The 144,179-nt window shown below is 38.8% G+C and overlaps 6 protein-coding genes across 12 annotated transcripts in view; 4 read left to right on the forward strand and 2 right to left on the reverse strand.

Moving 5' to 3' along the window:
* Positions 1-759: 759 nt before the first annotated feature.
* On the reverse strand, positions 760-5,632 carry LOC117271958 (protein lifeguard 1-like). Of its 2 annotated transcripts, none has more exons than XM_033650548.2 (6): positions 5,482-5,632; positions 4,069-4,363; positions 3,686-3,886; positions 3,099-3,227; positions 1,909-2,052; positions 760-1,202 (listed from the first exon to the last, which is right to left on the reverse strand). In XM_033650548.2, exons 2-6 carry the CDS (start codon positions 4,360-4,362, stop codon positions 1,068-1,070), a joined length of 903 nt encoding a protein of 300 aa, XP_033506439.2. In that variant the 5' UTR covers position 4,363; positions 5,482-5,632; the 3' UTR covers positions 760-1,067. The 2 variants fall into 2 exon arrangements, with proteins under 2 accessions (XP_033506439.2, XP_078029151.1); XM_078173025.1 differs by lacking the exon at positions 760-1,202 and adding an exon at positions 1,230-1,465.
* A 1,668-nt stretch (positions 5,633-7,300) lies between these two features.
* Positions 7,301-14,804, reverse strand: LOC117271960 (uncharacterized). Its single transcript, XM_033650551.2, has 5 exons — positions 13,968-14,804; positions 12,488-12,583; positions 12,287-12,392; positions 10,078-10,179; positions 7,301-9,948 (listed from the first exon to the last, which is right to left on the reverse strand). The coding sequence occupies exons 1-4, from the start codon at positions 14,491-14,493 to the stop codon at positions 10,122-10,124; spliced, it is 786 nt and encodes a 261-aa protein (XP_033506442.1). The 5' UTR covers positions 14,494-14,804; the 3' UTR covers positions 7,301-9,948; positions 10,078-10,121.
* A 212-nt stretch (positions 14,805-15,016) lies between these two features.
* On the forward strand, positions 15,017-53,765 carry tep1 (telomerase-associated protein 1). Of its 3 annotated transcripts, none has more exons than XM_033650541.2 (56): positions 15,017-15,219; positions 15,970-16,487; positions 16,630-16,824; positions 16,899-17,048; positions 17,730-17,894; positions 17,980-18,117; positions 18,399-18,470; positions 19,948-20,072; positions 20,776-20,933; positions 21,511-21,620; positions 21,815-21,893; positions 26,775-26,967; positions 27,366-27,639; positions 27,760-27,912; positions 28,148-28,219; positions 29,058-29,179; positions 29,485-29,550; positions 30,847-30,990; positions 31,124-31,415; positions 32,165-32,286; positions 32,480-32,593; positions 32,783-32,900; positions 33,014-33,202; positions 33,582-33,772; positions 33,867-34,008; positions 34,278-34,457; positions 34,621-34,713; positions 35,614-35,749; positions 35,868-36,027; positions 36,448-36,581; positions 36,676-36,764; positions 37,001-37,115; positions 37,302-37,328; positions 37,414-37,624; positions 37,853-37,973; positions 38,617-38,741; positions 38,842-38,941; positions 39,224-39,379; positions 40,211-40,423; positions 40,719-40,775; positions 40,940-41,075; positions 43,514-43,753; positions 44,115-44,272; positions 44,583-44,690; positions 45,183-45,287; positions 45,499-45,628; positions 45,738-45,823; positions 46,093-46,219; positions 48,789-48,919; positions 49,015-49,136; positions 49,545-49,688; positions 50,328-50,427; positions 50,695-50,809; positions 50,956-51,038; positions 52,538-52,642; positions 52,897-53,765. In XM_033650541.2, the coding sequence occupies exons 2-56, from the start codon at positions 15,975-15,977 to the stop codon at positions 53,014-53,016; spliced, it is 7,824 nt and encodes a 2,607-aa protein (XP_033506432.2). In that variant the 5' UTR covers positions 15,017-15,219; positions 15,970-15,974; the 3' UTR covers positions 53,017-53,765. The 3 variants fall into 3 exon arrangements, with proteins under 3 accessions (XP_033506432.2, XP_033506433.2, XP_078029148.1); XM_033650542.2 differs by having other exon boundaries at positions 15,973-16,487; XM_078173022.1 differs by having other exon boundaries at positions 15,973-16,487; positions 16,633-16,824.
* A 2,745-nt stretch (positions 53,766-56,510) lies between these two features.
* apol1 (apolipoprotein L, 1) lies at positions 56,511-87,147 on the forward strand. 4 transcript variants are annotated; one of them, XM_033650717.2, is made up of 39 exons: positions 56,511-56,813; positions 56,940-56,993; positions 59,690-59,761; positions 60,004-60,069; positions 60,236-60,304; positions 60,960-61,022; positions 61,142-61,201; positions 61,345-61,398; positions 62,028-62,099; positions 62,194-62,262; positions 62,928-62,999; positions 63,472-63,540; positions 63,722-63,790; positions 63,887-63,955; positions 64,048-64,119; positions 64,234-64,296; positions 64,411-64,470; positions 65,200-65,265; positions 65,361-65,411; positions 65,533-65,607; positions 65,828-65,875; positions 66,070-66,138; positions 66,218-66,271; positions 66,393-66,464; positions 67,337-67,390; positions 68,069-68,134; positions 68,396-68,467; positions 68,572-68,631; positions 68,853-68,897; positions 69,027-69,071; positions 77,768-77,851; positions 78,738-78,794; positions 79,001-79,090; positions 79,180-79,230; positions 80,715-80,756; positions 81,696-81,773; positions 81,864-81,900; positions 82,381-82,432; positions 84,511-87,147. In XM_033650717.2, exons 1-39 carry the CDS (start codon positions 56,811-56,813, stop codon positions 85,472-85,474), a joined length of 3,288 nt encoding a protein of 1,095 aa, XP_033506608.2. In that variant the 5' UTR covers positions 56,511-56,810; the 3' UTR covers positions 85,475-87,147. The 4 variants fall into 4 exon arrangements, with proteins under 4 accessions (XP_033506608.2, XP_078029152.1, XP_078029153.1 ...); XM_078173026.1 differs by lacking the exon at positions 68,396-68,467; XM_033650718.2 differs by lacking the exon at positions 67,337-67,390 and having other exon boundaries at positions 56,512-56,813.
* Positions 87,148-88,749: 1,602 nt separating this feature from the next.
* Positions 88,750-124,676, forward strand: LOC117272225 (uncharacterized). Its single transcript, XM_078173028.1, has 50 exons — positions 88,750-88,830; positions 94,060-94,112; positions 94,256-94,282; positions 94,423-94,491; positions 96,274-96,327; positions 97,972-98,025; positions 98,308-98,367; positions 98,466-98,507; positions 98,603-98,668; positions 100,359-100,430; positions 100,520-100,570; positions 102,858-102,962; positions 103,370-103,441; positions 103,536-103,586; positions 104,108-104,176; positions 104,490-104,552; positions 104,725-104,796; positions 104,953-105,015; positions 105,105-105,176; positions 106,381-106,449; positions 107,147-107,221; positions 107,549-107,608; positions 107,780-107,836; positions 109,079-109,147; positions 109,684-109,755; positions 109,889-109,948; positions 110,083-110,154; positions 110,421-110,477; positions 110,584-110,658; positions 110,737-110,802; positions 110,885-110,953; positions 111,054-111,125; positions 111,497-111,523; positions 111,786-111,851; positions 112,722-112,793; positions 112,889-112,948; positions 113,186-113,254; positions 113,361-113,426; positions 113,523-113,594; positions 113,772-113,834; positions 114,414-114,485; positions 114,588-114,647; positions 114,928-114,999; positions 115,186-115,248; positions 115,588-115,650; positions 116,496-116,570; positions 116,730-116,769; positions 116,960-117,011; positions 117,671-118,085; positions 119,533-124,676. Exons 2-50 carry the CDS (start codon positions 94,062-94,064, stop codon positions 121,294-121,296), a joined length of 5,157 nt encoding a protein of 1,718 aa, XP_078029154.1. The 5' UTR covers positions 88,750-88,830; positions 94,060-94,061; the 3' UTR covers positions 121,297-124,676.
* A 13,148-nt stretch (positions 124,677-137,824) lies between these two features.
* Positions 137,825-144,179, forward strand: part of LOC117271678 (putative ferric-chelate reductase 1) — a 10,339-nt gene continuing 3,984 nt past the window's right edge. The window contains exons 1-3 of the mRNA XM_033650007.2: positions 137,825-137,958; positions 138,731-138,827; positions 140,056-140,262. Of these exons, the coding sequence (XP_033505898.1) occupies positions 138,732-138,827; positions 140,056-140,262 (303 nt within the window). The 5' untranslated portion in view covers positions 137,825-137,958; position 138,731. The remainder of the gene's footprint in view (positions 137,959-138,730; positions 138,828-140,055; positions 140,263-144,179) is intronic.

Below are 144,179 nucleotides of genomic sequence, written 5' to 3' on the forward strand. Positions count from 1 at the left end.
AAATGTTTGGTGGTGTCATCTGTTGACAGGCAGAAATTGTATAGTAATTCCTGTATTGCCTAACTCAGCCTGATTGCAGTATCAGTTGGAGAGGTCTGTATTGATTGTGCCAACACTACGTAACTCATTTTAATCAGATCAGTCATTTAATCTACATCTGTTTTCGATCGCTTCAGTCACTTTGAAGCAAAAATGTAAATCTCTAGATATCTGGGTTTGGACTCTTGGTCAAAACAAATCAACATTTGAAGATACCAACTTTGAGTTTTGAATTTTTCAATTTTCTGACATTTACAAACGAAACAGTTCAGATTAATTAGTTAACATCCCTGCAGTGATGCCCACAGTGGGGGTTGACAGATCCAAAGTTTAGACAGCTCACTCAATATGTAAATGGCTTTGGGGATTTTAATGCAAGCACACCAACAAAACTTTTGCCTACAAAAGGTTTTCCCTTTTGTAAGAAAGGTTGTCAGAAAATGATGTTGAATGCTGTCGAATAATTTCTGAATATTGCTTAGTACAGTGAACTTTGGTGAGGATAAATGATGAGTATGAATCCGTGCGATATGAAAAATATGCTCAATATTATACTTTTTGTCCCTGTTGCTTTAAATCCCATACGTCCTTAGATCAGTGTCTATTAGATTATCAGCATCTGACTTACATCACACAACATAAAGATTTGGAGGTGCTTTAGCCAGGTTTGATGTTAGTGTTTATAATCTCAATTCCATGGACTGCGTCTAATCCCGAAAAAAAGAAACTAAATGCTTTTATTTGTTTTTGGATAATTGTTGGGTTAAATGTCTGTATGGGTTAACATGCACAGCAAAACAACAAATACAGTACAATACCTTTTTTTAATATATTTTTTTGTTTATGTAAAAACTGAGAGAAAGGCAGATTCTGTTAAAACACTGATTATCATTCATTCATTGTCACTTAAAACAGGAGTTACAGTATATATACATTAAACCATAATAATAAAGGACATTTTCATGGTGGGTACAGTTTGGAGTTCGTCCATGAGTGTGTGTGTGTAAATGTATTTTGTGAATACAGTTTCACCTCCTCCCCAGCAGGTAGAGGAAGATGAGGACTATGTCCAGGTAGATCGTGAGAGCAGCGTTGATGTATTCCTCTGGATCCAGACGGAAGCTCATCATCCCCATCATCAGCTGAACGTCAACCATCAGAAACTGAAGGGAGAGGAGGAGGAGGAGGAGGAGGAGGAGGAGGAAGAAGAGTTAGGACAGGGAAAGAGAGAACCACCAGATAAGTGATAATAAATTATGACACAGTTTATATGAGGCTTTTGTCATGGAAGGCTTTGCAACATGTCACAGTAAGAGAAGCACAGGCGTAAATGATAAAAGTAATGATGGCTTAAATTCCATTTTGCTGCCGTGGCCTCAGGGCCCTGGTATTGTGCATGCTGGCTTGCTGTCAGGACAAGTAAATTCTGTACAAAAGGCCTGTTATAGTCTTGTGTGTAGTGTATTTTGACAGTTAACAGCCAACAAATTAGGTATCTCCTCTGAAAGCTTCTTGTGATAGAAGAAATGCTCCTTTTGCCCAGTGATCCTTTTACTATTGTTGCTGACACATCGATGATTTCACTTAAAATGCTGCTGTAGAAGTGGTTTTGTGTGGGATTGTATGAAGAATTGTAGCAGACAGGTTCACTTAGGAACCTGCAGAACAGTTTATATGTCTGTCTGAAGGCAATAAGATCATAAGCTGACTCTGGTGAATGCTTTTATCCGTGATAATACTTTGTTTAACCTACTGAGGTGACCTGGACAACAGTTGCTTTAAAGCGTGGGGTGTGCTGTGTAAGTCTTGTTTGTACACCCCTTTTGATAATAGCATTGTTATCATATATATTGTTCCTTTCTCCCATACCAGTGAATACAGCAAAGCACCCAGACATCCATAGGCGACGTCAGTGATGTAGGAGTAGTAGAAGGTGCAGAAGAACCCAAACATGATCATGTCCACAGCCAGAATCAGCAGAACACCGTAGCAAATAGTGAAATCATAACGAGTCTGTAAATCACACAGGAACACATTAATACATTAATTAATTTCAATAATACATTCTTTGTCTATAAAACTTTTATTTATTTATTTTATTTATACGTTATATTTTAAAAATGTAAAAATAATGATCAATGTAAAAATATTGTAGAATGCGATCAGTGTATTGTAAACTGCATACAATACATGAAATCTTATATAGATTATATTATTGTTAGAAAATTGAATTGCATTTCTGTGTATCATATTAATTGCACAGTCCACCTACATGCTGGGCCAATATACACTTACACATTGGAATATTTTTACTACATACATTTATAATTTTTTATCCCTGGATTGTTATCATTTATTTCCTTTTCTAATTCCTATTTGTACTCTTATTTTAATAACTGGGTGTCTGCAGGTTCTTAAAAAGTCTTAAATGTCTCATTCAATTTTATAAATATTTGACCCTGAAGTCGCTAAATAGTCTTAAATTTTGAATTTTTTTTTTAATTGCCACAAACATTTTTATGTAATTTCACTTATCCATATTTTATTTATTTTTTTGTCAGAATTAGTCAAGCTCCTCTGCCTGAAATTCCACATTTCCTAATACTGTCTTTTTACTTTAAACTAATGTTTACTTGTTGGCAAAATGTTGATTAACCTATCTCACTTTACTAACCATATTCCTACCTCAGTAAGGGACCACAAATATACGTATCTTTATACTCTTCCGCAATGCTTGAATAAGAAAAAAATGATTTGTCCAAAAATCAGTCTTTACCTGTACCTATATATCTTTGTCTTTGTTTTCTCCTTCAATTAATCGATTAATCGTTCCAGGTTTACATTGACATTTTGCCTTGTATGATACTATTTTCCAGTGCTTGCAACACATGTCACCCTAAAGTCAGATATGGATTCTCTTTACAAGAAACAGTTAAGAGCTGTAACGTCAAAACCAATATGCAGGGCAACTGAAAAGTCTGCATATCGCTTAGCTGAAAATAAACACAGAGGATGATGTCTGTATACAGGAAGCATTGTAAAATGCCCAGTTGTCTGACCTGTGCAGAGAATGCAATGATGGCTACAGAAATGGCCAACGTTGCTCCCATAGTGATGACAACAGCATTGGTGTCGTGGAAAGAGGCGATGGTTCCCACCATGTATGACAAGCTCAGGGTGACCACAACCTGTAGGCACAAAATTCAATGTAATAAACATCTATAATATCGACCCATTTGCCAGAATAATTGTTGGAATTGTACATTTTAGCAAACCACAGATATATTACATTTGTGTGTTTCATATGTAGGGGATATGTTGAAACGTGAAAAATGTCCTGACCTCTCATTAAAAAATAACCAATTTCGTTATTTGTTGGTCTCATATAGTGGTCTGCTGCTGAGCGCAGCTCGGCAGCTATTGAGCCAAGGTGTCACACCATCCACCATCACCTCCTCCTACTGTAAAACTCAGCTAAAATACAGGTAATATGAATTATGTCACTTTAGAAATATGGTATGATACATATGAATGTTTTGTTTATATATTTTTAACAGAAATATCTGTGACAGTATCTATATTGTGTGGTATTAATTTCCCCTTTAGACATTTGGGGTTTCATACTCCTGTATTTTTTTTGACCCACCAGTCCCACAATGTTCCAGGGGTGACGCCGACTGAAGGACTTGCAGCAGCTGAGGGCGGTGGCAACCACGGCGAAGATGATGAAGGAGCTGAGGTAGGCCCACAGGTTGCTCTTCACCGCATCTTTGACTACGCTGGAGAAGGTGAACACACACACCACACTGAAGGTGAACAGCAGCTGGAGAGTCAGGATGCTGAACACCTGCACAGGGAGAGGTCAAGAACAGCACATATAAAAATATAAATCTTCACTACCAAATGTTCTGAACAGATACTGATGTCTGTTTAAGAGCTTATTTGTTATCAGTCACAATATGATTTTTAGATAAATGCAGATATTCTTAAAGTCAGTAGCCAAAAGTTGAAACTCAGAGTCAAACAAACCTTTCTAACAAACGCTCGTCTCACTGTCTCGTCATCAAAAGAAGATGAGGCAATCAGTTGAGTTGATTCTGACGAGGTCTGTGGGACGATGTCCCGGAAAGACTCGTATCCAGTTGTAGGCTGATAGGTGCAAGTTGTATCGAATTTGGTTGGAGGGTACATTGGCGGGGCTGCGGAGTAGGGTGGAGGTTGTTGTCCTACATCGGAGTATAACGGTGGTGGTGATGAGGGGACATCGTAACCAGGAGCGTCCTGCGTGTCTCTGGATGTGAGGGAGTCTGCTGTGCCTGACATTCTGAAGGGAACAGTCAGTTCAGTCAAATAAAAGGATTGACAAAGCGAACACAGGCCTGATGGGATACACTGTTTAGCAGCTGAAGTGGAAAGTTCCTGTTTTACTTAGGATTTACTCTTTAACGTTGGTGTCTGAATTTAAACGTTCAGACGCCAAATTTGTTTCTCCACATTTCCTTTCTAGCTCTGTTGTTGGTTTAATTTACACAAACACAGGGTTTTTTTTAAATATCTGCCCACCAGCACGTTTAGTGTTGCTTACATCAAATCTGGACTTTTCAGTATTACCAGACATGCTGCTGACTTGTTGCCCAAGAATGATGTAAACATTAGGAAGTAAAACTTGAGCTGTGGGGTGCCGTCTGTTACACTCAGCAAACATTGTGGGAAAAAAAGCTTTGGGTCATGTTATTTGATTTTAAAACTTTATGTGGTCAGGGATTCTCCAACTGTCATGATACTCTGTAAAAACCTCTATATTTTGTCTCAAAATTAAATTTCCAATGCACTAATTCATAGTAACACAATCATTGGCCTTTTTTTCCACAGCAGACATTTTGACTTGTCAAAACAGGAAAAGCAAAAGTGTTTTAAAGAAAATTAACAACGGCTCTTTTATAATTATTTGTCCTGTCAGTGGTGAAATAAATACTTAGATCGTTTATTTAAGTAAAAGTAGAATAACATGGCCTGAATGAAGTCCTGAATTTAGAATTTTAAAAAGTACTCATTAAACTGACCTAAATCTGAATAATACAATTCAAGTAATACAAATAAAATGAATTTAAAAGATTCAATGCATCCTTCTCAAAAAAGGTAAGTTAACAGATCAGCAGATAAGTGATTTGTTTGGGGGGGTTTTAAGGCAGAGGGGGTTTTGAGTTGTTTATCACTGATACTACTGCTGCCAGAGATCTCAAAACCTCAGCAGATAAAATCAAAACTACACTACCTGCATAAATGGGTAATAGTAAGAGTAAGAGCTTGCTGTCTTGTTGAAAGTATCAGTAATACTACAAGCAGATAAAAATGCAGTAAACAACAGGATATTCACTTTTACTTTACACACAGAACAAGTTAAGAATAAGTAAAAGAGAGTAAAGTGAATGTTCTGCTTACCTTTACTGCTGGATTATAGTTGTGTCTGACACCACACAGTACTATTTGAGGAAGAGGCTACACTGAAAGCATACCTTGCATGGTAGATGGCGTCATTTATTCTACCAGCCTGTGGTGTCGAGTTTCACTTCCTGACAGCATGAAGTGAAGAAAAATCCCTGTCTGCAAGGACTCTGCGGAAACTACACTGTTGCTTAAATACTTGGTCAGAGGTCGTCATAGTGGGATCTTGGGACTTCCAGGATTCCCCATGTCAGTAAAACAGGGTCCATGAAATTATGCCTGTCCAGACTACAATAAAAGTATTGCCTGCATATGAACTGTGTTTATCATACTGCAACTTTCATTGTTCACACTGATGATGATTGTCCCTGTGGGAGGGAGCTCAGTACAAAATCCAGGTTTGGACCATTTAGGACACGTTATTATCTCATTTGCGTTTGGGAATACTTGACCTGAAAATGTTTGGTGGTGTCATCTGTTGGCAGGTGGAAATTGTAATTACAGTAATACCTGTATTGCCTTTTTCCATACCTCTGAATCACTTCCACACATCTTAGTTTTCTTCATAAATTCAAACTGAAAGGGAAACTAAATGGCAATTCAGTCTGATTACAGTATCAGTTGGAGAGGTATGTATTGTTTGTGCCAGCACTACATAACGCATTTTAATCAGATCAGTCACTTAAGAGTAGGGTTTGTACTCTAGCAGGAAGGAGGCATTCACTATCACTTACATATTAAAGATTCGAAGTTACAAAATAACAGTTGACAAGAACAACAAACAAAATCTCACCACAAGGTCCACCAAGCAGCCCTGCTGGAGCGTATAAGGGTATTACAGTCTTCACCAGCAGATGGAGTTTAAGCAGTTGTCATGAAAGTCTTGTCCATGTTTGCTTAAAAGTTTAAATCACATTAATTTTTAACCTTGGAAACAGCATTGCTAACTTTTGAAGGGAAAAAAACTCAATAGCAATACCTTAACTTTACCTTTCAGCAGCTTAACTATACAGAGAACCAAACTTAAGGTCTGTTAAGGTTGTCAGTTACTGTATTAAATACACCATTGCTTATTTAAAAGTAATTGATTTAAAAGATATGTACCATCATTTTGGAATGTTAAGTGTAATTTAAATTCTTATTATTAAAATAAAACTGTTCGGGACCATCTGTCCGGCTTCAGGTCTCACTGAACGGGACAAACAACCACAAACGCATCATTAACACCAGTGGTGGAAGAAATATTCAGATCCTTTACTTAAGTAACAATACCACATTGTAAAAATCATAATACATATACTCTGCTACAGTTTAAGGTCCTTCATTTGAAACCTTATTCAGGTAAAAGTACAAAAATATTAGCATCAAAATGTATTTAGAGCGCTCAAATTAAAAGTACTCAAATAGCAAAATGACCCATTTCAGAATATGTATTATTGGATTATAATTAATGATGCAACAATGTGTTCAACACTTTAATGTTGCAGCCAGTAAAGATGGATTTTTTTAATTACTTTGTATACTGCTGGGTAGCTTAATCTATAATATGACATCGTCATTTATTAGTATGATTATATTGTGTATTAATAATCTGATTATTCAAAGTTACTAAAGCTATAAAATCAATGTAGTGAAGTCAGAAGTACAGTATTTTCCACTGAGATCTAGTGGAGTAGAAGTATAAAGTAGCATAAAAAGAAAATACCCAAGTGAAGTACAAGTACCTAAAAATTATATTTAGGTTTGGGTTAATTTACTTAGTTACATTCCACCACTGACTGACACTTAAAAACACAAAACAGACATTCACAAAACATCTCTCACACATATTTATTGTAAAAAATACATATAAAAACAATTTCTGAGACATACAAAAGATTGGAGCTTAGAAACAGTATATTGAACAGACAAAGACCAAGCCATTTTCTTGAACTGCATTACATATTTACAATTTTAATAAATAAAATTCAATTTGTTTTTTTATACCAGAGTAAAGGCAGATTGTCCATATCTTGGGGGTGCAGATACCGCTGTGGTGACTCTTTGAAAAACATTCTCATCTAATACATCAACCTCAAAGCACAGGGCAGATGGGGGATCGGTGCCCTGCGATTCAAAACCAAGGAGTCAGGGACATTTATACAAAATACTGTCCTTGGTTGGAGGAGCTAGTTTACACACAGAGTGCTTAGTTAGCATTGGTAAAGATTGAGGTATTGCACCACACAGCTTAGAAGGGGTAAGAAAGTAAATGAGAGTAATGTGGGGTTTTAGATTGTCTATTATCTTTATCGACAACCCAACCACCCCCACTAACACCCCCCCCCCCCCCCCCCCCCCCCCCCAAAAAAAAAAAAAAAAACACACACAAACAAACACCCCCACCCCTCCCAGCCAAAGTATACAACATCATAACTTATCACCACAACAAATGTAACATCTAATGATCAATGCACCATGTCTTCCGCACTCTCTCACGCAATGCCCCCAAATACACAGACAGACTTTTGGCATTATTTTTCTATTCTCCAATACAAAACATGAAAACATGCACAGGGCTGCCCTCAAGTGGCCAGACAAGTCGTAGCACCTCAGACTGAAGAACATCAGGGACCAGAGGGAAAAAGAAAAGAGGCTGGGGTGAACAAACAAGCCAGTTCTAAACCTGTGCACAGGGCTGACCCCTAAACTGATCCATATCCCCTATGAGCGCAAAGATTTAAACACATGGAACAGGCAGCAAAAGCAATCGCTTAAAGATTTTGTTCCTTCCCTGTGGCCTGTGTACAACCTGCATCAAACAGCATCTGTTGAGCAGCCTTTCCATTGGGCTTCCATCTTAGCTCAGCCTTAAAAACACTACAAATACCTGTTTGCACAAGAACCCCTTCACCAGGCAAAGGCAATCAACACACACACACACACACACACACACACACACAGTGACACATTTAGCCATAATTATTATCATAATGTGATATTATCTAAAATTCTTTAAAAAAAAAAGTGGGGGAGAGGGGTGGGGGCTAGTTATGTAATAATTAACCATCAGCTGTCCATAGCCTCCAGTGTTGGGGAGAGAGGCAGATGCCACATGGTGTAAACATGCCCCAAAAATACATCCGTCCCTTTATCCCTCCTCGATCTGGCACTGATGCAACCAGATGGCGAAACTGTCGCATGGGGTCTGGTCCAAAAATCCGGACTACACCCCCAGAGAGTGTTTGAGAATGAGGGAGGAGAAGGGGGGGGGGGACAATAAAAGAAAAACCAAACCGCATTCAAAGTACAACGGGACCACATGAGCCGCCATGTTGTGTATCAGTGCCACGTGTTGCAGGATGTTTGCCAGCGTGACTGTAGTTAAAAACTAGCATTACAAATTAATGAAGAGGGTAACCCGCTTGACAAAGCAGACTTCTGGGCAATTTACAGTAAATACACGCACACACACTTTCTTGAATACACAGTCATGCTCATGTCCCTGGTCATCATTTGAACACACACATACACACACACACACACACACACACACACACACACACACACACACACACACAAACTTATCCCAGACCTTATGAGGAAAAATAAAATAAAATCAGCCTTGACGGACAAAAGTGCTCAAATTGGTGCCAACACCAGCGCTACTATGGCCCTATGAAATACCTACAACTCTCCTAAACACTCAGCAAGTAGCAGCACGTTAAACTCAGCGCTAACTAACCAACTACAAAAAAACTGACCTACTCAGAAAAACAATTAGCCCCCAAACTTCCCCTGAAATGTTTACAGGTAATAGAGAAAAGAAAACACCTAGTAACGGCAGCCCCCATTCACCAAAAACAAGCCCTCAACCTCCAGCTGGTTCAAAATAAAGCAATGTGGTAACAGTTCACGCTTTCGGTGTGAGGTTGGTTCATTTGGGGTAAGCCGAGGAAAAAAAACATTCATCCAATGTATGACATGGAACAATACTCTTTCTGCAAAATACTTGATAAAATGACCAATCCCATTTGGAGGGAGAAAAAATACACAGGAGAGGATCCAGAGTCACAGTTTAAACATCATTTTTTGTGTTCCTCCCCAAGTTCAAGATTTTTCTGGGGTAAGTTCCATCGTTCTGGGATGATAATGTTTATTTGACCTTTTTTTTTTTTAATATGTTCCGCAGATTCAAGCCCAGTCCGTAACACAGACAGGGAACCTCATCCACTTGTGTTCCAACAAGGGACTCCACCAGAGATTAGACAGAGACGGCGCGGCTGTTTTTACTGTTGGAGTTTGGCTTGAAATGGCCTAGACCAAGTTCAAATGGACCGATCCAAACGGAGAGCGTCGGGTGTCGCTAACTGGAGCTTCCTCCTAGGATCGTCTGTTCTCCACTCAAATATAGGTACAGGGACATTGGGCTTTTGTTCAGTTACACATTTTAATTGGGATTTTATTGTGATTCAGTGTAGTCTCCTGTAAAGATGGAAAAAGACAGACTGGACTTTAGACAATGTAACGCATACTGGAATGACTGTCTGTTCTACTACATATAACAAAATATTTCACACTTGTTAACCAAAAACTTGTATTACATGTACATACCTGAGTCAGATTGGTCACTGCGCAGAATACATGTGAACCGCGAGTCAATCAAAGGGATGTTCAGGACAGCAGGGTTTCACCTTGGACCAGGAATCAATGCAGCTACAGGGAGAATAACAGAGACAAAAGGTGGTGACACCAAGACATTTTCATAAGCTCATGATCATGCACCAGAATCTCTACAGTGGGTTTTTAAATGTGGCGTCTCCCACAAGGCTCAATCAACTTACTGACAGTGTGAAATCAAACTAACTGTAATCACTCCTGCGGGTTCTAAAAACATTTGGAGGCTCCTTGGCTCATTAAATGCAACAGTACTTATTATTTTTTTGATAAACAGACAAAATAATCTGCAACTATTTCTATTTTGCTATCTCATTTATTGTGAAAGCTACAGTTATGAGAATAATGCTATATTTGCTGAAACTGTCACTACATCCGTACAGTACTATATAAGACAGACAGTCTGAAAAAATCATTGCCTGTTACGGCCTTTGCCAGAATCTACTGCAAAGCACTGAAAACAACCAATCAGAGCTGAGGAGTCTCTAACGCAGCTGTCAAACTAGGCAGTGCTGATCAAATATGATTTAAGATTCTGTTACTACATTGCCTATTTCTCGCCTCAAATGTTTTCATATTTTAGTGTACTGTTTAGCTGTAAAATTAGAAAGTCTGTGACCCAACCTCCATGTTGTTAAATCGGTGTACAAAGCACTACCCAGTGGCCAGACCAACTTTTATATTTTACAGATAAACAGTACACTAAAATATGTTTCTAAAAACATGAGGGGAGAAATTGGCAATGCAGTTACAGAATCTTGATTCATCTCTGATCAGCGTTGCCTGGTTTGACCACAGTTCACGCACCTTGATTAACATGATTTACAGCCACATTAGAAACTGCTTGGCTGTGATTGGTTGTTTTTGTTCACGTGCGGGATTGCCAAATAAACAGGAAGTCGGCAGAAGAACACGATTGTTTTACAGATCATCTGTCTCAAGCATTGCTGTGTTTCTTTCTCTAGTGTGATAGCTCACTGAGTGAGTTTGGGTTTAGGACTGTTGGTGTAACAAAACAAGCATTTGAAGACATGATGTCATTGATTAATCATGCAATCCAGAAAACAGTTAAAAAAAATCCAGGTTTTTTCCAAATCTCAGTTGCTCGACTGGGTGGACCAGAAAATAATTACACAGCCAAACGGCCACACCCACAAACTGTGGCACAAAACTGAAAGCTGATATGCTTTATAACCGCAACAAAATACAGACATGTTGAGTGCTTTATCTGAGTTGATTTTTTTTAAGTTTCAACTTTCTATCTGCTGATCACAGTGAAACACCATGTCTGCTTTTATTGTTGTCAAGACAATTACTGGAGTGTCGATTAAAACTGCTTGAACACGCAATGATTAAAGAAAAAATCCAGGCAGGAAATTCACTGTGATGGATTACCTAATCATAGTAAATTTCAAGTCTAAGCAAGTCCACTTTCATGCTGTACTGAAATTATCGGAAACCATTGGCTTCTTACAAGTTGGGGGAATAAAAGCATTGAACATTATTACAGTGCTTTGAAATTAGTAGTAAATGGGCTGAAACATAAACACTGGTTGTTCTTTAACAACTTCACAGTTATTTATTTTCACCAGAAGTTTCAAAGCCCGTCAGAAACTCTTTGCGGCATATCTGGAACGTCTAATTAAAATGTCATGATGAAGCAGTTATTTTCACAGTTGTGAAATCTCTATGGCAAATACTCACATCATATGCATGTAAAATAAACAGGACAGAGCACAAACCGTTTCTTTTCCTTTGGCACATAAAATGAAGAGATTTTTGCTCTTATGCTGCACATTTTATCAGATGTTTAGAATAATGATTCTTAATGACAATAACTGAGCAGTGGTTGTTGAGAACATCATATCATGGAAAAGGACAATAGGTCTCACATTATCAGAAATGTTAAGTGATATGTACACTAGTACAAAACAACCTTTGCCTCCTTATTTTTGAAAATCCTTGCTCCACTTCATTTTTTCAGCTCTGTAAATAGCAAAACACATTTTCCTGCCATATGCAGAACACTTCTTTTATTTTGAATCTCACCAGCACTCAGTTGCATGTTTTTTTTTTTACCTCCTCTTCAAATCTGAATATGTCTGTATATTATGATAATACAAATTCATGAGCTGAACTTTGTTACCTCTTATGGTAGACACAGAGGCAAGCCAGTCTGGCGATGGTCTCTCCCTGTACCAGATCCTCCAAACAGATGGAGCACTCTCCGCTGTCTTTACTGAGCACATCCGCTGTACACACAAACACACACACGCATAGCAACCATAAGTGTTTCCAGCCTTTTCAAAACACAGGCGTCACGCCATTTCTGTGATATGATACTTACTATTGTATGGTAGGGGAGGAGACGTGAGGCAGCTCAACAGGTGATCCTCGATTCGACCCCCCGGGAAGGGCTTTGAGCAGAAAGGACAGCGGATATCTGCACAGAGTAGAGACACAACAGTGCTGAGATTAACACACTGTGTCACAGCGAGACATAAATGATAGATGATGTGCACATCACATTGAGCACAAGTGCTGTGTTTGGACATCTAGATTACACAGGCCAACTCGGCAAACCAAACAGCAGACTGTAACACAATCAGTCATTCTCATCCCGGAGATAGTGTGAATGATGTGACCTCAAGTGTAACTGACCCAAAATAGTCTGAAACTTTATTTGAACGGTGACTAGTGCTGGAGGGATAGCTAATGCTAGAGCAATGAGTGGATGGGACAGACATTGTGCCTTGCTGCCCTACATTCCCCTCCTCCATCTATGAGCTGCTGCCAGCAGTGTGCGGGCATGTGAAGTTGTGACCCATTTCCCTACACTTGCTAGAGGGCTGGCCTGGGAAACCCACCCCACTGTTGTATTTTGGCTCGCAATGCCATGTTTGCCATCACACCACCACCATCTCTGTGTATTTGATTATCTAATGCAGACCAAGTGTGCATTTTCCTTCCTCTGCAAAGTCAAGTTCCCATGTTAATGCATTTTAATGAAAAGGTCGTTGTTTACTTAATGTTTTTAACTTGCAGGCTGCAGGATATGCTTCTGACAACCACTGTCAACAGGCCTTGTGATGTGAAAAAGCTTGTATGTCACCACTTCCAGTTTTACGCCACAGCTCTGCTTCATACAATAGGGTCTCTGATGATTTTCGTCAGTATGCAAGCACGGGAAAAGAGATTATCTGTTCAGGAATGTAAATTCCCCAAATAATCCATTTTAATTTGAGACTGAGTAGAGTGAGGGTTGCACTGAGAGATGTTTTTATGCAAAATGTATAATGTGGTTTGAGACTGAGTTTGTGTACAATTTTGAAACAGTCTTACAGATCTTATCTTGGCCTTAAAGGCTGTTCTGAAGTGAAGCGTTGATTTTTCTCTGACTTTATTTTACTATTATGACCAAGTAAAGCTGACAGTTAACACTACTGCCAACTACTTGACTGTCATATCCATTTTACTATAGTTTTCTCTGAACAGGTCACCCACTCCTATACTCAGTGGAATATCAGCTGTTTTGAGAGGCATCAACAGTCATACTCCCGATTTCGTCACATTTTTAAGTTGAGGTATTGAGTAATTTCATTCAGCCGACATTGCCAAACCCCAACCCATCCAGGATTTCCAGGGAACTCCTGTTAAAAACGTCATGTTCCTGTATGTGAGCCGACTTGACATCCAAAAAAAAGGGCAATCCATCAAATACTGACGGAAACCAGCCCATTATTGTGGCAAGTGTTATAAATACACCATAAATAATAAAATTACACGTATAGAAAATACTAGTGGATAGGGTAAATATGTTAACTTACTGCCATGACGGTTGTTAACACGATAAAGGCCGATCCACGCCTCTGACACCGGCCGCTGGTGTGTGCCTCGGACCCGGGCGGATCTTGCGCCCACGCTGCGGGCGGAAGAGTGCCGATTCCCGGGCAGCCGCTCAGAAAAAGTGCGGTGGGGCGTGCGGCCTGTCTCCTCTCCGGACTGATGTTCCGCTACGACGGGAGGCTCTGGGCTTATACTCCCGTCTTCATCGGGCTTCCCCTCGCTGTTGTTGTCGTCCGCAGGTGACGCCTGGCTAATGCTAGAGGGGATGCTGTGGTGGTCAGCGGGGCTACCATCGGCGCTCGCCCCATGCTGCCCCAGGTCCGAATCGCTGCCTTCCTCCGAGCGGCTCCGGTTGGCCTCCGTGTCCTCGAAGCTTCCCGAGAAGTCGACCATGAGACTGGTGGGCCTGGCGCAGCGAGGTCGCCGATATGAATCCCGCTTTGTGCCATCTTTTCCGAAAGCAGAGGGAACCGGGTCTTCCTGTAGGCGACTTGCTCTCGTCCCCATCTCTAGCGAGCTAGCTAACTCAGCAGCTGGCTAGCCGTGCTGCTTCCTCAAACCTAACCACCACAGAACAAGGGGGGCGAGTTAACCTCGAAACGACCCTTAAACTGTCAAAAATTTGTCAGGGAACTTTATTTAACAACGCCTATCTGGTAACCAGTTTAAACGAAAACGATGTATGTAGCTCAACGTCCCGTCTCTTGGCTCAGTTTGTCTCAACGGTCCACATTTTTCTTTCTTTTTTGATGTGCCCGTTCTCGTTGCTGCAGCGGAAATAAAGCGTTTTCGCTTCCTCCTTTGGACCCGTTCTCAAACAGTTACGGTAGCGTCACCGTGTCACCCAAATGGTTTGTAGACTAGGCAATACATAATATTTACCTTTTTATGTTGTAATTGCTTTCTTTGTTTATGATTATTGTTGTTTTCTTCCAAAGTAAACCCGCCTTCACTCGACTTAATATTCGACGAATTTAGGATAGGCACCCGTATATGTGATATTACGGTAAAAAAGTACACAATAATACTGACCAATCAGCGCTCTGTAGCCAGTAGCCCAGCAGCTGGTCGGATGAGGAAATATACGGGAAATCAGGAGCCACACTTCGCTTTATAGGCTTCAGAAATAGATACTGACACTGCAGTGCATCAAACGGTGATAAAATACACAAGAGGAGACGTTTGTTCAGAGTCATCGCTCTGCCCGTGGAGTTTAAACTGTGTTTTTCTCCGGTGAGTGTTCTGCGCATAATCAAGGCGTTCATGGCTAACCACCACACCTATGTAAAACGCTTGAGTCATTACAAACAAGCAGGCCACTAGAAAACATCTTTACTAATGCTGATTAATGTCTCACTTCTATTCATTTAGGGCAGCTAAATCCAGTGGCTGTCATAATGTTAGTAGTGATATGATTAGCTTTCTGATAGTTAAATGCATGCCTTTTCTACACACAGTTTTGTCGCTTAGACGTCACATTTTTTTTTATGAATACATGTAATGTGCTACTTGCAAGGACTTGCAGTAAACTAAAAACTTCGCTCTGGACCAACTTGAAACTTCTTGGTACTTATTTAACATTTACTGTCAATGAAATAGTTTTAATTTGGTCCTAAACTGAGTGTTTGGTGTGCAGCAAGCTTTTGCATTGCTTGCATTTCGTCCATAATCTAAGGGAAGTATACTTCTGTGTGGTGGATTTTACCATTTTTTGCATATCCTTAATGCATTATGGTGTTCCTGATGTCTAGTGAAAAACTGTGAAAAGTTTGCCAGGGTGTATGCTGATTGTTTCCAGACTTTGTTCCCTTTTTATGACTGCTTTCAACTGAGCAACACACCCACTACTACAGTAGTACAATGCTTGTTCAAACAGTCGAAGGAATGCTGTTGAGTTGCTTGTCTCAGTACTCACTGCCATTTAAGATTGTTAATGTTTGTGTTTGTGACAGCCTTTGACCCTCTGATTGATTTGTTTGTCAGCAGGGATGAGGGCGCTGACATTGCAGCAGGCTAATGTGGCCCAAGGAGGTCAGCAGCAGGCCACATGTGGGAGAAGTTTGTCATCCAACTATGCTCCTCCAAGTCTGGAGAATAAGTTCTTGGCTCAGACCTCCACACTGATGCCCCAGCCCTGCTCTCTTTTTGCAGCACAACCTTGCCCCTCTCTCCAGCCCTCCAGCCTGTCATCCACCTCATCCTCCCTTCTGTCCTCATCTTCCCTCTCGCCTTCCCTCACCTCTCCTCTCCTCAGCACTGAGAACAAGCTCCTAAGTAGCCATTCACCTGCTCTCTCTTTTTCCCTCATCACTTCTACATCTGTCCCCAATGAGTCTCTGCTCTCCACATCCCTGGCCAGCAGTGCTCTGCTTAATCGCTTTGCTCAGCCTCCTTCATCCTTCCATCGTGCTCTGGGTGGGGAACAGAAGAGGGATGATAGAGGAGAAGAAGGCAAAGTGGAATCATCTGAAATGATGCTGTCCTCTTCTGAAGAAAGTGTGGTACGTGAAAGCCTTTTTAGACATTTTTTAAAAAATTACTTCTGCTGCTATTACATCCTTATCCAAAATATTTACCAAATGCCATATTTGATGCATCCCATTTGACGGTATTACTGTTTTAATGTAACTTCTTCTACATCAGCAGTATTCTGAGGAAGATGATGATTTGCCTGAAGATGAGGAGGATGATGCTGATGCGACAACCATGGAATTACCTGTCCTGGAAACAGAGTTGGGTAACCAGGAACTGGAACAAGCTGTGGTCATCAGACAGGAGGAGTTTGCTGAGATTGAAAGAGGAAATGAGAGTATTGAAGAGGAGCTGAAAGATAAAAAGGTAGGAGAGGTAGGAGTGACTCTAACTCCTCTGTGTTGTGAAGATACTTAATTGTCTCTTTGTCTGTTCCTTAGTATCTCCTGCTGAACATGCTGTGTTGCTCCCTGGTGAATAAGAGCACAAATCCCGGCCAGAAGGATTGGGACTCAGAGAACAGTGTGTGGACCAAGATCATGAACCTGGCGAAGGACATTTCTGTCCATGACCCAGAGTTTCTTCTCAAGGTGTGTATGCATGTCTGTGCATATGTGTTTGAAGGCATTTTTATTTGTATCAAACTGGATTGTAGCTCATGAACCTACATTTAACTAAACTGATAACATTTCAATCCTACTGGGACTTCATGATGTTGTTATCATAGTCAACCAATCAAATGAATCAACCCAGAAAAAGACTTAAGACATTATGCTATTATAGCAATTACATATTGGAGCTTTTTTTGCTGGCTGCAAGTTAAATCGTTGTCAGTTATCTCCTTGTAAAGCTTCTTCACTATTTCTGAGGTACATCACAGCACAGTTGCTCACAATGTCATATTCCGTAATGTCCTTAATAGTTGAATTAAATTGTCCTAGAAAGGTTTCAGTTAAGTGGAACTCCAGAAAACATTAATGTGATCTGCCTCTGGATTGCCACATCACATTCAACATGGTTGTTGGGTGTTCAACGGTCTGGGTTTGATCTGGGATGTTCTGAATAACTGCATTAGATGACTAGGAAATATTTCATTATACAATATTTTTGCAACCTGGTATATCCAGCATGTGGTCTTTTTTGTGTTGACTATTGTATTAGCTACCCTTTTTTGCCAGAGAAACAGGCCAGTGGGATTAATTTCCAGACAGTACAGGATTATAATCATTTGTATCAGTTATGTACAGTATGCTTTTTCTTTTACCATTCAGGTTGCAGTTTACACTCGACAGGAGCTGAACATCCGCATCACAGCAAACTTCTTATTGGCTCTGGCTGCCAATCAGCCCTCCACCAAGCCACATGTCCGCAGATACTTCTGTGCTGCTGTACAGCTGCCCTCAGATTGGCTGGAAGTAGTCAGAATCTACAGCACAGTAAGTCCTAGTGAGTTCCTACTGCGTGATGGAATCTGGATGTGTCACTTCTGTCCAGTCTTAACACCTTTTTGTCTTTTTCCAGTGCTTCAGCCGCTCCCTGCCAATGTGCCTGAAGAAAGCAATGGCTGACAAGTTCAAGCAGTTCAACGAGTATCAGTTGGCAAAATACAACACGCGTAAACACCGCTGTAAACACAGCCGTAACAGGGGCAAAGCCAAGGTACAGAAGCATTCATTTTGATCCCTTTCCATTTAGTCCAAATAACATTGATATTACACCCCTTCTAATAAATGACAGAAAACAGTTTGTCAGTATTAGTGTCTCTCTGCTTTCACTGTGGTAAGAATCAAAGACGGACACCCACACACTTTTAACCACCTTGACTAAAAATAGATCGAAACATTATGTGGTTTCTATTTTAGCACAATTGACTCATTTTAATAAATTAACACCTCAGATATTCCATGGTTCGTTTTATGAACACTGTCTTTGGTTTCCAGAAACCGACTGGTCAGCAGCTGAAACAGTGGGCAAACTTGCTCAGATCGGATGCATCTATTCTGGAGAAGTTTGTAAGTCGATATACAGTCCTTTTCTATTGTCATTAAACAGGTGTTTTTACATCTTTTGCTTCCCTTATGTAATTGTTTTCTTAAAGGGTGGCTCCATTATTATTATTTTTTATCTTCAGATTTTTATATCTTTCTATACTTTCCAGCAGTGCTCATTGTGTATTCATATCTAAAAATTCAAATTATGGTCAAGGTGTGTAGCTTTGGCATCAAAACACTATTTTCCTAAGCCCCTCTAAAGACTTTATCCCACTTGACCTAATGTAGGTTTCTTCATGATGAAGTTGCTACATATAAACCCATCTACTGCCGTAGATGCCATGTTAGTTTAGTTCTGAAAGTCGCACAATAACAAACAAAATAAACGGTTAAGGCATCGGTAGACCAGCAACCTCTGTGTACTGAGAGGTAAAATTGGAGTCTTGTGGCTTTCAGAGGGGTGATTTAACGGCTTTATTTCCCTGTCTGAACGGGCTGTCTGAGGACAAGGTAAAGAGGTAAAATAATCTAAACATGATATATACTTAGATTGATGTTGATTTTTTTTTTTTTTTTGAGGTGGTCCATTTTTTAGGTGACTAAAATACATTTTGCTGCTGCTCCTGTCCACATCCACCAGACTCCTTTGACAGAAACAGTAATTTTACATCGCAGAAGACAAGGTCTGGTGTTGCCTCTGAATCTGATCAGTTAGTTTGTTTGTCTAATAGTGTGACTTTTGAAACCAAACTAATGTGGTGTCCTGCGCAGTACAGTGCTTCTCCAAACGGGAAGCGTGCCGACCACCATCTACTTTGGGTAATACACTAACTATAGATCTATAAAAACACTCAATACATTATGCCAAAAATGCATTATAACAATTACATACTGGAGCTTTTTTTGCTGGCTGCAATTTAAATCATTGTCAGTTACCTCCTTGTAAAGCTTCTTCAGTGTTTCTGAGGTACATCACAGCACAGTTGCTTGCAATAACATAGTCGTTAATGTCTTTTATGGTTGAAATAAATAGCCCTTGAAAGGTTTCAGTGAAGTGGAATTCTAGAAAATACAGTATTAATGTGATCTGCCTCTGGATTGTCAAATAATGTCCAACATGGTTGTTTGGTGTTGAATGGTCTGCTTTTGACCTGCAGTATAATATTAAATCACAACGTGGTTTCAGCTGATTAAATAAAGGTTCATCCCCTTACTTATGTCACTGCTTTTTGATAATAGCTAAGTGGGAGTTTCCATTTGAAAAACAGAGGAGAATGCAGATGGACCCACCCTTTTAAGAAATTTTAGAAGTGGGGTTTAGCTAGGGATAAGTACTGTTCACATTCATCTCTATATGCAGATATGGGTCTTGTGCATATAGTTTAATTAAAATATACATATATATATATATTCTGAACATCAAGACCCAACTTTTTGGTGTTATCAAAGAAACCTTATCACACAGGTAACACTGGTTTATTTGTGTCTGTGTGCACAGCTGCAGGTAGAGGGCAGCAAAGTGGTAGTGGATAAGAAGCAGAGTGAGTTCAGCATAAAGAAGATGATCAAGAAGCTTCACATTAAAGAACCAGCTGAACACGTTATGGCCATTCTGGGAAGAAAGTAAGCCACACATTCACACACTAATGACTCCCAGAGAGGCTCGTTCAGTCTCCTATGTAGACGTATTTCAGATAATTACAGCTGTGTCATATTGTCTTTAATGATCTGTTTATATACCAGCAACCACTAATGAATACATCGCCGGAGTTAAAGCAGTTACCTCAAAAGACACTTAAAAAGACCTGATGTCTACTTACAACTACATTGTAGTGTATTCTAAACATATACGGATTGTCTTTATACTGTTTATAAGTATGAAATGGGGGGTGGGGGATTGAAATAAGCTGTTACTGGAAATTCAAATGTACATAAAGTGCTGTCTTCATAGGAAGTGTAAAAATACTTTTCTTTTGTATCTATTGTATAAATGTCTTCTGGAGGGTTTACAAAATCACACAATTGCAACTTTAAGATAAATAAAGAAATGTGCACAATAGTCCAGTTAACTGGACAAAAACGATGATCTCTTTATTACAGGCCCACTTTAAGCTCCGTATTTAAAAGAAACTGAGCATTTACTGTCATTTAGCTATTTATTCATTTATTGTTTGGACAATATGAAGATAGATGAGTAGACAGGAGAGTAAAGAGAAAAGGGTTAGATTCAGTTTCAGCCCTTTTGTGATATCGCTGTTGTCCTAGGGGCAAGTAACTTTACCATTTGCTTCCATTTTAAAATTTGATGTGATTGTGTCGTTTCCAGGTATCCAGCTGATGTGAAAGCTTTCACCCAAAGTGGAATGAAGGGCACGTGGGACAGGGAGAAAGCCGGGAAGCGAATGAAGCTCAAAGAGCCAGAGACGTGGGAACGGCTGCTCAGTCTGGAGGGCAACAAGGCAGCCACGTGGGAGAAGCTTATAGGTCTGCTGAGGACACACGTACAGCTGTTTTGAAAATGACAGGCTGTTCATTTAAAAGGATACTTTGCCAATTTTCTACCAGGTCTGTGTCGCTGACGTGTGGGGAGTGTGTGCAGATGAACGATTTTTGACTTTCCCCTGTTTCGGCATTACCCAATCGTGTAATGAACTGTCTATCTGCACACACTGCTCATACTGCGGTGTCACAGACCTGGTGGAAAATCGGCAAAGTCATCGGCAAAGTCTCCTTTTAATTGACCATTCCTGTAATTAATTACTGTATCAACAATCCCAAGTGCATGACGATGGGAAAAAAATACTGTTGGTAGTTTCATTCCAGAATTTTTATTTCAGAGCCCTTAATCACTGGTATATGTGGAATCAAAGACAGAGTTAATACTTACTTTAAAACCATACAAGAACATTAAATTTAAACTTGTTATGCAAATCCAGTACAGCACACTCAACATGAGACATAAGTTGCATCTTTACATTCAATGTGCATACATAACGCCTATAAATATTCAAACATGTCCATGATCACACATGTAATGATGATTGATGTCTTCACTGTGCAGACAATAAGTCTCTTCCATTCATGGCCATGCTGAGGAACCTGAGGAACATGATCACTAAGGGCATCAGTGAGGCTCATCACAAGAAGATCCTCAGCAGACTCACCGATAAGGTGAGATCAAACAGAGTGAAGCATGTACAATATTTAACCCTTACAATAAAGATTACAGTCCACTTAGTTTACAGTTTGTTTTTTAACAGAGGAAGAGTTACATTTGTGTTCATCAGTTGGTTGTTATGTTTCCTTTGTAATTGAATTTGCAGTTTATTAAGTTCTGTAACTTTGTGTTTTTGATGTGCTTACAGAAAGCAGTTATTCGGAGCCGTCAGTTTCCCTTCCGATTCCTCGCTGCTTACAAGGTCATCATGGAGCTTAACGATTTGGGTGAGAGATACACACCAAGTGGCACTAAAACTCTTGACTGAAAGTTGTATTAAAGAAACCCCTCTTCAAGGTGGCTCATTTTTAAGACATGGTATCACATTACACTTATTCAGTGTTTGGGAAATGGCTGAGACCCCTGTCATGAACCCTATTTTTTAATGTAGAACAAAAATGTCAAAATCTGTTGAAAAATAGAAGTATGCAAGATGAACAAAACTGTATCCAGAACCCCAAAATATTCAATTTACTATTATGTAAGATCAAGAGAAAAAAAAACACTGAGCTTTTGATAATTTGATTTGGAACCAGTGGGCTTGGACCCAAGTGCCACAGTCAGGGTAGGCGGGTCAGAAATTATATTATTAACAATATTATTGTTTGTTATGGTTCTTTCATGGTGATTGTTGACAATATGAAAAGTTTAAAATAACACCAGCCTCATCCTTTAATATCAGCAGTGTTTTATATGACTGACTAGCTTTAAATTTTAAACAAAAACCCAGTATTAACAGGGCTGGTGCTATGCAAAAATTGGTCTATGTGATGAAAGAGATTACCACAAAAGCACCTGTACGACACGGCTTTGTGCTGCAGTTGTGTGAGACTGAGCCGCTTGAGGTGAGGGTTTGTGTGCTTGTTTGTGTGTGAAGTGAATCAATAATGCATCGCTGCTTGGTAGTTGTGGTCTGTCATGTGATGGTGAGACGACGTCTGGATGCTGGTGATGTGTTTACAAAAATGCAGCAAAGTGACGATATACACAAAGCACACAAAGCAGGTTTAGTGAAAACTCAGAGTCTGTTAACCCTGAAATGAGGGAAACTCTGAGTTTTCCGTTTCAAAAAGGGAGGTAACTCAAACCAGAGAAAGAGGGGTAACTCTAGCCTGTTTCAGAGAGAGAGGTAACTTAAGCTCTCGGTCAGTTACCGTAGTAACAGACTCTATGAACCTAACCTGGTCGGGACAAGGTTTTTGTCAATGAACCTCGAGTTTCTCTCTGTCTCCGCCCTCTTTCAGAGCCACACAGTCCATTTGATTTCCTCATTCATTCAGTCAGCAGGCGAGTTTTGGCGTAGCCTAGTTCTGCCGTCTGTCATTTTAAAAAATCAGAGTCAGTATATTAGAAGTCCATTAGGCACAGTAGGTGGTGACTTTTTTCACTAACATGGCATGTCCTTTTGATAACGATCCTGTGGATGAAGGTGCAGCATTACTGCGCAGAGAATTAAATATTCGTCGGGAGATGGTTATCAGACCACGCATAGATGTTTTAGCATTTCCACACAATTATCTTTTTGAGCTGTACCGTTTCACGTCACAGTCCATCATCTACATACACAACCTAATCCGTCCTTACATTTGCAACATTACCAATCGTAGTCATGCTCTCACATCCCAGCAGATATTATGTGTTGCGCTGCGTTTCTTCGCAAATGGAAGTTTTTTGTACAATGTCGGAGATGCTGAGCACTTGAGTAAGGCAACTGTACGCAGGGCGGTCAGAAAAGTGTGCTCGTTTTACGGGCATCTGCCTTCTTTCTGTTGGCTGAGTAGAAGTCTGTGTTAGTTTAAATAGGCTTAATTATTTAACAGAACATGATATAGATGAAAAGATATTTATGTGTGTGAAAACAGCATTATGTTGGGGATAAAACAACTGCACAGTCAAACAGCCACTTAATATTTACTTTACAATGTAAAACATGATCAGAATGAGGTTCCCCCATGAGATTATGCCGAGGTCTTACCTGTTTGAACAATGTTTTTATATTTCATCCTAAACTGCTGCCAAGTGCGCTTCTCCCCTGCGGGATTGCACCTAAATGAAATAAATTAATAGGCTACCATTCAAGCAGTTTTCCCCTGTAATATTATTGTGATTGCAAAGGACTACATTTAAACTTAGGCATTGACCCGAGCAGCAGTGTTTTCCCACACCGTCTCCCTCTCTTTTGCAGCTGCAGCGGTGTTGTACTTCTTTTTGAAAACGTGTGCAAACTCGCCGTATGAGCGCGTTAAGATTTCTAATTCTAATGGGGTGAAAAACGCAGCCCTCCTCTTCCCCGTTGCCATGGTGACTCGTCGAATCGGGGCTCCATTGATGCTGGCTTTTTATAGTTGTGGTGCACGCGCTTAACTCCAGGTGAAACTACTCTGAGTTGATTAAACTGATTCAAATCAGCTGTTCTGGAACTGGAAACTCAGAGTTTCCTATCTCAGAGTAGATCAACTCAGAGTTCAGGATTAGACTCAGAGTTTGTTGAACCTGCTTTGTGAAACGGACCCCAGACGTACAGTATAACCTGCGTTGAACCCATTCATGAATCCACTGTCACTCTGTCACTGAGAATCCAGTATGCAGTATTGTTCATACACTTCACCGATTAAACAAGAGAATTACACAGTAACACTGGGCTTTATGATCAAACAAAGTCTCTCTCTTCATCACCAAGTAGTTGTGTGGGCCTATTACACACACACAGCCTGTATCCCAGTAAGAAAATGGAACAGTATAGTTTTAAAATCAAGTTTAAACTTTTCTATTAATTGATGTTTTTTAGGGGAGACCAGGGATGGTTTTAACACTTTTTGTCCCAGCACCTTTAATTCTGAACTCTGAAATTTTTTAACGCTCTCAAATTCTGACACAAACTACCCATGTTTGTGTATTACAAATGGCAGTGTTTCCAACTTCCTGAAAGACAGTATATGTCAGTATTTATTAATTGATATTCTACTGTGTATCCCAGTAAGAAAGTTGAAACACTGAAACATTTAAGTTAAAACATTTTCATAATTTGATGTTTTTTTATATTTGGTTTTAGGAGGTGCTACAGCCCTCTCAGCAACCCTACTTCCTGCGTCCATGCAGTGTGCATAAATGATAATAATGAATGAATAAAAGATATTTAAAAAACAATATCTGCATTTTTTTCAGTAATACGTTCATTTAAGAGGTCATAGAAAATGATTTTTAAACTCCCCTTAGCACAGAATTTGAAAAGTCTCAAACTACAATTTACTTATTCAATACTTTTATACTGCTACTTTATTTATATATATATATATATATATATATATATATATATATATATATATATATATATATATATATATATAGTACAGGCCAAAAGTTTGGACACACCTTCTCATTCAATGCATCAAAACTATGAATGAACACATGTGGAGTTATGTACTTAACAAAAAAAGGTGAAATAACTGAAAACATGTTTTATATTCTAGTTTCTTCAAAATAGCCACCCTTTGCTCTGATTACTGCTTTGCACACTCTTGGCATTCTCTCCATGAGCTTCAAGAGGTAGTCACCTGAAATGGTTTTCCACTTCACAGGTGTGCCTTATCAGGGTTAATTAGTGGAATTTCTTGCTTTATCAATGGGGTTGGGACCATCAGTTGTGTTGTGCAGAAGTCAGGTTAATACACAGCCGACAGCCCTATTGGACAACTGTTAAAATTCATATTATGGCAAGAACCAATCAGCTAACTAAAGAAAAACGAGTGGCCATCATTACTTTAAGAAATGAAGGTCAGTCAGTCCGGAAAATTGCAAAAACTTTAAATGTGTCCCCAAGTGGAGTCGCAAAAACCATCAAGCACTACAACGAAACTGGCACACATGAGGACCGACCCAGGAAAGGAAGACCAAGAGTCACCTCTGCTTCTGAGGATAAGTTCATCCGAGTCACCAGCCTCAGAAATCGCAAGTTAACAGCAGCTCAGATCAGAGACCAGATGAATGCCACACAGAGTTCTAGCAGCAGACCCATCTCTAGAACAACTGTTAAGAGGAGACTGCGCGAATCAGGCCTTCATGGTCAAATAGCTGCTAGGAAACCACTGCTAAGGAGAGGCAACAAGCAGAAGAGATTTGTTTGGGCCAAGAAACACAAGGAATGGACATTAGACCAGTGGAAATCTGTGCTTTGGTCTGATGAGTCCAAATTTGAGATCTTTGGTTCCAACCACCGTGTCTTTGTGAGACGCAGAAAAGGTGAACGGATGGATTCCACATGCCTGGTTCCCACTGTGAAGCATGGAGGAGGAGGTGTGATGGTGTGGGGGTGTTTTGCTGGTGACACTGTTGGGGATTTATTCAAAATTGAAGGCACACTGAACCAGCATGGCTACCACAGCATCCTGCAGCGACAATGCCATCCCATCCGGTTTGCGTTTAGTTGGACGATCATTTATTTTTCAACAGGACAATGACCCCAAACACACCTCCAGGCTGTGTAAGGGCTATTTGACCAAGAAGGAGAGTGATGGAGTGCTGCGGCAGATGACCTGGCCTCCACAGTCACCGGACCTGAACCCAATCGAGATGGTTTGGGGTGAGCTGGACCGCAGAGTGAAGGCAAAGGGGCCAACAAGTGCTAAACACCTCTGGGAACTCCTTCAAGACTGTTGGAAAACCATTTCAGGTGACTACCTCTTGAAGCTCATGGAGAGAATGCCAAGAGTGTGCAAAGCAGTAATCAGAGCAAAGGGTGGCTATTTTGAAGAAACTAGAATATAAAACATGTTTTCAGTTATTTCACCTTTTTTTGTTAAGTACATAACTCCACATGTGTTCATTCATAGTTTTGATGCCTTCAGTGAGAATCTACAATGTAAATAGTCATGAAAATAAAGAAAACGCATTGAATGAGAAGGTGTGTCCAAACTTTGGCCTGTACTGTATATATACTACTTTCAACCTCTGTAGCACCAGTGCTATGTGCAAAAAAAAAGTTAACATACATCCCTGATTAACCAAAATTTGTTGATAATTTTATATCTGCCTGAACTTGCTTAATAAAATGTACGTCTGACAACAAAGAAAACCCACACTAACTCCTCCTTTGCCTCTCTGTCATCTAGCTTCCGCATCAGAGCAAGCACTCCCCCCTGTTAAGGAGATCCTGAAGGACATTCTGAATAAGATTCCCAAGAGCAGGCGCTTCAAACGTCTGGAATGGGATACGGCTCCAAGGAGCCGGATGAGGGTGACGCTTGGAGTGCCGTTAATCTATCGTCTATATAAAACGAAGAAGGCCCAGCTCATAAAAGCCAAGTATGACAATGTCCTTTGAGTTTTAGCAGATTTTTTCAGATATTTTCTTTAATATATTACATTCTAGATTTAAACTTACAATTATTTTTGTTGTCTGTGGCCAATACAACACTGAGCTAAGTATTTCTGGTGTACAGGAGGTGAGAGAAACAACAGCAGGTTGAAATAAACAAAACAGTTTGTTAGGTAGCTTGAGCAGTGAGCTTGAACAGAAAATATTAGATAGAAGACAATACTGAGAAGCAGATACAGCCTGACAAGTGATATTAGGAGAATGCAAAATATCACAACAAAACTTCTTTACACCAACGATGCAGCCAAGTTTTTTTGGCATCTGCATGTATTGAAAAAAAGCATACTGAGTTATATAATGTAATTTTCTGTATCTGTGCATCCAGTCAGAAGCAGTTCACTGTCGCTCTGTTGGACCGTTACCGCAAAGCTCTGGAGACGGCAGTTCAGCTCTCCTGTCGTTACAATGTGCCCCCGCTCCCTGGACGGACTATTATCGTTCTCTCCTGTAACTTGAGGGCTGATGAAGATTGGTGTAAGAAACAGGACTTCTGCCTTCCACCAGACCCTGAGCAAAAAAACGATGAGGAAGATGAGGAAGAAGAGGAGAGCGGGAGGAGAAGGAAGAAGAAAAAGCAGGAGGACAAGCTCACTCCTTCTGTAAGGGCCTGTTTCCTTCTAATTGGCAATAACACAAAGGAAGACTGACATGACGTGGCTCAGTCTGAATCACACAACGCTAACGCAGTTGTCTCCCCGTTTTTATTCCCATTCTCTCAGATTACGGAGATCGCAGTTTTGCTCTCTCTGATGGTTGTCAGCAGCGCCGAGGACAGTCAGCTCTGCTTAAGTGATTGGAGACACAGTCAAGAAATTGAGCTGAAGTCTGATGTTCTCTTGGATAATGTCAGGAGTGTGATAAAGCAAATAAAGGTCAGGGCCTTTTCCCATGGCACCCTTCTTGTGTTTAATGTAATTTCATACCAGCATTCATTTTAACTTCTATGTAGAACGATCAGAGAAAAATGGGCACAACTGAATTGTTTGACTGTATTCGTAAAATAACATATCAGCTGTGCTTGTGGAGGGGGGTTCTGCTCATTAAATTTGCCTTTATATATTTTACTACATTTACTTACTACTTCACTTAAATACTTTTCATTCACAGGCATGTTCAGGCATATCACACGAAGACAGAGACAACCACTGCTTCTCCAGAATGCTCACCAAGAAAGACAAGGTTAGTACATGTGTAATTTGTTTTGATAGGAGAGAGTCAAAGTTATTTTTTTCGTGCATAATAAGTGCTTACACAACAAATGTTAAAACACCTCAAAGTCTCTGGTGAATCAACAAAAATCTTTAGATGGGTTTATAGCTAGCAGAGAGTTGTAAGAGGTGTAAGGAAGCATTGCTGTGGTTTCTAAAAAATGTAGATTTAATAGATCTGAAGCACCTAATGAAACTGGCTCGCAGGATGTTATTAGGAAAGAAAAGGGTAGTTGAAGTTTAGAGGTTTACATGTTCCATTACTTACACCACCTGTAGTTTTTTTCTTTTTCATTTTTATCTGTGGTCTCTTCCTATGTTTTTGAGGTTTTACAATTAACATCTGTGCCAATAAACAAGATATTTAAGTGATTTCAATATTACTGTAAAATAAACTTCAAATATGAGCACACAGACAGAACTTAATAAAGTTAATCTTAACCTTCCCTCTGCTGTTACATATAATAAAATGTTGTTGGGATCCCCCTCTCCTCCCTCCAGCTTAACCACACGCAAACAGCAGCTCTAAAAAACAAGACACACTTAGTCATAATTATCTTTGCCTGCACCGGACACAAGTTTCAGAATTGCATCAGCCATTACAGTCATTCCTTCTGGCTTAATTTGGACTGGAAATCTGGTGTGAAATTGACTGTGGCTCTGCAATTTATTGGTATTTGCTGAGCCATTACCTGAGTTTCAGGTGTTTAACATCAGTGACACGCTTTGTTGATTAAAAGTCAAGTACTTCAGTTGACAGCACAAGATGCATCCTTTTGATCCTTGACCTCACATGCTTTGTATCTCAGGTGGACAACATCATCGTGCTGACTGACTACTGGGTCAATCATGAAGTCGAGTGGGCCATCAACAGCTACAGGAAGGAAATAAACAACAAAGCCCTCGTGGTGCAAATCCTCTTGTCACAACGGTAATGCTCCAATTTGCTGCTGTAGCTGCTGGTACTCCTCTATCTCACAGACAGCATTGAAAAGCTATAGTCGCAATCAAACCAGTCACAGGTGGACCTTTAATAAAATTACCATCTATGTTTTCTAACATTTTCTCAGCATAAACAGGTCCTTTTTAATATTAGGTTGTTTGCAAATATGTACAGTAATGTAGACATATTTATAGCCACAAACAAAATTCACTAACATTTAGCTTTCTGCTGGTTTCTCCTTCCCTTCCTGTTTCTCACCTGAATACATTTATTGTATGTTTCTCTACTTGCAGAGAGTCAGAGTTCACCCCTGACAGGAACTACGTGAAGCTGTCAGGCTTCAGTGAACAATTGCTGAGGTAAAACGTCTGGTTGCTTCTTTTAATCCAAAAACAGATTTACATGATTTATATGTGTGTAAGAAATGTGAAGCTCGATGGCACTTTAATCTGTGCAAAGTCTGCATGATCACTTGAAAATACAATTCCTGACAAAATGCGTGTGAATGCTGATAGCGGAAATATGTCACAAAGCATTACTATATATGCAGAAATGTAAAATGAATTGCCTGAAAATTGTTGCATTACATTCAGGCAAATGCATTACACCTCACTACTGAAAAACCTAGAAATTGACTTGTAAAACTGGCACTGTTGAAAGCTGAACGGCATTACCTAAATTACCTAAAATAGATTTAGGATTTGAAGTTTTTCTCAATTAACTGCAACCACTGAAAATTTAAAAAAAGATTTTAGATTTGATCATATTACCATCAAGGGACTTTTATTTTAAAAATCCAGCACAAACAGACAGATGCACCAATCAGAAACAGCCAAAAAGTGATAGACATCTCATCAGCCAATCAGATTGCCTCTGTGTCTGTATGCGGGGCATGAAAAATGCCAAGTCATTGTTGGATTGAGTTGCTGATAAAACAGATATGCACTCTTTGAAAAAGATATCTAAGGTCAAAAACTATTAGATTTATTGCTGAAAACTTTTCACTTTGGGCACCCCAAGACTATGCTGAGAATGTAGAGGTGTCATTTTGGTTGGAAAAAGTTAAAAATAACACATTTTTTAGGAGTCTTCACATTCACAGTTCTTCTCAAGATGTGAATTGAAATAACAAAACAGCGGATGAGTATAGGTGGAAGGGCTGTCTTGTTGCTTTCAGGCAGAAAATTCAAAAACCGCAAGCTCTATTGCTTAAGTGGGGATTCTGAGTCAGCATTCACACTACTAATGATTTGAAGAACAACAGTGTGAATGCTGAATCAATATTCACACTAATGACCATTATGTCACTGGTCCTTACCAAGAAATAGTCTGGTACTTGATCCCCCAATAAAACAGCAAATTGTCATTTTTACACTTCAGTTTTGTATGAACTAAACAAACAAGATTTAACATGTAAATTGGTGAGTTTTAGAGTGGCTGGTAGGTGGATGTTATTATACATGGACAGAGCAAGGCGAGCTCTTTCCCTTTGCTACAAGTCTTTATGCTAAGCCAAAGTAACCAGCTGCTGGCTGTAGTCTTATATTTATCCTACAGAAATGAGAGTGGTATTGATCTTCACATCTAACTTCCATCAAGGAAGCAAAAAGTGTATTTTCCATGATGTATAACTGTTTCTTCAATTATGTTACCAGGTTTGTGGCAGAACGAGGATCGTCCAGGCTGCTGGACCATGTGGAGCATTTAGACAAACTGTACAACGTCCTGCCACCAGCGGGAGCTAAAGGGCCTCAGAGCACAAACGATGTCATCCCAATACCAGCCAGCCCCAAGTTAGGGTAAATTTTATTTAGTGTCAAACGGGCATTTCTGAGCAGTTTTCTAATTTGATGCTTATGGTTGAAGGGAGACATTTCTTTTTTCCCACATTTTCCTTGCTAGTTTAACACTAACACTCTCCTCTGTCACCAGGTGGCGAGGTGTGCGTGTGTTTGTCTCCTCCACCTTCAGGGACATGCACGCTGAGCGTGACATCTTGGTGCAGAGCGTGTTCCCGGAGCTCCGGCGTCGTGCTGCATCACACTGCCTCTATCTGCAGGAGGTAGAGCTGCGTTGGGGTGTGACAGAGGAGGAATCAGAGCGGGCTACAGCGCTGTGCCTTTCAGAGGTGTGTCGCAGCCAGATGATGGTAGCGATCCTGGGGGAGAGGTACGGGCTGGTGCCACCCAAACCTGTCCTCCCTGATCTGCCACAGTACAGCTGGGTAAGACTTTTTATCATGATATCCTAAACTTAAAGAATTATTAAGTAAAGCTGTGTACACAATGTGCTTCTGTGTAAGAACCTGTTTTATTGGGATTGGGATTAAAAATGGCTCACCTAAATTCTCCAGGGAAGTGCCGCACAAACAGAAAATTCAACTCTAATCTAATAACTGAAAAAGCTTCTCACACTGCACTGTTGGGTTAAAGCAGATTTGTCCCATCTTTTAAATGAAATGATATCAGTCAAGCTTGCTACAAGTCAGTAAAATCTAATGTAGGACATAAAATGAACAATTAGGATTAATATAAGAATAATTTGCTACTCTGCAATCTTGATGGGGCATTAAATGATCTGTTATTTACTGCATTTGTAGGATTCAAATTTAGTCAGTGAAAGTTTCCTAATGCAAGTCTGTGTTGCTGTGTTGTAAAACTAATCACCTGTATTATATTTCAGTTGATAATTAGAAAATATGGTACAGTTAGTATCCAGAAATGTAAACAGGAAAAGAGGTTGCAGTCAGAAATTGAGAAATGATTATATAAAGGTAGAATTGTCAGCGACTGGTAAAGAAACTATTACGTTATTGTATTTTTTGGTGATTTTGTGAAATAGAGTGTCAAAAATCAAACTACCTTTAACACTTTAAATTAAAAGACAATGGTGTTTGTTTTTAGATATGAATTTAAATTTAGGATATTCTTTAAAATATTGAAAGAAAGCATTTTTTTTTGTCTCTGTGTGCAGCTGGCATCAGCCCCGGTAGCCCTGTCCATCACAGAGATGGAGATCCGTCAGTTCCAGGCTCTTTACCCCGACGCGGCACAACAGAGAATGTTCTGCTACTTCAGAGATCCAAACATCATCAAGTAATCCATACTCACATTCACACATCACAATTTGTCTGTACTTTTCTCTTCATCCACTTCATTTCCAAAAGAGGCATGGGATGTTTTTGTAAAGTATTTGATCCATTAAGTTGTTTCCAATGCTGTAATCTGTGTGCACAGTTTGCTGAAAGTATTTTATGTTTTAATTCCATTTTCCTCTGTTGTTTCTCAGATCAGTTCCAGTGGCTTGGAAGTCTGACTTTGTTCCTGAATCAAAGGAGGCTGAGTCTAAAATGGCCTCTCTGAAGAGATGGATAAGGGCCAGCGAAGTCAAGGTCACTGAAAAGTGAGTCGTCTCTGTCTTATGATTTAAGACTTCTACTTTAAAAGTAGTATTTGTTACATCTTTGTTTTTTCAGTATTTACTGGTAAAGTGGGATATTTATTTTAAAAACTGGCATATAGCATTCTGAAATTAAACCAATAAAACACAGTTTTAAGTCCGGAGCCTACTTCTCTGTTTTTCCTGTCATAGTTACTCGTGTGAGTGGGGAGGCGTTGTGGAGGGGAAACCATATCTGAAAAATCTGGAGGACTTTGGAAGGGCTGTGCTGGAAGACCTGTGGATGGCTGTAGTAAAGCAGTTTGTGGAAGTTAGTCAATCTGATGATTAAAATAATTTTATTTCCAAACTCCTCATAAACCAAAGTTAACTTTGTAAAAATGAAAAAAAAAAAAGAACACTTCATTATTCTCTGTATGGCAGGAGGATGAGGAGGCTGGGGCTGTGTCTGATGTGATGGAGCAGGAGGTGCACCAGGGGGCGCTGCAGAGGCAGTTCTTTGGCAGGGCAAAGCTGCTGTCAGCAGCTGTTGAGATGGTGGAGCAGGCCCAGACCAAAGGGGGGATGATGGTGGTGGAGGGAGGACCTGGAGAAGGCAAAACTGTCTTCATGGTAAATTTATTACGAAATTGGGAATTCTGACCTGTTTATGACATGTTTACATTCAGATTGATCATTTGTTTGATGAAATGTCAGGAGACTGATAAAAAATTTTTCTCTAAACCAAAGATGACATCTTAAAATGTCTGATTTTGTCTGACCAAGAGTCCAAATCACCAAGATTAAATTTACTAACTCCTTACAACAGAGAAGCTGAAACCAGATTTTTATTTTTTTTCTGGCAAACATTGTAATTTAACCTGCCTTAAAGGACAGGTCTGTTGTATTAGACTGAATTAGTTTTAGCCAGGTGTACCTTATAAACTGGCTACTGTGTGTAAATTCTCAACATGGGAAACATTGCTACCCATATTTGTCTCTCTCCACACAGGCTGCTCTAGCAGATGCACTCAGGACGGGAGTAAAGTCCAGAAAAAAACTTGTCTGTGATGTCATCTCCTACTCTACAGCTGCCAGCCATTCAGCACGCTCTGTGGAGAACCTGCTTCAGTGCCTTGTTCAGGGGCTGAGGAAGATAAAAGATACTGAGGAGGAGGAGTCTCCTCTTCCCCATTCTTACAAGTAGATAGATTTTCAATCATCCTCTAAATAGTTTAAAGGTGCATCATATTGTCAGTGCTCTAGAAGCTATTGACTTTTCCTTTTTTTCTCACAGGGATTTGCTGTTGGAGTTTCACTCCACATTGAGTGACAAGAAGAAGAATAAACCTCTGGTGCTGCTGGTTGATGGGGTTGATCTTGTCCAAGATGGCAAAGGGCAGCTGAGCTCTGAGTGGATCCCACAGCAGCTTCCACAGGTCAGTTACAATGTCGTTACTTCAAACTGCCAAAATGTCGATCCGTATGAGCTCGTAATGATAGGTCTGAATTTTAAGTTTTATACTCGTCTGCATAAAGTAGCTGACATGTCTACAGTCTCAGAGCAGAGACATTTTATTATTTCAGTTGACATGTAATGACACAAAACGTGGTTTGGATGCAGGACAAAAAATATTTCTACACTGGATGCTTTGTTTTTAGACATTTATCTGTGACAGTAAAACTCATATTCTCTTTTTGTTGCCAGGGTGTTTGTTTGGTAGTGAGCATCCCAACCAAAGCGGCACTGTTACAAATCCTGGCCAAGAAAAAAGGTACTGTCCTGTTTGCCCTGGGACAGCTTACCATGCTGGACCGAAAGGAGATAGTTCAGAAGGGACTGGACACCTTCGGGAAGAAACTCAGTGACTCTGCATTTAACAATCAGGTTCTTCTAATCTCTTTTGCACCGTAGACATCACAGAGTTCACATTTTTTGTGAATTCTGGCAGTTGCAAGTCTCCAGATTTTGCTTTTGATACTCACCAGTTTGCTTTATATTCTTTAATGTTTTATTTTTTCCTAAAACTGTGTTGTATCTGCACATCCAGCTCCAGACGCTAATAATGAAGAAGGGAGCAGTGAGTCCTCTCTACCTGCACCTGGCCTGTGAAGACCTGAGAAACTTTGCCTCCTTTGACAAGGTTTGATATCTCTTTATTTAGACACTTCCACAACAGGTTATATTTCCAGGGTTGGATGTAGCAACGATATGTATGGGTGGATGCTTACGTGAAACCTTCTTACAATATGTAACACCAGTAAAGAAGCTGATAGATAGACATAGAAAAGTTAATGACAATATTAAAACCAGCACAATGGCATTCTCATAATGATAATAACAGTATGATGATTTAGCAGGTATTTTGTGTTAGCATGCAGACATATCCTAATAAGCACTACACACAAAGTACAACTGAGGCCAATGGGAATGCCATTAGTTTTGCAGATACAGTTGATCATAACATATTAGTATGTACATAAAAATATCAGACAAAATGAGATTTTGACACGACGATGGCGCTAAATGAAAGTTCAGGGGGAACAAAGTCATCCTAAGGGGACAATAAATTGCGTGTACCAAAGTGTCAACCTCATGCAGGTCAGGTTAACCTGTTGGTGGAAGTCAGATGATCACTACGGTCATTAAAAATGAATCCTCCAGGGACCTTAACGTGAAATTTCATGGCAATCTCCCTAATAGTTTTTGAGATATCTACCATTATGGTGGGCTGACCAAATTATGCACTGGTAGACCTAGGAACCCTGCTGCTAGCATGGGTACAAATGACGCAATGTATAGTGCATGACAGCTGGTGACATAATGAATGTTAAAAAGAAGCAATATACTGTATTTATTTTGTCAATATTTACTTTTAATCCACTGTTATTGAATATGTCTGTGGGCTTTTCCTCCAAGCAGACGATTGATTATGTTGCTAATCTTCTTTGAAATGTTAGATAACCCTGCTACCATTTAATCTTGATGCATGCACATGATTTTCAACTTGTTGATTACAATGTGCTTTGTCTTTGTATCTTAGTTGAAGGAGAGCCTCCAGGGCTTGCCTCAGTCTCTGAGCCAGTTGGTGCATTACAGCCTGGACAGACTCTGCTTGCAGTACCGAGGCATGCTGGGACTCCGCTGGGCCCTGGCAGCACTCACTGTCTGCACCACCGGTAAGATGATTTAAGCTTTTTTAGATCTGGTAAATTGGTTGGAAGTGCAATACACTGAGTGCCAGATTATTTAAAGGGATATTATAACCGAAGTGGTAATTTGCTCAACTGTCGACAGGCCTGAGGGAAAGAGACTTGTACTCTGTACTGAACACGTGCAATGACCTATCCTCACGGGACAGTCAGGTCACATGGCAGGAAGTTCTGCATCTGTCTAGGAAGCCCAAAGGACGCATTCCCCTGGCAACTTTCACCCGTATGGTACAGAGTTTACAAAGGTATGAAACCCATATGAGTGCAAATCCAAGAAGCAGAAATGCTACTTGCTTGTGAAAATTCATCTCTGACATGCCGATGCAATGACCACATGTCAAAGTGTCCTTGCACCTAGCCACCACACTAAGGTTCTGTTTTTATCTAGACTCTCCTGTGCTATCATTTGCAGTCATGTTAGTTTATTTTATTCTAGCTGGTCATTTTTTATGTTTCCAATATATTTTGCGGTTTCACTAAAATGAAATGCACAAAATCATTAGTATTTGATCACTGTTTCAAAGATTTATATAGATTTTTTGCTTTTAGATTTCCTCCATGTTAGAGGGAATACACATCTGGAGAAAACTGTTTAGTGTAGCATTATAGATAAAAATCCTAACGGAGAAAGAATTATTAAACCCATTTGGATTTCCTACCTGCAGTCTGATCGGTTCGTCTCATTGCCACAACACTGACGACATGCTGGTTCTAACCAATCCGGAGGTGAAGAGGGCCTTTGAGGACTTTCTCCTACCAACAGAACATGACAGAACCAGAGCTCACCTTGTACTAGCAGGTAATGTACACACAATCTGTTCTTCTTACAGTATGAGTATTGGTCCCTGTGTGTTTAAATTAGTCTTATGTCACTATACTTTCTCTCTATACAGCACATTTGTGGACACTAGCCGACCCACAGGGCACAGATACCTTCATTAACTGTGAGGCCAACTCTGTCTTGCACCTGCCTTCCAAACTGGTTAGTCATCTCCCATCACCACCCATAACATAAAATGCTATAGTACGTCAGTCCTGATCAGGAATTTGTTGATGTTTGAACAGGTTTGGGGCCAAACAAAATGCTCAGTTAGGACAATAAGCCCAGACAGAGAAATTTAATACATCTTGGTAAAAAAAACATTCAGAGAACCACAGTTACACATGATATTCACTTAAGATTTTAATGTCTGGCTGCTTTTATTTGGCTTTGGTCAGATTCAAAGTGGCCAGGTGGAGGCGCTTCATTCCCTACTCTCCAGCTACTACTTCCTGTATGCTAATGTGCGCCATGGCTTCTTGCACCACCTTCTGGAGACCTACAGCTTGTATGGTGAGTATGCGTGATGATGCTGTGGCTGCTTTTGGATGGTTCTCCATTTATTCCCTAATATGTGCACCTGATGGAAATAAAAATGTATCAAGGGCAGGTTTACTCAGCAAACCTTCCCTTGATAAACGATGACTGTTACGAAAAATTCTAACATTTGCATCTTGTGACATTGTGCATTTCCTGTAGATAACATGCCGAAGTCTGCAACCTCATGTGAGTGCTGAAAATACATAACTCGCATATTCCTGTCAAGTATGTTTTATTCCTTCCTCATACAAGTTTCACTTTGTGCTCTCAGTTGGTTTCCAGGGTCGTCTAGAAGACTGCCGAAGTTTCCTGCGGCGTCACAGCCCCTTGCTCTCCTCCTGGCCGGCTCTTTTCATTCAGCAAGCCCTCAACGAGCCTGCTGAGACCTCTGCTCACACCTGGGCACAAGGCCTGGTGGGAGAAGGAGGGGCCCGGGTAGTTGAGTGGCTGAACAATGACAATCAGATGCTTCAGGAGACGAGGTAAGCAGGTTGTCTGCAAGGTGGATAGAGGAGGTGCGTTATAGGTGTTTCCTAAATCCACTGTCAGTCATGATTATTTTTCCATCCCTTTAAGCCAACAGCTTTTTTTGACTTCAGTCAAATGTAAAATATCTTCAGGTTAGAAATGTTTTTGTCCTCATGACTTTGTATGTTGAGTGTTTGAATCCATATTGATGAATGTGATGATGGTCTTGTGTTTTATCCCAGTGAGCTTGTGTCGACCTTCCCTTCTGAACCGACCTGTTTGGTTGTGAGCTCGGATGAAGAACTGATGGTGGTTGGTACTGGACAAGGAATACTGCATTTCATCAACACACAGACCGGACAGGTACAGACAAATTTTCCAATAGGGATGTTTTTGTTTTCCGCCGTCATGTTCTTCATTGTGTCACTTTTATGTTGCACATTTTAAGGCCTAATGGGTGGTTTGTGTTCATGGTTTCTATTAAGCCTAGAAATCCTGACTAATCATAGGGCTCAAATGGCTATGCATTATTTATTTTCAGTTCACATTGAGAACATTTACAAGCACATAAGAAATCAGGTTGCATATAATAACTGACAACACTTATGCACTGTAGTACTCTGGTTACTAAAAAACTCAAGTGTAAATGCAGCAGATCAGGAATCGGATTTCTCCCCAACACAAACTGATTTCTCTGTCTTTGCTGGTGTTTTGCTGTCACAGTGATGATTTACTTGTCTTTCATAAGTTGTGTGTACATGCACATATGTAAATACCAGAGTAAAAGCTCGTCTCCAGGAGAAATCAAGCTAAAAATTTTATTTTTTCTCATCCTTTTCACCCGTTCATAGAAATCAGGTTTCATAAATACATTCCTGCATAAAGTGATTTTTTACATATAAACACACTTATTATAACTGAGAAAAAATAATGTTCAATTGTCACACATGCTGGGAAAAAACTAGAAAAATGTCTAATATGAACTCTATCTCCTGGCTGTGAACAGGAAGTGAAGTCGCTTGTGAGCAGCTGTGACGGCATCTCGAGCTGTGTCTTTCTAAAGGATGGACGTCTTGCCACCACCTCCTATGATGGACGAATAGAAATCTGGGACATTGGGAATGGCTGCAGGTGAGAGGAGAATTTCAGACTGTATGAATATCCTAATCCTGTTGAATAATACCAGCTAATAATGCTTGAATTCACTGACTGGTGTTTCTTCTGCTTGTAGGACTGCTCTGATTGAGGGCCACACTAATGTGATAACAGCAAGTGATATCACTGCAGACAGGAAGCACCTGGCAACTGTGTCTCTGGATTTCATGCTGAAAGTTAGTTTCAAACAAATCACATTTAACTTTTGTTTGCAAAGTCAGTTCTTTGTTTTCTAGTGTTTGTGTTTCTTTATTCTGTTTTTTATTTTTTATATTATATGTGTTACGGAAAGACTAGAAAACACTTTGTTGCAGCTAAAGGGTAGCTGGACATCTTTAACTGAACTCTTTAACTACTGCTATCAAATTATGCTGTCAATGTTTATTAAATTGTACGCATCACTTAACCGGTAAACACTATCCATCCTTTATTGTACTGAATGTTTTTCTGCTTTTAAGGTGTGGTCCTCAACTAAAGGTAATGAGGTAGCTGCCCTGCAAAGCTCCAGCCCTTTGAACTGTGTGACCTTTGAACCTGAGGGTCACCTGCTTGCTGCTGGTTGCTGGAATGGGAACGTAATTGTGTGGAACTGGGTCCAGAATAAAATGCTAACGGTGAGTTATCAGAATAGTCATACAGGTAGCTAAAGTCAGTTAAATGCTCAGTACTTAAAATTTAAAAGCAATCATTCTGAAACTGTAACAAAATATAATAAAACTTTAGGATTAACACTTTAAAAGGAAACTCCATTGATTTTACACATCTTTGGGAGTACTGCTTGATATATGAAAACTACTATAAAGCATTCTGTGGCTCCAGAGGGAGCTCCATAAAATCTGATGCTTGTCTCAAGTGATGCCACTTGGTTCAGCATTGGTTGTGTCTGAAGACTACAAATTTAAGAATGAACAAATCTTGGGGTGTAGAGTTAGAAAGACCTCTGTAGCAAACTCCTCATTCCTGCTGCAGGCTAGTGGCTTGAGGCAACAGTAGCCACTATCAGCATAATGCACTTGAATCACCAACAGACCTGTCAGTGGTGCTTTGTGGGTAATGTGGGTGCCAGGTTTAGAATGGAAGATAAACAGCTTAATAAAAAGACACAAAAACTCTGGACCTTTTTCTTTTTTTTATACTTTCCACAGTCTTTATGTTAATATTATAGGAGTGCAATGGCAAAACAGTGGAGTAATCTTTTAAAACCACCTCCAGAATTATATCTGTTTGATTGTATAGTCTATTCATCTTCTCAGTGTAATATTATGTTGATGCGTGCATGGCTTACATGCCATTATTTAAACATGCATTGTAGAGGCATACAGAAAATGGGAGTGAAAAAGGAAGAGTATTAACTGTGCCCAGGTTAAACTAAAATGTTGTGGGTGGATGATATACTTTCTATTTTTTTTTAACTATAACCATAATTTCTCTGTCTGTTCCCTCAGTCTCTGTCTGGTCACCAGCGTTCAGTGCGTAGTCTCTCCTTCTCTCCCTCCTCCTCCATGCTCTGCTCCGGCTCCGTGTCTGGAGAGGTCAGAGTGTGGTCAGTGCCCAACTCTACCTGTGTGGGATGTTTCCAGGCTCATGGCGGAGCCACAGAGGCTCTCACCTTCCTGGATGAAGGCAGCATGCTGCTGAGTGCCGGCTCTGATCACATGGTGAGGCATCGCTGCATCTATATACTGAACCTGGATCAGAGAAATTGATTTAACTCTGCAGGCCTGAGTGGCAGGATTGTAATGTAGAATTACTCCTATACTTTGCTGACTAAATCACTATTTAACCAAAACAAACTACAAACAAATGAGAATTTGGAACTTTTCCATGTGTTTATTTCTTCAGAACAGTCAGAAAAAAGAGCTTTAAGGCTCAGATAAAAACACTGTCACTCACTTTGAAATAAATAGCCTTCTTTTTTTTTACTGTGTGTCTTCCTGTCCTTCTGTAAAACAGCTCCAGCTCTGGTCAGGAGGACTTGGACGTTCAGTCACTGCTTTAAAAAGTGATAAAGTAAGCTCCTTATTTATCTTCTTAACCTTACTGTTGCCTGTCTTTCATGCCATAATCTGTGCAAGTGAACTGTTAGGGTGTAATTTATAAACAATTGATGACAAAGAAAGGAATTGCTTTTTTTTTTTTCCAGTGATATAAAGCATATAATGTTCTCTCCCTAGTGCGAGCGGGAGCCTCCTCCTAAGAAACTGAAGTCTGTAACGTCTGAGCCTGCTGCTCTGTGTGTGGCTATTAATGGAGACTATGCTGCTGTGGGATACCATGGTGACGGCATCAAACTTTTCAGTCTTGACTCAGGTGTGTTTATATACCAGGAATGTAAAGAAAATCATTTACTAGATAGAATCACTGGAAGACACCAATCTGACAGGACAAACACAGATATGCAGACAACATGCAGTGAGAATCATACGACCTTACAAATAAGTCTTTGTCTTTATAACTACAGTCACATAATTACTCTGCAACATAAAGATTTCACCAACACCAAAGTTTTACAGGCCAAAAAAATAGCTTTGAAGTTTTCCTCCTTTTCCTATATATATATATATATATATATATATATATATATATATATATATATATATATATATATATATATATATATATATATAGTACAGGCCAAAAGTTTGGACACACCTTCTCATTCAATGCATCAAAACTATGAATGAACACATGTGGAGTTATGTACTTAACAAAAAAAGGTGAAATAACTGAAAACATGTTTTATATTCTAGTTTCTTCAAAATAGCCACCCTTTGCTCTGATTACTGCTTTGCACACTCTTGGCATTCTCTCCATGAGCTTCAAGAGGTAGTCACCTGAAATGGTTTTCCAACAGTCTTGAAGGAGTTCCCAGAGGTGTTTAGCACTTGTTGGCCCCTTTGCCTTCACTCTGCGGTCCAGCTCACCCCAAACCATCTCGATTGGGTTCAGGTCCGGTGACTGTGGAGGCCAGGTCATCTGCCGCAGCACTCCATCACTCTCCTTCTTGGTCAAATAGCCCTTACACAGCCTGGAGGTGTGTTTGGGGTCATTGTCCTGTTGAAAAATAAATGATCGTCCAACTAAACGCAAACCGGATGGGATGGCATGTCGCTGCAGGATGCTGTGGTAGCCATGCTGGTTCAGTGTGCCTTCAATTTTGAATAAATCCCCAACAGTGTCACCAGCAAAACACTCCCACACCATCACACCTCCTCCTCCATGCTTCACAGTGGAAACCAGGCATGTGGAATCCATCCGTTCACCTTTTCTGCGTCTCACAAAGACACGGCGGTTGGAACCAAAGATCTCAAATTTGGACTCATCAGACCAAAGCACAGATTTCCACTGGTCTAATGTCCATTCCTTGTGTTTCTTGGCCCAAACAAATCTCTTCTGCTTATTGCCTCTCCTTAGCAGTGGTTTCCTAGCAGCTATTTGACCATGAAGGCCTGATTCGCGCAGTCTCCTCTTAACAGTTGTTCTAGAGATGGGTCTGCTGCTAGAACTCTGTGTGGCATTCATCTGGTCTCTGATCTGAGCTGCTGTTAACTTGCGATTTCTGAGGCTGGTGACTCGGATGAACTTATCCTCAGAAGCAGAGGTGACTCTTGGTCTTCCTTTCCTGGGTCGGTCCTCATGTGTGCCAGTTTCGTTGTAGCGCTTGATGGTTTTTGCGACTCCACTTGGGGACACATTTAAAGTTTTTGCAATTTTCCGGACTGACTGACCTTCATTTCTTAAAGTAATGATGGCCACTCGTTTTTCTTTAGTTAGCTGATTGGTTCTTGCCATAATATGAATTTTAACAGTTGTCCAATAGGGCTGTCGGCTGTGTATTAACCTGACTTCTGCACAACACAACTGATGGTCCCAACCCCATTGATAAAGCAAGAAATTCCACTAATTAACCCTGATAAGGCACACCTGTGAAGTGGAAACCATTTCAGGTGACTACCTCTTGAAGCTCATGGAGAGAATGCCAAGAGTGTGCAAAGCAGTAATCAGAGCAAAGGGTGGCTATTTTGAAGAAACTAGAATATAAAACATGTTTTCAGTTATTTCACCTTTTTTTGTTAAGTACATAACTCCACATGTGTTCATTCATAGTTTTGATGCCTTCAGTGAGAATCTACAATGTAAATAGTCATGAAAATAAAGAAAACGCATTGAATGAGAAGGTGTGTCCAAACTTTTGGCCTGTACTGTGTGTATGTATATATGTATATATATATATATATATATATATATATATATATATACATTTTTTTTTTTTTTACTTTTGTTTCTTACATTTATTTTGTGTCTGTATTTTCTGTGTTATTGTACCTTTTATTGTGAAATACTTTGTGATATCTTTTCCTGAAGGGTACTTTAAAAAGAAACTTTACTTTCTTCCTTGCTTGCCAAAAGAAAAAAAGTATTGCCTGTCACCAAAGAATACAAAGGATTGACAGAAAGACAAAGACATAAAATATCGATGAATATTGTATTGAATAACAAAGACATAAAGCATGCACATACATTAACAGTGGAACAGTGGTTAGCACTGTCGCCTCACAGGAAGAGGGTTCCGGATTCGCACACACCAGCCGGCTTTGGCCCTACTGTGTGGAGTGAATGTTTTCCCTATGCCTGGGTTTTCTGTGGGTTCCCCCCCCCACACACACACACACACCCTGCATTTAAAAAAAATCACAAAGTAGATCTGGAAAACAAACAGACCATAACTATTTTTATTTTAATTGTAGGTGAGAGTATTTGGGACTCCGGAAGTCTTGATGTGTCCGTACTGTGTTTGCTGTGGGTCGTTTCGGATGCAGAGGAGCTGCTATTGTCAGCAGGAAGTGACAAACGTTTGAGGGTCTGGAAGAGAAAAGAAGAAGAGAAGGGACTTTTGGGAGGCCTGGAATTGTGTGGACTGTTTGGTGTGCAGACAGGCGTTGTCCTTGCATTAGCACAAAACTCCACATACTTGGCTACAGCTTCAGGTAAGTGTTGCTGATAGTAAAATGAAACTACTGGCCACTTTGCAATGGGATCACACCAGCTGTGAAGCTGATCCCTCTATCGCCCCTACTTTCAGCGTCCTTGCTTTGACCACACCTATCTTTGAAGTTGGCCTTAATAGCAATTGTAATGCTAATACGTTGACAAAATCTGTCGACAGACAGACAGACAGACAGACAGACAGACAGACAAGCACCCGCTAAAGTACTCAAAACAGCTTCTGTGGTAGTTTCTGCTACAATAATCTGTTTCCAGGTAGTAGGTGCTTTTGCCTTCTTCTTTTCTTAAAGCATCACTCTTTCTACTCAATTACTGACCCCTCTTCATTCCCCTTTGAATTAGATGACTTCACCATTGTTCTGTGGTTGTTGAGCGATGTGGCCGCTGACCGCTACCCCACTGAAGAGCCTCCTGCAATGCTGAGGGGCCACAGAGGAGGAGTCACCTGTCTGGCTTTCAGCCCTGATGGTGGACAGCTGCTGTCCGGTGGAAAAGATCAGGTACAATGTGCTTGTGCAGGGTTTTGTTATGGTGATTAAATGGTTGGATGATATGAGACAACACTAGCGGTAGCTCTCTGTTTGATATCACTAATTGTATCAGGTCATTGTTGGCAATGTTGCAAATCATTAAGCAGCATAGCTTCATGGTAATGTTGGATTTTTATGATTTTTGGAACAATGTAATGACGTTCCTTTGCTAGATACGCCTACAGTGGTATTTCTGTTATTTAGCCTACCATCAATATTAATATAAATTAGGGAAGGATTGGTCAGTATAATGCAGGACTGACAGGTTACTTTGTTTCAGGCCCTGATGGTGTGGGATGTGAGCTCGTCTCCTCCTGCTCTCTCCAAGTCGCTCCTTCTCTCTCACAGAGACTGGATCACCGGCTGTGTTTGGACTTCAGACTGTGTGGTAAATCTTCATTACATCAATTAAATGTAACTAAACAGGGTTACAGGTTTGCCCTTGAGTAGAGCTATTACCTGAGAGAGTCATATTACTACAGTATTAGCTGTGTAAAGTAAATTTTGTCATGAAATGATAATATATTGGTTCTTTGGACAATGATACAATATATACTGATATCAGAAAGTCTGCCACTATATGATTTTGATTTAACAATATCAATAAATGTCCTCATCGTCTTTTTCTTGGCTGCTTGCTGTTATCTGACACTAGGCCACTAGCACATTTTGAATATTTAGGAATGAGGTGTGCTTGGACAGAAATGGTGACGCAGATGTGCAATGGGAATTTCAAAATAAGGATGTTTCCTAAGAATACTGATATGTATCAGTGTTTTGCATCGATAATATTACCCCTACACAGTATTCATATTTATTCACAGCAGTATTATTGTGTTTATGTAAACTTGTCTTCATCAGCCTCCCTTTCCTGTTCCAGATAAGCTCTTCAAACGACGGGAGACTTTGTTTATGGGATCTGCAGGCAGGCCAGTGTCTCAAAGAAATCTCCTGGAGGAATCCTCTTACATCTGTCTGCTGTCTGGTGAGCAGCTCATGAGGAGGATGTTATTTCCTTTTCCCCTGAAAAATCTTTATGTATTTAATTGCAGTGGAGAAAATGAGCTCCATAGTTTGTGTAAAGTGTTGAAATTTAACTGCAGGTCTGTCTTTGTTTTGTCTTTTGAGACTTACACGAAGTAAACCTTCAGCCTCATTAGGGGCATTTCGTGTTAACTCTGTGTTTCTGTGTGCAGGGACAATATGTGATAGCCGGCTGTGCAGAGGGAGGGCTGCATGTTTGGAGCTGGGAAACAAACACAGAAATCTGCCACATTGCTGCACATAAGCAACGTGTACACCACTGCTCACTCCTACCAATTACAGGTAAATGTCCCGGGAAATGAGTGCACACACACATTCACTTGTCTCTCCTTCTTTATATCATATTGTACAAAAGAATGATTCTTATTTATTTTATTGCTTTGGTTTTAAGACAAGAGCAAAGAAAACAACCCAGAGGAAATGACTGTTTCCACTGCGTCTGATGATGGCACAGTGCAGCTCTGGAAGCCATTACAGGTCGGTGAATCAAAGTAAAATGGGAAAGTGGTTTTAAAGTGTTTTTTTAGTAAAATATTTCTATCATATTAATGTTCTGGTATGTCATTTTGTCCTGTTAATGTTTTTTAGTTTTTTGCACACATTTTCTTTGATTTAGTTTCATCTTCAGTTCTAGTCTCGCTGCAGAGCAAAAATGTCTTCTTCAGGGTTCTTAGTAAAAGAGTGGACACTGCCACTTAATTATATGTTTTTGTCTCCTCTCCTCTCTCACCTTCTGTATCATGCAGGTGGAGCACTTAGGCACCTTCCAGGGTCACAGCGGTGCGATATGTGAAGTTGTTTGCAAAGAAGGACTCCCACAATTCCTCACTGTTTCTGAAGACTGCTCATTGCGATGCTGGACGTGGACAACAGGTAATACTTAATACTTTGCTATTTATATAGTTCCATTAAGAAAGAAAATGGACTCTGTCAGTGTGCATTTATGAATTGCATTACTCCAAAACAAGATTATTCGGATATATGGATATATATGTACCGTGTTAACAAAAACAGAAGTGCTGTGTAAGAGAGAGAGACAGTCAGCACCTGTTTTTAATCAGGAAGCTGAAGAGCTTTGGTGTTAGCCAACACATACTTGAAATAGCATACCAACGCCTGGTTGAAAGCATTTTATCATTTAACATTACAGCAAGGTACGGCAACTTGAGTGCAAAGAGCAAAAACAAGCTTTCCAAGATTGTCAGCATTGCAGGAAAAGTGATTGGCAAGTCACAGAAACAACTCAGCAATATATATGACTGCGCTGTGCGCAGGAAGGCCAAGCATATAATTGCAGATGCCTCACATCCATTACACTCAGAGTTTGAGCTGCTCCCATCTGGGCATCAATGTAGAGTCTCAAGAACCAGTTGTAACATTTACAAGAAGTCCTTTATTCCCTGTGCCATACAGGCAACACTGCTATTTTATAAATTATAAAAATAATGGAAATATTTTGTTCATTATTGAGATCTTGATCATCGTAATTAAGGACAAAATATTTGGATCTGTGGTCGGAGAGCACAGGGGAGACATTGAATTTTTGTCCCCAGGACCGGAGTCGGTACTCACTCTGGGGCTAACCCGAATTTTTCTTAAAATGTAACTTGGTCTTAAGGTGGAGGATTGGCGCTTACCCATGCAGGAAATGTTCCTGAACATTTCAAGTATAGAATGCGCATGTGAAAGGGGCTTAATTGAGAGAAACCTTTCCTCACTGTCACTGTAAGGCAAGGCAAGGCAAGGCAATTTTATTTATATAGCACCATTCATACACAAGGCAATTCAGTGTGCTTTACAAGAGAAATACGTTAAGATAAAACATTAAAGGAACAATAGATCATTAAAAACAAAAGCTAAAAGCAAGAAAAACAGTGCAGAAAATGCATTTAAAAAGCAAACACAAAGCAAAAGCAGACAAATATAAAAACAATAGCTACAGATTATCCTAACAGTAAGTTACATATCTAGTTCACTGGTAAGCTGCAGTAAATAGTAATGTTTTAAGCCCTGATTTAAATGAGTTGACACTTTCAGCTGACCTCAGATATTCTGGAAGTTTGTTCCACAGGCGGGGAGCATAGAAACTAAAGGCTGCTTCACCTTGTTTGGTTTTGATCCTGGGAACTCTGAGTAAACCTGTTCCAGATGATCTGAGGGGTCTGGATGCTTCATAACGTACAAGTATATCAGAGATGTATTTAGGCCCGAGACCATTTAGTGCTTTATAGACAAGTAACAAGATTTTAAAGTCTATCCTTTGACACACAGGAAGTCAGTGCAGTGATTTAAGCACTGGTGTAATGTGCCCCACTCTCTTGGTGTTGGTGAGGACTCTGGCAGCAGCGTTCTGGACGAGCTGCAGTTGTCTGATTGATTTTTTACTCAGGCCTGTGAAGACACCGTTACAATAGTCCAGCCTGCTGAAAATGAAAGCATGAACAAGTTTTTCTGTATCTTGTTTAGACAGAAATTCTTTTATTCTTGCTATGTTTTTAAGGTGGTAGTAGGCTGATTTAGTAATTGTCTTAATGTGACTATTGAAATTTAGGTCTGAGTCCAGAACTACACCAAGATTTCTGGCTTGATTTGTAGGTTTTAGTGTCATGGCGTCAAGGTGAGCACTGACTATTGATCTTTGTTCTTTGGGGCCAAAAACAACTATCTCAGTTTTTCTGTGTTTAGTTGTAGAAAATTCTGGCACATCCACGTATTGATTTCGTCAATGCACTTATTTAGTAGATATAGGGGACTATAGTCATCTGGTGACACTGTTATGTAAAGTTATGTGTCATCTGCATAAGTATGGTAGGAGATGTTATGATATTCCATAATCTGAGCAAGAGGGAGTATATAGATGTTGAACAGAAGAGGCCCAAGAATGGACCCTTGAGGAACTCCACATGTAATCTTTGTTCGCACAGATTCATAATTGCCAAGTGACACAAAGAAATCCCTGTCTTGTAAATAAGATTTAAACCAATTTAGCACAGTGCCAGAAAGTCCCACAAACTTTTCTAGTCTGTCGAGCAGTATGTTATGGTCAACTGTGTCGATTGCAGCACTGAGGTCCAGTAATACCAGAACTGAAATCTTTGATGCATCACTGCTCAGATGAATGTCATTTAAAACTTTTACAAGTGTAGATGGTGTACTGTAGATGGTGGCAATTGCTTCAGTGTCTACTCTTTACGTCTGGACGATCCTGTCATAGTTTATTCACAACCTCAATCATCCAATAATCAATTCCAGGTCACCCACATAATGTGAAATCATTCTCTTCTGTAGATATCACCAGTAACAGTAGTCACCTGACATTGCTCAGTGAGGGAGATAACCTGTTTACCTGCAGGTGGGATCATGGTCGCAATGTGATGTGATGTACTGTATCGAATATGTGATTTGTGACCTTTATGTTGAAAACTGTTTTCTGTCTTTTCAGAGAGTCCTCCCAGTCTGAGAGGCCCAGTCACGGCTCTGTGCTTCTCCCAGAGAGGTGATTTGCTTCTTGCTAGTTACGAATCCGGTTTGCTGGAAGTATGGCAGCATCACACTGTGGTCGGCCACAAGCAGGTGAAGACATGCACAAGAAAAAGGGATGTATACTGGAAAAATGTATGTTTTTGTGTCTGTGTTCATCACAGGGTGTGTCTCTTTGTGTGTGTCAGGCTTCAGATAGCACCGTCACAGCAATCTGCTCCATGCCTGACGGTCAGTTTGCTGTCAGCTACACGAAGCCTGCTGTTGATGTGTGGAAGCTGGTGTGGAATCACCAACACAGCACTGCAAGGTAAATAACTGCAAAGCAGTCGCACACTACAAAGATACTGTATCCTGCGGCTTCATCTGAGTCTGACAGTGATGAGTTCATGGTCAAAGTCCCGCTGGTAGCTGGGCTGACCACATGAAGTATGTGGAGGGGTTAGCTGAGTTCTAGTTGGAAACCTTTGACTTGAACTCCACCCTTCTTCAGGAAAAAGGACGAAAACTCAAAGAGCTAAAAGTACCAAAAGACGCATTAATTCACATGACCTAACTCCCTCCGGAGGAAGTGGGTGTGACCCGAGTCTGGCCTTTTTTTATGTTTTTTTTACTACAGTTTGTGAACTGTGTTGAGATTCAGAATATGTGTGATCAAAATTAAGGTAAATACAAACTAACTAGCTGCTGCTCTGTCCTGTGTTTCCGTTGCTCCCAGCCTGGTGAAGGTAACCACGTACACTGTGAAAAACCCAGTGGTCCGCCTCATCTACTGCTCTGTCCTGATGGGTGTGTCAGACATTGGAACAATATTTGATGTAACAAAATATGAGGAGAACAACTGGAACTACTCCATCACCAGGTACCACTGCATACTATACAGTATTTACTAAGGACTTTGTCCAGATTTTTTCAGGGTTGTTTTAACGAATTGTTGTCAAAATTGGCTGATTGTTAGGTTTTTGAATTTAAGAGAAAACTCACTTCTTCCCAAAAGTTTGTGAATTTTAGTTTTGATTTTTTTCCTTTGTTGGATTGAGACAGAGAAAATGTTAATTAAGGCAAATCTGTTTATGGTGGAGGTGATCAGAAAGTGTTGGAAACTGTTTAGAATATTGCTGATTATGTTTTTGTATGCCTTTTTGAAATCTAATCTGCTGATATTTGTCACTTTTGAAAAAACATCCTAATTACATTTGCCTTTAATTGTTGCTCCAGTTTGTTGAAAGTGATAAATATTAGTCATTAAATGGACCTTAATTAAACAGAACCTCACAGGATCCCTGTTTCCTGGGTCAGAATCCTTATTCTGAATATTTACAGGACCACAGCCTGTTAATATATGTTTTTAAATTACATTTTTGAGTTTTGATATCTGCAGCTTCTATTTACACATAGTTCAGCTTTGTTCTAGAAGTGGTGCTGTTGGGTTTTACTTCTTATACAAGCCCCAAATAAAAGCCAACCTTAAAGTTTTTTTTGTGTTTGTCATTAACTGCAGTTGGAGCCAATGTGTCCGAATTTTGGGGATGGTCCGTAACGACGAGAAAAGCATGTGGCTGGTGGGCGAAGAAGACAAAGAAGTCAAACTTGGCTTTGTTGTGAGTTTTGCCCAACTCATCTCTAAATAATATTAACAGCATTCTAAGAACACTTAAAAAAATGTTTGTTTTTGGGCTATGGTTTCATAAAAAGAAAATATATTGTTGCTAGTTAAATGATACCACCTGGCAAAGAATGATTCCTTTTTGTCTGTCTAAGCAGATCCCACATTTCCATTACAGATGAAGTCAAACCTCAGTTGTAATGTGTGACATATTGTATTCATTGTAAATGTTGATTGATGCCTCTGTCCTCTCTTTTCTCAGTTTGCCATGGGTTCCAAAAACAGTTTTAATTCAGCTTTCAGCCAAATGAGCCTAGAGACCGATGAAGAGGAGAAGAAGAAGGGGAGCCTGATAACTGCTGGAACTGTGGACAAAGGTACTAATATCTAGTATTAATACTCTTTCCACTGCAGCTGTTACAATTAAAACGTTTACTTACAGCGTACTTCTGTTAACCTGCATGCCAGCTGTTTATTTGTTTGTTGATTGTGTGATTATCCAATGTGTTGTACATTCTTTCAGAGTTTGTCGTGTGTGGAGACGTGGACGGCAACATGTGGTACAACCAGCCTTCAGAGGTTTCCTCATGGAGCAGCAGGAAACCTGTAAGAGTCGAGACACTTAGAAGCAGAACACAAGAAATATAGCGTATATGTTTATATAATGTTGTTGAAAACTCGTAGGTTAATGAATTAAAATGGCTATTAGAAATATTTATTAATGGGGTGTCGGTAGTGTAGTGGATAGTGCCGGCGCCCCATGCATAGAGGTGATGCCCCCGAGTTCGTCTCCGGCTTGCAACCCTCTGCTGCATGTCGTCCCCCCACTCTCTCTCTCTCCCCCATTTCTCACACTGTCCTGTCCATTAAAGGCAAAATGCCCAAAAAAATAATCTTTAAAAAAAAAAAAAGAAAAGAAAAAAGAAATACTCATTAATTGAAAAAAAAACCAAAAACAAAACGATAACTCTTTAGTACACTAAATAACATGAATGGAAAAAGGAAAATAATTGCCAATAAATTATCTTGGACTAAACCATCAATTTGGAATACCGAATAATCATTTAAAATAAAATAACAAAAATTACCATATTAGTAGTAAAGATAAAGGTATTAGGAGCCTGCATAGAAGAGGTTGGCACATAGCTGCTGGTGCTAAACTTGTTTACTTTAGGTTAGCGGTGCATCCCCAACCACCCAAAATATAATTCAGGCTGTAGCGTCCTCTGCTGTGAAAGGAAAAGTCTGGTTTATCTGCTGTGAGCAACAAGTGGAGGTCAGAGAGCCACAGGAGGGAGGGTCACATGCCACAGTGACCAATGATGATTGAAGACTGCCTCCATAGGCAGGGTTTCACACCTAGGTGTAAAACAAATTGAGGATTGTGGGAAGCAGAGTTCATTTGGCTATCTTTTCGTCTGCAGAGAAAAGACTTAAATTGCCATATTGAGTGGGCTGAGGTTACAGAGAATTCTTGTTTATATTTCCCTATACATCCAATTTAAGTCACACAAATGAGCATATCATTTTTGGAGTCCATTGATCCCAACAACATATACATTGAGCGAAAAAAAATGCTTGAAAGCAAAAACTATATTTACAGTTTGTGCAGTATTGCAACTACATTCAACAACTGCTACAACACTGATCACTGATCATCATTATGATTTAGTTAAAAGTTAAAAAATGCCCATCACAATTTCCAAGAGCCTTGGCTTGTTTTGTCCAATCAACAGTCCAAACCCCAAAGATATTGAAATAACAATAACAGACAACAAAGAAAAGCCACACATCTTCACATCTGAGAAGCTGGAACCACCAAAGGTTTGGCATTTTTGCTCAAAGGATCATTAATGAATACTCAGAATTGTTAAATAGCATTCTCCTATTTGACAAATTGTCATAGCACACTTTCAGCTGTAAAAGTGCTCCAAATTTAAATCTTAGGTAACTGCAAGAGCAAAAAGGGCTTCTGTCTGCCAATACCCAGCAGCTGTGTATTTTGGAAAATAAAATAAAGGCAAACATCAGAGATAACTGACTGTTGCTTTGAGCCAGGGCTTCACTTTGTATTCTTTTTAATGATGTTGTTGTTTTATCCTCAGGCTCACAGTGACAGGATCACTGTGCTGAAACTCACTGACAGCACCATCATCTCGGCCTCCTACGACAGGACAGTGAAACTGTGGGACAGAGACACCAAGAAACAGGTATGACAGAGTGAACAGAGAACAACACTTTAGGAAATCCACTTACTTGCTCTCTGGTGGATAGTTGGATGAGAACATCTCATCACGTTCTTTGCAAGACAGGGAATAAGGGACCTCTGAAAGATCTCCTCTGTTTTTATGCAGCATATTGACTAATTGAATTTATCCCTTCACCTTAATTTTCAAATGATTGTAAAGTGCCTATTCAATTGTAAAACAGTTATTTTCTGCTCTTTATCTCTCTTTTCCTCCAGGTGGGAATGTTTGTGTGTGGAGGTCCTGTTCTGCATTTGGAGGTGAATCCTGAAGAACCCAACAAACTGGTTTGTGGTGACGGATCGGGAAAGCTCTACTTTCTCTCCTGGAAAGAATAATACTCAAGATATTAAACACTAAATTCAGCATTTAGGAAAAACACTTAAACACTACACTAACCAAAGATTACTGAGAATATTTTGCTTCTCTTCCTCTTTCCTCTTCCTCTTCCAGTGATGGTGAATATGTAATATATCTATATACTTAAAAGGAGGTGAAATGTTTACACCACGTACAGGAGTATGCATCTATGTAATAGTTGCAAAGATATGTTTACGTGTGCCTTTAATTTAGATGGCAAAAGAACTTGCCAATGTAACAAGCATATATTAAGAAAAGCTTAAAGAATATTAACAGCTATAGTTTTGTGTGAGCTGAATTAGTTAAATGTTTTTTATTATTTGAAAACTCTAAAGGAATGAAAATAGAAATGTGGCTAAAATAACTAAATTATCTTTTCTTTGGCAATAAATTATGTTCAAATCTGCACTTGATTTTATGGTGAATTAATGAATAATGTTTTCTCTTATGAATTCCTGGGACAAGAAAAGAGGTAGTGGTCAGATTTTGTGTGAAGGATTCAACCAAAAGCTGGGTGTTATCTTAAATTAAAATTTGATGTTTTATTGAACTTGTGCAAGAGACCCCGTTGTGCAACATCAATGGCAGATATGTAAACACAGCTTATCAGCTAATTCTTTTACAGCTTTGTTATCTGCACTGAATTGCTTCTGTTCTATTGACAATGAGGTGCATTTGGTGAAGTAAAACATGTTGAGTAAATAAAGCTGTAACCAGTGCTGCACAATGGATTTCAATGATTTCTCCATAAAATGAATACAAATGTGAACCTTAAAGAGACGATGAAAGGTCCAGTGTGCAGGATTTAGGGACTTCTATTGGTAGAAATGGTGTATAATGATAGCCAGGTTTTCATTAGTTAATAATCATGTGAGTTAATAATCATGATGTCCACTGTGTTGTTCTACAGCAGCTCAGAATGGACAAATTAAACACTGGTTCTAGATAGGGCCATTTACTTTTTTGCCTTGTCCCACTGGCCACCATTTCTCCTGCATGCTTGGCACATGTTAGAAGTTTCAGTTCTGCAACCTCATCAGACACACTAGACCTGTTACAGGATGTTTCAAACAATATATATATTTATATATTTGCCTTAGGTCATGTTAAAAAGATTGTCTTTAAATCACACTATCACTATAAAATTAAAACGGCATCATGTGACCTGTACTTATGCCGAAACAGACACTATATGCGAAATTCATACGACAGTTATCGATGCAGGATGTACTGCACACTTGTCATAGTATGCTGTTTTTGCAGGTAGTATACAAGAACATCAACATACTTGCTTGATACATCTTAAAGCCTAACAAGAAATAATACAAAATGTGTGATGTCGTTGCAGCTTAGAAACCTACTGCCAATGAAACTTGACAGACTTCAACAAACATCAAAGTCATTCCCCCCAAGATCAAATACTTTTTTTGTATTTGTTTCACCATTGGCTTTTATTAAAACATTTTCCAGCTGTAAGCAGCTCCTCCATTTATTTCCTTTGTGCATTGTAATGTGAAAGAATAAACAACATACTCAAAAAAGCCAATATTGAATTTCATTACATCTGACGCAGGTAACTACCGTGGTTGCTAAGCAGATCCCCTAGGCTATCACAAAATATAAATCAGCTAATTAAGGTGCCCAGTAGTAGTAGTAGTAGTAGTAGTAGTAGTAGTAGTAGTAGTAGTAAGTAGTAGTAGTAGTAGTAGTAAGTAGTAGTAAGTAGTAAGTAGTTGTATTTTATGTTGTAGATCAAATCTGAACATCTCTCAAGTTTGTGTTAACCACAGACCTTATTTCAGACATCTAACCAGAAGCACACTGACTTTGAGATGAGGGAACCTGGAGTGCTAAAATACTCACTAATTTACGAGTATTAGGACTTATTCCTGGGGCACTGATGTAATGTCTATAAACCAATCAGTGTTGCACATCATTTAAAGTGGACTGCAGTACAGCAATGCCCCCTTTTTTAAACAAGCATGGCCAACTGTGAAGCGGGGAGGAAGTGCAAGGTCCATTTCAGTCTATAATTCATATTGTTAAAGTATATAATTTGTGCTTAAACTGTGTTTTAAGTAAAGATGATATGTTAAATTACTTAAATGTGTCAAAAATGGCATTTAAGATTTATAGCTTTTACTCAAAAATATCCATCCATTGGAATGGACAGCAGATCTGAGTGTCACTGGAAAATGAACGTGGAAATATTGTTTGAATAGGGAGGTACTGTTCTAATTTGATTTTCTAATGACACAATCAGCTAATAATGCATTTTACTGATTATGTACACAGAATATTCATCTCAGGGGTTTTTAGATGATTCAGAAAATAATGATATTTTAAGTCTTGATGAATAAAATGCAAAATATAGATGCAATGTGTCTTAAAGCGTTGCATCACTTTATTTATTGATATTTGTTAACCATTTATGAAAAAAATCTAATGTTTTTGGTTAAAAAACCTTTTTACCATTTATTGTCATTTTTACTCTTAGAAGAGGAAGAAGATATACTTTATTAATACAGGGGGGAAATTCAATTTTTTTTTCACTCTGTTGTCATATACACACAGACCCGAAATACACACACATGCGCAAACAGGACCCATACATGCATTACGTGGAGAGATGTCAGGGCGAGGGGGCTGCCCAAGGGTACAGTGCCTTGCTCAAGGGCGCCTTGGCAGTGCCCAGGAGGTGAACTACCATCTCTCAAGCCACCAGTCCACGCTTTGTGCTTGACAACCCTCTGGTTCCCAACCCAAGTCTCTATGGACTGAGCTACTGCCACCCCAAAGGGAGGGGGCTGCCTTGGACAGGTGCCCCAAGCAGTTGGGCGTTGGGTGCCTTGCTCAAGGGCACCTCGGCAGTGCCCAGGAAACAAACTGTCACCTCTTCAGCTTCCAGTCCATACTCCATATTTTGGTCTGAACAGAGACTTGACCTGGTGATCTCCAGTTCCCAACTCAAGTCCCTATGGACTGAGCTGCTGCCTCCCCATCAGATGATTTCTGCCTTAAGGATCTTCATCCAATGGAATGCGTGGGAAAACATAAACGCATAATAGTTTCCTAATCAAATGAACTAATGATTTAACAGTGCATTTTGAGTAAGCCTTTTTTTGTGTTTGGAACATTGGTTTCTGAATGGATTAAGTACATTTTGATGTTCATACTTTTGTAGTTTTACTTGAGATTTGAAAAGCAGTATTTGTACTTGTGACAGCGTATTTTTACTCTAAAGTATTGCTTCTTTTACTTCTGAGATCTGACCACTCCTTCCACCACTGTCAATATGCTTAATGTAGAATTAGGATTAGTGATGTTTTAATAGCCTTGAGGCAGTCGAAAGCTGGAGATTCCGAGCAGCATTTGAAAGCAGCATGAGGCTGATGTCAAATTCCCAGGTGAGACCATAAGACACACCCTCTCCATGCTGACAGCACACACACAGGTACAAGAAGAAAAAACTGGATCCACCGGTTTCCGTGAGTCTGCTTCATGAAAACACCCACACAAAGTCACAGAGAGCCGTGGGAAGTGTCTGAGCTGTGGCCTGTTTCTTTTTTTCTTTTTTTTTTTTTTATTATGATTTTCTCAGAGGAGGGAGGATCTTAACTTCCCAGCTTCTCCAACAGCACACAGTATCAACACAAGAGCAGACAGAAACTCACGAGGACTGAAACATTTCAGTAAATTAACACTAACATCGATTAACCAGCGGAACAACTAAACACTACGTGCGGACGGAGGAGGACGTGGGGCCGCACTCATGGTGAGTTCACGTTTCAAACTGTCTTTTTAAAGAAAACAGCTCGCGCTTATCTTCTTGTTGCTTCTCCTCGAGACAAACTTATTAACGTTAGTTGTTGAATGTGTTGATTTAATGTACGTTTGACAGGAGCGATACGACAACCTGGATTTGGATTTGGAGTGTGAAGGAGGAGGCGTAGCTGTGAGTAACATTGAATATCTTCTGTCTCCTCTGTTTTATGCAACTTTAGCGACCTCACAATGTTTGAGTTTTGTTTTGTAGGAATGGATTTATAGTTTTCTCTTTGCTGAAATCAAAATGTCAGTAATTAAAATGTTAGTTGAGTGAAAAGACTTGACCCAATTGACCTCAATTGGTTTGTCTGAAACTCTCAACATACAATACACAACACATATTTTGGAGCTGTCCCACGCTTAAATCCTTCTGGGAGGGAGTTCAAAGTATTATCAGTGAAGTCTTGCAGTATAATTTTAATTTCACTTGTTTATCATTCTACCTGGGCAATATGGACACAGAATTACCAAAAAAAGACAGATACCTCCTAAAAATCTTCATGGCTGCCAGCAAAAAAGCCATAACAAGAAGATGGCTCAACACAGAACCTCCCACGGTTAATCAGTGGGAGGCCATAATTAAAGACATCCAAACAATGGAACTACTGACGTTTAGTCTCAGATTACAAAGGGACAAAGGTGATGCCCTCTGGGAAAAATGGAGCACTTATATTACAAAAAGAGGTGATAACCAACCTTAATGCTTTATATATTTTGGTTTTAAGAAAAACAATATTGCAACTATATTGCTGTAATGTATGTGACATACGACCTACTCGCAACCCCACGGTTCTCTCATGTTTCGTTCCTATGAGTGTTCATATGTATGTGTGCAACTGTGTATGATTGTGTATGACTATTTAGACAAATGGGTGTAAGTGAACATGTGCACTCGTGAGATCAGGTGCACAGGCATATGTGTACATATACCTTTTGTTCTTCTCTCCTTTTTTGTTGTTTCTTTTGTGTCTATAAGGGCACCACATGGCTAGCATTTGTATTACTTAGCCACATCATATTGTACCCATACCTATTTTTGTTCATTACACTGATGCTGCCCATGTTTTGTACAAAAAAAACATGAAAAAATAAAGTTTAAAAAAAAAAAAAAACATAAAACACACAGTGCAGTCCATCAGTATGTGGACAGCTGTGGTGAAATGTAACTTTGTAGTGTTACCCAAGTACTATACTTAAGTTAAAAAACATTTGTGGTGTTTGTACTTTACCTGAGTATTTCCATTTTATGCCACTTTAAATATTACCCACCACATTTGGCAGTAAATATTGTACTTTTAATTACAACAACATTAGTTACTAGTTACTCTGCAGATTAAGATTATTAACACAAATTTTAAATTCACTAATACATTCTGATGTATTTTTATCGATTAAGTTACAGGGTAAAATGCTGGCTTTCAGCTTACTCTAAAATGTACAGTATTGAAACTGTAGCCGATGATCGATTAACCTACTAGGTTGCTCCAGGACAGATATGTGCAGGTGGCCCCTGTTAACCCCCTCAAACAACAGGTGTGCTATGAAGTGGTTGAGATAATTAACCACAGGAAAAAACTGAATATTAAAGTCAAGTTCCAGCAATTATAGGTTGGTGTTATTTCATATTTTTGACAAACCAGCTGATGCACAGTCAGTCTGGAGATCTGTCATTGCCCTGCTGTGCTGTTAAGAAATACTATTACCACTATGTATAGAAAGGGAAATATGTCCTACACTGTTCACACAAGAGAGATGTAAACACCCTCCAAAGACATTTATGTTTAAAGTCGGCTCTCTAAAGATTTTACTTTATAATATGTGTCCCAATTTATTTTGGAGGTTTCCTGAAATAAATATGCAATTTTATTAAAAGGAAATAACAGCAAAGTTGAGAGACAATTATTTGACTTGACGTATTATTGAATATTGTATAATACATTTTGTTTTGTTTTATTTTTTTGTTGGAGATTTTATTCGTCAAATAGGTAGAGTTATGCTTTGCTGGAAGCTCTGTTATGTTATGTTATGGTATGGTATGTTATGGTATGTTATGTTATGGTATGGTATGGTATGGTATGGTAGCAATAGTTAGACTAATTTAGTTTTACCTGTCCCCACTTTTCCTATAATTAGTTGAAAATTGTGTAGTTATGCAGAATTCTTCTAATAAATTTACAGTAACATATCAGTTTCTAAATATGATTGCAACATGTGGAACCTGTAACATAAAGCATTCCAGTTTTTGTTTCTGTTATGATCTTCAACTGAATTAATAAGCCTTTTTATGTATTAATGGCTTAATTAGAAAATTAAAAAAACAGAGAACTAAGTAAACAATGGTTTGCCTGTTTTTTACCCAGGCTACTGGTAATTCAGTGCTGTAGTGTCTCCTTTTAATGTGATTATTAAACAGGAAAATCATTAATATGATAAATTTTGCCAGAGCTAAAAACCCAGCAATCACTCGATATTTACTTACATCAAGGCTTCAAGTCCAGACATGAAACCAATTTCAAGTCCAGGCATGAAATCTGGACATGAAGCTGGGCTGTGAAACATGAATTATTAGATGCACCCTTTCATGCATAAAGTCATAAGTGAATTGTCAATCATTCGCAGCATCTTCTCCAGTTTAGTCTCCAGAGCTTGTGATCGGAGACAGAATTATGCTGCTGACTCACCGGCCATGGCAATGCATGTGTACCTTCAGTTACTCATACTGACACATCAGAGATTAGACTTGTGTTTTCACCCTTGGTATGTTTTAGCTCCTTATGTGTTTTTTCAAGTATAATTTTCTCTTTCTTTTTACTCCTCATGCAGGAAAAAGCAGCGTTATTTGGAGGGATGTTTAAAAGATCCTCCAAGGCTGCAGAACCATCGCTCCATGCACAGGTGACATTGTAGTATGAACTTATTCAATATAAATCATTGATGTTGAATATTTAATGCTTATAGTTAGGAAACCTTACCGATATTGTTAACGTGTACTGCAATAACTTGTATTTTGTGAAATAGACACATTCAATTTAGATATGAAACTTACAATATAACCCACTGTAATTATGGATTTACTCTGTTTAGTACTGCATTTACTCACACTGGCTTTGTTGGCTATGTCTGTATCGACCTCACAGGACAGTTTATCAGTCAGCAGTGAACTTTCGAAGAGCAATGACAGTCTGACTGACAACAGCAACAAGGTGATGCTCAGGAAACACTTGTGTAAATTCTTTGTATTGTGTTTTATTTTTCTCTTCAAACCATATTTCAGTCCTCAATCATGTAAAATGAGAAAATATACATTCATATAAAGTGCCAGTGATTTTTTTTAACATGTAGACTGAACCTATTTATTTATATTTCAAGGGGAAAGAAGGCATGTTTAAAGGAATGTTTAAGAAGGCGACCAAAGCTGCCAAAGAGGACCAGCCGCAGGTTAGTAACAGCCTTCTTGAACTTGCTGTGCCGTACATCTTATTTTGAAAAACAAAAAATTTATTTGGCTCATTGATTTATCATTTAAGCCACTTGTCAAATAAAAAATATTCAACATTTGCTGGTTCCAGCCTCTAAAAGTTTAGGATTTGCTGCTTTTCTCTGTTTCATGTCACTTTGAATTGAATAACTTTGGATTTTGGACTATTTGTCAGATAATGTATAGATATCACCTTTGACTCCAGGAAATTCTTGGCATTTTTAATTGTTTTCTGACATTGTATCGTCTAAATAATTCACTCATTCACTGAAAACGTAATCAACATATTAACAATAATAATGAAAAGTGATGTTTAATATTGATAAGTACCACATGTGCAGCCTGAGGTTACTTCCGGTCACAGAAAAATAAGGATGTGTTTCAGGTTGACATTATATTCAAAGAAAATTTGAATTGAAAGTTTTGTATCAATTTATTTGCATGTTATATTTATTTGCCCACTTTCTTATATTGCATTGCTAATTTTATATTAGTTTTTAATTCTCTGAAACCCTTGTGTAATTACTCTGAAAAGTCCAGCCCGAGAACCAGTGTGTTGCACCTGTCAACAAAAATAAGTGATTTATTTTATTTCATTTTATTTCTCTTCTATAGGCCTCCCTATATCCTGAATTGCCTGTCAGTAGTGACAGCTTAACAGACAACAAGTCATCAAAGGTGAGTTTATTTTCTGCTCCGTCATATTTTTCCCCACACATAAGTTTCTTTGAGAAAGAGAAAGGTTTAGTTTTAAGAAGTCTTTGAAACTAAACCTTTCTCTGCACTTTTCTCTGTAGGAAAAATCAGGTGTGTTTGGAGGGATACTGAAACGAGGACATGCTCGGAGGCCTTCACAGGTGAAACACGATCTTCTATCACATGTCCCGCACACAGCGATACATCAGCTATGAAATACAATTATGGGCTAAATGCCTGACATGCAACATGCCATGTTGTGTTGATTCAGTTAGAGCCTGACAGATAATCATGTGTGTTTCAGGATCTTTTGGATGCTGAGTTCACAGCCGGAAATGACGGTCAGTCCACAGCTAAGGTGAGTCTCATCAGACAAATTAGTTTTTAAAATGCAAAAACGTTCACAAACACAAACAACTGGGAATAAATACAAGTGAAATGCAGTCATTTATTAACAAAAAACAGTGTTTATCTATGAGAAATCACATTTTGAACAAAAAGTACAACAATTAGATGCCAGAATAAGACTCTGAATTACCAATACCAATTACCAAGTAACCAATACAGCACTTAAGAAAAATATTTTGACTCTTTCAGTGAATCCATAATAAGGTAATTGCCCCACTTATAGTAAGAATTCCCTGTGAGAATGCACATCACATTAGATCTTACTCTAAAAGAACATCAAGTTCTTCCTCACTGTTAACTAGAAACATGTGCTGGTGATGTCATGTGACCTACAGTAGGTGCGTAGACCTCGACTCATTGGTTGGTGAGCTAGAGAAGGGTGTGTTTTTGTTTTTGTGTGTGTGTTTCGAAGCACGAGCTGAACCTGCATGCATCAGCAAATGAACCGGCCAGTGTGTGAAGCACTAAATCCCTGCCTGTTCATCTGACAGCTGAATCAGCTCAAAATACCAAACAATTGCTTTAATTTTATTCAAGTGACACATATGATTAATTATTATGTGACTTTTTTATCTCCAGGAGTCAGGAGGGATGTTCAGTGGGATGTTTAAAAAAGCCTCAAAGCCTTTTGGAGCGAGGACACAATCTCAGGTGAGAGCTGAGCATCTCATATGTCTCATTTGCCTGTGTGACATTATCAGAAGATGATCATAATAATAAGGGGATGTTTATTTGTTTCCTCCAGGAGGATCTGTCTGCAGCCAGCGAGCTCTCAGGCAGCAAAGACAATCTTTCTGTGAATAGCAACACTAAGGTGAGGTTTGTGAAAGCCAGACATCAAACAAAATACAAAGTCTTTCCTCATCTGTTGATATTGGTGCTCATGCTAACTACTCAGTTCTTTCTTGGGTTTATTCTGAACTGCTGTTGTCATATTACACTGCTGTCCCGTATATATTCACTCCATTGCCCATTTACTGCATCTGAAGTTTGTATGAGTGATTAAAGCATGTATTTCCTGTCAGGAAGAAATCCAAATGGCCCTCTGGGACTCACTTTTGTTCATCTTTGGCCTGTGAATTCACACAGTCAACCAGTAGAGACACTTCTGCACTGTGTTTTCAAGTAGAAAAGTCATTATTCTTTTATATATAATCATTAATCACATCAGAAATGTGACATCAGATCCTTTTTTCAAGGCTGAGTGTTTCATTGACATTTGTGACAATGTGAAAATGTTAGTGGAGTTGGTATAGAGCTGAACCCAGCTGATGGAGAGTTTTGGAAATGTGTTTCTGTTTTTGTTTGTGTTGGGATGGGTGAGATAAACCTGCACACATCAGCATTTGGAGGAGAGTACAAGCTGCAGTTTATAGTCCATGCCTGTCCATCTGACATCTATAACCAGGCGAATACTTCACTTAATTCCACCATTATGGGCAAATTTTACAAACTATTTTTATGTGTGTTTTTCTCCAGGAGTCAGGAGGGGTGTTCAGTGGGATGTTTAAAAAATCTCCAAAGCCTCCTGGAGCGAGGGCACAATCTCAGGTGAGAGTTATGCATCTCAATTGTCTCACGTTTTCCTGTGTTACATTATTTGGAGATGTGTCTTGTTCATTGCTCACCATCCCATAACCTGAGGTCTTCTAATAAGGCCCTGTTAGCCACTCCCTGGTCAAGGCTGAAAACTAAGGGTGGCAGGATGTTTGTTAGGCTTTTGAGTAGCTTACCTGAAGAACTTAGACTTAGATCGTCTGTCAAAACTCACTTCTACTGTCTGTTTTTTTCTTAACTTTTCTTAATTATTTTTTTTATCTTCTTTATGTGCACTTTTATTTGCTGACTGTGAATTTGTATTTGATTGTTTCCTGCTTTCTTTTATGTGTCCTTGTGTGTGTGTGGCAATTTGTAACGGTTGTTTTGAAGGTGCAAAAAAAAGTTATAATTATCATGATTATTATCATTATTATTACTACTCCTACTATTATTAATATAATAAGGGGATGTTTGTTTCCTTCAGGAGGATTTGTGTGCATCCAGCGAGCTCTCAGGCAGCAAAGACAATCTTTCTGTGAACAGCAACACTAAGGTGAGGTTTGTACAAAAACACCCAGATCTATAAACAAAGAATTTGTGTGTTGAGACAGGCGAGGTAAACCTGCATGCATCTGCAATTTGGAAGAAATCGCTAGCTGCTGTGTGAAGTCCATGCTAAATTCCTCCATTATGGACAAAATTCAAACCATGTCATGTGACTTTTTTATCTCCAGGAGTCAGGAGGGGTGTTCAGTGGGATGTTTAAAAAGCCAAAGCCTCCTGGAGCGAGGACACAATCTCAGGTGAGAGTTATGCATCTCAATTGTCTCACGTTTTCCTGTGTTACATTCTCAGGAGTTGATAATAATAATAAGGGGATGTTTGTTTCTTTCTTTCAGGAGGATCTGTCTGCAGCCAGCGAGCTCTCAGGCAGCAAAGACAATCTTTCTGTGACTAGCAACACTAAGGTGAGGTTTGTGAAAGCAGAGGAACACTTTACTAAACTTCTCCAGTATGGGCAAAATTTTGCAAACCTTTGTTATGTGATGTTTCTCTCCAGGAGACAGGAGGGGTGTTCAGTGGGATGTTCAAAAAATCGCCAAAGCCTCTCGGAACGAGGACAAAATCTCAGGTGCGAGTTAAGGAGTGTTCCTGTGTTCATCTCACCATCAAACCAAGTAAATGAAAATTATTAGGACATATTAATATTGATTTCCGGATATACTGATTTGTTTCTCACCTTCAGGATGATTTGTCTGAACCCAGCAAGCTCTCAGGCAGCAACGACAATCTTTCAGAGAACACTAAGGTGAGGTTTGTTAAAACCAGGCACCCTCGACTCTCAAGTGACACAATACTGCAAGATCAACCATAATAATGCATGTAGTCAATATTAAATGTTGGCTCCATATTATTTTCTCAGGAGAAAGGAGGAATCTTTGGTGGTGTGTTCAAGAAAAAAGGTGCCAAATCTCAGTCTCAGGTAAGATGGTCAAGTTTGTCAATGATAGATTTTCAGTCCAAAAAGTTAAGTATCCTGTTTGAGAAATATTTTGTTTGTTATGTCGATAATAACCAGCGTGAAAAGATTGTTATTACATCTCACATCTGTCAGTTTATTTGATTTTCAAGGCACACTCTCAGGGGAATTTGGTCTATGGTTTAGTTTTTAAAGCCAACAAGTATAAAATTAGAAAATTTCCGATTTTGGCACCCTCCTTTGGTCGTATTAAAAAACAGGGGTCCAATCTGGCAACACTAAGAATAAAAGGCTGAAACCACAGACTGTATAAAATAATGAATGTAGCTACCATGACATCACCCTTTGGTTTGTGGACTTGCATTTTGGCATTTCATCCATCGCCATCTTGTTTTTTTGAGCCAGAAGTGACCATGTTTGAATGAGAGGATGAGTCACATCCTAGTGCGCTATGATTGGCTTGTCTTACTGTGCTATGATTGTCCATCTTCACTGAGCATACTTAGTCACTGGTTGCTCAGCGCTAGATCACATGTTTATGACCTGTTTATAATGCCCTTTGGAAATGGAAAGTGAACTGAGAGGTTCCAAACTAATTCCTATTTATGATTTTGCCTGCAAGGCTACCAGTCGTTTAGTAAAATGGATATTTCACTTCAAAATAAAACCCTTGAGTGTATGCGTTCGTCTTGGTCGTTGCATTCTGACTGTCTGCTGTGTCCTTCTGTTAAGGATGATTTGTCCATGGATGGTGAACTCTCTGCCAGCAGTGACAACCTTGTGGAGAAGTCTTCAAAGGTGAGGGAAGGACCTGCGTCTGCCCTGCAGCACTCACAAAATACATAGAAGATAACATCAGTTTGTAACTTCAACTGCTTTGAATTGTCTGTCAGGGTGGAGCAGCAGCAAAGATCCTGAAGAATCCTTTCACCTCATCAGCTCAGGTCATTTTTATCTCATAACTAATCCCGCATCAGATAAATTATTTTACCAGCTAGTGCATTACACTGTCGGTTAAATTGTGAGATAAATGACATGTTGGTAATGTGTATTGTGTTGTAACAGGATAAGGAAAAGACTGAATGCTCAGGAGACTCAAACGAGAATAGTTCTACTGCAGAGAAGCCCAAAGCAAAACAGGTAAGTTGTAATGGAAGATTAATTGGATCTCTTCTCTCTTGCTTGAAAACAGTTTGGGCTGTACTGAGACATGATGGCGCAAATATCAGCTTTCTGGTACAAGTTATTGCCTCAAAGAAATGACGTTTGTTGTCTTAATGTTAAGGAATAAGATCCACTGTGACATTAAGATAACAGTTAGAGCTATAGTCTTTTTTAAGGTGTGTTTGTCTCATTTCAGAATGGTTTTAATGCGATGATGAAGAGCACCTTCTACACTGACAAACAGGTCAGAGGTGGTGTACTGTCATCAGTTTGTCTTTCCCATTACACTTCCATAAAACTAAATAGTACCATTGAACCCTTAAAAACATTTTTTTTTTTTAAAATATGTAGCAATCCACATGTAATGTAAAGCTAGTTGTACGACTACTGGTACTGCTATTGTTTTTATTTTCTGATCAATATTGGCTCCATCCGCAGGAGAAGGACTCTGACTCTGACTCTGAGGCAATATTGGACAATGGAGAGAGCCAACCCAGCCACAAACAGGTTTGTAAGGTTTTTGAGTATTTTTTTTTTTTTAAGTTATCATTAATTTAATTCTGTGTGTTTTATACTTTATATGCAGAGCAAACTTGCCGAGGCAATGGAAAAGCTGAACCCGTTTCGATCTGCACACAAAGTAAGGTTCAGATTAAAATCTGTTTTTGTGCTGGAGAGGTTTCTTTTTGATAAAAGGATGCATTAAAAAAAGACTGCTCTGCCACATTCATGTGTTTTTCATAAAATGATGATTTCTGCAGCATGAAAAGCCGTCAAGCTCCGATGACGAGGATCCACCTGCGAGCAGCGAGAAGTCATTAGTCAACAAACAGGTGCTTTGACATTTACTTGTTCCTGTAATTTTATCCATTTGGTGGAACTTTTTTGACATTTAACTGGATATTTTGATTCAGCAGACACTTGCCTCAGTGAGGGGAAGAAAAGCATCTACTATTTAAATGAGAGGCATTGTGAAAACCTTTGTCCAGCTTAGGTAGAAAAGAGGAAAGTCATGAGTCAAAGGTTTAGGTTTTGGAGAAGCATTTTACCCACAGGCTCTGTCTGCAGTCCACCTTACCTTGACATGCCTGGTCTTGCTGAGAATGTAGTACCTTCAGTAAATGGCATGGGGAGCAGCTTGTCTTGCGGACTTGTTTTGCACAGACCAAGCAAAGCTCTTTCTGTCTGGTCCTGAACCAGCCCCAACAACAACCTCTAGGCCACCAGCCAACCCCGGGCCAGGCAAGGGGTGTTTGTGCTCATAAACCTTAGCTGCATCAACAGGGAAACTAGTAAACATAAATATCTGACTGTTTTTTTACAGTGTCATGACATATGACATGGCTTATCAATAGTCAGTCTTACTGATTAAAAACAAGAAGCTCAGTCAACCATTAGCCTCTGATCATCTGTCTGTGCCCCCTGATTTCAACAGAGAATACTAAAAATGCTAACAGGCCATTTTATTAAAACTAAATGACAATTTCAGTCTGAACTACAGCCTCACAGATACTGAATCTGATAGGGATACATCAGCTGATATTATCTTTTTTACTATGTAGTGTTTTTAACTCTAACCTAGTTTGCCATTTCTGTACTATAGTTACTTGTTACTTATCAGCCAACGTACTCACCAATAATACAACTGATAATAATACAATAGGCATTCCCTTTAATCTTCTGATAATGTGTCCCACCCTCTCAGAGCTCTATGGCTGGAGCCATGTCCAAACTGAATTTTTTCCACTCTTCAAATAAAGTAACTATGCAGTTGATAATGATTGGTCCTGGGGGAGGTGTGGAGGGAGGTTATCATGATCAGGCTGTATTAGGTGATAGGGAGTCATTGTAGTGGTGCTAATGGTGATAGTGGGGATGTTTGGTGGGATTTCTGGTTGATTTTTGGGCGTAGTAATGATGTGCTGCACACTTAAAGCACCATACCAATGATTTTGCATGTTGTACCCTGTTAACTATAGATCACATTTACTTTACATCAAAAATAACCATTGTACAAACAACGTTGATGTGGTTTAGATTTTAGGGTGCAGTTTTCCAACCACTCCAGGCAACCATTGTTTTGCTTTTTTGTACTAAATGAAAATCAATAACTCTGCAATTTTGGCAAAAATGAATACAGACTTGATGTCCACTGTCTGTGATGAATTACAAAAACTGCACAACTCAAACAAGTTCACGAGTGATTTTCATGTTTTACAAAAATGCCTGGAAACCAGTGGCTGCCAGGAAAATTTGGAAAAATGCATCTGTAAATCTGACAGTGTAGAACATGCATTTGCTTTTGGTCGGCAAAAATACATGATATGTAGTTAAAGAGTTAAACTTAAAAACACACTGGTATGGTCCTTTAATCGCTGCACAAGTAAAGTGATGTTGGTTGAAACAGTTTAATAGTGAATATTTTATGTATGTTCAGAAAGACACCGAAGACACAGAGACGCTCAAGGAGAACGAGAAACAAGTGGAAGAAAAGTCAAAACCGGTCAGTCTATTTTTCACATCTCTCATGAGTCATCAGTGACCCCCCCCACACACACACACCCACACACACACACACACACAGCTGATTAACTTCTGTCGAAAATACCCTCTCTCCTCACATTCCTCCGGACCTCGACCATATCCTCCTCATCCCCTTACCTCCCTTTAAATCCTGCCTGCTTGTAGTCAAACTTCCCTGTCGCCCTGTTCCACCACAGTGTGTGTGTGTGTGTGTGTGTGTTTTTGTCCTTGACTGGTCAAGAGCAACAAGACCCAGCGAGAGAGAAAAGAAAGAAGTGAAACTCCAATGGTCCCACCCAGACCTTCTAAAGAGGTTTGCAAGCAGTTGAACACAACTCAGTGACGTGGTCCAAGTGAGACTGTTCTCTACTATACTCTGTCTGTTGTTGTGTCGTTGAGCCTGTGATCTCTCCATAGGAGATGAAGAGCACATCCACATACGGCAAAGTAAAAGCAAGAGGAACTGAGGATAATCAGGTACAGTTTATATTTCTGCCTCCACAGAGTTTGGATGTATCTGTTAAAGAACAAGTTAATCATTAATTATTTTATGATTTCATTTTTCAAATACATTATCCAGTGTAATCATCCAATGTAAGTGTAAAAGTGACAGGCTATGCTTTTAAATTGCATGCTTTGTATAGATGGAAAGGGATCTCAGTATTGGAAAAAGATTGTCTTTATTTTGTCCTCCGCAGGATAACAAAGACATGATCTCCACATCTGCCAGACCATCAGAGGAGGTATTTTAAGTCTTCACTGTTTAGAGAATAATAGCTGTTTGTGTCCCTTTTGAACTGATGTGTATCAGTGTGTATCGACGCTGGTTTATTCGCCCTGTGGTTAAGAAAACTGCTCTGGTTTAATTTCAGGAGCTGAGCAAAACAGCAAGACAAAAGCAGAAGAGCAACCACCAGGTACTGACATGTACACACTAGACTGTTGTATTGGTTTGCTGATATTTTATAGCAGCATTGGCTGTTGGTTTGATATTGAATGTCAGCTATCAGCTATAGTGGAGGTGTCTTTGTGATCCCAGCTACAAAAAAAGAAAATTTAAAGTCTCCCTCAATTAAAAATGTGTTTTGCTTGTTGTTATGTCACTTGTATGTTTGATCGTGACATGGCGGAGTGATGTATGTGCAGAGTTTGAGAGACACATCAAGTTGACCACTGGTCAAAACTGGGCTGTCGATGAGCGTCTGTTGCTTTAGTCAGTATGATGTGTCCCCCACCACCGGCCCTCGTTGGCCTCAGTTGGCTTTTTTGGCCAATTCAGCATGTTAAATTGGTGACAGCGGAGCCCATTAGTGAATAAAATCACTCTAAATGTCAGTTCAGCTCAGCGAACGAGAAGAGAAACGGAAGTGAGGATCTACGCTTGTTCATTGATCACTTAACTTATTTTTAAATGGAGCTGTCACTCTTGATCATCGCATGGACTTTGTTGTGGCTCAGAGTCTGGTTGAACCATGCCACCCGCACACAGGCAGGATTCAGTACTCTCGGGGATTTTTACTGAATCTGAGGGATCAACAGCAGTCACATACCCGATTGGACTTGGCCACGGGAGATCATTCACTTGCGGAGATCTTCCGCCAACCTGAGAACTTTAATAGGACTACATGGGGAGAAAAAGATACAAAGTGCGGAAACGCGGAAGACGGGGCGGTGTCAGGCAGAGACTGAAGCGGCTGACACTTCGCCGCATACCCCTCCCCTCGATGTTACTCTGCAACGCTTAGTCCATAAGGAATAAGATGGACGAGATCCAAGCCAGCGTCACTCATCTGGAGAAATTTAGGGACGCATGTGTCATGGCTTTTACAGAAACATGGCTTACTCCTGAGGATCTGAACACCGACCTAACTCTCACCGGTTTTGGAGTGCCGGTGAGGCTTGACAGGGATGCTGTTGTCACAGGGAAATCCCAAGGGGGCGGGGTCTGCCTCTACGTCAATCAGCGGTGGTGCAAGAACATCAGTGAGCGCGTTTACATGCACACTAATAAACCGATTATTATCTGATTTCTGGAGTTACCTGATTATTCAAGTGGTCATGTAAACAGCATAATCCGATAGGCTTTATCAAATAAAAGCCATTATCTGATTATGAGAAATCAAATAAACACACCTAGCTTTTTCCCCAATAGTCAGATTATTCGGTGCATGTATACCCTTTAATCTGGTTTCTTTCGGGTTTTGCTATTTTATAGTCCCACTCCACTACATTTTAGAGGGAAATATTGTACTTTCTACTCCACTACGTTAATCTGACAGCTTTTGTTTCCTTTCAGATAAAGATTTTACATAAAATAATATATTTTTATATTCTCAGTGTTTAAATTGTCACTTTTATTTTATCTTACTTCTATGTTATGTTATATATTATGCACTTTGTGTGACAAGTTTATATACAATACACTTGTATATTGCACTTTGCAGTACTTTTACTACAAATCTACCCAAAGTATGTAAAATTGGCTCCACATTGATAAACTACACATTAGAATGCTCTCACATGTATTTGTTAATGATAAAAACAAACAGTACTGTAAGAATATAAGATGTCAGCATGATGAGTGCTTTATTTTGCAAATATATGACTTGCGTACTTTTCGAGGTTTTTCAAGGGTATGAGTACCTACTGTAACAAGAAGTTTGAGTTTTATGTCATGTACTTGAGGAGAAATCCAACTGAATCATGTAAACCAGGTTTTTCTGATTATCAGATTATTGAAGTGCATGTAAACGCGTCAAATCGGATTATTACCATTACCTGATTATTCACAGTTATCTGATTATTGTGCGCATGTAACCGTGCTCACTGTCAGAGAGACTGTGTGTACTGAAGACATAGAGCTGTTGTCTGTGTCCCTGCGGCCCCATTACCTCCCCCGTGAATTTCCCCAAATATTTCTCACTGTTGCATACATACATCCCAAAGCTAACGCAAAAAATGCTGTAACAGCCATACAAAAGGTTACACAAAAGTTCCAGTCCCTCTCTCCGGATGCTCCTTGCTTTGTCCTTGGTGATTTTAATCACTGTACTCTGAAATCGATGAACACTTTTTATCAGTATGTCTCTTGCCCTACCAGACTTGACAAAACTATTGACTTATGCTATGGTACAGTAAAGGGCGCCTACAAGTCCATAGCTCTGCCCCCTCTTGGCTCTTCTGACCATAACATTATCCTCTAGGGGTGGGAATCTTTGGGCACCTCATGATTCGATTACGATTACGATTCAGGGGCTACGATTCGATTATAAAACGATTATTGATGCATCTTTAATTTATGTATATTGATGCACTTTTTCACAACACACATTTCTTTTTGTCTCACTGAATAAGCATTCAACACTTGCAATTTTTAAAAACAGTGCATTTGTAATAAGAAAGAGTTGAATTCATTTCCATTATATTTTATTAAACATATAAATGGAAATGCTTGCAAACTGGAAAGTTACAACTTCATTGTACGGAACCAAAGGTAACAGGTATCTTAAATCACAAGATGAAATGCGCAGTTAGAGTAACAAATGATTCGGTGGCGACAGACGTCCACGCATCACATGTAACTGCGATCCTACCTACCTGCCTTCAACAGCGAGGCCATGACTTCTGTTTTGGTTTGATGGTAGTGTCGGTGAAATAGCGTCGGGATGGGATGGTGTATCTGGGCTCCAATGTATGCAGCAGTGCTCGAAATCCCTGATTTTCCACGACAGAATAAGGACGCAGATCCTTGGCAATAAAGGCCACGATGGCCTTCGTAATTCGCCTCGCCTTTTCCGATGAGGGTGGCAGCTTTCTAATTGCTTCCTCGATTGTTCTCTGGTCGGTAGCGCCACTAGTTGCCGCAGCAACAACAGCCTGCCGTCTCCCTGACTCCTCCGTCAGGTGGAATCGCGTTACATGGCTTCTCATGTTTGTTGTGTTGCCGAAGTATTTTATTTTAGCACAACACAGCTTACATATAACGTGGCTCTTGTCCAGTTCGCTTCCGCCGTCAACGTTGTAGAAGCCGAAGTATTTCCACACATCTGCTTTTAAATTAGAAGAAGCTGTTCAGCTCTCACAGCGAGGTGGGTAGCGTTCAGCCATGTTTGTTTTCCTCTGTGCACGTGTCGGCGTGTCTGCTCCAGGTGCGCATCCCAAAGTGTCCCGGAGATGACACGTACCGCGCTTCTTAGTTCCGCATTATTTAGAACCTTCTGTATTACTCTAATTAACAGATTTAAATAATCGAAATTTGGACGTTTGTGAATCGATTCAGATTCGTCCACGTCCGAATCGCGATGCATCTAAGAATCGGAAATTTCCCCCACCCCTATTATCCTCCTTATCCCAACCTACAAGCCACTTCTTAAGAGAGGGAAAACTGCCACTAAAGAGGTGGAGATGTGGACTGAGGATGCTATTGAGGAACTAAGGGGAGCCTTTGAGTGCACAGAATGGGACGTTTTCAAGCACTCTTCTTCAGCTCTTGATGAAATGACTGAGATGATATCACCCTATACCCTCCACTCTCCAAAAACTTAATCATCCCTACTAAACAGGTCAAGGTGTTTCCGAATAATAAACCCTGGTTGAACAAAGCAGTAAAGGATGCACTGCATAGGAAACACAATGCTTTTCTCCATGGTGACAGCAAGGATAAGATTGAAGCTAAAAAAGAAGTTAGATATGAAATTAAGAGGGCAAAACTACAATATAAAAGTAAAATAGAGGGGAAGTTTCACAGTAATGACCTGAGGGCTGTATGGGATGGTATGAAGGCCATGACAGGCCAAGATAAGAAGAAGAATTCTGGGTCAGTCACAATAGATGGTTTTGACTCAAATTCAGAACTTGCAAATGCTCTGAATGATTTTTACTTACGTTTTAATGATGAACATGATTTTACTAAAGATCACTGTGATATACAGTACAGGCCAAAAGTTTGGACACACCTTCTCATTCAATGCGTTTTCTTTATTTTCATGACTATTTACATTGTAGATTCTCACTGAAGGCATCAAAACTATGAATGAACACATGTGGAGTTATGTACTTAACAAAAAAAGGTGAAATAACTGAAAACATGTTTTATATTCTAGTTTCTTCAAAATAGCCACCCTTTGCTCTGATTACTGCTTTGCACACTCTTGGCATTCTCTCCATGAGCTTCAAGAGGTAGTCACCTGAAATGGTTTTCCAACAGTCTTGAAGGAGTTCCCAGAGGTGTTTAGCACTTGTTGGCCCCTTTGCCTTCACTCTGCGGTCCAGCTCACCCCAAACCATCTCGATTGGGTTCAGGTCCGGTGACTGTGGAGGCCAGGTCATCTGCCGCAGCACTCCATCACTCTCCTTCTTGGTCAAATAGCCCTTACACAGCCTGGAGGTGTGTTTGGGGTCATTGTCCTGTTGAAAAATAAATGATCGTCCAACTAAACGCAAACCGGATGGGATGGCATGTCGCTGCAGGATGCTGTGGTAGCCATGCTGGTTCAGTGTGCCTTCAATTTTGAATAAATCCCCAACAGTGTCACCAGCAAAACACCCCCACACCATCACACCTCCTCCTCCATGCTTCACAGTGGAAACCAGGCATGTGGAATCCATCCGTTCACCTTTTCTGCGTCTCACAAAGACACGGTGGTTGGAACCAAAGATCTCAAATTTGGACTCATCAGACCAAAGCACAGATTTCCACTGGTCTAATGTCCATTCCTTGTGTTTCTTGGCCCAAACAAATCTCTTCTGCTTGTTGCCTCTCCTTAGCAGTGGTTTCCTAGCAGCTATTTGACCATGAAGGCCTGATTGGCGCAGTCTCCTCTTAACAGTTGTTCTAGAGATGGGTCTGCTGCTAGAACTCTGTGTGGCATTCATCTGGTCTCTGATCTGAGCTGCTGTTAACTTGCCATTTCTGAGGCTGGTGACTCGGATGAACTTATCCTCAGAAGCAGAGGTGACTCTTGGTCTTCCTTTCCTGGGTCGGTCCTCATGTGTGCCAGTTTCGTTGTAGCGCTTGATGGTTTTTGCGACTCCACTTGGGGACACATTTAAAATTTTTGCAATTTTCTGGACTGACTGACCTTCATTTCTTAAAGTAATGATGGCCACTCGTTTTTCTTTAGTTAGCTGATTGGTTCTTGCCATAATATGAATTTTAACAGTTGTCCAATAGGGCTGTCGGCTGTGTATTAACCTGACTTCTGCACAACACAACTGATGGTCCCAACCCCATTGATAAAGCAAGAAATTCCACTAATTAACCCTGATAAGGCACACCTGTGAAGTGGAAACCATTTCAGGTGACTACCTCTTGAAGCTCATGGAGAGAATGCCAAGAGTGTGCAAAGCAGTAATCAGAGCAAAGGGTGGCTATTTTGAAGAAACTAGAATATAAAACATGTTTTCAGTTATTTCACCTTTTTTTGTTAAGTACATAACTCCACATGTGTTCATTCATAGTTTTGATGCCTTCAGTGAGAATCTACAATGTAAATAGTCATGAAAATAAAGAAAACGCATTGAATGAGAAGGTGTGTCCAAACTTTTGGCCTGTACTGTATTTGATTCTTTAAATGACATTACTGTCAACCCTCGGCTTACGATCAGCGCCATATCTGTTAAACACATGTTCTCCAAATGTAATGTCAGAAAGAGCCCTGGGCCTGATATGATCACTGGCAAACTGCTAAAAGTCTGTGCAGACCAATTATGTGACATTTATTCTGATCTTTTTAATTTGTCACTCTCCCAGCATAAGGTCCCAATGCCATGGAAGGAGTCTATTGTAGTCCCCGTGGCTAAAATCAAGTCTCTGAAGGTGCTTAATGATCTAAGGCCTGTAGCCTTGACTTCAATAGTGATGAAGACTTTTGAGCGGCTGGTCAAACAAATTCTTATTGAAAAGGTTCAGAGCCAGCTTGACCCGATGCAATTTGCTTATCGGGCCAGCAGAGGGGTAGATGATGCAACCATCACTCTGTTCAATTACCTGTACAAGCATCTTGAGGGTACAAGAACACATGCTAGGCTTTTATTTCTAGATTTCTCTTCAGCTTTTAATACAATCCAGCCACATATTTTAATCAATAAATTATTGTCAGATTTTAATCTTGATGCTGGACTGGTGAAATGGGTGCTAGATTTTTTAACTTGTAGGCCGCAGGTTGTAAGGGCTAATGATGCCTTTTCCCAGAAGCGGCTGTCATCCACAGGCTCACCACAGGGGTGTGTCCTGTCTCCTTTATTGTATATTCTTTATACAAATGATTGCAAGAGGAAATACAAGGACAGGCATCTTCTGAAATTCGTGGACGATACAGTCCTCATCAGCCTGCTCCAGGAAGGAGATGTCGATCATGGTCCAGTCGTGGAAGACTTTGTAGAGTGGTGTGACAACCACTTTCTGAAGCTAAATGTCCTAAAAACTAAAGACATGGCCATTCATTTTAGGAAAAACTCTCCCTCTACCCTCCCAACCATCATTAAGGGCTCACAAGTAGAGACAGTAGAGCACTATAAATACCTGGGCACAGTCATTGATAAAAACTTGAATCATGACTTCAACACGTCTGCAATCTGCAAAAAGGGTCTGCAGAGACTTTATTTTCTGCGCAGACTGAACACTTTTAATGTGGACAAGACACTGATGGTTTTATTTTACAAATCTTTTATTGAGTCTGTTTTATGTTTGTTTTTTCTTCTTCCATCTGGCCGGCATCACAGGCTCCCCAAGGTTAGAAGCAATAGGTTTAAATTTTCTTTTATTCCAAGTGCAATAAATGTTCTTAATTTGCACTGAGTCTTGATGGACTCAATTTGCCTGCACTGTCTATAAGCACTCCATATGGTCTTATCCCCTTATAGATTTATTTTTTCTATGGACAGCTTGATCTGATCTATTTTATTCATGGTTGTTGTGGTTGTGATTGTTGTTGACATTGTCTTGATTGTCCCTTGTATGTTGAATTGCACTGCAAACTAAATTTCCCCTTGAGGGACAATAAAGAACTGAACTGAACTGAACTGAACTGTGAGGGAAGTAAACAAAGAGCTAAGTCAAGAGGGAGTAAGCTCAAAACAAATTTGTGATACAAGTAAAGCCATTGTCTTTAGCCATTGAGCTCTTTTGTGATGGTTTGTGTTATTGTTTACTGGCACACGGTAAATATGCTTTGTTCTTTCAACACTGGATTGTGTTGTTAATCTGCTAACTGGCTAAGTAGCCTCAGGACTGTCTTCCGGTTTCTCTTTTTGAATGACGACAGACTACTGCTGTCTGCTGGTGTGGAGAGTTATTTCCTGTCACGCAGGCACAGAACATACTTGCTGGTTGGCCGTGGGTTGTAGTCTTTGTGGTGTGTTCATGTGCAACTTTTTGGTCAAGGTCTAGCAACATGAGGCAATGCAACAGGGGGCATTTGTTGCCACTAGTTCTCTGAAGTTGGTTTGGTGTTTCTGGGCCTTAAGACTCATGTCTTTAGAGCAAGATCTCGTGACATCACAATTAGTCTGGAAGCCAGTCGTGTTTAATACACCACTTACACAAGTCCAGTGAGAAAATAGGGCTGAGTAATATATTGACATTATATTGATATTGTGATATAAAACTAGATATTGTTTGAGATTTTGGATATAGTAATATCTGAATTATTATCTTTTCCTGCTTTTAAAGGCTACATTACAGTAAAGTGATGTTATTTTCTGAAGTTAACAGACTGTTCTAGCTGTTCTATTATTTGTCTTTACCCACTTAGCCATTATATTCACATTACAGATGATTATTTTTCAAATCTCATTGTGTAAATATTTTGTATAAGCACAACGAGACAACCCTACAATATTGTTGTGATATTGATAAAGGTATTTGGTAAAAAATATTGTGATGTCTGATTTTTCTCCACGGCGCCAAGCCTGAAGAGGACACTTAAACCTCCACTACGCACACACTTTAAATTGACTTTTCAGTGCAGTAGGAGACATCGTATGACCAACAGTTAAACTTTTGAAATGAAAAATACTTCCATATTCATAGATTTTGAAATTTAAATGAGGGAAAAGGGGTTTATGTAATTTTAAGACTTTGTAATGAGGTCCTTGAACTTTTTTTTGTGGAAAAAACACTTCCAAAGCATACTATTATTATATTAAAGAAGTATTTTTTGTGTGTCCTGAAACAGAGAGGGAGTCTAAAAACACATGTCATTATTATTTAAAAGGAGTTTTAAGTCTCTACCCAAAAAGAAAGACAGATGTGAGGAACCCTGAACAGTTGTCAGATTTCTAGATTGAATATTGGCCTATTACACTGTCTGTCAACCACTTAAATACAATAATATCACCATTTGCTTTCACAAGCCTTTATCAGTCATACTCTTGCATACACACAAAAACAAAGTGGCCCACAAGAAATGACTACAAAGTTTCACATAGCAAATTCAATTTTAATTTTTATCTTTTCATGACCAAGAAAATGAACATGTTGTTGCCTGCTATTTATTGATATGCTGATTGTCTTGTTTGCTCTTGATGTCTTGTCTATGTGATTTTTAACTCATAGTGTGTTAAGTTTTTAAAGGGCCACAATGCAAATAAGCTTTAATGTAATTTCCCACAGAGCCAATCAGACGATGAAGGCCTCAAAGGTGAATCTGCGGAAGCCAAAGAGGGAGAAGAAGTGCCCCCACCAGAAAGCAAAACAGTGAGTCGCTCGAACTGTTTTTATTACTGATCCTAGTTTTATTGTTTGTGTTAAGCTCAGAAACTTAATTAGGACATACAGTGATTGATACAGAGAATGACTGACCTGTAGTACGTATGTATTTGTGAGTTGGAGACTTTTTAAAATATCTTAGTGTGTGTGGTATGAGCCCGTGTTTGCTGCTACATGCAGGTGAAAACAAACAAAGGGTATTTGTTGCTGGTATCCTGCCAGGATCTAAATGTTCTAGTTCCTGCTTCCTTCTTATCAGTTCTTTCAAGCTATGCAAATTACATGTGGCTCCTCCAGGCTATTGTCAGCGTGAGGTTTACAGAAGCTTGTGTGTTTTTTACAAGGCTATGTTACCTCTTAACATACAGTCGTAACTTAAGTAACTTTCAGGTTGTTAAATTGGTCTCTGACGGTGTTATATATTCTTTATCACTTTGTTTGATCTCTTCTTTGAAGCTGTATGATGTTTGAAACCCAAGACTGTTTTCATGGCTTCATTATTGAGGATTTTTCTGTATTATTTGATACACATTTCTCCACAGGACTAATATATTTGGTATCTAAAGAAACTTTTAGGTTTCCACTAGATTGTAAAATAATTTTGTACTGCCAGGAGCAGATGACAGTGAGATTAGACTGCAACTATTTTTTGATATACATTAAACAAAACGTATCGTTCCTTGTGTATTTGAGGGAAGAAACAGACACATGACATATTTGTATAGTGATGGCTCTTTGAACTGTTGCAGACATTAAAGTATAGATGCAGTTTATCCATTTAAATATAGGTCACCAACGGCTGTAATGAAATGTAGTTCTTCCAGTTATGCTGCTCACGTCACCTGACACTGTCACACTGCCATTTTTTTTACAGACCAAAGTGAAAAAACACAAACACCACAATCCGTTCATGCCACGCAGTGGACCCAAGGTATTTGCTTCATTTTGCAATTCATGTACCGCCAATACCGTCACAACGATATACTTTATCTTCCATGCACCCACTTCAATCTGTTGTATAGACCATACTTAATTCATTCACTCCTCAAATGATTTGACAAAGGCTGCACAATGTTACAAATTTAAAAGATATTTTAAAGCAGGAGGGAGGTTTACATGCAACCTTGTGTTACGCAGCTTCAGACTCCGTCTGATGATGAAGGGCTGAAAGACGAAGATGAAGATGAAGAGGAAAAGAAGGATGGGGAGGGCAAAGACAAAACAGCGGTATTTTAACTAATTTCTTTACTTAATTGGAACATTGTAGAATTTGACCTGTATCAGAGTAACACCACATTCCTGCTTTTTCTTTTTAGACCAAAGTCAAGAAGCCAAAGAGACACAATCCTTTCATGCCTCGGGTCAAGGTAACACTCAAACATGTGACAAGTACAAACTTGTTTCTTTCCGCATTGACAACACTGCCAAAATGTCTGGTAACACACCACCTTATTACAATAACCTCATGACTAATGCTGGTATAATTGAACTTTGGGCTCATTGAGAAGTTCACATTGCTGCAGACAACACTGGAGTCACATCTTACACATCCTTACATCCCTAAAAAGGATTATCAGATGTTGTTTTCAAAACAGTGGATCTGTATCTCTATGGAGACAGTGAATTTCTGCATGTCACTGAACCGGAGAAACTTTAAGTAGACTGATCCAGGGCCAGGCCTGCGTCATACATGTCACTTTCATGATGAGCAATAAACCCCATCCACCTATTTAAGGTATTTAGTGGAGGCTATCCTTCCCTAATTAAATATAACAGTTAATTACATTTTACAAAATGAAGCCTTAAGGAATATTGAAGTCACCTATGTTTGAATGACACAAAGCCAAAGCAAGAACCCAGTTATTTCACATATTTCATGTCTGAACTTTGGGCTACAGACTGTTGCGTTATGTAGTAACTCTAGGTCACTAGTAGCACCACCATCATACCATGTATCACAGGGATAGGACTGGCACAGATTGTACTTGGAATTAAATTTCTCAGAGGCAGAACAGCTCTGAAGGGAGAAATATCTAAATGTCTAAACCTAGAAGGGTGTTGTTTATCACACTGAAAAGGCGTTAAAAAGGGTGACATAGGAAAGAAAATGCTATTTAACTTAAAGATGAGTGACGGAAACATAAAGTAGCTTTTAAGGTTTTGTTCCAGAACAGCTTCAGTGCTCCTTTTTCTACATTATGAAATAATTGTGTCCGGACTTGAGTGGAAAGATGAACACCATTATTTTACAAGATGTTTCCTAATTTGTTGTTTTGATGATGATGATGATGATGATGATGATGATGGAAAGGACTGCCAGACACACTGCTGGAAAATATCCCACAGGTGTTCAGTTGGGTCGAGATGTTGTGACTGTAAAGGTTAATTTTCATGCTCATCAAATCATTTCCAGAATCACAGAAACATCTGCATCTACTGTGTTTCTTCACTCATTTATTTATAGTTTTAATAGTCTGTCACCTGTCTGTATCTCCCTTGCTGCTTGCTCACTGAAAATAAACAGCCTTGCCCTGTTATTTTAGCACATTTATTAAGTTAGCATAGATTAAATTCCTAGTGTGTTATGAGCAAACCACAGAGGTGGGTACCTAGCTGTTGATTTGAAGACCAAAATAACCAGTTCCTTTTTTTTCCTTTGTAACTAATTTTGAATTTGTTGAAATAACATAACATCTACCTCCAGAACAGCTCTGCCTCTGAGAAACTGTTTTGTATCTGTTTTGTCTGCATGGAAACCAAAATGAGCCCAAAAGCAAAAATTTTTATTTGATATTATAAACGATTTAACCATGTGTTTGTCTGGGTGTGTGTTTGTGTTCATTGGTTTCAGGGCAAAGTCATACAGAAGAGAGCACAGGACGGAGCCGCAGAGGTAGAGAACCAAACTGTATCAGACTAACAGTATTTGATCTGTCTTCTCTTTCTTTCCTTTTAAGCTTTAAATTGAAAGCGACTTGTAACCTATACCCACCCTGTCTATGTCAGTATATTTGTCCATCAGACTGACAAGTTGCAGTCTTACTTATTGTGGTTCATGATTACAAAAGTGTCTTTCAGTCACATGACCCATCCCTCAAAACAACCCCTTTCTTATGTCTATCTCCAGGGTGTCCGCACAGCTCCCAGCAGAGACTATTATAGTCGACATGTTTTTTTTCCCCTCCACTGTCAACATGAAACCCACCCCCCCACACCATTACATAGTGTTTGTGCATGTTGCTAGTATGGAAGATGAGATGAGGTTACAATGTGCCCGAACTTGTTTCTCTGCTCTGCTTCCTTTTTCGACGTGTCCATGGAAGATTTCAGTCTATTTTACTTCTGCAAAAACTGCACAGTCAGAATCCCTTTTACCATCACTTCCTCCTCTTTGTCAGAGCAGATACAGTGAATTAAGTGAAACTGAGGTTATGTGATGTTATAAGTTACTTTAAATTCTTGCTGTTGGTTTTCTTACTCAGTCTTTTTGCCCCATTGACGTACACTTCACCTCACTGTAAACCCAGACTTTGTCTTTTTTTGTCTTATTGGTAATTCTCATTTTGTTGGTTTACCATGACAAAATGAACATAAAACAAAATTTAATTAAAAAAATAAAACTTTAAAAAGTTTATCAAATTAAATAAGGATAAAAATTAATAGATAAGCTTTTAAACTAAGATATTGGATCAAGATATACACACAGAGACAATGGGGAACTAATGGTTACACTGCAATATGTTTCTAATACTTATTTAAACAAAGCCAGGTCTAATGTTTGAGATGCACACTGCTATATAAATTTTAAGAAATATTATGTGTGTTGTCCCAGAATGAAGGTGGAAATAGAACCTTGTTTGACCAGCTGGAAGACTTCCGTATTGACCCAGCACAGCCTGAAGAAGGACAGGTTGGTTTCATAATCTGATGCCTCATTATTAACTGTTTGGATTGCAACGATAAACATGTAGACCCACACTTATCCTATGGTGTCTTTCAGGATGTGGACCTTATGGAGTGGTGGAACACAGTGGAGTGTGAGTAACAAATTAAATGTTTTTTCCTTATTTTATTTGAATTTTTAGTTTCTTCTCGTATCATTAACTCTGCATGACCAAAAGTATGTGGACACCCGTGATTACATAGTTTAGTGTGCAGTTTTACATTGTTTGGGCCCCTAAATTCCAATTAAAGAAAATCTTAATGCTGCAGCATACAATTATATTTTAGACGGTGTTCTTCCGACTTTGTGGCTCCAATTTGGGGACCATCATTTCTGTTACAACATGACAGTGCCCTTGTGCACAAAACTGGGTCAATTAATAAATGGTTTAATGGATTTAGTGCGAAAGAACTTGACTGGTCTGCACATAGCCCTGACCTTCATCTAGCACCTTTGAGAGAATTGAGAGAATAATATGTTGTGGATGTTTTGGTATCCAAATACTTTTGGCTTTGTAATGTTTGTGACTTCAAGAAAGAGCTTAATATAATTTTTTTTACTTGCATTTCCTCAGCTTGGGAGGACACGCCTCAAGATGATGACATGACAGAAAAAGAAGAGGCCAAGTAAGGGCATACTCAAATAAGTGTTAATATAATATTTCACTGCATTTTGTCTTTGGTCTCTTAAAAAGGGTCTGTTCACCTTATGTTTCTCTTATTTCTGGTGGTATTTAGCCATGCAGAAAGCTTCAGTGTCATGTGCCAAAGATTTGAGATATGCACATCTATGTCCTACATGACCCCAGTTTGATGGAGAATAGAAATTCATTTGCGCGGCTCAAAACACTGACAAATCGAATTTCAAAAACTCACACAGAAACACTGGGCCTCATTCACTAATATCTGCGCAGAAATGTTCTTACTCTCCGCAAAAAATAAGTACTACCAATTTTGTTCTCACCACCGTGCGTATGTTAGTAAATCAGAACCATTCTAAATTGACAGGCGCGTGTCTGTGCAATCGTGCAATCAGCATACTACCACGCCCCCATTTCTCCATATAAGGAAACCGCTTGCCTAGAGTTGATTCATGAATGAAGGAAGCGGTTACACGAGGAGAGAAGTAGTAAATTTCACAGTTTGTTAGAAGCGATGGCGCCGGGTCTTACAGGAATGCCATGGGTCATTGTAAGATTGTGGAGGACACAGCATGCCAGGATGATCTTGCACACCTTCTCAGGGGTATAAAGTAGTTTGCCACCGGCCGTATCTGATCCAAAAACATCCAACGGCCCTTAAGCACGCCAAAAGTGCGCTCTACGGCGCGTGTGTGGGCATGTATGTTATTATAGTGCACCTCTTGAGGGGTTTCAGGGTTTGCGTATGGTGTCATCAGCCATGTTTTAAGGCCATATGCCCGGTCACCCAAACAATATAACATTTTAACATTAACGGAATAGAGACTTACTGAAAATACTAACTTAAAACAATTGAAATAAAAGACTAGAACAAAAGATGCTCACCAACAAGCCATCCACTTCTCACAGCCCCTGCCTCCAAATGCATTCCCACTGTACTGTTTTGCAAAATAAATGAGTCGTGGGTGCCTTAAGAATATGGCAGTCGGCATTATAGATCATCTGCACGCTGATGGAGTGATAGTTTTTCTGTTCATGTTATTGTTAATATTTTAATTGTCACAATGATGAGGGTGAACGTGTGTCATTTTCATGGTAATTTAATCCATTTGGCCAATATATTAGTAAATTAATTATTTTAAAAAATGTAATTAAATCTCTTTTTCATGAATGTGGTTTTATAGACTCTGCATGTACTTAAAAGATATGTTTGCATTTTCTAAGTCAGTTCGGCCTTCCTCATTTGTGCCTACGCATGGTCTGAGGCAGTTCTAAATTTGTTCGAAGAGTAAGAACAAATTCGGGTAAGAAAATATTGATGAATCCCGGATTTGTGCGTCAAACGATTGTACACACAGTTTAAGCACAGATTTGTGCGTACGCACTGTTTGTGAATGAGGCCCATTGTCACCGCTCAGCAGAAAAAAAATAAATGTATCCACCTTCAGTATATAGACCAAATCACAATGTTCACAATAACTCCCATCTCACATACATAAAATTAAACGATGCTGAGCAAATGCTGCCTCAGTTAGTTAGCTTTTAGTCACCTAAAAAAGGCCCGTCTAAAAAATTAGTTTAAGTGTCGCTACATATCCCACTGCCTTGATTGGCATAAGGTGTAAGGTAAGGCAGAGAAAATATTCCAAATATAGTTTACACTTAAATTAGATTTTTAGGTGGGTCATTTTAGGTAGCTAAAATACATTTTTTAGCTTGTTTAGCTTCTGTGCCCATACATTGGGTTTATCAAAGAAAAACAGTATATCAAATAAGGTCATAATTTTAACTTTATATCTCTAAACGTTACAGTGACAGCTGAAAATAACAGAACGTAACAAGTTAGCCGAGTTTTACATATCCGCACAACTGAGATCAGTTACCAGTTGTCGCCTCAGACATGATTGTTGTTGTTAGTGTAATGTCACAGTGATTCGGTCCATTGGAGAGGAAGATTAATATCACAAAACTTGAGCAAACCCACCGCCATCTGCATGGCTACAAACACTTGTGGTAAGTCAGTGACCCAGCTCTTTGTAATCACTCTTAACTTGCTCTTCTCAGGGCATTTGCTGTGACGGCAGAGAAGGTGCAGAAGGGCATCCGAGTCTTCAACAAACTGTTCTCAGAGCGTGCAGAGAGCCTCTGGCAGCACGTCATCGACCTCAACGGCATCGCAGATGGTTTGGACAAGTTCAGCAAGAACACAAAGATTGCTCAAATCACTGGTGGCTCCACCAGCGCCATTGGGGGCGTGGCCACCATTGCTGGCCTTGCTCTGGCCCCAGTCACCATGGGAACCTCCTTGATTGTGACGGCAGTTGGACTGGGTGTCGCCACTGCAGGCGGTCTGACATCAGCAGGTGCCGGTATCTCCAACCAGGTCAACAACTCCATGGACCGCAAGAAGGTGGAGAAGATTGTGCAGGATTATCAGGAAAAGATCCTCGACCTCAACAAGTGCCTGAAATTCATCAAGCAAGGTATCGAGAACCTGAAGCGGTTCGACCTGATCAAGATGAAAAATCACGCCTACAACCGCGACTTCCCTGTGCTCAGTAGTAGTTTCTATGAAGACGGCGCCATGGCAGGAAAAGCGATCCTCATCAACGCTAATGAGATCATGCGTGTGGTGCAGATCGCCAACGTGGCAGGCAGCACAGCAGCCAGAGCGGTCCAGATTGCCAGTATGGCTACTGGTGTGCTCACCGGACTCTTTGTAGGTATGGACATCTACTTTGTGGCCAAAGACTCCAAAGAACTCAAGAAAGGGGCCAAGTCAGAGTTTGCGGCCAAAATCAGGGAGGTGGCTACGCAGCTTCACGACGGTCTGGTGGAGCTCAACGGGATACGAGAAGAGCTGCAGGCCACTTCTCCAGAAAATGACGCAGACAATGATACACCTGCTCCAGACAGTGAAAAGAAAGAGAAAGAGAAAGAGTACAAATATGACAGTTCAAGTGAAGATGAAATCGACCGCATTAAAAAGGCCATTAAACAGGACTATGAGAACCGAGAGTATGTCTGACAAAAAATAAGAACAGTGCTTTGACATAACGCTTTTAGAGCACGGTCAGTTTCCTGTTCTCCTACAAAATGTTCAATTGATTTTGAAAGTACATGCTTAAATCTCCAGCATACTGCTGCATTGTTAGCATCTATGAGGTGGTTGGTGCCAGTTTCTTAAAATGCAAAACTACTCTCAGGCCTATTTTAAACGCCAACAGAGGAAAGTCCACTCGATGAAATACACTAGTTTCTGAAACTTATGGACTTTTATGTTAGGGACCTGACCGCTTGCATGGAGCTGAGGCTTCGTGCTAGATAAAGTATCATATCTGCTTTTCTGGCTGCTGTGCCAACATGTGAAACTGCCATGTGGTCCTTAAGAAAATGGGCTCAAAGGTTTAACTAAATCATGTATTTGGATTGTAGATAATCAAAGAAACAAGTACAAAGTATTTTGTCAGCTTTATAATTTAGACTTTAAAGTGTTGCTTAGAGTTTCAAAGTGCATCAGTTAATATAGAAACACTTTTACTGACCAGGAGATTGTGTACACTCTTAGGGACAAGTGCCTTTATTATTTATAATGCCTTAGAAATGCATATGATGCAATGTAGCATTAGTCTGTTTACTCATGTTGTTTTTCTGGTGTCAGGGCTGCAACTAAATCATTTCTCTCTCATCCTCTGCTTGAGGTTTTGGATCTGATGTGGGATGTTTTAAAGTCTTGATATTGGTCTCATTTTGAAGTAGTGATGAGCTTTGTTTTCTAGCTACTATATAGTAAAAACTACTGATTGACTAAACTTGCTGCTTCATTAAAATGTAAAGGTTCTGTATGCTACATGCAGAGGATTACTATAGCTGCAGACAAATATTTGCTATGTAAAGATATAGTGGAGCAATGGCATCCTGAGCAGAGAATGAAGTCACGCTGCCTCAGGGTGTGTTGGAATTCGAGCTTCTCTATGGTTTGTTGTGGTAAGCTGGTCCGACCACGCATGCATGTTTGTGCATGTGTGTGTTCCACTGGCTAACTCATTGCCACTACTTTGCTCTGTGCTTATACAGTACAACAGTTTTTGCTGATATTTGGATGGTGTTGTTGCAGAGGTGAAGCGTTCACCCTCTGGTTCCCCCCTGGTAAACACCATTAGCTCTGTCAGCACTGTTGCTGTTGTTAAGTGCAGTTTACAGAGCTAGCACCATTAGCTGCTAGCGGCCGGCTCAGTTGAGAACCATGTCCAGACAACTCATACGACACCGTTAAGGAATGTCTTGGCTAATTAAGACTGTGGTGATGTGTAAATGAATCAAGTTTAGTAACTGGTTTTCACTCAGTTATAGTAGGTGTTTTAATGGCTTCCAGGTGTAAAATAATCCTTTACTAAACAACTGGAATGACAGAGGTCTGTAAAAACCAGCCATGATTGTGTATGTCTGTCCTGAAAGAATCTTCTGCCATTTCCTTTTAATGTGGCATTAATATTTAAAGACTTTTATTCCAAAGTCAGGGTCTGATATGCGGTTTGTACTGGAGGCTCTAATGATGTCAGCTCTGTGGTCTGTTTAATGAACTTAATATTTATTTTTCTGGGTGGAGTTGTTCATTCGATACTACCTTTTTATGTGCAATATATTGTAGATCTATGTGTAATTAATGTGAAATTGATAAATAAAGGCCAGAGAAACATATTCTGTCAGTCTGTTGCTTTGTAAAGTTTATATGCAAGCAAGCAAGCACTTAATTTCCTTCTTCCCACTGCTGTGCACTTACTGAGATCCTTACGTGTTCACTGTTTGCTTTTAATTTCCATGAGGTTTGCTTGCTGCATATGTCTCTGCATTTCTGTCACCTTTCACACTTGTGACATAATTAAGACATGATATACTACTTTGACCTTGTGTAAGCACAGTTATGTGACTGGGATTAAATTCAGGCGGCTTCCACACAGAGCGATAAATTCAGGTAGGCAGAGGCTCCATGTGCTCTTTTGTGAATAGATGTAGCGTAATCATATCTGATCAGTATAACCCTGCGCTGTGCTGTTCAGGGTTTGGAGCACCCCCGGTTACACTTTTAACCACTCCTAACAATGTACAAACCACACCTAGGAATACAACACTGCGGCAGGCCGAGACGATAAGCCATAGGAGGCCCGGACAAGATTTTCAGCAGATGTTAAGTTGCTCTTTAAACTGAACTGTTAGAATTTACCAATGACTTTTTGCACACCAGAGAGTCCTATTAATAAGTGATTGATGAATAAAAAGTAACCTTATAAGAATGATAATAACAATAATAATAATAATAATAATACTTTAAGACTGTTATGCTGCAAACTTTCTGTAACATTGTTTAAATTGATTTTTTCCCTCAGTCTAAACTTAATAGCCAGTGACAAAGAAAAAATGTATTTGAGATGTTTGCACATTTAATAAAAAGAAAAAAATGAAATACTACATTGATGTAAGTATTCAGACTCTATGACACTTACATTTTAGCTGAGCTGCCTCCGATTTCTCCTCCTCAAATGTAAGATGTCTCTATACTGGTCACTTCAATTGATTGGACATGATTTAAATCACTTCTTAAAACCCATTTTTATAGACTTGATTTTATGTCGTCTTTTTATTCATCTCTTTATTGCTTCTTGATTCTCATAATTATAATAACTATTATTATCTTTTTTTTATTATTGCTTTTATTCTTTTTATTGTCTTTACATTTATTGAGATGTTTTTACTGTTTTCATCTACATTTTTCATTAGCTACCATCTGTCTTCTGATATTTTTTGGGGGGTCTTATCTCTGGTCTTATTGTACCTACATTTTGTCTCACCTTAGTTATTATGATTATGATTATTATTATTATTATTGTCTGTCTACATAAAGTCCATGGCTAACCATGCATATCAGAGCAAAATCCAAGCCATGAGGTCTGAAAACTCTCAGTGCACTCACTGTATATTTATTAAGATATTTAGAGCGATAATAATTCCAGAAAATATAATTGAACAGTTAAATTAACTTAATTAATTGTGAAAAATAAAATAAAACATTGTGAAATTATAACAATGAGTTTGGCAATATTTTTAGTGTTGATGCTCCTGCCAAAATAATTACCACACCGTTTTGTATTCTTGGAGCAGCTCCCATCCCGTTTTGGTTTTTCCCTTACATGTTGTTGACGGCTATGAAACTCATGAGTCAGAGTCACGCCAGCTGGGAAACGCGTTTCTTTCACTCCCACAGCCACAGGTAGACCGTAAACTGGCCACGCCCAACTCCCCAGGTGAGTCGACAGCCATCACAAAGACACAAGGCAGACAAACGTTTCAGATCCACCACACTCTTCGACTGCAAAAAAAAATCAGGTGAGCTGTTGGACTTTTGATGCAGCCCCTCATCTTTGGAAACATCAGCAGATGGAGATTTTGTGACTGAGATCTTTTATGTGGCAGGAAGCCGCCTTACTGTGCAACAGCTGGTTTCAGTGAAAAAACTAGTGGCACAGAAGTTCTCAGGGCGTGTTTAGGTTTGTTTAAGATGCTTTGTTCGACTTGTAAGCGGTGTTGCCTTTGGGTGGTGTCGGAAATATTAGGATTGCTTAATGTGGCGGTGGGTGCTGTTGAGAAACATGGTGGCAGGAGATGGTCCAGTAAAGTGTATGAGTAGATGAGATGTAAAGGTGGAGAAGAAGGAAGTTACATCAGCAAGTAATGCTGACAGTGGTGTGCATATTATTGTTGTTTTGTACATAGGTTAAATGAATAGTAGGCTACTGCTTGCTTATATTTTGCATTTATGCATATCTTTTCATTTTATTGTGTTTTGCTGGTGTAGTTTAACATATTTTCGGATGAAACAAGATGCTGATACTAGGACTGGTTATTCAAAATGCATTAATATCAGAGCCAATATGATACCCTTTTTTTATTTATTTATTTTTATTCATTTATTTTTGTTTGTTACTGACACTATTATGATACCTTTTTCAGTCTGGCTTTGATAAGAATTTAAATATTTTTAATTTATTCTTCTGTTTTCATTTCATAAAGTAGGCCCAAACTGTGAATCATTTTTATGTTTTCCTGACAAAAACTGCATTAAAGAACTTAATGTAAGCAGAATTAGTATCTAAAATATAACATTTAAATAAGATGCTCGATATGTATGTATATATAGAAAAATATAATAATAATAATAAATCAGTCCTGCATAGTTAGATAAAATAAATAAAAAATATTTAAATAAAAATCTAGAATAAAGGGAGATGTCCAATAACAATAATACTGCATGAATGAATGTGCAAAGTCAAGTGTATCATTAAAAAATAAATAAGTATTAAAGTAATTATAATAAAATCTGTTTATTTTTCCTTGATGACACAAACTTGGGCTTTACCAATTTTCAGTAAGGAAGTAACACTTGTACTTAAGTGCAGTAATCAAACCTATTCTTAAATAATAATAATAACAATAATAATAATAATAATAATAATAATAATAATGTTTTTGTGGAAATATGTGAGAAACGTGGTAAATGTGAAGCATTATAAATATGGAGCTTACATGTGAAATTTTTTGAAATATAAACTATTGTCATGCAAAGGAAACCAACACTACTTATAGTGTAAGAGCTATAAGAGAAAAACCAAAACTCTTGGGTCGGATGTGACTGAGTGGTTGAGATTTCGGAGCTGTCTGAGGAGTTCTTGAACGCCTCATGCGTGCAGATGTTGTGTGGGTGTGGTGAAGTTTTAAAAACTCCTGGGAATGTTGTGACAGTGAAGGAGCCGTCACTGCGCTCTGCTCTGCTAAAATTAGTTAAAAACTGCATGTGAGTTATCTCTGAACTGTCTTCAGACATTCGGTAGGTGAAACCGCTCAGTCTGACATTAACGTGATTTAGTTTAACTGGTTTTTAACGTTTTAAACTTATAATTTACCGTCCGTTTAAATGACGAGTAAGTTAGCGACAGTTTGCACAGTTGCTAGTTAACGTTAACGTTAGCTAAAAGTTTTCAGCATGTAAGCTAATATAACGTTACAGTAACTCAAAGAGTTCCGCACAGCCAGGCTACAGTTTTAGGAAACGTGTGTTGTGATGTTGGTACTTCTCTAAAGGGTTCATACAGAAAGTGACCACTGTAACATGTATTTCCTCATGTGTTAGTTCTCATAGTGATTATTTGACTTCTTCTACTCCATTGACAATTGTAATATTATTTTAGGCTATTGTTACGTTAGCTGTAAAAAAGGTTGTCAGATACCTAAACTCTACTCAGGTGTTGTCCCTCTACAGTATTGAGGCACTTATTCTTGAGAATTGCCATTTTGTTCTTCATTATGCTCCTTTACTTTTCATTGTACCTCATCCTACTGCTTATATTTACACTGCAGGTAAAAACATGATGTGCTTATAAATGTGATGGATTGCTATTCAGTGCTGAGCTGCTAAGTACATTACACTCCTGATAATGGAGTACTTCAAATACAGTGCTTCTCCAATGACAATTATTCCTCATCAGTTGTAAAATAATGATAACTATGTTAGCTTACATGGAGGTGGGGGGAAAAAACTAAGAAACTATACTCAAATTATGTACTGCAACAGTTTTATGGTACTTGTGTTTGAGAATTCCCATTTTACTTTTCACTGTACTGCATATTGCTGGTAATATTTACTAAAAGTAAATGTTTTTCAAGCAAAACATGATATTCTTTTGAATGATGGATTTTTATTTAGTACATATCTGCCAGGTAAATTATGCTTCTAATACTGTAGTACTTTTGAGCAAGTTGAATGCGGTACTTGTACTTTTGGTTTGTTATATTTAGGGCTGTACCTAAAGATTACTTTCTCGTTTCAATTTTTGATAATTTGAAGTTAAAAAAATCTTAAAATAATGATTAACATAAAATTATTATTATTGTTATTATTATTATTATTATTATTATTATTATTATTAATAATAATAATAATAATAATAATAATAAGAGAGACACATAGATCAATATAAATATCAAGAAGTGACATGAGGTGCAAGAGCACTTGCAAGTACAATAAGCAGAATAAGAATGGAATACATGATAAAGAGAAAACGACCATAAGGTTGACTCACGGCTCACATGCATGTAAGAAACTACATAGACAATACAGTCTCAGGTAAGAGAGGAGAATTAATTAAATCTCAAAGAAGTGAAATGAGACCAGAAAGGTTCCCAAATTTTGACAAACTTTTCTCAATCATTCTTTCTTGTGTATCTAATTTTCTCCAGGTGCAAGAAGCTTATTAGGTCTCTCATCCACTGAATAAACAAAGGGGGATTCTGTAGTTTCCAATTCTGAAGTATGAGACACCTCATCAGCAACAGCATTACTTAGTTTAGGGGAAGCTTAGATGATAATTGACCTTGTTGGGGGTTAGAGTTTTGCTGATTGATTATTTATTTATTAGTCTCAGCTCAAGTGGTGTTTCTTCTGCCAAATAATCTGAATACGTCTTTCAACCAGTGATGAAGTATATGTATATATAAAAATATGAAAGACAGAAACCAAAAATTTGTTGATCCTGCTAAAAAGTATTGCCCATATAGCCAATGCTTGATAATTAAGAAGCTTATACCCCCGTGCCATTGAGCTTCATTGTAGTCCAAAAACTGCGAACAACAAATACTGGGCTGACATATTTCTTCATTATGATGAATGCAGTCAGTGTAGTTTCTTCCTCTTAGCAGTGTTAACATAACACTGTGAACTTGAGCATGATCAATGGCATCTGTCCAACATCGCTACTTAGATAACACAGTCCTGGAGTTTCAAGTGTAAATTGAACTTTGTTTGCCAAGAACAGTTTAACACAAATGCAGTTCACCCAGTGCAACAGTCTGCAAATTGATCAGTTTTAAATGGGTTTTGACTGACAATGGAGTTTTGTCTGACAATACTTGTTAGTTTTGTTTATTCAGACAATTTGTTTGATAATAATTAAAGCTAACATAATGCCAGCGTAATCCTTTTTCCAGCAACTGACCGCATATTTACGTGTTTAAACATAGAAGCTTCTCAGTACAAACAGGAACCATTTTGCTTTGTCACAGTAGGGGAATCACAGGTGTTACTAATAACATAATGATGGCTCATCGCATTTAGGTGCCTCAGTTAGTCAGAATGTACTATGTCAGAGCTTTGTCCCAATTTTTTACTCCAAACTAATTCTGCGCAGGTTTTGGACTGTCTTGAGTTACTGTGCCTCGCAAACGTGTTCACCTCCTTTGCATTACAACCTGTTTTTTCATTTGGATTTAAGGTAATGGGCCTACACAAAATAGTCAAAGTTGGTGATGGGAAACGAAGAAAAAAAATTGTTTTAGAATTTCTAAAAAATAATTCTGTAATAATGGATTTAATGGTGAAGTTTCTGATATTTTTTAGACCCCCAGCCTTGATCTGTACTTACTCATAACTTTATTGCTGAACTGTTTGGAGATGTGGTAGCAGTTGTTTAGTAGTGTTGCAGACTTTAGGGCCTTTAAAAAGAGGTGTATATATATCGAGATCATGTGACTCACTAAGATTGCACACAGCTGGATTTTATTTCACTAATTACAAGGCTTTTGAAGGTAATTGGTAGCACCAGAGATCATTAAGGGGCTTCATAGCAAAGTGGGTGAATATGTATGTACACACAACTTTTCAGTTTTTTATTTTTATAACATTTAGATTTTTTGTTATTTAAGTTCACCAGTTTTGACTATTTTGCATAGGTCCATTACCCAAAATAACCCAAATAAGAAATCCATTTAAATTACAGATTGTAATGCAACACAATAGGAAAAATGCCAAGAGGGGTGAATACTTTTGCAAGGCACTGTATATCCCACATTGCAATGCCCTAAGGACATAGAGGAGCTGCTCACAGCTGCAAAACATCACAAGATGGATGGTGGATGGTGGTCACAGCGCTTTAGGAAGATCTTGGAAAATGAAAAATAAGCTTTGAATCTTTGTGGAAAAAATACAGTGTTCACAACATATTGGATGGAAAAGATTACCTTGTTGAAAACTTGAAAATACAGTTGTATGATGAAAGAATTGGTACTGCGAAGGTTAAAATACTGCTGACAAAATAGTACCATATCCATTAAATCTTATTTTAACTGAGCTGGATGACACACTCTGGTTAATGTGAGGTGTCCATATTTGTTTGGTTTTCAGCAACTTCAGTATTATCAGGCTCCAAGTCAGACATATCAGAGCTTTCAGAAAAGTCAGAAGTTGATGTGAAACTTATAATACCTAATGAAAAACTGAAGCAATAAATAGTACATATACTGTTAGTATGTAGTGAGGAATAGGTACACATAACCTGGCCTAAGTGGAATGCAGGTATTATTTATGTTATTAATAACACCTGTGCCTTTCCTGTTACGGCATGTCACAAGATATGCTGTGAAGTGGAAGAAGTTGGTGAGAGTCTCTGTCTCTTACTTCCATCTGGTCCAGTTGGCTTTCAAAGTAGAAATGCTTTTATCACAGACCAACACAAACCTATGATTGGTCCTGTTTACATGTTAGCTCTCTTTTTGTCACTCTTACAGACATGATGGAGGCGTGTATGATGAAGCCAGAGGTCAACAAGAAACCAAAGCCAGTGAGAACATTCACATCTAACATAAAACACTAAACTGATGCAGTCTGAATGTATAAATAATCTCAAACTCACCATACCACTATGAAAGTCTCACCTACTGTATCATATTATTCAATACACTTTCATTTCTTCTCTGCTTACAGCCTAAACGGCCTCCAAATCCTGTTGAGGTACTGTGATAATAACTTTTAAATAGCTGTGTGACTGTGTTAATCGTGTGTATGCTGAAGTGTATGTGCGGTGACATCAGTAGGTTTTGTAAATGTGTCTTCAGGATGGCTTCACACTTAAGTAAAAACTGTCTTCACAGATTAAAAAGAATGACCCAGAGAGACTGGAGAAACCAACTCCTGTGGTGCCTCAGCGACCTAAAGACTCCGTAAGTCCAGATCAATGTTTTTTTCACTGATAAAGATCGGCTGTATTGAGCTACATAGACTAAAGCCCAATCCGATCCTCATGTCTGCTTTCACACAAATGTTCCTACTCGCAAGGCTTTAATACAGTGAGGCAGAGTGCAGCTGTCATCAACTCTTCAACTCTCCACTGTCTGTCTCTCTACTCTGTGTGTGTGTGTGTGTGTGTGTGTGTATGTGTAAGCCCCTGCTCTTACACACAGCATGAGACCGTGTACTTACGATATATAAAATTACCAAATGTATGCGCACTCATTTCTTTTCAGCTCAGTGTGTGAGAGAGTAGCTTACGTTTTGCTTGTTTGTCATCTAATGTGCATAGTGTGTCACCATAAACACTCAACACACAGGATGCCACTTCAAGTGCAAGAAAAAAGCCCCACAAACAGTTTATACAAGTAATTTGTTAATATAATCCACACAAAAGATGTACAAACAATGAAAGTAAACACTCAGTGGAATACACTTCATTCAGTTTACTCAGAGGCTACACACTGGAGAACACTCTCTGACAGGGATAGAGAAAGAAAGGAGAGGTTTGTTATTTTATACTATACTAACAATCCAAATAAAACCCCCAAATATTACAGAACAGCTGCGATAAAGGCAGTTTTATTTTTCTTAATGCATTGCAGAGCTATCTGACTGTCTTTTAACTTTAATGCACTTGAAGTGTGCAGTGTGCAGCTGTATTATCAAAGTAGAAGAATCAGATCAGGCCTTGTATCAGCTGATACACAATATTAAATGACTGATCAAGATAAAGGGCAAAAACCTTGATAGGGACATTGCTACAGTATATAATTCCCGGAAGACACTACAAACCGGTGATGTTTCTCTTTAGGCCAGTTATAATGTAATTGTTTTGTGTATCCCAGAGTTTTCCATCTACTGAGCACATGTGGTAGGCAAACATTCCTGATCATCTGGTAACATTTAAGTGAATTCACATAGACTGGATTCTAGAGGATTTTTTATGGATTTTTCCACTCTGCGAGGAGGAAAACTGTGGGTTAATCCATCCATCATATCATTTTGATAACGCAAAATCATTACTTTTCAAGATATTAAATATTGATTATTAACAATACCAGAACTGATATAAGCCTCATAAACTATTTGAAAGAAGTAGAAAATATCTGATTTTTTAATATGTATTAACAGTGTTTTAACATACAACTTTGAAATATCTTTTACAAAAGTCACAAAATAAATTGAAGAGGAAATGAGGGGAATGGCCCACTTTTTATGCCTCTGCGTCTGTCACAGACGTTGCAGGAGACATTATGTTTTCAGGTTGTCTGTCCGATACTTGTGAATACGATATCTCAAAAGCACCTTGATGGAATTTCTTCAAATTTGGGAGAAACGTCCACTTGGACTCAAGGATGAACTGATTAGATTTAGGGGTCAAAGGTTCAAGGTCACTGTGACATCATAATGTTCTGCAAAAACACTTTTCTAGCCATTATTCAACGTCATATCTCAGGAACAGAAGGGGAGACATTTGGTCAGATACTGAATTGATGACACTAATCTTGGGTCCCCATTTCAAGTTTGGCTTGTATAGATCTGTGCTGCTGGGGTAAGGATGTGTGTGAAGCATCCATGTTTAAAAAAAAAAAAAAAAGTAGCTTCTGGACAGACATGGATGTAAACTGAAACTGCAACTTGACTGGTTCACAGAGGCACACCTCTGTGAGACAGTAATTTTAGTTTTAAACAGATTTGTGTTTTTTGTGCAGGAACTGATTCAGACACAATACCGGATGAAAAGAGCAGCAGCAACAAACAATGAGGTATTAACTATATATTTTTTTTCTTTTTTTTGTTTTTGGAGGGGGGGGGGGGGGGGGGGGGGTCGATAGGTGAAAAAAAGATAAATACTTTTGTGTTCTCTTGAGAAACTTTTGCCATAAGTCTCCATGCACACTTTCTGCAGCATCTCAACACACAAAGAGCTGGGTGAAGGCGAATATCGTATAGATCAGTGGTTGTGGTGGTCATGAAATACAGTCACATCACTGGTCTCATAGCTCTGAAACAGCTGTGCCACCATTACACAAGATAACAAGCTCTGCAAACGGAAAGCTTTACCTCAGGAAATATCTTGATGGTTCAGAGCGTCACAACATGAACATACATCACCATAATCTGCACGCAAGGGAGATGGAGTCTGATAACAATAATTCTAACATATCTCACCTCCTATATTGTCACATAGTTTTGTTACAGAACAGTGTTTGCACTGCAACATGTGTCCTGGATGAAATATGAGACACTTCATAAAAAAGTAGAATATCAAGTTATAACTGACTAGCCTGATGTGTACAGGTTTTTATGGTTATACTGTAGCAATCTGGTGTTGTTTTCAGGTGATTTAATAAAGGAGAAGAGTGAATGGTTGTGTGTAACAGCCGTGCATTAGCCAGGGCACCCATACCCTCAAACACCGGTCCCCAGTTTTAATCACCATATTTGTATGAATTATTTGACTCATAAAATCTCTTTGCTTTGGTGAGCGTCATATAGAATGCTTATACACTGGGCTAGTTTATCAGGCACCTGTGTTAAACGTGCTGCAAACATGCTGAGAATATAAATAATTTATTTCAGTTAAGCACTATCCAACCAAAATCAGCACAGAAAATAATGTTTAATGTGGTTAAAGTAAGTAAATCAGTCTGCACTGATCTGTGTGGGTGATTAAGTATCTGCTTACAGGAGTTTCTCCTTCAGTTTATGAAGCCCCTGAAGAATTTGAAGGCAGCAGGACTGATATGTTAATAAATCTGCAGCCTCTGAAAAGCGCTGTGCCAGAGCGCAGTGCTGTTACGCACAATCATTTACAGTCCACCTTCATTGAATTGCTTTAAAATGATACCAGGCTGCTACAGTATAACCATCAGACTGATCAGTTATAACTCGGTTTTCCTCTTTTTTATGAAGGAGAGGTCTGGTTACCAGGGCTCATCATAGCCTCTTTTCCATCTTTCTTTTTAGCTGTTGTGTAACAAACTATGTGACCATGTATGAGGTGAGACATGTTAGAACTACTGCTATCGTACTCCATCTGTCTTTGGCTGCAGATTTGTGGTGATGTATGTTCATGTCGTGACGCTCTGAACCATCAAGATATCATTTGTCTTTTTTTCCAACCATCTATTTTTACTCCTTCATGTCCCCTTGGGTGTTCAGTAGGTTAGTGTATTAAACATAAGTATGATTATTTAATATGTGGGTTTACATGTGAGGCGTACATATATTTATACTGAACAACACTCTTATGGTTATGATGAAATTGATTTTAACCAATATTCTGTTTTCTGTTACCTTCACACTTTTTTTGCATTACTCTCCAAATAGGACAATAATGCAAAAATTGATGCCATAGATACCACCAACTGATGACATTTGTTATTACCCTTTTCTATGTTTTTTAGGCTAATGGAGGCTTAATACAAACTCCCGTGGTTCCTCCCAGACCCACAGAAAAGGTGCAGTACAGCCAAATACTCCAATATATAATACTCATCAGAGTAGCCCAAACTCAGTTCAGCTGATAATCAAAGCTGATAATTCAGTTTGTGTGAACGTGTGTTTGTTTCACATCAGCAAAGATTTCTAATTGATATTATAGTTAATCATCAACCTCTGAGGTCTGCAGTTTAGTCTGAAAACACTTTACAGTTAAGAAGACACGCAGGGTTTCATGTTTCTTTCCTGTTCCAAATATCTTTTGTTATTGTTCCCTTATGGGCATTTTGTGTCTTTTGCAGGAACTGAACGCCGCAACCAGATACAGCCAACGTAGGAGGGAACAGGCTGAGGACACACAGGTACATACATGCACACACAAACAATGAATGAAATATCATGTTCCTTCTTGGTTGTTTTTAGAAATTTCAGAGTCATTGTCCTTCGTCTTCCTAATCAGAGACAATCAGAAGTTGCCAAAGATGAAGCAGACTTCACACAGGTATTTCAGCTGATGCTTTTAACTCGCAGCTCTGACCTGATTTCTAAACAGTGTATAAAATGTCTTCCTCTTTATTTTCATATACTTTGTTGTAGAGCAATCAGCCAGCCTTGACTGGAATGTTTCGACGGAGCCAAAAAGAGAAAATGCCTAAGTTCACTGTAAGATATGCACCACACTCACCAGTTAAAAACAAGAGGCTCTGTTCAAAACTTAACAATTTTTTAAAAGTTTTTTGTAGTCGTGTTAACTAACCCATTATCTGGAGTTTAAAGATGGAGTGCAGAACTTTTTACTCCCTCTCTTGCAGTGAGTGTAATTACAAAAACACTGTCGATGTGTGGTTATGACGTAAGCCTGCAGGTGAGCTTGCGGCATCTCCTTCGCTGATCCCTTCTCGACTTTCAGCGCTCTCCAGTAACGAAAAGCTACACTAGTGGTAATTTGTGTTTGTGCTCACCATTGATCGCTTCACTGAAATCCTTCCTCTGAACGTTCATTTTTTATCTGGAACATCTACTTCGGAAACTTTTCATGGATGCTTCTTAGGATTTTCCATCATAGCTTCCGCCAAAGTCCTAGCTGCTACTCTGTTGCTGTGGTCTCTTCCTCAGAGTTCCTGCAGATCCTTAAAAAGTCTTAAAAGGCATTGAATTCATTAATCAAAAAAATAAGGTCCTAATTGGTATTAAAATGTCTTAAATCAGTCTTTCAAAAGCCTTAAAAATGCTAGGATGTGGATCGAGGGATTTTATAAATCTTTTATTCTGACATTGAATTGTAAAATGCAAAGATTATTGGTACCATCTTTGAAAAAAAAAATTCACAGAATGCCTCTTACATTACCATCATACAGATCAGATTAGCCAAAGACTCACATTTTGTTTCTGACTGTGACGCTAACAGCTGATCTACCGTCTGTTAGCTAGCTGTAACTGTACCCTGGATGACACAAGGGAGTGCAAATTCAACAAAAATTAGCTGTTGAACCAAGATTTCCCGCATGGTTGAAATATTACAAAGCAATTACTATGAGCCTTGGTGTGTTTTATGCTAAAACTTTTTCAGGCACGCCAGATAGGAATCAAGGCGGTAAAAGCCTGCATGCAGAGTGAGTTCATGTTTTTTTTAAAAACATTTTTTTTATTTGGCTTTTGTAGAATTGGTCTTAAATTGGTCTTGCTTCAACATGCTTTAGGCTGTGGGAACCCTGTACCTCCTCTCTGTCCCCTTTTGCTCTGGCCGTTTTACATAAAACACATCACTTCCAGTGCGGCAGTGTAATGAAGTTGCTATAGACACCTGACAGAAAACTTACTAAAACTAAAAATTTACATAATTTTATAGATGTTAATACAAATGTCACTTTACAAGTAATCAAATATATATTTATATTAAATCATACACTGACTGGAGGGTTGACAGCTGTGTCAAATCCTGACACAATTCCTCAACTCCACAAATGACTCAAATCCCTTTTGGCTTATACTGTATGTATAAGAAATATTTACAAACGTGTGTGTAAAGGTTTCAGACACTACAGTGCTCTGGCTAAACAGGTTTCAAGTAGCAAGCAGGTGTGTGTGGGTGTGTACAAGCATGAAACATAAATGTGTATTCAGACGTATAGTAGGTGTGTATCAGCTTGTATAAGCTGCTGGTTACGACTGACTGATGCTGTTCAGTAAGTTGTTCAATGAAAGAGAGTCATAATTAACAAATAGAGGAAAAAAGGCAATGGGATAAATATGACAAACAATGTTTTAGAGGCTGTTAGTGAGATATATAAAGCAGAATGGTCTTTTAATCAGCAGTTGTTGAGTGTTTGTCTGATGTTTTTTTCCTTCTCAGAGTTACGTGACCCATGACCTAGAGGAAAAAACTGAAGATGTCCCGCCCAAACAGGCTCCTGGCAGCAAACCGGTGTGTGTGTGTGTTTGTGTGTGTGTTCATGTGTGTGTCCCATTGTTGATGTCATCAGCTGGTTTGTGACATGTGACTGTGATTGACAGGGTGGTCTGAAGGGAGTAATGAAAGGGTGGCAATTCAAGTCGTCACCAAAGGTATGAAGCACCATCTGGTTTGGTGTTCTCTGCTGGTGGTGGCTGCAGAATTTTATTTCCCAGTGTTTCCTGGTGACTTCATACACGATGGAAGTATTGTTGCTTGTCTTCTGCTGCTGGTGGTGGCTGCATTTGTAGTTAAAAACAAATGCTCAGACAGGATGAATCCTTGTAAATGATTTTTACTGATTGTCGCATTAACTGTTGGCATCAACTTTACTTGGGCTTAGCTGTGCTTTCAGAACAAGTTGTTGTGTTGAAGATTAAATGAAGTTTATCCTCTTCTTTTTTTAAACAATTTTATGTCTGTCAGTGTCACTTTTAACTCCTCTTTTTTTGGTTCTTTTATTTTTAGTGTTTATTTTATGGCATTCTACTAGGGAAAGATTAACGTCCCAACAAGATTATCTGACTGTCGGTTGTGTTGGTGGCTCAGGGGTGCTTTAGTCTGCTTGGAAAAAACTTTTGGAAGATGGAAGATGACATCATTGTCAGTGTATCCATCCATGCTTCTGCTGTATTTGGTTAACCCAAACTAGGTCAATCACCTGTCTTGCATGTCCTTTGGTAGAATTTATTCATTTTAAAGAATTCAGAATTCAGTTACCAGCAAAGTTAACTGGATTTTTTAAAAAACCTTTAAAGGGCCAGTGTGTAAAATGGGATGAAAACAGTGACATCAGTGGTCAAATTCTAGATTGCAGGGCTCACTCGCTCACCCCTCCCATCGGGTAAATGACGGAGGCCTCATAGGGACAAAAAGCCTTGCGTAGACACGAGTTTTTCAGGAGTAGGTCTATCTAGTGACGAGGTGAATGTTTATTTAGAAATCTAAACCATGTTACGATATTGTAATGAATCCCTCTCGAGCAGGAGACTGGAGTAGCGTTCGGGAAAAAGGCCAGTTTATTTGAGCACTCCAAAAACTCTGGTAACACTAACACTAAAAGACTCCGTCCCAAACTCTGACTCTTCTAGCGTAACAGACACACTTCATACACACATACTCGTTTACCATACCAAGTGGGTACCCCCTCCCCTCTCTGCTCAATCTCCAGCCCACACACTGACTGACAGCGTAGCCGGTAAACAGAGCTCAGCTGTTTATTTAGCCTAGCAATATCTCCGGACTATAGTAGCTGCAATGGACGACTTTGAACGCGATTTTGAAGAGTTTCTTGTAGCGGACACAGACCCAGAGCCATACCTGTTTGAGCTGGAGTACACAGGTGAGAGCCGGAGTACACTGAGCGAGTGAGAAGAGAGGCTGAATCCTCCGCTCCCATTTTGCTGCACAGAATGGGATTCGGTGCTACTGTTGTTGGGGAGATATATCATCAGGAGGAAAAGCGCCGCAGAGAGTGCATCACAAGGAGTGAAGTTGCGTCTTCTTTTCCACGCAGATGACGGTTCGGGTTCATTCTCTCCTGTTGCGTGGTAAGTGTGGTCGATTCGCAAACTTTATAACTAAAAAAACTTTTCACTACTCTCCATCGACGTTATCCACTTCAGCGTTGTAGTTTCCTGTAAAAATGTCCGTGAAAAATCCCCGCGATGTGAAAAATACATGCCGAGCAGTCACTGGTGTGCGAAGCGGAGTCCGCGCAGTCGTAAAATCTGAGCTTTGCACGCACAGGGCTTGCGGACGTCCGCTTTGAGTCTGCACGGACCTCCGCGGAGTCCGTTCCGCGTATGTTCTGCCCGAGTATGTTCGGGCCTTTACACTCTCTGCTGTTTCCTCCTCCTTCTTCCTTCCTCCCGCTGTCTTTGTTGGTTTATTTATACACGCGAAACGCGTTCTCTGGCTGGCTGGATTGTCCGCTCGGACTGCCGTACATACATGGTGTGGCAAGATGGCGACCTCTCTAAAGCAAGGCCCTTGCTATATATATAAAAGCATAATTATAAGGCTACGAAAACCAAACAAATTTTATTTTATAGCGATTATACACTTATATAAACATATTAATGGGTAGAATATTCAGATTCAGATTCAGATTGAAAATAAACCATGCCAAATATTACACACTGGCCCTTTAAAGCATCCACCTGGAATTCCACATCTTGTAAATTGCATTCATTAAGCAGCTGTAAATATAGATGTGGGTGTTACAGAAGGATTTTTATCCTGGAGACAGTTTGAGCTGTAAATTGTGTAAAAGGATCAGGAAAATCTTTTTAACTTCAAGTGCATATATTAAATTGTAGTGTTCTCTGTTGTCTGGTTGTGTTAATAAAAACTTTAGAAGGCTCATGTTGTGCTAAAGATTGTCGACTCTTCTTTAAGGTCAGCAGAGAGCAGAGTGTAGACCCTGGTGCCGAGGAAGTCAACTCTGACGAGGAACAATCCGCAGAAAAAAACAATCAGGAAAAGACTGCAGAACCCAAACAGGTGAGAGACCAACAACAGGCTGCCTCTGCTCATGTTAACAAACCAGTTCTGCTTCTGCCCTCTGCAAACAAAATCATACATAGTTGTGCTATTTAAGTGACAGGGAACAACAAAGTGCATGTATTCTTTTTAAAATCAGATTGAATGCTCTAAAAGGAAACCACCATGTGCACTTCCTTTTAATGCACAATAACTGTGAAAACTATGTGAAATGTGTTGTTGACTCAGGGGAAGCCACACAGTAACAGTATTATTTACTTTTTGATTCATTATTTACACTTGAAATGTCCACAGGCAAACAGGGAAAGACAGTATTAGATATTCTCTGTCTTTATTGAAGAAAACACTTGAAGGCAGCTTGTCATTAGATGGATAAACACATTATTTTTTCTCAACCTTTGGTTCAGGACATCGGAGGTCTGATTGCTGGAATGTTCAGGAAAACTCCCAAAGAGAAGTCTTCACATCCTTCTGTAACGGTAACATAAACTCTACTGCTCATTTTCTGACCATAAACTTTCGCTTTCAGTCTTTTGTTGCCTGTTGCTCATTGTCTTGCCATTTCATCGCCAGCTCAGCAAATCAGACAGTGATACTGAAGATGCAGAAGAAGCAGGAGATAAGGTTGGTATTGTGTTTTGTGGATTTACAGGGTGTGCTTCAGTGAAACAACCAATCCACATAGAGCTTTTTTCTTCTGCTATGCTAGTGAAGCGTTAGATAGCTTTTAAAGTCATACAAGGGTATCTGCATGATTTGATCAAGGCCCCCAATGTCGCTGTGAGCTTTCTGATTCCACTATAGGTGGAGAAATAAAATCAATTAATCAGTAAATAAAAACTTCCTTTACTCGCTTTATTATGAATCCCCAGTAAAACTACAGAGTCAACAACAGTGTCCTGTGTTACCAGAAACCTTTTGTATCCAAACCCTATTGAAAGATATGCCTAAAATATCTGAAGAGATCTCTGTGTTCACACATCAAAGTCAGGGGTAAGAAAGCTTTCATCCTTATCTGTCAAAGTGTGTGTGGCAGAAATTGAAATTTGTTGTGTTGTGCAGCAGCATCCTTAGGGCTAGGTGGGTGTCTCTTCTGTTTTGTGTATCTATGTTTGCATTATTACAGACTGTTATGTTTTTTACAGGAAAAGGGAGGCTTCTTCTCTGGCATCCTTAAAAAATCCAGTAAAACAACAGATGAGACACCTGCGCAGGTTAGTGACAAAAATGGCGTCCTTCTGAAAATAAGGTCCAGTGTGTGGATTTAGGGGCATCTATTGGCAGAAAGGGTATATAATATTCATGACTATGTTTTCATTAGTTTATAATCACTTGAAAATATGAATTGTTTGTCACCTTACAATGAGTCATTTATATCTGCAAATGGAGTGGGTCTAGTTCACATAGTTTGCCATGTTGCTATAGTAGCCCAAAGCAGACAAACCAAACACTGGCTCTAGATAGGGCCATTTGTGTTTCTGCATTTTCACTTGTCTATGACTGACTTGTCTATCATTTTGGTTTCAGGACAATCTGAATGCTCATAGTGAGTTGTCTGCCAGCAGCGACAGTCTGTCTGAAAACAACAAGGTGAGCAGCATTGTGTCACAGTATGAGTACAGAGATAAAGTTATCTTTAATTACAGTGTACATACATACTAGTAGATTGTTCTGCCAATTGACTCCTCATTGAACTGACCTTGACACAAATAAATCTGCCAAAACCGAGCGTGTGTGTGTAATATTCTTGTGCCTGTTTCAGGAAAAAGGAGGAATATTCAGTGGGATGTTCAAGAAGACTCCAAAACCAACAGAAGCTGCACAAACTGACGAGGTGACAAAGTTGAAAAACCTGCTTAAACATTTGTGTGTTATTATAGACGTTCACAGATTTATTATGAAACTAATATAACAAAGCCGAAACGGCCATATGAGTAGTTAAATCCAGTGACATGATAATCATATTGAACCAGTTCATGTTGTGTTCTAGGACCAACAGTCTCTACATGACGGTCTGTCAGGCAGTAATGACAATGTGTCTGAAAACTCAAAGGTGAGTTCAGAAGTTTTTTGTGACGTGACTGGATTTAAATTGCAGTATTATTATTATGTAACAGTCATGACAGTGTAAATGGTCAACAGGAAAAAGGAGGATTTTTCAGCGGGATCCTCCGAAAGTCTCCCAAGATTCCTGGAGAGGGAACACCTGGACAGGTAATGTCACCAACATGTTTCTGCACAGATTTTAGATGCTTTATTCATCACTGAAAATGTGTGTCATCCTACAGAATGTCAGACTTTCCACATTTTTAACCTGCTATATTAGGAGAATGTGAATATTAGTGTAAATAAAAATTCAGTGTGTTAAAATGTTGGTGAGTACGTAAGAGGATTTCAGAGCGCACAAAGGTTGTTAGTTTGTCTCTCAGTGTATTTTTTAACAACAGACTGAAAATCTGTCTGGTCAGTGTGAGCGTTGTTGTCTGAGACAGTCAGTGCAAAATCAAATCTGAGACAGTCAGTTGCAAAATCAAAAAAGCAAGCACTCTCAAAACTATATAAACTCGTAAGGTGCACGGCCAAAAACAGTCAAAAAAGGGAAAAACGCCAGCACTCTCAAATGTCCTTTTAGTTCAGTTTAATTAACCAGCTTGGATGGTCTGTGTACTGGTGCTGCCATCCAAGCTGGTTAATTAAACTGAACTACTGTAAAAGGACATTTGAGAGTGCTGGCATTTTTCCCTTTTTTGAGACACTCAGTGCAAAATGCCTTGAAAGGGTGACGTGCAGTATTTTGTCTCTGTGTTTTGGGATTTCAAAAAGTTGTACTAACAGGGTTGATGAGGGTGTATTTGTTTAGTTCACTTTGACGGATCAGTCCCAGATCCCGGATATCGAGGTGCACAAAATAAAACACAATACAAAAAAACTAAAATAATACTGTACATAGACTATACAAAACGCAATAATACACAATACTAAAACAAAACAATCTCTGTTTTTATGATTCATTATTAATGAATCAGTTTCAAGTTTAAAGCTCACATAAAATTACACTACTGGTCAAGTAGGTATGATTTTAATGCAGTATTTACTTGAACTAAATCATTTCTTTGCTGTAAATGAAAATTTTACTTGTGTTTCTGTCTTCACTTTTATTATTCAGTAACAAGCATTACCTATTTTGAATTAAGAAGCAGTATATTAAACTTTATTAAATGGTTTATAACACACATATGTAATTTTTAACAGATATAAGGACATTTGCACATGTTAAAGGCAATAACAGAACTTGAAAGCATACACCAGAGAGGGTGCAACATGTAACTAATTATGTGTGTCATTGTCAGGAATCTTCCCTTGTTGGAGTACTGTTTATTGATCAAACCACTGAGACATTTTGTTGAATTTTTTTCAGGATAAACAGTCGCTGCAAACGGACCCAGCAGACAGTAATGAGACTTCTTCTGAGAGCAACACCACTAAAGTAAGAGACTTTATGAACATTTTTGGGGTGGAGATCAGGGGCTGAAACCTGTATTTGATTTGAAACCTCCCCTACACTGAGAACAACAGTGCAGCACCCCAGTACAACCTCTGTTTCAAGCTCATGTGTTGTAATGGAACAACATTTTTAATATAGTGTAAATTGCACATTAGGAGTGGGAACATAAGTAATGGTGCTTTTTCTTTACCATTGCCGTACTGATTCCTGGTGCTCTTTTTTAACCAAGTTAACAGAAAAGTTGCATACTTTTCTTATTAATGTTTAATTCCTATTTACTATAAAGATCTATGTCTACCCTGTCTCAAAACTAACTTTAAAGCTTTTACAAGTTGCCTGTCATTAAAGAAACATGATATTTGTCATCTGTTTTGTCCTCCTTTTTTGTAAATCTTGCCCAAAAAAGGGTTAAACAATATAAATCTTACTCAAAGACTCTCCCCAGCCATCCACAAAAACTGAAAAATGCCCAACCCTCCCCTTTTCTGACCCCAAGAAAAAGAAGTTATGCAACCTTCTGTTTTGAACGTTGTAGCTTTACATATTTGTCCTCAGTATCCAGAGCAAAGCCTTAATGAAACAATTTTAGGCAAAGCATTGTCACAAACAAACCAGTAACTTCAAATCCTCAAATCAGAAAAAGGCACTGACAGTGAGTTTCTTGTTTTTCTTCATGTAGCAGGAGAAAGGAAGTGTTTTCAGTGGAATGTTCAAGAAGTCTCCCAAACTCTCTGAAGCCCCTCGACTGGAGGAGGTAAAATATTTAAATACTAAACTGTCACTTTGAAAGCCTTGGAGCTAATGAACTGTGAGTTTATGGCGTCAACAACTTTGTACACAGTTAGACTTTTATTATTTGTTTACTGGGTCTTGCAAAACAAGTTTCTTGTTCAACATTTTATGAATTTGAATAAAGAAATATGATATGAAGCTATGGGAGAAGACTAAATTACTGACTAGCTGCTGGTAGATGATGCTTAGATTATTACACACGTAAATCTGCATTAACCTGGTTTTGTTTCAGTAACCGGCTTCATTGGTTATGTTCACACAGGTTGAGTAACATTTTTGTTGTGTTAAGGGTGCAGAGTCATTGGATAGTGAGCTGTCTGCCAGCACTGACAGCCTGTCGGAGAAAAAGGTGAGTCTTCATCTTGGAACGGACAGATCCTCCCCACGCACCCACTGAAACTGCATGAGTCACGGTGTAGTCACCACCAACATGAGAACAAGTGTGAGATAAAATATCTGCGTTAGGTGGAAGAAAAATACTGAAACTAAACAAAATAACCTGTTGTCTGCTTCCCTGTAGGAGAAAGGTGGTTTGTTCAGTGGACTCCTCAGAAAGACTCCCAGAACACCTGGAGAGGTACAGCTTCTCAAACACAAGTGCAGTTTTCCATATAGATGATGCTTTATTGTGCACCCAAAACATGACGCTCATAGTGTTGATTTGTTGGGTGGGTGTGGTTTTCACTGCATTTTCATTCTGCAGACAAATCAGCACATAACATGAGATCCAGCTTTAATATTGGTTTAATGTAGGTTGGTTTTTTTTTGTTTTTTTTTACAAATATTTATCCGCAGATATTGCATTCTGGACATCTATACATGTAGATTCAGCCACTGTGTTGTGTTTGTTCTGTTCCACATGGACAGGGGAAGCCTGAAAGGGCACGAATGCAGTCAACCTTAACTTATTAAGGTATCACAGATGCTCAGGTGCACGCAAGGTCACAAAACAATTATCAGACATACCCATAAAACAAATGTTTGTTTAACAAGAAATAACTGCATACAGAAGTGTCAAAACTATAATACAAGTACATCAAATTGCATTTATTTATTTATTAATTGCAATTGCCTTTACATTTTGCAAAGTTCCCATATGCAGCGGTCTTATTTATTGGCAATTGCAGCTAGTTGCCAGCAGGAATGTTTAACGAGTAAGTAAAGTTGGCAAGCGCTAGCTGCTGCTCATCTATAAATGCCGGGGAAGTGCATGTTTAATAATGTGTGGCTGTATCTGTGTATATTTGTTTTAAACTGCTTAAATAACGTCATGGAAACTGGGGCAAATATTATGGAAAAGTTTTGAAAATGCAAAAGTAACAATGTGTGGGAAACTGGAATATATAAACCAAAAAAACTGCACATGCCACGTATGCCGACCTGAATCGATACATAACAAAATACCATGTGTACCAACACTATCATAAACAATACAGACAAAGAAAATATTTCTGTAGTGTCTTTGTCAACACTTACCAGCTGTAATCACAGCAGCCCTACCATCTGCTGTTTAATTATCAGTTGACAGAGATTCAGTGTCATTCCTACCGCCTCGTCTGCTGTCTGCACTCCATTTAACCAGTTTCACCTGCCCTTGCTACTTTGTAAAGAAAACAGCATGTGAGCATGACCAAAGGGAGCGCAGCCAGTATGATGCATGCTCCCTGTATGTCTGCCAATGTGCTGAAATGCTGTAATGCAGGAGCAGCAGAAGTTAATATATGACAGACATGGAAATATTCAAGCACTTTTAATTTTCTTGTAACCCTTTTGTACCATTTTCTACAGAGCTGCTCACAGTTTTTAATTCTTGTTTCAGGAGAATCTCTCGGCACAGAAAGATCTTTCTGCCAGCAATGACAGTCTGTCTGAGGCTGCCAACACAAAGGTCAGTTTGGTTGTTAGATTTAAAGATGCCAGCTTGAGCTCCAGGCAGTTGTGACAGCCATTTCCCACTATTTTTGATATTATAGAGAAAAAGATTAATCGATAAATGGAGAAAATAATCAGCTGATCATTACAAAAAAAATATAAACTTCAGTTGCAGCCCTACATATGGCTCAGATCTAATGTGGTAATGAAATGTGCTACCTGTATGTAATTGTGATACAGGTAACACCATTCAAGGTAGCATTAAAAAACGTTAAGACAATATAAACAGGCTAAAACATCCTGTTAAGATTCATTGACAGGTATTAGTTTCCAAAACTCCATCAAAATTAAGTACATGGAAAAATAAAATTTAGAAACAAATGTAATTTCACTTCGATGCATTTCTGAACTTTTACTGTTTCTTTAAATCTCATTTAATGTTGTTCTAATGCTTTTTTTTAGGTTTATGTAAAGAATCATTATTACTAATAAAAAATACCTTGATGTACCTGGATACCTGGATGTTAAAAAAAAATGTTATTTGTGTTTCAGGAGAAAGGAAGTGCTTTCAGTGGAAAATTCAAGAAGTCGTCCAGACTTCTTGACGGTCTTCTCAAAGAGGAAGTAAGAAGTCTTTTTCTGGCCCCTTTCAGTCATCTCGTAAATGTGGTGATGTTTCCCTGTAAACTGAGGCATTAGCTGTAAAAGAAAAATGTCTGTAATGTGTAACAGGTTCTGATTGTTTATCTTTTCTCAGGAAACACAGTCACAAGATGATGAACTTTCAGGCAGCAGGGAAGCTCTTTCTGAGAACAAGGTGAGGATTTTTATATATATATATATATATATATATATATATATATATATATATATATAATTAAAATAATAGTCCTAAATACCTTTAGGACACGTTAAGAGAGAGCACTCATTGTCTGAATGTGTATGTTTTAGGAAAAAGGTGGAATATTTAGTGGAATATTCAAGAAAGCTCCTAAATCTGCAGAAGCTGCTCAACCTGAGGAGGTAAAAGTGTAATTTGTCAACCTTTTTCAACATTTTTAATGAAATACAACTGCCGAAAAATGATATTCCAGATGTAAGACCCCAGCAAAAATCACACCATCATCATTTTATATTTCTTTAGAGAAAATGAAATGTAAAAATTCTATTCCCAATAAAGTCGGGACTCATATTGCAATCGCAGTGTGAAGATTGAAATATTTAAGTCAACTTTATTTAGTATTCCCACATTAACATTTGCCTTTAAAACCTCTGAACACTTTTTATAGGACGAGTCTGACAGCGATCTCTTAGCCAGCACTGAGAACTTATCCGAGAACAAACAGGTCAGTGCATTAAAATCCAAGATAATTAATGGCTTTTAAACAAAACAGCAGTTTGATTTGTTATATTTTAACTACTTCAGCATTTTTTTCTCATGTGTGTCATCAGGAGAAAGGTGGGGGGTTGTTCAGTGGACTCCTCAAAAAGACTCCCAAAGCATCTGGAGAAAAGACAGAGTCACCGGTGAGTGAGTGTTTCCTAAATGTGCAGATAGTTTCTAAACCCGAAACACAATTTCACCCTCTCATTTGTCTGTTTCAGGAACAAGAGGCTCAGAAAGAGCTGTCGGCCAGTAATGACGACCTGTCTGAGAATAATGGCAAGACGGTGAGCAGTGTAATGCAACAGAAGCCTGTAGGGTAAAATATCTGTTGAAGGAACATTCAGTAACAACCAAATTATGTTTCAGGAGAAAAACATTTTTAGCAACATGTTTAAGAAGCCGCAGAAACCAGCAGAGGATGCAGCAGCAGACAAGGTATCGTGATTTGATTAGACTGATTAAACCACTTGTGAAATCTACTGTTATGGAGGATCGAGTGAATATTTGTTTTCACTGTTTTCTGGTTTGAATTCAGGAGCTGGAGGTGAACAGTGAGAAACAGTTGTCAGGTAGCACCGAGAATCTGTCTGACACCACCGCCCCAAAGGTACATCAGTCTTTAAAAATTAACCCTCTCTTTCTGTCTCACTGTGGCTGCTCTCATTATGTCAACATAAACTGAAAACTGATTGCAAACATCAGATTATATGAGATGATTTCTTTGTGTTTTTCCTATCCTGTATGTAGCTGTAGACCAATTTGCATGTGATAAAAAAAAAATTTGCTTCCATGGAGATCGCCATGTTGTACCACCATGTTTCTACAGTAGCCCAGAATGGACAAACCAAACACTGGCTCTAGATAGGGCCATTCGCTTTTTTGCATTTTTTTGCAAAACAGTGTTTTTTAATGTGAAACCGCTTTATTCTGTGTTTTTACTGGTTTACATCACCTGGCCTATTTGTTTTGGTGAGGAAGACACCTCTGCGGATAATTCGGCTCTCGGTAAAAAACTCCTGAACTATGAACAGTGAATAAGTTTCAGCTGGATGTATCTGCAGTCGTCACCACTAATTGCCACTAAATCCTACACACTGCTCCTTTAATACTCTTTGTTTTTTTAAATTCACTAACAGTGGGAGCAAATTCTGGTTCATTGTGATCTTGGGAGCAAATGAAGCTTTCAACTCTTGATTCTCTTCAATTTTTCTTTCTCTGTTTCTGAATGTTTTCATTTGAGAGAAATAACAAAAGATCTGTGTTTTAGGAGAAAAAGGGAGGCTTGGCCGGCATCCTCAAAAGATCAGCCAGCGCTGACAACCCGTTTGATGAGGTCAGTGTCCGCCCTGAACAAACACTCACAGCAGCATCCTCCCAAAAATATAATGTCTCCACAGTGTTGCCTCACACATGAGAACAATGCTCCTTTGACACAATTATGTTTGCAAAGTCATGAGTTACTCACAGAATCTACAGTGCGTTTCAAGAGTCTACGACTTAACATTTTTATGGTTGCCTGGTTGAATGTAGCCAAGTACATTTACTCAAGTACAATTTTGAGGTACTTGTTCTTTGACGCATTTCCTTTTTCTGCTACATTACACTTCTACTCCACGACATTTGAGAGGGAAATATTTTACTTTTTACATTACCTCATTTAGCTGTAGTTCTCTGGTCTGTTCAAGGTCAACATGTAAATCAGATCAGTTTAGAAAATGTTGTGCATTCTTATAAATTAAACTACATAACAGTGCATTAAGTAGTTGAAATTAACTCTGCTTCTAACATTAAAATGTTACATAAATGCATTAACAATAGTAACACTCTGAGTGGGGTCATTTTGCATATGGAGTAATTTTGTACCATAATTTTACAAAATCTAGAAAAATCTAGATTTTGATGCTAATGCTCATGTACTTTCACACAGGTAAGATTTTGAGTGCAGGACTTTTACTTGTAACCAAGAATTTTGGTACTGTGGTATTATAACTTTTAATTGAGTAAACAATCTCAGTACTTCTTTGACCACTGCTGTAAGGTAGAATGTAAATCAACTGTCCGTCTCTTTGAAACATGGTGCAATTGGAGATACCTGACAACACCATAAACACCCACCCGTTGAGTCTTTAAAGCTTTGTTTTGCACTCTTCATGAGCCAACTGAGAGGAGAAACTTTGCACTCATTTGCATTTTCACTTCTCAGGAGAAAGGTGGGCTGTTCAGTGGACTTCGCAAAAAAACACCCAGAGTGTCTGGAGAAGAGGCAGCTGCAGAGGTAAGTGCGTGACTAGTTACACTGTTAGCATCACTGTCTGAGACTGTTATTATACATATTTATTAACTGTCCAGTTCTCTTCTTTGTTTCCTCAGGACAAAGACGATCAAAAGGAGCTCTCAGCAAGTAATGACAGTCTGTTTGAAAACACAAAGGTACTGTGTGGGATCAAAACAGGATCATCAGCACTATGATATATTGATAAATGTTTATTTTAATACACTTAAATGTGTGATTATACATTTATTTACACTTTTTACATTTATTCAGCTTATGCTTAAAAAATGTCAACATGTTAGTACTGTGTTTTAAATCGTACACATAACTATGACACATTCAGATACTCCTGATGTAGATTTACTGTCACTTACACAGTGTGTGTTTTATTTCAGGAGAAAAGTATTTTCAGTGGCATCTTTAAGAAGACTCATAAACCAGCAGAGGGGACTACAACAGATGAGGTGCAGTAATAACCATTTGACAGAAAAGTTTACATTATATGACATTTCAGTACTTTGCATTTGTTTTGCTGTTTTGAAATTTTTGTTTTCTGTTGGGTGCATTCAGGAATTAAACGACGATAAGAAGTTATTTGGCAGTACTGAAAATCTGTTGGAAGTAAACACATCAAAGGTACAAATGTTGTCCCACTGTCACAGTCTCAGCTTGTTCTTGATTCTGCTGTTCATTAATTTAATTTTGATATGTGATTTTTTTCATATGTTTCAGGAGAAGACTGGCGGACTGGCTGGGATCTTCAAAAAGTCTCCCAAACAAGCGCCACGCTCGATTGCTACACAGGTGACCAAATAAACTCATTTTGTTTTTGTGTTTTTTGGCGGTGATGTTTTTGATTGCTGGTTATTTAGCTCTCATTTACATTCATTTACATTTTCAAGACACTCATCTTGTGGATAACTCTTCTTCAGCAAGTTAAAACAAACCTATTTATTATTGAAGCTCCTTTCTGTTTTCCAGGATCCTTTCAGTAACATGAAGGATTTGTCTGCCAGCTGCGACAGCCTTGCAGAAAGTGATGAGGTGAGAGCTACTCTCTGTCTGTGGATGTCAGGTCAGTTTTATTTATATACCCCAGATCACAAATCCTAAATTTGCCTCAGTGGCCTTTACAATCTGTCCAGCATATGACACACTCTGTCCTTGGACCCTCGCTTTGGAGAAGAAGAAACTCCCCTCAAAAAAGCGTTATCAGGGGAAAAAATGGCAGAAACTTCAGGAAGACTACCTGAGGAGGGATCCCTCTCCATGGACAGACAGACATGCTATAGATGTTGAGTGTAGAGAGTAATACACTTGGCAGTACTAAAAGCACTAGTGCCAGTGTACATTCATGACATCTGAGAGCACCATGTTTAGGTCAAAGGCCAAAAATCTAAACAAGGGAAGGCTCTTATGAAATTTAAAATATTCAAGCCAAGCGTTTTCTTTCCATTCTCTCTATTCTTTGTCAACAAACATTTAAAATAGATCTCAATGCCATCATTTACAGTTTTACATTTACTTTCCAACATCTGAGTAGGTTTTTGACCGTGTTGAACTTGTCTACTTTAAAGTAAGTGAAGTCATGCTTTGTTTTCTGTTTGTTCTTGTATTTTTAAGGAGGATCTTTCAGCACTTGGTGAATGGTCGACCGGTAAAGATAATCTTTTAGAAGCTACAAGCGCCCAAAAGGTGAGTCTTGATGTAGAGGTATGATTCTATGTGACTGTATTTTGACGTTTTTGTGATTTACATGAATACCTCATCTTATGTTTTTTGGGGGTTTTTTGACAGGAGAAAAAAACAGGGTTTGCTGGAATATTCAGGAGGACGCCCAAAGCAATTGAACATCAGGTATAAATATTATTGGCACTGAGAGGCATGAAATGTACATATCAACATAACACCAACACTTAACTCGTACAATTAGCAGTAGTTAAACACACCTATCACACCTACAGTAGGCATCACCAGGACCACATTACCATGATGACACAAACACACACTCACAAAGTGAAGACAATATCAGTCGTCTCTACATTGTCACAGGTGCCAACAATAGACGTAATACTAGTGACAGTAGTCCCTTTAAACTTCCTGATTATGTGCTAATTATCTCTTTCATTATTTGCAGGAAAGTGAGGACATGGAGGAACCAGGAGGAGGCGGGCTGAGACGCAGGAGAACCATCAAGAAAAAAAGACGAGTGAGTTGTTGTTCACTTTTAAAAGACGTTATAGAAGGTAGCTGGAGCAAGAACCAAAGTGTATTAAGTGATATATCACAGTAGACATACCACCTTAATGGTGACAGGAGCTGAACTTTGAGATTATTTTTCTCTTTAGTTCTTTTTATCACTGACAAGCTTTTCTTTTCTTGTTTTGTTTCTCAGGTTGTGTCATTCCGAGTCAAGCAAACACTTCCCAGAATACCCAAGCTTAATCTAACTTCACAGGTATGTGCTGATCTCCTGTAACTCTTATGACTCACTTTGCTGTTTTGCACCTCGCTTCTCTTATTTAATTACATTACTGTAAGGGGATCTGAAGCTTTGTACAGATATGGATATCAACATGCAGACCATTTTCTGTTTTTCCTTTTTTTTACGTATTGTAAAAAGCTATTATAGTTATTATAAGTTATCCTGGTGTGTTTTTTTTAACTGACACATATGTTTTGTCTTCTGTGTAATTCATATTCCTTTTACTTGGTTTTCTTGTTAATGTGTGTATTAGTTCTGAGGTGAGCTTATTACTGATTTAGTGACATTAATCTTTATTTTCTTCCTCCTCAGACGCCAGACACTATGCCTATTATTGAGGAGACTGTTGAGCTACAAGAGCTGAACCCAGCACAGGTTTGCATGAAGATATTATGAAGTAGATACACAGAAAAACATTTTAGTCAAGTTCACAAATATCTAATCCAAGACTGCAACCAACCTTACATATTATATTTTATATATTATATATTTAACTGTTTTTGTGAACAGTTTATCCAGTTTATCTTGCAGCTGTGAAGTTAACTGATTTTTGGTTGACAAAAATCTGTTACAATAAATGAATTCCTTCAAGTCCAAATAAATCTGGGACAACAGAGTCTGAAGATTCAGAAAAAATGTTTAATACATGAAAATGGAAGTTGATATAAAAATCATGCAGGTCCACAAGCATGGCTGACTAAATGAAAATGTTCAAATAACTATTCAGTTATTTTGAAATCTGAAACATAACATCATGCCATGATAATTATGTAATTAGACACTTGATAAAATCTGTAAATTAAATCAGCTTAAAAGAGTAATTACAGCATGTCTTTGTTGTACTATGGATATTTTTTCAATAATGTCAATGTTAGTGTGATACGATTAAAGTGTCATTTAATTGTGTATTTTGTTTGTGAAGCACAGCCTTCCTGGTACCAGTCACCACTCTACATCTGCAGCCAGTAAAGTGGTCATGAGTTAGCATTTAGCAAGTTAATAGTAGGACATACTGCCGTACAGCACCATAAAGGCATGTTACTGTGTGTGACAGTAATTATATGGAAACAAACCCTTAGCTGTATGTCAACTCTGTACAGACTGGTGAGACTCAGTGTCTACATGATGCTGACAGACACACAGAGAAAGGTATCGACGGTAGTTCAGTCTTTCAACTGAATTTTGTCTCACAAAGTTGTGGCTATGTTGTTGTTTTTCAGGAGAGCACAGTGGAGGTCCAGCCTGTGGAGATGGTGGCTTATCCTACTGAAGGCAACCCTCTGGAGGCTGAACAGGTGTGTTTAGGGCACTGTCACACCGGGAGTTTGGTTCATTTGGTCTGATCTTTTATTTAGTATTTGCTTTACTGTTTATTATATGTACATTTATGTTTTCTGCCAGAAAGAGCTCAAAATTATATTTACATTTTCACTGACAAAGGTCTCTCTTTTTAGGAAAGCGATGAATTGATGGAATGGTGGAACACAGTCAAAGGTCAGTATGAGTGTCCATCCATTGTTTATTGTACTGCTCCACCACTGATACCACACACACACACACACACACACACACACACACACACACATACGAGATAAAATAAATCAACACTAACACTTATAACCAAACACAATTTGATGTATTTGCTCCATGTACTGACTGTATTATCTCTGCTGCCGGTTTCCAGGTTGGGCAGAGTGGAACGAGACCTCAAATACGCAGGATGATGATGAGGAAACGTAAGCATAGTCTCTTTTCTTTTAATAACTTTTTAGTTAAAATAAATGTTGATAGTACTTTGGCATTGTGAGGGCATTTTTAAGGTAGCATGTTTGATTTCTGTTTTCTTATCCAGGATATCTATCAGACTCGTAGCAAACACGGTTACTATTGTTAGCTACTGTAGCTTGAAGGCTCGACTCATAATTGCCAAGTGTCAGTTTTAGCAAAAAATTGAATTAACTTAAATAAACTTGCATAAATTAATCATTTTATTAGTTAATTTATCCATCAATTTTCTGCTGCTCATCCAGATTCAGGTCATGTTCATATAATTAAATGTATTAATAATAATCATTGTTATACAGTGCTGGGAAGTACTGAAACAAATGTGATATAATAATTAATCATTCTGGGCCACATCGGTCCTACTGGTTTTCAGTCATACTATCGTACTTTTGTCCAGTAGGATCATGAAACAGGTAATAAATGGCATTCTGTGCTATTATGTGAGATCTTAAAAAGTTTTAATTTGTGACTTGGTGAGCCCTGCAGAAAGCCTGTTGTAACTTTGGGTTTGAACTGATAAGTGTAAATATTCTAAGCGCTCATATTTGCTGTGTCCACCTGCACAGTCTTGTGAGTTTCAAGCCTTCACAACTTTCATGTGTGTCTCCAGGGCAATGGAGCAGGCAGCTGATCGTGTCTACATGGCTGCCTGTCTGTTTGTGCGTCTGTTCAACCAGCGGGGGGCGTCTTTACAGCAACGCATCCTGGAACTTATGTCTCTGGCTGATGCTGCAGATGAATTCCACAAAAAAACGACGTCAGCCGCTGTGGGTGGAGGAGTGGCCAGTGTCGCAGGCAGCGTGGCAACAATCACCGGACTCATTCTGGCGCCTTTCACTTTCGGTGCCTCTATTATTGTCACGGCGGTGGGGATCGGTGTAGCAACAGCAGGCAGCATCACCTCAGCAACGGCAAATATCACAGATACAGTTCACTCCAACATGGATCGTAAGAAGTTGGAGAAGATGATCCAGGGCTACCAGGACGAGATCAAAGACATCAGGGAGTGTTTGGAGTTCGTGCAGGTGAGGAAATGTTTGAGTTTGTACTTAGAAATATAACGCAGGCTTTGCAGATTTAGCATTTTTAGCAACAGACTTCCTTGGTGAGTGAAGGAGCAATACAAGAGATCATTCCTGTCGGGTGCTGGTAGACTTCACAGCTCTGCTCTTTGCACATCCAGAACATTTAGAAATCACTTGAAAAATTAGGAAAGCATACTGTAATTTTTGACTAAATTTTTATTCATCTGTATTTGAATCTGTGTCTGTTTCAATGTCATTGCTGTTTAATATTTTTTTCATGTATTTGGCAACTATGATGTTGTAATTTACCTCCTGGGATTAATAAAGTCAACTATTAATCTATCAGAGGTGCCACAAATCTCTCAGTAGTAACTGCTGGGGACACTTTACAGGCCTAGTGAAGGCATAGCAAATGCTATGCAAAAACCCTAAAAGTTGACCAGAACTAGATTCCTTGAAACAATGTTGTTGCTTTTTAGATCAATCTTTCAGTTACTTTTTTGACTAGCGAAATTAGATGTGGTCAGTAAAATGCCAGAAAATTTAATAAATGGCCATCACAAGTGCGCAGACCTATGAAGCCCCTAAAGTCCCCAAGAATTTTTTTTTTCTTTTCTTTTCCACAAGACAATTACCTTGTGCACACAAGATAAGGAACAAGTTATTATTTTTTGTGCACAATTGAATTATTTAATTAGTTAGCATTTTATCTTATGTGCACAAGTTAAACAAAACAAAAGATATCATGTGATTATGAGTTATTATCTTGTGTACAGAAGATAAAAGGATCACCTTTCGAGGGGTTAGGGGCTCCAAACAAGCCCTAAATTCTCTTCAAATTATTTTGAGTATTATTTAGAATTAGATACAACTCAACTCAGAAATATTTCAGTTGAAAATTTATTTAGCAAAAATGATCATTGAATTCGTGAATGAGTCGGCCAATGTTGTAACAAGGATTGACTGTATGTTTGAGGTAATGTAGAAACAGCATCGCATCGTTAAGGTTATTTTTCAACTGGAAAACGTCAAACCGATTCAAGGGATCCCTATCCTGTATCCTGAAAATTTTCATTTGTTATGTGTTCATGTAAAAAACATCAGCCAATATTTAGAACTCTTATGTATCAACATTGTTATCAGCCTCAAAAATCCAATATCATTGGGCTGTGCTTAAGTTCAGTGTGGGAAGAGCTTAGTTATCTTAATAGTTAAACCAAGAGGTGTGTTCAGAATTTTAGAATATAGGTTATTTATTATATTACATTTGTTTATATTTGTTATAGGTTATTTTATCCTTTTTTCTGACAAAAGAGTGTGAAAAAGTATAAGTTTTAAATAAAGGGAAAACCTTCAACAATAGTAGTGTCCATGCAAAGTTATTTATTGAACAATATCTCATTTCTGAGACAGATCTTAAATTTTTTTGTCTCTGTGTCTCTTGTAGGCAGGTATGGACACCCTAGAGGGGTGGGACTTTGAGAAATATTCAGAGAGCGCTGCAAAAAAGGCTCTGAACCATAACCTCAAGCACGTGATGAAGGAGGGCGGCCGTGCCGGAAAAGCCCTGATGATTAACACAGATAAGCTCATCAGCACTGTGCAGGTTTTAGGTGCTGCAGGTGGCGTTGCCAAAGCTGCCCAGGCTATCAGTGTCACCACAGGCGTCATGTCAGCCCTCTTTCTCGCTCTGGATATTTTCTTCCTCGCCAAAGACTCCCACAAACTCCGTAAAGGCGCCAAAACTAAGTTCGCCACCAAGATCAGGGACGTATGTAAAGAACTTCAAGATGGCTTGCTGGAGCTGAACAAGGTGAAGACACAGCTGCAGAAGACTATGGATGGCATTGAGGTGGAGGAGTATGAGGAGATTGAGGAGGTGGAGGAGGAAGTTGACGACGATTTTGAGTCCGATCCAAAGAAGCTGGCTGAGCTGGAGAAGGAGCTGGACCTCCTGGAGGAAAAACTGGACAAGAAGGTTGAGGAGCAAATGAGGATTAAAGAAATGGAGAAGGAAAATATGAGAAGTAAAAAGGAGAAAAAGGAGGAGAGCATGAAGGAAAAAGGAGAGCCAGAGGAAAAGAAAGACAAAGAGGAAACAGAAGGGAAGGATGCTAAGACAGAGGGAAAGAAGGAAAGTAAAAAGGGAAAAGATGAAGAAGAAAGCAAGACTGATGAGGAAAAGGAGCAGAAAAGTGAGACTGTCAAAGCAGCCAAAGAGGAAGTTTTGAAAGGACAATCTCGAAAAGGGAACAAAGAGAATAAAGAAACTGAAAACCGCATTACAGCTGGGAAAGAAAAATATGAGAGCAAACGAGACCAGGCAAAAGAAGACAATGGTACACATAAAAAGACAGATGAGAAGGAGAAAGAGAAAAATAAAATGGGAAAAGAACAAGAGGAAATTAAGAATAGATTAGGTGATTTGAAACGAGAGGAACGAAGTGGGAAGGTATATTCTGAATGGATCAAGACAGAGAGAGAGAGTGAAAGGAATAAGAGCAGCAAAGAGGATGAAAGAGAGATGAAGCCTGAAGGGAGATCAACGAATAAAGAGAAAGAGGCAGATAGGGAGAGTACAAGGAGGCACAGCAGCAGGAGCGATAAAGATCAACCTGACAGGAGTGAGAGAGAAAGCAAACACATAACGAAAGAAACTGATAAGGAAAGAGGCGGCAGCAGGGACGTACAACACAGTGAGAGGATGGAGAGCTGGAGGAGGCCAGAGGAGGACAGAGGAGTTAGGGACTGGAGAGCTGAGATGGCAAAAGGTAGAGAAGAGAAGAGAGAAGGAAAAGAGACAGGGAGAGGGACTAAAAGGCAAGATCATGGGAAAAGCGACACGAGGAAGGAGTCGCATCGAAGTCACAAAGCGGCAACAAGGAGGGAGCATTCGGAAAGAGAGTGGGGGAGCAGGAGGGAGGAATCTGACTCAAAGAGGAGCCACCACAGGAGAGGAGCAGGTCAGCACGATGAGCACAGGGAGGTGGGAGATGAGAAACGAAGGAGCAGGATAGAGAGCGCAAGGAGGAGATTTGAGAGAGCAGGGGCAGAGGAGGGAGAGGAGAGGGGGAAGAGGAAAGAGGACCATGAGAGGAGAGGGGGTGACAGAGAGAGGAGGGGGAGTGACAGAGACAGAGAGCATCAACACAGCTACCGAGGATCTCGACCTCACTCCAAGGCCCCGCTGGAAGACGGTCTGTATATTTAGTTTAAAAAAAGTTATATGTGGCATTTTTAAACTTAGATACACTATTATCATGTGAAAGGTCAGATTTGTATTAAGACCAACTGAAATTAAGTTGCCAAAGAAATGTTCCTGCCGAGTTGAGTTTCTGCTACTAAAAATGTCTGATTATCAATTAATTCAGTCATGCTGGCTAGGCTATCAAGAGTCCAGTTTGTAAGATTTACTCCAAATATTATGTAAAGCAGAGGATGGAGAGTTTTTACAGGAGAGAGAGAGGGGAAAACCGGTAATGCTCATTAAGTCAAATCTGGTATGAGGAAGCCTTCATACTTTGGTTTTCTACTGCTACGTTCATATTACAGGGCTTAATACTCTCTGAAACATCTCAGTCAGGAGACACAGAGAGGCAGTTCTTCCAAACCTTAGCGTGCCCAGGGCTACATTCCAATGTATCTGTGGGTGCCTGATAACAACACTGTCATGGCATTTAGGCAAGATGTCCCTGTCAGAAAGCATTTAGCACTCGGGCTCTATTGGTGACTGGGGCAGCCTCCTGTTGCAGTGGTACAGCTTCTCTGGTCCCGCCGGACTATTTCAGCACCATATGGAGAGTGAGCTGTGCCTGCACAGTGAAGTATGATGTGGAAAAACACATGAATTCTGATGTGACCATTCTCACTTCAGTTGCATGGCCAGTGATCACATATGTCAGATTTAGGGCCACATATAAATGTAGCCCACATCTGATTGTGAAAAAAAAATAGATTTCTGTGTTCACATTGTTCTGTGTTACATGAGAGCAAAGAAATAAGGTTTGGGCCACATTTGCTTGTAATGTGAACGTAGCCTATCTCTTGTGTTTAAACTTTGTGTCGTTTGTGTGTAAAAACTGGGCTGTTGCATGTATGTGCAAAGTTGAGGCCGTATTTTTCACATAAACTAGTAAGAAACATAGTGAATTCAAGTTACACGTTGAAATGTTTTTAACTTCCTAAAAAGAGACTGACAGGAAAAGGCTGGGGACTGCTTGGTTGATGAACTACCAGCAACCACTAACTCTCTCAGTGTACACATGGGCATGTCAATGTTAATGCACATCTGCAGTTGCTAAGCAGAAAAACACTGAACCTCTCCTTTAATTGTGAGAGATAACAGGTAATAATACTGTTCCAGGTTCACTGCTCCTTGCTGAAAAGCAAAAGTTTTGGGTTTATCTCAACCAAAGAGAATAAAGACCTCGTGTGTAGAAATGTTATGTGATTATGACCTCTCTCTAAATAATTTTCCGATATTATGCTCAGACAAAAGTTGAGGAGGGCAATAAGCTGCATTTATCCATTACTGCAAAGGTGTCTTTTTGGATTTTCCCACAAGGGGGCGCCAAAGTCAGTAATATTCAAATCTTGTACATACAGAAACAGTCTGTGTTTTTACTACTGACAGAAATCTATAAAGCAGATTTCCTGCAAAATCTCACCTTGATGCAAATAATGTCAAATTTGAGGCTGCTACTATTGTTTATGACTTCTTTATTCATGTTGTGATAAACCTACCACGTTTAATTGTATATTTAAAATCTTAACGTGTTTCTGAAACACGTTAAGACACTTTCCCCCTTAGTAGGACTGTTTATGTCCATATTGTGCCTTTCATATTGTGTTTGTATTGTATTGGCTGGTGGACCAGTGTTTTTATTTCCCTAAAAAGACCATTATTAGTGTGAACAGGAGAAAAACTACTTTTATTCATGCTGTTGTTATATTGCAGGTAGCACACTGGCTCTGGGAAATGTTACTGGATGGTAGAATAATATTGCAGTTTCTGTAATAAAATCATCTCATGTTTAGTTTTTTCTTAAACTTACCTGTTACTGACAATTTTCACTCTGTGCACTTTACAGTTTTTCTCAATTGTTTACACACAAATACTGGTACTTGAGACACAATGACCACAACATGTAACTCATGCACCAACCCCCTGAACCAATTCTGCTAAACTACAAGCACAATTCCTGCTTTACACTCAAATTGCAGTTCTAAAACACATTTTTTTTCAAAACACTACACACAATTCTCTGCATTTGGCACAATTTTCAGGAAGAAAAGCTCTTGTTTTCACAAAGAACACACTGTCGTTCAAAATTCTAAAGTTAATTGCCCTACTATGCACACTGACTCATCAAATGGGAAAACACCTGTCACACAGTTTTACAATTAGCAATCAGAGCTTTAGCATAAAAGGGCAACAGGTGAGCTTTTCTGTTTTGGAGCAATGGATGCCAACATTGGAAACAGAGGCAGAGCCAGAGCCAGAGGAGTGAGAGTAAGAGGAGGAGGACGGGGAGGACGAGGATGAGGAAGGCCAAGGACCATAATCTCTGATGAGATCCGAGCCACTTTTTCTGCCTGGAGATGGAAAGTGTATGACCGAAATCCACAAACGCGTATACCCCTTCTCCAAGCTATGGTAGACGCATGTGGAGATATAGCAGTTGATGCTTTTCATGGCTGGATTCGCCATGCTAGGCGATATTTCCCCCACTGCTTGGCCAGGGAAAACATTGCTTGTGATGTGGATGAGGTGCTGTGGCCAGACCGAAACAGAAGAGAGGATGCAGCATAGTTTTGTTTTGTTTTTTTACTGTAACTGTATACAGTAAATTCTTCTGTTGTTTTGTATGTAGACCACTGTATGTGCAACTTTGTGTTGGTTGGAATGTACACTGTGTACATTGTTTTTGTGGGAAAAATAAAATATATTTGTTACTGTGTATTTGTGTGTTCTAAGTATAAAACAATATTCTAAAATATTTTACAACACACTTATGTATGTCCTGTCTGTAGTAAGTGTAACAATGAACAAAAAAAAAGGCCTAAGTCATTATGATGAATGGAGAAGAAGTGTTTTCCATTCATCATAGTGTTTTACATTGAGCACATCAGTGTTCAACTGGTTCTTATAAATGTCTATTCATATGATGGTTTGTGTGTGTCATTTGAAAACAAAATACCATTTTGAGAAGAAATAACATTGTTTTGAATGTAAAGTTTCATTTTGCAGGAGAATTGAGGGGTTTTGCCCATTGTGTGTGTGTTTTTTGATTTGTGTGTAGAGTTCTGAGAGTATGAGGCATGCTTTCAGAAAATGTGTGTAAACAATCGAGAAAAACTGTAACCAGCCATTGCCTTCCTCATGTCAAATTTAATGTATTTTATATGACTTCTTAATGTTTTTGGAATCTTTAGCTATGGTTTACTTTTTCTGTTTTCATTACTGGTGTCTTCTGTTGTCTGAGATTATATATGTTCACTGTATGTATTCACTGTATGTATTTTTATATGGGTAAATATCTTCTTTGGTGCTGGTTTCTTATTGAACAAATAAATTATTAGTCATTGAAATGTGTTGCTGTTTTGGCTTTTTGATTTTGAATGTCACTTTTCTATTTTTTCTCTTTCTCCTGCTCCTCTTCATACTATATATTCACACATAATTAATCTATGTAAACAAAAATAAATAAGAAGGGGTTGGTTTGGGGATTTTCAAAGATCCATATGAGATTCAAAAAGATTTGCTGTGGTTTTGGGCTGTAAAAGCTGATCACCACTGGGGAGTGATGGAAAACCTAACCCGGAATTCATTTAAGATCTGCAATCTTGCAGTATCATCTTGTGCAGAAATTCCCAACCACAGATACTTGTACTCAAGGAAGCGCCTCTGCAGTTGACAGTGGGTATGTGGAAAAACCACATTTTGAGCTCAAGGAGTAGCTCAACTAATCTGACAAAATACAAGTTGTGATTAGATTTTTTTTTTAGAGGTGTAACACTTAAACTACATGACCTTATACTTCATTCTACTTAAATTACAGTTTTTCTCGATTGTTTACACACATTTTCTGAAAGCATGCCTCATACTCTCAGAACTCTACACACAAATCAAAAAACACACACACAATGGGCAAAACCCCTCAATTCTCCTGCAAAATGAAACTTTACATTCAAAACAATGTTATTTCTTCTCAAAATGGTATTTTGTTTTCAAATGACACACACAAACCATCATATGAATAGACATTTATAAGAACCAGTTGAACACTGATGTGCTCAATGTAAAACACTATGATGAATGGAAAACACTTCTTCTCCATTCATCATAATGACTTAGGCCTTTTTTTTGTTCATTGTTACACTTACTACAGACAGTACATACATAAGTGTGTTGTAAAATATTTTAGAATATTGTTTTATACTCAGAACACACAAATACACGGTAACAAATATATTTTATTTTTCCCACAAAAACAATGTACACAGTGTACATTCCAACCAACACGAAGTTGCACATACAGTGGTCTACATACAAAACAACAGATGAATTTACTGTATACAGTTACAGTAAAAAAACAAAACAAAACTATGCTGCATCCTCTCTTCTGTTTCGGTCTGGCCACAGCACCTCATCCACATCACAAGCAATGTTTTCCCTGGCCAAGCAGTGGGGGAAATATCGCCTAGCATGGCGAATCCAGCCATGAAAAGCATCAACTGCTATATCTCCACATGCATCTACCATAGCCTGGAGAAGGGGTATACGCGTTTGTGGATTTCGGTCATACACTTTCCATCTCCAGGCAGAAAAAGTGGCTCGGATCTCATCAGAGATTACGGTCCTTGGCCTTCCTCGTTCTCGTCCTCCCCGTCCTCCTCCTCTTACTCTCACTCCTCTGGCTCTGGCTCTGCCTCTGTTTCCAATGTTGGCATCCATTGCTCCAAAACAGAAAAGCTCACCTGTTGCCCTTTTATGCTAAAGCTCTGATTGCTAATTGTAAAACTGTGTGACAGGTGTTTTCCCATTTGATGAGTCAGTGTGCATAGTAGGGCAATTAACTTTAGAATTTTGAATGACAGTGTGTTCTTTGTGAAAACAAGAGCTTTTCTTCCTGAAAATTGTGCCAAATGCAGAGAATTGTGTGTAGTGTTTTGAAAAAAATGTGTTTTAGAACTGCAATTTGAGTGTAAAGCAGGAATTGTGCTTGTAGTTTAGCAGAATTGGTTCAGGGGGTTGGTGCATGAGTTACATGTTGTGGTCATTGTGTCTCAAGTACCAGTATTTGTGTGTAAACAATTGAGAAAAACTGTAAACGTCCTCATTCGTGGACAATTTTATGTGCCATCTAGTAAGAGCACAATGCACTAATCCATGTAAAAACAAGATGGCAGGCATCTCTGCTTAGTCAGCCTGGCTACAAATTTTAGTAACTAACACTAAAACACTATTAATTAGGAAGTACTTGTTTGACGACTTTAGGACTTTATTGTCATCTCACTTGAGGACATTGGGACTTAATTATTGTTGACAATGTTTAGTTTTTTATACTTAACAGGCACTACTGATCCCAAATAACTAGAAGAGAGGAGTTCAGGTCTCAGGAGGATAAAGGTACAGTGAAGGGCTCAATTATGGGGTCACCAAAATGAACCCAATCTGTACTGTAGGCTTACTATTTAAGTAGCATTTGTGTTTTTCAAACTATGGTTCTTAAATTGTATTTTCCCTTCATTTATTGTATTTCGTTAAGGTGGGAAAAAAGCTAAATATGTCAGGAAAATACCAGAAGATGGCAGCAGTGCACTCTGAGCCTGCACAACTGCCTCCACTGAAAACTAAGCAGTAGATTAATAAGTGACAGCAAGTTTATTTTTCCCTAAGTACTGGGTTACAGGCAGCATTACTTACAGTCTGCGTATCCCTCCATCTGACATTGTAGATATTAATGTTTACTGTAAGAGCTGTGACATGGTTCAGGGGCCACGGTCTGTAAATCCTGGCAATTAAATTTGGATTTGTGTTCAGTGTTAGGACAAGTACTGTCTGGGACATGAATCTCAGGGCAAATGCAATAAACAAAAAATTGGTCCACTGATCCACACAAATTCAACTAGCTATATTAACTAGACTAGGCCCTACATACAGCTTCTCCTCAGTAACCTGTGAACCCTACAAATACAGAGGATGTTTGGGCAGCCAGAAAAACTTGGAAAATGAGTGTCTGCAGAGGATGTTGCACTGAGGGTGAGGTGTGAAATATTTTGTTTAGTTTTGCTGCATTTTAACCATTTTTTGTCAGATGTGAGCTGTGAAAGAATCCTGCACAGACTGGGCACCCATCTGGGCCTTTGACCACACTGTCGGTCTGTGTGTGCCAGGTCAGTGCCAACCAGCTCTACAGCAAAGCTGAGTGTGATGAGTAGTGCAGGGTGGTGAACACATCAAATTTCCACCCATGTGATATCAACCATTCTAATTTTAAAATCCTCCCTACACATTAATGCATCAGTAATAATAATCCAACATATTAATATATAATAATATAACAACCAGGGAGCATTTTGCTTAGTAATGAGTGTGAGTGAGTGATACTTAGCATCCTGCTGATAAAGCTTCTGTATTGAAAGTACAATTTTGAATGCAGGACTTTTACTTGTGAAAACAAAAAATAATTTTTATATTGAGGTATTTCTGCTTATGACAGTATAGTGATTGCGGTAAAGTACTTTGGAAATATTATTTGAAAGTGAAGATTGGTAGATGTTTTGCAAAGCTTTCAAAAATAAAAAGATTTGTAGGTGGATCAGAGTTCTGTACTCAACACCCATGGCTGCGGTCAGAATAAATGGCCTGATTTCCGAATATTTTCCACTTTATAGAGGTGCGAGGCAGAGTTGCGGTCTGTCGCCTTTCCTATTCGACATTGCGATTGAACTGTTGGCAATTGCTATCAGAACAGATGGCAGGATTAAGAATATTTCCAGGGGCGAAACAAAACATAAAACTCTGCTTTATGCGGATGACTTGCTTTTGCTAATATCAGATCCAATAGAGAGCATACCTCACCTTCTCCATTTGCTGCAAAAATTCGGTAGCATATCAGGATATAAAATTAATTTATCAAAATCCTTTGTATTTCCATTAAATAATCTAGCAAAACAGGTCAATTACGAACATCTGCCCTTTAAAATTGAAAACGATAAATTTACTTATTTGGGAATAGAAATTGCAGGCTCAATCAAGGCTATTTTTCAATATAACTATAGGTCTATTTTAGATCGTACCAAAACTGATTTGATAGGTGGTCAAAACTTCCAGTCTCCCTGGCAGGACGAGTAAATACTGTGAAGATGACTGTAATGCCCAGATTTTTATATTTATTCCAAATGATTCCAATCTTTCTTCCAAAATCGTATTTTGCCCAGCTGGATCGCTTTATTTGTTCCTTCATATGGAATAAAAAACCTGCACGTATAAAGAAAGCAAGTTTGGAGAAAGCCAAATCTGAGGGTGGTCTGGGTTTGCCTAATTTGTTATTTTACTATTGGTCAGCCAACATTGCTAAATTGACATATTGGATTACCATGTTTGCAGACAAAGAAGGCCCGGTCTGGGCTGATATGGAACTGAGAGCTACACTCCCAGCCTCCCCGATTTCAATTTTAACTGCTCCTTTCCCACTAAATACCAGAGCACCTGCGTTGAACACAAATTTGGTGGTCCAAAATTCAATTAAGATCTGGGGCCAGTTCAGAAAGCATTTTAATCTGACAAGTAGCTTCTCTCCGATAATGTTTAATCATCTTTTTGCGCCGTCCCAAATAGATCAGGCATTTGCAGTTTGGCATAGATGTGGTTTGGTCTATTTTCAAGATCTCTTTACCGAGGATAGCTTTATGTCATTTAAATTTTTGTGTGAAGACCATAATTTACCAATTTATTTCAGGTACCTTCAGGTTCGGAGCTTTGCCTCTAAATATTTCTCGGGGTATCCGTCTCCACCCTCTAAGGATTTATTGTATTCAGTCCTTAATGTCAATCCATTTAATAAAGGAGCAGTATCAAAAATATATGCATTAATTCTGAGTAACTGTCCTCATACGTGGGATAAGGCCAGAGTGGAGTGGGAAAGAGACCTTGGAGAAGCATTACCTGAAGACACCTGGAAAAATACCATACAACGTATACATACCTCCTCCCTTTGTATCAGACATGGCTTAATCCAATTTAAAATAGTCCACAGATTACATTATTCTAATGATAGATTATCCAAACTATACCCCAGTGTTGCACCAGACTGTCCTAGATGTCAATACTCCCCTGTTTCCTTGGGACACATGTTTTGGTCATGTCCGTCTTTGCATAATTTCTGGTCTCCAATCTTTCATTCGCTTTCGGCGATACCGGGCAAAACACTGCGGCCTGATCCTTTAACGGCCATCTTTGGTATAGTTAGAGACAAGTTGGAGTTGTCCCGACTCCACAGAAATGCAATTGCCTATGCATCGTTGCATGCCCGTCGTCTGATATTACTGAACTGGAAGGGAAAGAATCCTCCCGTCTATATTCATTGGATTAGGGAGGTGATGTTGGGATTAGATTTAGAAAAAATTAGGTATACAGTATGTGGGCTGGAGGATAAGTATGAAAAAACGTGGTCACGGTTCATAACTCATATTAGGAGCCTGCCTTTCACCTGACCGCTCGTTGTCTCCCTTTGACTTCTGACTTATATTTTTAGATGCCCAAATTATGACAGGATCATTTGTACCTTTTTTTTTTTCAGAAGGTCCAAAATGCTGGTACTATGACTGCAATATTCAAAGCAGACTAGTTTGAGTCTTTAGTGTGAGTGTATGTCTATTTTCTTTTCTTTTTTTTTGGTATTTGTATATTTATTTTCTTGCTTAGGTATTTATGTTTGGATACAGAATATATTCCTGCAGATAGAAGGGACATGTATGCCTTTATTTATATGCACATGAGTATGAGTGCCTATCTGCCTTTGACCTATGTATATGGTTGTGGGTGTGATTGTATGTTTGTAGTGGGGGATGCCACCTGGAGGGGGTGGGGGGAGGTTTACAACTTTTGTAAGAAATGCTTAACCATTGATGTTAATGTTTTTGTTATGGATAAAATGATAAATAAAGTTGTCAAAAATAAAAAGATTAAATAACTAAAATAAAACAAATAATTCAGTAAATGCAAAGTAAAGATATAACCTTGTGTTTGTCTAAATGCACACTCGCCCTGCTGTTTTCAGTCAATCTATCTGCTTAGTTCGAGGTGCTGAAGGAGCTGCTGGGATTTATTGAGCTCATCAACAGAAAGAAAATGTAAGCTGCTGTCAATCAAACAAAATTCAGTCAGCAACACCTGTGTGGGTTTAAACTGCATGTGTATGAGCTTTACTGTTACAGAACTCAAGATGTCATTATGTAGTTTGAGAGGAGTGTGCAGAGCTTCTTATGAAAGTTCATGTCCCTAAATAACTGATTCTCAACATTAATTTACCCAAAACAACTAAACGTTGAAAACCAAAGTCGTCCTGGAGATCATAAAAACCAAATTGTTGAACAGAAGAATAAAAAAAGAACAGGAGCAACATTCGCTGGTTTTAAGTCGTGGCTCTATTTAACCAAGGTGGCAGTAATATAATCTTATCTTAATCTTCTCTTTTCTTATCATAACAGTTTCTTTTTGTCAGAGTGAGGACATTTTTTTTAACATGAGCACTGTGAGTGTGTGCAGTACTTACATTATGACTCATTTATATCATAGCTCTTTTTGTAAAGGTTAATTGATTCACAGTGAAGCGGAGGATGTTTAATTGGAAAAATACCAGTGATAGGTCTCTCTTTTTTTTTCAAACATTAACATTTCCAACTTTATTTATAGAGCAATATCAAAAAGTATTTGACGAACTCACTCAACCGTCAAAATAAAATAGATTATTACATTAGTTTCTGTAGAAGAAATGGAACATCCCAGTTAAGTGAAATGAACAAAAGGAAGTGAGCGTCTTCTGAAATACTTTTCAGCCTGGTCATCATAATCTCTGCAGAATCATATCTCACATGTTTACAAGTCTCAGATGACAGTTATGTCAAAGAATGAGGAAGGGTTCTTCACATGACATGAAAAGACACGGTTGCATCAGAAATTGGAACACAGATAATGTCTCTATTGTTTGTCTGTACATGTTGTTATTGTGATTACCACTGTAAGTAGCTCAAGTTGTTGACTGTTGTTTATGCTGAAAACAGTGTTTATACATTGATGTGAACGTTTTCATAGAACAAAAAAAATGTAAATTCAGTGAGATATCCCTGAAAAAATATATATTTAGACACTTTGCATGTCCTACAGTTTAAGTGCTACTAAAATTATTCATGTATAGAATTGTGCGTAATGTTTTATAGATGAGACTTTTTTAAGACTGTTATCACTGTTGATTAATGATTACTGTTTTACCACTTGAAATGTTAAGATACTTTACTTGAGTATTTCCATTTTCTGCTACTTTATACTTTTACTCTACAACATTTTGGAAGCCAATATTGTACTTTCTGCTCCACCATATTTATTTGCTAACTTTAGTCACTAGCTACTTTGCACATTCAGATTATTATAAGATATAAAATTTAAATCAAATAAGCATTTTAATGTATTTTTATGGATTAAGCCACCTGCCAGTATATAATATATGTCATTTGTTCCACCATGACGAGCTGCAACATCACTGATGCTTGCACATTACTGCATCAATAATTATAATCCAGTGATGTTAGATATATTATTCTGTAATACCTATTCTGCATGAGTAGGCCTACTTCTGGAAAGTTAAAGGAACAGTTTTTAAGATTTAGGGGGATTTTGTGGCATATAGCTGTGAGGATTGCAGATTGCTACCAGCTGAATCTTCTCCTGATTAAAGTTCCTTCCTGTATTTGTACAATGCAGTGGCGCTCACGGTCGCACAGTCCTCGGCCGCTATTTCCAGTTTGAAACGTGGTCCCTCCCCTTCCGCTGAGTGCACTGCATTTTTCCATACTTCTCAGTGTGAATGCACTTATGCACTCAAAATATTAAGTGTAAGTACAGAAGTACGCGATTTGAGACATAGCACCAGTCTCATTCCGAAGTTGCTGAATAGCGGAATTCCGGCAGTGACTTCTGCTGTCAGACACTGACAATAAAAGCAGTTTTTTCATGTTGGCATGATACACGGCCGGGTGCTGTCAGAGTGTAACAGTGCCTGATGGCGTCAGGGGGAAAACGTGGCCAGACAACAACTTAAAAAAGTCTAAATAGGGCAGATGGGAGGAGGGTTGGTTGATGGGTCCAACAGTCACTGACTTTCACCCAGGAGGCCAGTGTTCACTTCCTGTATGAATGTAAAGCCAAACCCTGTTATTTTTTTAACCTAGCCACATACTTTTGTTGCCAAAACCTAACGTAACCATGTGTGTCTGTTGTTGAAGGGAAAAAAACCATCAATATGCACCTTAATAAGTACCAATGTGGTACTTTTATTTTGAAAGAGACTTTATGCAAACTGTACATTTCCTGTGAAAACAGAAGTGTATTTTGAGAAGACACAAAGCATGTAACAGGCTGAAGTTGACATGGCTTCCAAGAACGTCAACAATAGATTTGTGTGGTACAAACTCAATTTGAATTTCAAAATGCTCAGTATTAAACACTGACTGACTGTGAGTGAGCTATTTTACGATGACCTAGTTCACTCCTGTCACAGTTTTAACTCAGAATCACTGTGTTTTCTTCAGGAAATGCCTCTCTAGTTGCAGTTAATCAATTTGCAGCATTTGCACTCTCTCTTTCTTTCTTGGTATTTGTCCCATCTCTCTTTACTTTGCTCACAAACAGACAATGCTTACTTAAGGTGTGTATTTTGGTTAAACAGTCCAGACCCACAGAACAAACAGAATTCCTCAGAGAGCCGATAGATGTGTTGATATCAAAACTCCACACCCTGCAGTCTGTTTGATGAGGGATCAAATAAATATGTTTTAAAATGAATTTCCTTAAGAGATTTTAAATACCCCCCAAGGACAAACCTGTCATTATGTGGCCACAAGTGCTTGGTGGAAGCTTGAATGTTATACTATTAAGAAAATATTACAGAGTGGTTTAAAGTACAACTGCCCTAAAGCTGAACTTAATGGCCGTCAAGGTGAGTATAATGTGAACAATGTCATTTGAAAATATTTAACTCCTCTCCTTTGAGTCCTATAACCAAAAAAAACAAAAAAAAATCCCCTTTGTAAAATCCTTGTAAAAATATAAAAATGGATAGTAAATAATACTATATATAAAAATAGATCCTGACTAGTCAACTCAGTTTTTCAGAAGGTAATATGCAAAACTACGTAGTCATTTAGGTCATAAAAAAATATTTACTCAAGGAAAGAGGTTGATGTCAGCTGCCCTCAAACCTTCAGTAGATCTCAGAAAAGAAAAAACAGAAACGTAGTATCAGTGGCGTCACTCGCAGATTTCGAAATGAACTGTTTAACCCTATCTGCCAATCTGGTCCTTGATGGAGGACCACAAAATCCAAACGCGGGCAAAGTAAGAGTTAAGGGTGGAGGTGGAGTCGAAACGGAGTGGGACTCAGATAAGCTAAGCAAACACGCCTCTGATTATATCTTGCTTTAAGCCTTAACATTAACTTTGGTAAAATCACCATTCAGTCACATATTAGAAGAAAGGTTTCCAATCTGGTGGCCAGCTGAGGACACTGAGGTCAAGTCCTCTGTGTTTTGTTAGAGGACTGAAGCGCTTGTTAAGGCTGATTCCAACTTATCTTAACACTCATAATATCTAAATTGTACTATATTTAGGTCAACAACAAATGAAACAAAAGAAAGGGTTCAGAATTTTGCACCAAACTTTATTTTATTCCGAACAATGTAAAAGGGGCTCTCAAATAGAATTCAAACCTTCTTATGAGAACATTTAAAATAAATAAAATTGAACATTGAATTGAATAAAGTAAATGAGAAACATTTTCTACAGGGGTGGGGTAAGTTTGGTGGTCGCATACATTCTTATGCCTCCACGCAGGCAATAGTCACAGCCGGAGCCATTATGTTTTCAGGTTGTCCATCCCATTTTGTGGACGCGACAACTTAAGCATTCATAGGCTAATTATGACAAAATTTCACACAAATATCTAAAAGGATAAAATGATTAAGTGATCATATTTTTTATCCAAAAGGTCAAAGGTCAATTTCACTGTGACATCATAATATTCTGCATAAAACACCTTTCTGGCCATTACTCAACATCATAACAGAAGGGGAGACATTTGGTCAGATACTGAATTAGTGACACAAATCTTGGGTGTCCATCTTGAAACTGTGCTGATTGTATAGATCTTCTATGCTGCCAGGTTGAAGATGTGAGTGAAACATACATACATTTCATAGACATGGATGTAAACTGTAATTGTAACTTGACTGTAACAATTGAGAGGTGGTAATGCTAATTAACTAAATTCATTATAAGCCACAGCAGCACATATCACTCTAACTAACTCGATTTTAAGGACAAGAAAGAGTTTATCTAGAGGGGTTAAAATCAATGCAGCTGACTTGTTTTATTCTTTTACTTTATGACTAAGTGCAATTTTCTTGTACTTCACACCACGGATCAATACAAAGCACAAAGTGAGCCGCTTTTTTTTTCCAAGTGCCTAAACAAGATTTCTGTTTAAAGTGATTAAGTTTTGTGATTAACTACTTCTGTGAGGCCAAAAAATAAACAGCCTGCAGTACAAGGGACACTTCACCCCACAAAAAAATATATTTCTCCTCTTCCCAATAATGCCATTTATCAAACAAGATTTTTTTTTGAGTTGCAGAATGTTTGAGATATCAGCTGTAGAGATGTCTGCCTTCTCTCAAATATAATGAAACTAGATGTCACTTGGCTTGTTGTGCTTAAAGTGCAAAATAGATACATTTGAAAAACTCAATAGAAATCCAGAAATCATGACTTGGTTACTCAAGATAATCCACAAACCTTGTTGTTAGCAGGTTAATGCAGGAACTATTTTCTCTCAACCAAACTACACCCACCAACCATATCACTGCGCAGAAGGAAATGTACATCTACTACTAGCTCACCTTAGCACCACTAATGTAACTAACATTACAGCTCGGCCAAGGAGGACATAAATAATGTTTACATCTTGTGCTGTCATGAGCACAAGCCTCTCACCCATGAGTAGATGCACACATCCTCCTGTGTGGTGATACCGTAGCAGGTGCAGTTTGGTTCAGGTTTTTTTTTTTTTTTTTTTTTTTGTAACCCACACTAAAACTATCTAGAGTGACAAATTACACTATGGGTAAAATATGTATTTCTGATTTGGGTTGACCTGTTCCTATTGTAACCTATTATTGCCCAATTACGGGGATCTCTAATGTTTGAGTCTACTTACTTGCTTTTGGAGCTCTGAAAACACATTTCTTCAGTGGCTGCAAAGTCCCAGAAGCTATACAGGCAGTTTATGTTGAGCTCAGGTTAAATTGTTGAATACCATCCCCATAGATCACATCTAAACTTTAATTTAGTAAAATATAAACAAATGATGGCACCTCACAGCAAGAGGGTTCCTGTTTAACTCCAGGATGGGGAAGCCGCCTGTGCAGAGTTTGTATATTCTCCCTGTGTCAGCGTGAGTTTTCCGCAGGTACTCCAGCTTCCTCCCACAGTCCAAAGACATGCAGGTTAGGTACACTGATGACTCTAAATTGTCCGTAGGTGTGAATGTGAGTGTGAATGGTTGTCTGTCTCTATGTGTCAGCCCTGCGATAGTCTGGTGACCTGTCCAGGGTGTACCCTGCCTCTCACCCAATGTCAGCTGGGATAGGCTCCAGCCCCCTGTGACCCCCCACAGGATAAGGAAAATGGAAAATGAATGAATGAATAAACAAATTATGTGTATTAATGCAAGTAACTGTTTACTTATAAAAGTCCTAAAAACCTACTTTTGTGTTCATTCTTTCAACAAAAGCAGGAACATATCTTATTTTTAGTACTTTGTCTTCCCCTCCATACTGCTACACTGTTTTTATTGTATACTGGCAGGTGATCACAAGTACTTTTTATTGTGTTGTATAGGCTCATACTACAGTCTTCATTATTTTTAGAGAAAAAAACTGTTAGCCGCTCGCTCTGGTGCTGAACAATATCGAACAATACCAGTAGAGAGGCTGTGGACAAGCTGAGTTTCTCTTTGAGATTTGGTTTCACAAGAAGCAAAAACTGGTTCTTTATCTCCGTATTACTTTTGTTGTTAAGGGTGCCTGTTTGTAGACCTGTCAGTGCTGATGAATCAGACGCTGACCTTTTTCACAATAGCCACAATTAAGATAATGGAGGTTTCTCCCTGGTGTCACAAAAACCGTGTCCATCTTGTTTGTAAAGGAATGTCTTTTGGGAGATAAACTCTTCAATTTCCAGAGTTGTCTCCTGTTGTTGGGCAGGGGTACACCCTGCTTTAAAGACCTGGTCAAACAACAAAAGAAATTTGATCAGTCTGGATCTCAGGAGACAGCTTAGAGTCCCACAGTGGGTTAAATATAGTTCCAGAGGCCTCTCACAGGAAGAAATACCACAGCCTTGTCAGTTTTGGTGTGTTACTCTGTTGACAGAGCGTACTTAAAAATCAACTTATCTCTAAACCTTATGTGCCGTAACATAAAGTAACATTACTTTGAGAATTTCATCCCCATTTCACACTCAATCAGATACTGCATCTTGTTTGCGTTGATTTTGTGTTGGTCTGTTTTATTATCTTAATAAAACCCACACTAAGTAGTTTGGTGGATTTGTACCCATCTCCAGGAAACAAATAAAAACTTTATTTACTGGAAATGAAGGATGGAAACATCAAAAAGGTTTGGTAATCTCAAAGATATGTTGAATGACAATGAAGCCTGGCTGTCATCAGAAAAACATTTGCCAAAACAATACCAATCAGTCAGGTTTCTTTTGTCACTCAGGCCGTGACATGAGTACACTCAAATGCACGTTTTCTCTGTTAGGCAATAATGGATCAAGTTGCAGTACGAGGTACAATAAACATATTATTGTTATGTGTTACCTGTGAGCCAAAATCTTTCCATATATAAAAACACTGCATTTTTAGTTTCTTTTATTGAATTTGGGGAAACTTCTACTTTGTATATTTGTATTCTATTTTATTTTATTTTATCTTACTTTATTTATCTAATTTTATTGATGTTGTTCTGAAGAATTTATTCACCTTGTGTGAAGCACTTTAATTTGTCTCTACTCTGCGTCTATGTGAATAAACATTACCTTAAATATCTAAAAAAGAAAAAAAGAACCTATCCCCTGAAATCACTGACTTAACAAGTGGAGAGTAAATTGTTTTAGAAAATGTGTCAAACAACAGCTAATAACCTCAGTCATAACAGTAGGGAAATTGGTTTTTATTTTAAGGTATATTCAATCTTCAAACTATGAAGTATAATACACTGTTGAATCAGCTCTTAATGGAGGTGCTTTGTGGAGTCAAATCCTACTCCGCTTATTTCCCATAAACAATGACGGGGCTTGTTTGCTTCCTGGATTTCATACCTTCCGGGCAGGTAGTCAGTCAGGTGAATGCCACACCTTTTCAGGATGCTGCAGAAGCCCCCCTCCCCCCTCATGCGTCACCACAACGGAGCATCAGCGCTGACGTTTGTGGATTTAAATCATTCCCACAGGGATCATATACACACAGAAGAGCAGAAACAGCTAAACAAGAACATTCCTGCAGCTCAACACTTGACTTTTACATCTCAGGTACGTCTCTCAGGAAAACTTGATTTGGATTCTCTCTGAGTGATTACTACTAATTGTTGTTTTTTTTTTTATTGATTTTCATTATTTTATAAAGTTGAATTTAGGTTAGTTGCATGAATTTTGAGTGGCAGAAAAAAATATAATTTGAAAGACAGAAATCTGTTTTGCTGTGTGATTTGAGAGACTTGTGCTACACAAATTCTAATGTTTTTAAGAGAGTTATTGTCCCTGAAATATAGCTCAACAAAACTGTGAAGTATTCTGATTTACAGATGATCAGAAATTGAAAATTTTTTTTTTTCCTTTTTGAGGTGTTAACTTTTTCTCAAAAGAAGGCAAAATGGGCTTCTGATACGAAGTATTAGCCTATAGTATGTAATCTTTATCAGAATTGTAGAAAAGTCTGTTTTCTTCATTCGTTTTCTTTATTCTTCTAAAAACGTGTCACATATGAATTTGTGGTGGGCATAGCTGTACGTTAAACTATTCATTCATGATGTAATTTCTAATCTATGAATACAGAATGCTGTTTATGTATAATTCAACATCTTTTTACTGAACCAGATGTGTTTAAGCAAGTCTAAGCAGAATTACCATATTATCATATACTTTGTTATAACTGTGCTTGAACGAATAATTGACGCAAATTTTAACTTCAGAAATGGTATTAAATCTATTGGGCTTGGTACAGTCAACTGATGATAGAAAGGCTCTCAAATCAGGCCTTATAACTGTTTTCTTGTTTATTCACTCGGTGTGTCCTCCTGTTCAGAATGGAACGAGGACTGATCCTACTGGTCGCTGCACTGATGATTTATGTGTCACCGGGTGTCCAAGGAACGGCTCATTTGTCATTCGTCAATACTACGGTAAGATTTTTTTTTTCACTTTAATCCTATAGTTTTTGTTTAACGACCACTTTCAAAATTTAACCAGCTGAGTTTTTAAATTGAACATAAAATGTCTGTTTCCTTTTGAGCTTTAAGCATCTTTTTGGCTGGATAAAGTATTTACCATTTTTTAAATTTCAAAGGTTTATAAAAATGTTTTTTGAATGGAACACCCAACCAATACAAGGGTTTATGTAAGGGTCTTAAAAGCTGTCAAAATGTGACACATTTCCTGTATTTGGACTTCTCCATGCGCTTTATTGAGAAGTGTCGATTGTTGTTGTGTTCTAGGTGCTTTTCCAAGAGGCAGCTTTGAGGGGTTTATATGTTCATGCTACATCTATGCTTCATAAAAAACAAGCAGAGATATTTGTCTTTTAGTCCCTAATAGACGTGCCGAGATCCCAAGAACACTGGATCCTACACTTCCCATAATGCAGCTTAACTAATCATTATTTAGGTGACATCTCAGATTTTAGAAAGCTTCTCTCTAGAGCCACAGACAAGATTATAAAACAGCGTTCACAAGCTAGAGTGGTATACCCGTATTATTAGTATTTGTACCCCGTCAGCAGTTGCCCTGATAACTCAGTTAACCTGTGTCTCTGAGCAGCACTGGTTTTCAATTTACACAACGTCTGCATTTACACCAAAACAAATAAAATGCAGGATCAGCTAGAGGCAGTGAGTCATTTGAATGACTTCATTGCTCTGGAGGGCAAAAAACAAATTAAAGCAAATCATGCCATTGGAAGGTTTTGGAAGGTCCACTGAATAATAAAATGGTCTCTAATTACTGGATGTTGCAATGTAGTCATAGTGTAACAGTCATCATGCTTCGATGTCTCACCCAGGGGTGTTGTAGTCGGGGAAAAGTGGGACTGATTACCTAGGGCCCAAATGGGAGGGGGGCCTCCTAAAGCCATGACATGTTTGGTTTTGTTTGCATTTTTTTAAGTATTTAGTGCCATAATGAAATTAAAATTGGCTGAATAAATCAGTTTTGAACTCATAAAAAAAGGGCAAAAAACAAATTTTAGCTTTAAAAGCAAATCATGCCATTGGAAGTATTCTCAAAAATGTATTGATTGTTTTACGCCAAAATTTTGTTCTAACCTGGCTGGAGAACAGGAATTAAACCCAGTGCGAACAGGTGGAGATGATTGAAGGTCACTTATTTGTGTTTATGTGTGTGTGTTCCTACCAGGTGAACATCACTCGGCATGGTTGTGGAGTCACCAAATTGTGTGTGGAGACACCTAATGACTGCGATCCTGCTGGAAACACAAGCTGCCTGTTTGGGTCGGTGGTCTCCACCACCCCTGTGGCTTCCAACGGCGCTAACCTGTCCATCCAACTCAGGGGAGACTCCAATGGATACGTTGCACTGGGACTCACTGTGAATGCCTCAGAGGTAACACACAAAAAAGCAGTATATATGACACAATCTTATCTGTATCTCATGACCCTTAAGCAGGAAGGTGTTCAACCTGTGTGACTTTGTACAAACAGCAGACAGGTATGTGTCTGAAAATGGATACTGGTTTCCAGAATAGAGACCTTTTAACATGCGGAGTCAAAATTATACTGTTGTCTCCCTAAATAAGAAATCTAGATCCTAAATGACCAAATGTGATGCTGTGTCAGGCAACCATTGTCTTATAAAGTCAGAACTTTCCACCAGGAAGCTGTCCTCTAACAGCCAACAAAATGTAAATACTGGTGGTAGACAAGGACAAGTTTTATGACAGGCCGCTTGAGATATCAGGTTTATGAGACACCTGGCAAATATTATGATACATGGCATCCCTTTTTATGTAACACCATGTCGTCATGTCCAGGTTCCCAACAAAGGCAAACAGACTTGCTTCTTAATGCTTTTATTGATCTGGGTCACTACTCATAATGACCACCTGAATACAAATACCTGTTAAATATGGCACAGCCATGTGACATGTGTTGACATGATACAATATTTATTTAGTTGATAAGGAGTGCCTGAGTGATCCATTAAACAACCGGAGAATGTTTTTTTAGGCCGGATATAAAATAGGGAAGGGTATAAAGAATAAATGACACAACGTCTGCATTTACACCACAACAAATAAAATGCAGGATCAGCTAGAGGCAGTGAGTCATTTGAATGACTTCATTGCTCTGGAGGGCAAAAAACAAATTAAAGCAAATCATGCCATTGGAAGGTTTTGGAAGGTCCATTGAATAATAAAATGGTCTCTAATTACTGGATGTTGCAATGTAGTCATAGTGTAACAGTCATCATGCTTCGATGTCTCACCCAGGGGTGTCATAGTGGGAGGAAAAGTGGCACTGGGACCTAGGGCCCAAATGGAAGGGGGGCCTCCAAAAGCCTGGAATGACAAGTTTGGTTTTGTTTGCAGTATTTAGTGCCATAATGAAATTAAAATTGGCTGAAAAAAAATCAGTTTTGAACTCATAAAAAAGAAGCTCTGAATAAAATGAAAGCTCTCTGAGACCCCTCTCAGCCCTTAACAGAGCAAATTGGTTTATTATTTCAAAAGGTGCATCAGAGAGACATGGATAAAAAGAGGAAGTGTGGAGGGCCCAGAATTTAGTGCTACGCCCTAACTGTAACTCAACATTAATGAGATACCAACTGTAATGTTTCGCACCTTTAATCTAAAACTTAAAAGAAAAAAAACACACAGCCTTCCATCTGCCATCATAAACTGTCCCAATAATTCAGCCAGCATTAATTACACATAAAACAGACAAATAAGGCTGACTAGACATTAACACAGCAGATATTTTGACATGTCATAGTCGGAAAAAAAACAGGTATATTTAATAACATTAATGATAGCTGCATTCCCCTCAGGGGAGGGCCTGGTGTTTTCCATGCTGGCTCACTCGGACACTTAATGGGACTTTGCGGAGTAGTAGCAGCTAACTAGCACTGTAGCTGGATAGAAGCTGTCAAGGTTAGGGGAGAACATGAGACACTTTTTACACTTCACTGTGAAATAAAGGTGTATTTGCTTCAAATTACTTAAGTTACTATATATACCACAGGTTGCTGTTCCATGAAAATTAAAACGAGATGTCTAATAGTCTTGTTTGAAATAAAGAACCTTTGACAATTATATCATTGACTCATTCCAGTTTTCAGGAAAAGAAAGGCCTTTCTTGTTCAAACTCAAATGAAAAGTTCAAATGCCGTGTTATCATCGAGATCTGATTAGCGGTTGCTAGTCTGACTTAACCTGTTCTGTGGGGATCTATTTCTTCACTGTCATTCTATCATGTGATCTTTTGCTACAGACCAACATATTCTTCTCACTCCGACCTCGTCACATACTGACGTTTGGTTCTGCACTTTCCACATCAAGATATGTCATGCAAAGTACCCTGGGTGTGTTCGTTGTTAACATTCTGGGACGCCATGTGAACTTCAGTCTGTTAGATGCGTGGTCTGTTTTCAAAACACACTACATTGTTACAACACCGCAAATTGACATTTTTTTCCTTCAACAAAAAAACGCATTTGGTTAAGTTTAGCCAACACATGCAAATGGGTAGGTTTAGGCAACAAAGGCACATAGTTAGGTTAAGGAAAAAGGAGCAGGGTTTGGCTTTACACATTAAAGGAAAGCGAATACTGGCTTCCAAAGTGAAAGACTTTGGAGTGAGACCTCCCCACTCCTGCTCTCTTTAGATCTTTTAAAGAAGCTGAGCTCCTATTTGTCTTCCTTTCTTACTGCCTTGCCATCTTGATTTTAACAGAAAATAATATTTTAATAATCAGGTTACTCTGCAGCCTATGCAGCTTATTTAAACTTTTGGGGGTGAATTGATCCATTGACTCAACTTGCCCCAACATAACTAACCAACATAATTGGCATGTTTTACCCCAAAACCTCCATTTTGACAAAACTGTTTCACACAGTGGCTCAGATCCAGAATTACTCTAAGTTTGTGACCTTGTTTTGTAGCTTACACTGACTGAAATTAACATGTATTAATGTCCAAAATGTATCTACTTTAATTAGGATACAAGACTCAATTAGTAACATGATGAGTTCATTTTGCTGTGGTTAGCTTAGCACTCTCTCCATGTGCTTAAGATCATGATGGATCAAGTAATGTAATGTAATGTGATTTGTTTGCCTAGATACAGTGGGTGGATCATTTCACCTGATGGCTCGACTTACCTAATCGTTCTCCCAAACAGAGTGCTCTAAGGAGAATGTTTTTCTGTAGGCTAATGTTACATGATTTGTTTGCCTAGATACAGTGGGTGGCTCATTTCACCTGATGGCTTGACTTACCTAATCGTTCTCCCAAACAGAGTGCTCTAAGGAGAATGTTTTTCTGTAGGCTGACGCAGACGTTAGCATCCCCCTGGTTCCCTCGTAAATATGCGATTTTTCCACTGGATTTAGGATTATTGCAATAAATAAGTTCTGTGGCAAACAGATGTTCATGATATTCACACGTTTTGTTCAGCAAGATAATCTTCGCAAATGAACACCATTTTCATGATTACTGAAGCCTAAATGCAATCACCAGAAGTAAAAAAGCTAACATTAGGCTATAAAGTAACTCAACTTATTACCCCAATAAGGCTGTAAAGCCACGTTTGGCATGATGACATTTTGTGGTCTCATTTTGCCAAATGTTGGCTTTTTTAAGACACATAAAAGTTAAAAAAAGTATGAGTGGGGTAATTACTGACGTATTCTATGTGGCAGAACAAAATGTTAAAGGCCTCTACACTTGTGTTAACCACATACTTTATTTCTAGCATCCAAAAACCCATTCAAAAAACCTAATGTCTTTGGACAAGGGAAGTGGGAGTGCAAAAATGCTAAGTCATTTCTGTGTTTTAGGGACTCATGGGGCACTCTGTGACATAAGCAGCCAGCCTCTGATATTCAATTACTTAATGGGACATTTAGGTTATAAAGCAGAATGCTTTGTAGGTCTATACTAAACTGAAAAATAAAACAAACAAAAAAAAAAAACAACTGCCAACATTTAACAGTGTTTCTGTAACTGTCCAAATAGTGATCAACTAGCTGGCGTTAGCCCCCAGAAACAAGGCAAATGGGGATAGCTGACTTTTTGGATAATGTTAAAAGTTCTAGCATTTCAAATTATGCTTAGGCTACACTATATGAGCTTTCTTACTATGATTGCTAGTTCATTAACGTGAAATGTGTGGTGTTTCAGACAATATACACTTGAGTAAAAAGCTTACTTTAACCTTTAGCTTTTAAAACAAACTGAAGAGATAAATTTGGATGAAAAATATTTAGGACAGACTTGTTTTATTTTCAGTTGAATGCTCTT

This window comes from Epinephelus lanceolatus, chromosome 12 (genome assembly GCF_041903045.1).
Source record: "Epinephelus lanceolatus isolate andai-2023 chromosome 12, ASM4190304v1, whole genome shotgun sequence".
In the NCBI taxonomy this organism is placed as follows: domain Eukaryota; kingdom Metazoa; phylum Chordata; class Actinopteri; order Perciformes; family Serranidae; genus Epinephelus; species Epinephelus lanceolatus.

Coding starts and splice junctions, on each gene's coding strand:
- LOC117271958 (XM_078173025.1), bottom strand. CDS start 4,362: ATGTCAGGCACAGCAGACTCCCTCACATCCAGAGACACGCAGGACGCT. Junction 3,887..4,068: donor GACGAGCGTTTGTTAGAAAG/GTTTGTTTGACT, acceptor CTCCCTGTGCAG/GTGTTCAGCATCCTGACTCT. Junction 2,053..3,098: donor TCATTGCATTCTCTGCACAG/GTCAGACAACTG, acceptor TGTGATTTACAG/ACTCGTTATGATTTCACTAT.
- LOC117271960 (XM_033650551.2), bottom strand. CDS start 14,493: ATGGGGACGAGAGCAAGTCGCCTACAGGAAGACCCGGTTCCCTCTGCT. Junction 12,584..13,967: donor TGTTAACAACCGTCATGGCA/GTAAGTTAACAT, acceptor TACTCTGTGCAG/ATATCCGCTGTCCTTTCTGC. Junction 12,393..12,487: donor TCCTCCCCTACCATACAATA/GTAAGTATCATA, acceptor TTGTGTGTACAG/CGGATGTGCTCAGTAAAGAC.
- tep1 (XM_033650541.2), top strand. CDS start 15,975: ATGAGGGCGCTGACATTGCAGCAGGCTAATGTGGCCCAAGGAGGTCAG. Junction 34,714..35,613: donor ACTTTGCCTCCTTTGACAAG/GTTTGATATCTC, acceptor TTTGTATCTTAG/TTGAAGGAGAGCCTCCAGGG. Junction 40,424..40,718: donor GTGCCGGCTCTGATCACATG/GTGAGGCATCGC, acceptor TCTGTAAAACAG/CTCCAGCTCTGGTCAGGAGG.
- apol1 (XM_033650717.2), top strand. Junction 61,202..61,344: donor ATGCTCGGAGGCCTTCACAG/GTGAAACACGAT, acceptor TGTGTGTTTCAG/GATCTTTTGGATGCTGAGTT. Junction 63,791..63,886: donor GAGCGAGGACACAATCTCAG/GTGAGAGTTATG, acceptor TCTTTCTTTCAG/GAGGATCTGTCTGCAGCCAG.
- LOC117272225 (XM_078173028.1), top strand. CDS start 94,062: ATGATGGAGGCGTGTATGATGAAGCCAGAGGTCAACAAGAAACCAAAG. Junction 98,669..100,358: donor AGAAAATGCCTAAGTTCACT/GTAAGATATGCA, acceptor TTTCCTTCTCAG/AGTTACGTGACCCATGACCT. Junction 106,450..107,146: donor CTGAGAGCAACACCACTAAA/GTAAGAGACTTT, acceptor TTCTTCATGTAG/CAGGAGAAAGGAAGTGTTTT.